This window comes from Suncus etruscus, chromosome X (assembly GCF_024139225.1).
Source record: "Suncus etruscus isolate mSunEtr1 chromosome X, mSunEtr1.pri.cur, whole genome shotgun sequence".
NCBI classification, from domain to species: domain Eukaryota; kingdom Metazoa; phylum Chordata; class Mammalia; order Eulipotyphla; family Soricidae; genus Suncus; species Suncus etruscus.
This window is the reverse complement of record NC_064868.1, coordinates 78,211,055-78,334,402: the sequence shown is the minus strand read 5'-3', so window position 1 is coordinate 78,334,402 and position 123,348 is coordinate 78,211,055. Positions and strand designations below refer to the sequence as shown.

General features: G+C 38.3%; 1 protein-coding gene across 1 annotated transcript; it reads right to left on the bottom strand.

The window, feature by feature from the left end:
- Positions 1-18,998: 18,998 nt before the first annotated feature.
- Positions 18,999-66,218, bottom strand: F9 (coagulation factor IX). The gene is made up of 8 exons (XM_049767506.1): positions 66,104-66,218; positions 57,755-57,918; positions 57,536-57,560; positions 54,205-54,318; positions 46,204-46,332; positions 42,816-43,018; positions 20,504-20,618; positions 18,999-19,599 (listed from the first exon to the last, which is right to left on the bottom strand). Exons 1-8 carry the CDS (start codon positions 66,189-66,191, stop codon positions 19,052-19,054), a joined length of 1,386 nt encoding a protein of 461 aa, XP_049623463.1. The 5' UTR covers positions 66,192-66,218; the 3' UTR covers positions 18,999-19,051.
- Positions 66,219-123,348: the final 57,130 nt, after the last annotated feature.

Genomic DNA, 123,348 nt, shown 5'->3' with positions numbered 1-123,348 from the left:
ATAGATTCCACGTATATCCACATGTAGAAAAATTTCATGACTTCATCGTTCCTGACGGCTACATAATATTCCATTGTGTATAAGTATCACAGTTTCTTTAGCCATTCATCTGCTGAGGGGCATCTTGGTTGTTTTCAGAGACTGGCTATTGTAAAAAACACTGCATTGAATATAGGTGTGAGGAAGGAAGGAATTTTTTTTTTTTTTGGTTTTTGGGCCACACCCGTTTGACGCTCAGGGGTTACTCCTGGCTATGTGCTCAGAAATCGCCCCTGGCTTGGGGGGACCATATGGGACACCGGGGGATCGAACCGCTGTCCATTCCTTGGTAGCGCTTACAAGGCAGACACCTTATCTCCAGTGCCACCTTCCCGGCCCCAGGAAGGAAGGAATTTTTGAATTGTGTTTCTGTGTTCCTAGGGTATATCCCTAGGAGTGATATAGCTGAATCATATGGGAGCTCAATTTCCAGTTTTTTTTTTTTTTTGAGGAATCTCCATATTGTTATCCATAAAGGCTGGACTAGATGGCATTCCCACCAGCAGTGAATAAGAGTTCCTTTCTCTTCACATCCCCGCCAGCACTGATTGTTCTCATACTTTGTGATGTGTGCCAGTCTCTGTGGTGTCAGAAGGTACCTCATCATTGTTTTGATTTGCATCTCCCTGATAATTAGTGATGTGGAGCATTTTTTATGTGTTTTTGGCCATTTGTATTTCTTCTTCGAAAAAGTGTTAATTTCTTCTCCCCATTTTTTGATGTGTTCGATGTTTTTTTCTTTTTTTTTTTTTTTTTTTGGTTTTTGGGTCACACCTGGCAGTGCTCAGGGGTTATTCCTGGCTCCAGGCTCAGAAATTGCTCCTGGCAGGCACAGGGGACCATATGGGGCGCCGGGATTCGAACCGATGACCTCCTGCATGAAAGGCAAACGCCTTACCTCCATGCTATCTCTCCGGCCCCTGTTTTTTTCTTTTTAAGTTCTGTCAGTAACTTGTATATTTTTGATATTAGGCCCTTATCTGATGGGTATTGGGTGAATAGTTTCTCCCATTCTGTGGGTGGCTTTTATATCCTAGGCACTATTTCCTTTGAGGTGCAGAAACTTCTCAGCTTAATATAGTCTCATCTGTTTATCTCTGCTTCCACTTATTTGGAGAGTGCTGTTTTCTCCTTGTGGATGCCTGTAGTCTCAATATCATGGAGTGTTTTACTTACATATTATTCTATATACCTATGGTTTCAGGCCTGATATCAAGGTCTTTAATCCATTTGGATTTGAACTTTGTGTATGGCGTTAGCTGGGGGTGTGAGTTTGCTTTTTTTTTTTTTTTGCAAGTGGCTAAGCAGTGGTGCCAACACCACTTGTTGAAGAGGCTTTCCTTGTTCCACTTTTAATTTTTTGCCAATTTATACTCTTGATTTTATAGAGGTATGTTTTATGGGCCAGCATGGAGTTTATCCTGGAGAATGACCCATGTGCATTGGAATAGAATATGTATCCAGGTTTCTGGGGATGGAGTGCCCTGTACATATATATATATATATATATATATATATATATATATATATATATATATATATATATATATATATATACTGGTCCACTCTTAAGTTTCTCTTTTCAGAGTTAGTATTTTTTTTCTTGGTTTTAGCCTGGTTGACCTATCAAAGGGTGACAGGGAAGTGTTGATATCTTCCACAATTTTTGTGTTGCTATTGATAACTTATTTTAGATTTGTCAACAATTTTATTAAATATTTTTCTGATCCATTATTGGGTGTATATATGAGTGCAATTTCTTCCTGTTGTACATATCCCTAGATTAGTACAAAATGCCCATCTTTGTCCCTTACCACTTTGCTGATTCTAAAGTTTGTTTCATCTGATTTCAATATGGCCACTCCAGCTTTTTTAAGGGTGTTGTTTGCTTGGATGATTTTTCTCCAGCTTTTGATTTTGAATCTATATTTGTTCTGACTATTTAGGTGTGCTTCTTTTAGGCAGCAGAATGTTGGATTTAGCTATTTGATCCATTTAGCTACACTGTGTCTCTTAACAGGTGCATTTAGTCCATTGACATTGAGAAAGATAATTGGCATGAGATTAATGCCATCTTTGTTTAGAAGTTTGGTGTGAATGTTGGTCAGTCTTGTCTTAAAGTAGACCTTTCAGGTTTTTATTTAAGGCTGGTTTTGAGTCTGCAAACTTTCTGTGCCATTGTTTATCTGTGAAGCTATGTATGCTTCCTTCAAACCTGAAATTGAGTCTGTCTGGGTGCAGTATTCTAGGCGAAGCATTCATTTCACTAAGTTTTTTCACTATATCCAACCACTGCCTTCTGGCCTTGAGGGTTTCTTGTGACAGGTCTGCTGTAAATCTTCAGGATGCTTCTTTGAATGTATTTTTTACTTTTTTATCTTTCTGCTTTCAGTATTCAGTCCCTTCCTGTGGGGTTCATCATTGTGATTCGGATGTGTCTTTGGGTGCTATTCTTCAGGACTTTGGGTGCTATTCTTCAGGTCTTTATTAGCTGGTACTCTTCTGGCATGCAGAATTTGGTTGCTTGCAGTTTTATCTCTGGGAGTTTTTCTGCAATGATGTCCTTGACTACTGATTCTTCCTGGGGAGAATATATATATATATATATAGTTTGAAAATAAGTTTGCTAAAACATTCTTATAATAAACACTATTGATAAGAGTCTATAGTATCCAAGTTCCTTTTCCATCTACTTCTGTGGACCAAGAGATTAGAACATTTTTCAGACATAATTTGAGAATAAATTGCTACATAATATATACAATAAAACATCATAGCAATTGAGAAACATTCACTAGGATAGCTGAGGACTCTCAAAACTCTAACATGCATTTCCCCAGAAGTGTGCAAACTAATAGTTAAGCACTAAAGTCACATACAAACTTTTTTGTTTGCAATGGGACTTAGAACAAAACAATAACATCCATACAGATAAAACACAATTTAACCAGCAAGAAAATGACCGATGCAAATAGAGTCAAGAGATTTGACCTGAACCAAAGTTAAGATGCTGGAAGTTCTGAAAAACAGGTTTTCCTTTATTGGTCTTCAGCTGGTCTTGGATCCTATATCTTCTCCATCTTCACCTTTTGTGTTAGTCTGCCAAGGTCTTCTGGGCTGGAATCTGGGTTGTGGGGAATCCACTCCTCTACCCGATACCAGTCCCTTTCCAAGGAGATTTCTTTCTAGCTTTTTTTTTTTTAAAAAAACCAGTGACATCTATTTGCAGTTTGGGAGGCCATGGTCCTCAGTAAAGGCACCTCTTGTAGTGTAAAGATGGTAGACCTGAGGGGGACTCTGCCCCTATAGGTGGTGGGCCAGCTGAGTGAGGCTTGGGGATGTATTGACAGAACCTATTTCCATTGAGAGTGTATCTGCTATTTTTCATGGCTTTCTTCCAGGTCCAGATATATTAACAGCTTTTGGTCCCTTCTCTCCTTTCACAACATCAAACTCCACAGTCTCCCCATCTCCAAAGCCACACAGAAACTTCCTGGGATTGTTTCTCTTAATAGCTGTCCAGTGAACAAAGACATCTGCTTTGGTGTAGTTTCCAGATATTTGATGTAATTTCCAGATATTTAACCCTTTAACAGTGTCCAGGTCTTGGATTGCCAGCACTAACTTGTCTACCTGACTCAGTGCTTGGTGTACCAGGGTACCTTTGGTTGAGTTGTTTTCAGACTCTGCATCTACAGAGATGGTAGCTGACTTATCATTCTTGGGAGATAGGGCTTTCTCTGGTTTAGTGCCAGTTGTAAACAAGAAATTATCAGTTCTGGGAAGGCCTTTAGATAGAGAACTCATCACCACTGCGACGGCACTCTTCCCCTTTTCTGGCATATGTGCAGGAGAATCTCTAGAGTCTGGCACGTATAGATGGACCAGAGCAACATGAAGCCATTCAGAACAGGAGCTATGTTCACCGATGTTCCAGTGAAAGGCACAGCACATGCATTCCAGATCTAGAGGACGGTCATGGTGATAATTCACCAAAGGGTCATGTCACAGTTGGCACTAGCCATCGCTGAGGTCTTCTTCTTGGGTCCAGAGTTCAAGGCAGTCCAAGGTTTGGGCCCCAGTTGTAAAATCAACCCATGAGCTGTATCTTCAGCCACAGGTGAACAAGACTGAATCAAGGTGCTCGTGAAATAATCCAGACCAAGCTGAGGGTGAAACACGTGTACTCTGGCAGTCTTCTTCCTACTATGAACCCCTTCTGCCTGCCAGAACTACCATTTATATTGAGTACAGTGAATACCCCTGAGTGGGGCAATAAACCCACCCAGGTTTACAAGTAAGACCATCTTTGTTTTCGGTGAAACCAAGTTTAAACAAAAAGATACAAACAAAACAGGATTAAACTTTGTTTTAATTAAAATAAGGTGTAACCCCACAAATATACTCCATATTTCTTCTCTAAACTCCATATCTGAGAGACTAACTAGGAGGTTGGCAGTTTTTGGGTCATCAGAGTTCATCTTCTAGGCCTGGTTTTGGCCTGCATTGTTTTCCCATTGTCATGCTTGTATTGTGGATTTTTCTATGTGTTGTGGTGGTGTTCAGTGGCTAGAAGATGAGCACAGCTGAGAAGCAAAGTGAAGTAGCCACACTCCTCTGGCTCTACCCTTTATGGGCAGGATTACTCACCTTGAAGAAAAGAGACCTCGAGAACAATGGCAGAGAAGATCAAAATCCCAGGCTGCAGGACAGCATAGAGAAGGCCCACATGTCCAGCTTTACTCTTTCCACTATCTCTATAGTCTGTTTTGTTTTTCTTGATAATCTACTCTGCTTCTTTCCAGTCCACTGAAGAAATTCAAAATTTACATACTACTAATGATCTTTCATAGCTTGGTTTACATCTCGTTTGAATAAAGAGTGAATCTATGGAGCAAAATTGAACATAATAACAATGTTTATTATTATAATATTTTAAGTGTATAATTTGTCTATATCTATCATGAAAATATACCTACCATAGTGGACTTCAAAACTTAAGTGAGCTTTAGAAAAAGATGTAGAAAATTGGTATTTATGAGTGGGTGTAAGCCAGTTCCAGGATATTGCTTATTTTGTGTTATGTGATAAATATAGTGGTAGGCCTATAAAATGCTTAATATAGTTATTTCTTAGGATATAGTAAGATTTCTGAATTATATACCCTCCATTATATAATTTGTTGCTAGTAAATCTTTTAACATTTCTATTGCCTTGTGGAAATTTATCATTGTAAAACCAAATGGATTAGCACCTTTATCTTCCATCCAACAGTGGTCAGTCACAGAGAAAGTAAAAAACATATACAAGGATTGTTCAAGCTTCAGAGTCAACTGAGCCATCAATGATCTCACTGGCTGGCCACTTATTCAATACAATCAATGAATTTATTCCCCATTCTGGATTTCAATATTGAAGTTGTTGTTTAAACTAATAGAGACATTAAAAACAGTAAGCAAAAAAATTCAAAACATCAAAACATCAAAATCCAAGAAGGACATTAAAAGCAGAGGCTTGGATATTTCGATAGTCAATCATCAGGCATCCTTAAGATTTAGAGTAGTGTTCAGACAATGTATTGGATTGGACGATCTAGCTTGCCTGGAGCCTAGACTTGGTCTTGTGCCAGGAAACTTCAGGGGTCTGGTCTCTTTGTACTTAGGCCAAGGTCATTTCTTTCTATGTCCCTCATATTTTGGTGGGCCTATGCAAACAACAATTGCCACTCTAACACCATTTTTACTGTGCTCCTTTGACTCTAATCCTTAAAAAGAACTCACTTAAAATTTAAGGTTAACTTAAGCTAATATGCATGTATATGGAAATGTAAGAAAATACTATGCCTATAATGTTTAAGGACTTGCGTAAGTTTTATGGCTTTAGATTGCCTTGTGTACTGTTAAGAAATATTATAATGTGTTACAATCTGGGGACTTGAGGGACAAAGTAATTGTACATGGATTCTGTCTTATTTATCTTAATGTTCTTTGGCTGAAATTTCAAAGTTAAGATATCAGCAAGGGGACTTCTGAGAATTATGTTATGGGTGATTGTCCTTCCACTGTAACTTTACCTTGTCCTCTTTCTTTGCACCCTTGTTCTCATAATTAAAAATAAAAATTAAAAAAAACAAACAAACAAAAAAAAAGATTTAGAGTAGTGTTGTAACAACTTGCAAACTTTACCTTCCCTGATTTATTTATTTACTTTAAAATATTTATTAAGTCACTGTGATTTACAAGTTGTTCATAGCAGAGTTATTTTTGGCATGAAATGTTCCAATATCAATCCCTCCACCAGTGTACTGGTGTCTCTTTCACTCCACCAATGGCACCAAGTTTCATCACACCCCTAGCCTATCCTATTTTCAGGTATATGACAAATTTATTACATATTACTGTCTATAAAAATGTAAAGAAATTGCAAAAGAATGATCAGAAAAATATCAATAAATCAATTTTGTGATGACTTATTTTTTAACCTTTCTTAATCTATATGAGAAAAACAGTATGTACCATTAGTGCTATATTTTGGGAATGTTTTCCTGTCCTTTAAAGAGGCTCTTTTAGGGGCCAGAGAGATGGCATGGAGGTAAGAAGTTTGCCTTGCATTCAGAAGGTCATTGGTTTGAGTCCCGGCATTCCATATTGCCCCCTGAGTCTACCAGGAGTGATTTCTGAGCGTAGAGCCTGGAGTGGCCCCTGAGTGCTGCTGGGTGTGACCCAAAAACCAAAAACCAAAACAAACAAACAAAAAAGAATAAGAAGCTTTTTTAATGGTTCTTACAAAGCTGGTTTCAAGGCTATAAATTCCCTAAGGTATTGCCAGTCCATAATGTTTTTTGTAGTTCCTTCAAATCTGAATGACAACCTAGCTGGATAAAATATTCTTGGGGAGGTGTTTATTTTGTTATCTTTGTATTAAACCCTTTCATACTTTTCTGGCTCAAGTCTCATTTTATAAATCAGCTTCACATCTTATGAACTATATTTTGTTAAGTTCCTTTTTTGATCCATGCTTTCCATAGCTAAACACATCAGAGCACATGCTGTGCTTTTCCCTAAAAGAGTACACACCTTGCTTTCTTCTAAGCACAGAGAGCACTCACCCCACTTTCCCTATACCTGATAAATATCCCACTCCCACAAAAAAATAAATCGAGTTATTTCCTCTGATTTGGCTCATGGATGTTTAACTGTAAGTGCTTTATTCGCTCAGAATTTAACATTAACAGCATCATTTACATCTGGCCTCTGAAAAGTGACCTCAACACAGGGACAAAAATAGTGAGTGGGGTAACAGGTTTTCTGGGGTACTTCTGGAGAGAGAACAAAACTAGTTTGTCCTATCCAGGTCATTGTCTGTAGTGCCAATACACTTTTATTTTTCACACACTCTCTGTTGTTGGTATCATGTTTCTGTATTAAAGATCCTGGAATCTGCATATCCTACTTTGTAGTCAGGATGGTGCAGAGCGTCCTTTTGTTTCACCTCATAATTAAAGGGGCAATGCAGAGAACCCTGCCTGTCCTGTAACCAGGTCGTTGTTGTCAAGTCTTCTTAGTGTTAAGGGAAATCTCTTTTGAGCAGGTCGATGTTAGAGCAGAGGTAGGGTCGTCCATCGTAGAGGATTGCTTCCAGGTGTTGTTTTAAAAAACCTTGGATGTTTCGTAGATAGCTTCCCTGCTCAGGGGTGAATAGAGGATGCCCATTCTTCTGAGGCCTGCACCAGGTCACTATATCAATGTTCAGGGTGTAAGGTCCCATTGCACTACAAGATTTGTGTGTTCCAATCTCTATTATATAAGAACTTATTTGTATGCATAGTATTTTCCCATTTTAATGTGCTTATTCAAACAAGGAACAATGCCACATGGCGTTATTGGTGCATATGGGAGCCATAAGGACAAGTCCAACAATCCCCATGACATGAACCCCTTTATCTTTTTTTTAATATATTTTTTATTTAAGTAACATGATCATATTTGGGTTACAGTCATAACCAGAACACCCCTTTTCACCAGTGCAACATTACCCCCTCCCCCTTCCCATCCCCTGCCTATATTCGAGACAGGTATTCTACTACAGTAATTTGTTTTTAAGTTGTATTTTTTTCCTTAAAGGATAAGAGTAAAAAATATAGTAAAGGTGTGATAGTGGCAATTGCCAATGTTTGCATAGGTCCAGAAGCATGGAGAAAATGGAAAAATAAATCCTTGACCTGATTACAAAAAGGCCTCACCCCAGAAGCTTATTGGCATAAAACAGACTCTGGGTTCCAGGCATAACAGTCTATCCAACTCGAGTCATTCTCAAGGTCCCGGTGAAACTTTTTCACACTTTAGCTATTGTTGGTATCAGACTCTTATATTTAAAGACTCTGGATTCTGTGCATTTCTTTCATCGATGTCAGGGTGATGTGGAGCATCCTCTAGTTTCAGCATATCATTAAATGCGGAGCGATCTGCCCTGCATGCAGACTGCTGCTGAGTCGCCTGGATGTTGGGAGCACTCTTTGCAGTAAGTCAATGCCAAAGCAGTGGGAGGTCTTTCCTGGTAGAGGCTTGGATCCTGGTAATGTTAAAGACAATTGTGGTTGTTTCCATAGATGGTATCCATTGTTCAGGTGTGTGTGGGCAATGCCCATTCTTCTGAGGCCTGAGGCAAATCATTATGCCAATGTTCAGGAACCCCTTTATCTTTATGAGGTCAGTCTTGAGCCACTTTATGGTTATCAATGTGGAGAAACTATACAGTGCAGCATTTCTGAACATTTAAGAAAGACAGCATTCTGGAGATTGCTGTGTCAGCAAGCTTTTTGAGATTAGGATCTCATATTTATTTATTTATTATTTTTAATAAATTTATTTAAATAAATGCATCATATAGTTGACATAACTGATCATAGTACATTTGTTTCAAGATGACCAAAAGTAAAGTTATTAAAAATAGAGAATAGAAAGAAAAACTAATAAAATGGAAGAGAAAGGAAAGAGAAAAGTTCAGTAGCAAGTATATTTGTAAAAATTATTTTATCAGCAATAAACTCATTAAAGGTACAGCAGAAGGTTTAGTAAGCTCTTTTTTAAGGATGAGTTAAAGAAAAAGAGTAAAAAATGTGTGAGAGTGGCAATTGTTTTTGTTTGCATAGGCTCAGCAAAATATGGGGGAAATAGAAAGAAAAAGCTTTGGCCTAAATCCAAGGAGACCTTACCCCTGAAGTATTCTGGCATAAAGCCAACTCTGAGCTCCAGTCAGGATGATGTGGAGTGTCCTCTAGTTTCACCTCACCATTAGAGGACAATGAGGAGAGCCCTGTCCTGAAAGCAGGTTGTTGCCTTTGCTAAGTCATCTGGGTGTTAAAAGGACTGACCCTCTTTAGAGTAAGTCAATGCCAGGGCAGCAGTAGGGTCTTCCCTGATAAAGGTTTGATACCTGGTGATGTTATACTATCATGGTTGTTTCTGTAGATGGTATCCATGGTTCAGGGTAAATGGACAATGACTGTTCTTCTGAGGCCTAACCCAAGTCATTATGACAATGTTCAGGGTGTGAGGCCCCACTGCATTACAAAATTTGTTTGTTCCTATATCTATTAGTTAAGAACTTATTTGCATATGTAATATTTTCCCATTTTAATGTGCCTATGCAAAAAAGGAACATTGCCACATGGTAATATTGGTTCATATGGGGGCCGAGGGAACAAGTCCAACAATCCCCATAACTTGGTTCTAACATAAATTCTAAACAGAGAGACTTTTCTACCAGAATTCCTTATTGAACAGATCACAAGAAATAAACAATGGGGAAAATTGTTGCTATAGAAGAAGATATTCAATAAAGGTTATACCTGTTAAGGGAATGCATCTAACATTCAAATGAGATATACATGTCACTTTTAAGTCTTTAGAACTAGTTAGGACGGGTGTGTGTAAAATCCGGAGCACCACTTTGATCTGTGGTTTGGCCTTGTGGAGTCTGAGAAATGGCTCCCAACTGTCCCGTATCAGGAAATGCTCTCCAGCAGGAGACTTCTCAGAAACCAAGTCTGGTAGCAATCAAAAGTCCACAGTGAAGGGAGGTGGAGGAAAGGAGGCCGTTGAGAGTAAATCAATAGCAATAGAGTATTGTTTTTTTCTTGGGCTGAGAGTCAATCTTTTCACTTTAGGTGCTGGTTGGCACCTGGCTTGAGTGGGGATAATGATCTGCTTCACGAGAAGCCAAGAACTGAGGGTAAAAAGGGTTAGATGTGGGGTAATGGCAGGAGGGTTGAGGAAGTAGAGGACTAGAAATGAGCTTGTAATGTGATGAGCAAAGGGGGGCGGTGAAGGACAGTATACAACATAGGCATTCTGTATATTGCAAATGTACATTAAACAGACCTGTACGCTTAAGCACATATATCATCAGACACTAAGGATCAAGCCATGGGTTACAATAAAAAAGCTGACCCAAATTAAAAAGGACAAAATGCTTAAAAATAAAATAAGATAAGATAAAGCCAGCAAGTTTGATATAAAGGTTTTCCTTTTTCTAGGCCAGTGATGCTTCGTGAAGATAGACTATACCGAAGAGAGGCTTCATGGATTAGATTGTGTATAGGGCCTTTCTAGAACAAAATCATAGTGTTTGAGTTTAGAAAGTGAAGTGAAATGGTAATGAGCACTCACGTGGAGTCAATACCATGAAATAGACATATGTCATAGAGGACATTGGAAAGACATTGGTATGGCAAACACATATACTCATGTGCATATATTGGCATACACTGGGGATAAATCCATGAGTTACAATTGAAAAACTGATCTAGGTGCAGTGATAAAGGACACTTTTTTTAAAAGAAAATAGTAGACAGAGGCATAGCTGGGCTCAGACCACTCCACATGCCAGGATTTCTGGGTCTTTGACTGGTATGTTGGGGGCTCTGGGCAGGACAGCTAGCCACAGGTCCCCTGGGCTGAACTCCTAGTCCAGGGGGCCAAGATCCCCCCAAACCTGGTGGGTCTTCAGGGCCACGCCTGGTTAATCGGGCCCTGGGGGGAGGGGGGGAGAAATCCCGCCCTATGCATCCCAAAACTACAGAGGCATAGCTGGGCTCAGACCACTCCACATGCCAGGATTTCTGGGTCTTTGACTGGTATGTTGGGGGCTCTGGGCAGGACAGCTAGCCACAGGTCCCCTGGGCTGAACTCCTAGTCCAGGGGGCCAAGATCCCCCCAAACCTGGTGGGTCTTCAGGGCCACGCCTGGTTAATCGGGCCCTGGGGGGAGGGGGGGGAGAAATCCCGCCCTATGCATCCCAAAACTACAGAGGCATAGCTGGGCTCAGACCACTCCACATGCCAGGATTTCTGGGTCTTTGACTGGTATGTTGGGGGCTCTGGGCAGGACAGCTAGCCACAGGTCCCCTGGGCTGAACTCCTAGTCCAGGGGGCCAAGATCCCCCCAAACCTGGTGGGTCTTCAGGGCCACGCCTGGTTAATCGGGCCCTGGGGGGAGGGGTGGAGAAATCCCGCCCTATGCATCCCAAAACTACAGAGGCATAGCTGGGCTCAGACCACTCCACATGCCAGGATTTCTGGGTCTTTGACTGGTATGTTGGGGGCTCTGGGCAGGACAGCTAGCCACAGGTCCCCTGGGCTGAACTCCTAGTCCAGGGGGCCAAGATCCTCCCAAACCTGGTGGGTCTTCAGGGCCACGCCTGGTTAATCGGGCCCTGGGGGGAGGGGGGGAGAAATCCCGCCCTATGCATCCCAAGACTACAGAGGCATAGCTGGGCTCAGACCACTCCACATGCCAGGATTTCTGGGTCTTTGACTGGTATGTTGGGGGCTCTGGGCAGGACAGCTAGCCACAGGTCCCCTGGGCTGAACTCCTAGTCCAGGGGGCCAAGATCCCCCCAAACCTGGTGGGTCTTCAGGGCCACGCCTGGTTAATCGGGCCCTGGGGGGAGGGGGGGAGAAATCCCGCCTTATGCATCCCAAAACTACAGAACCTTACTGTTATGTTACGTTTTACGTATCCAGAATCTTTATTTTGTATCGTGCCCTTTCCCACATCCCTACAAAGCTCTTTTTTATTCCTTTACTCTCTATCCCCCCCAAACCTCTCTAATCTACATTACTCTTTTTAATCAGTAGTGTACAAGCGTTATCACAGACCAAAGCCGTGCATTGTGTGTAACAACCCCAAACTGTTTCAAGATACATAAAATGGACACGTATTTCTTTAGAATATTTTGTTTTTTTTCTCTGACAGCTATAATTCTTACTAAATGTTGTCTTATATAGTGACGATTCTAACCGCTTTTCATCTTCTCTTTTTGAGCTGTTTAACAAGGAATCTTAGAGAAAGAGTCCCCCAGATTAATGCTTATGATTGAACCATAATTGTTCTTATCACCCCCTTATGGGCCAAGAACACCACGTGGCATTGCTCCTTTTTTGCATAGACACATTAAAATGGGAAAATACTATACATATAAATAAGATCCTATCTAATAGAGATTGGTACAGACAAATCTTATAGTGCAAAGGGACCTTACACCCTGAACATTGACATAACGACCTGGCACAGACCTCAGAAGAAAGGGCATTTCCCTGAACCAGGGAAGCCATCCACAAAACATCCAGGCTGGTCTATAGCATCACCTGGAAGCAATCCTCTACCAAGGAAGACTCTACACTGCTCAGACTTTGTCCTGCTCAAAAGAGACTTCCATTAACACTGAGAAGACTTAACAACAACAACGATTTGCTTACAGGACAGGGCTCCCTGCATTGCCCTTTGATTGTAAGGTGAAACCGGAGGACGCTCCACATCCTGACTTCAATGTTGGATATACAGATTCCAGGATCTTAAATACAGAAGCTTGATGCCAACAACAGAGACTGTGTGAAAAATATAAGTGTGTTGGCACTACAGACAATGTCTTGGATTGGACGATCTAGCTTGCCTGGAGCCTAGAGTTGGTCTTGTGCCAGGAACCTTCAGGGGTCGGGTCTTTTTGTATTTAGGCCAAGGTTATTTCTTTCCATGTCCCTCATATTTTGGTGGGCCTATGCAAACAACAATTGCCACTCTAACACCATTTTTGCTGTGCTCCTTTGACTCTAATCCTTAAAAAGAACCCAGTTAAGATTTGAGGTTAACTTAAGCTAATATGCATGAATATGGAAATGTAAAAAAAATGCTATGCCTGTAATGTTTAAGGAGTTATGTAAGTTTTATGGCTTTAGATTGCCTTGTGTACTGTTAAGAAATATTATAGTGTGTTACAATCTTAATGTTCTTTGGATGAAATTTCAAAGTTGGGATATCAGCAAGGGGACTTCTGAGAATTATGTTATGTATTGTCCTTCCACTGTAACTTTACCTTGTCCTCTTTCTTTGCATCCTTGTTCTCATAATTAAAAATAAAAAAAATTAAAAAAAAGAAAATAGTAAATAAGATAAAAGAAAAGAAAAAGAAAGAATATATATATATATAAATGTGGCTAGTCTGGTGTAATGGTTTCCCATTTTCTATACCAAACATGGTTAGTGATGGTTAACTTTACTGAAGAAAGGCTTCATGGATTAAATTTCATATAGATCATTTTTAAAAACAATCATAATTTTCAAGTCTAAAAGGCTAAGTGATATGCTAGTAGGCCCTGTATGTGAAGTTTATACCATGAAGTACTGTCCAGTGAGTCTTGAGCATATTGTTTCCTTTCCTAAAAGCATTCTAAGGTCCTATGATATCCTGTTAAACTATCTATACTCCTCCGTGCAGCTTTGAGAATGTAGGCTGATGGAAAGAAAAGTTGCCAGCAACTTTCCCAAGCCTTGTGCTGGGTGGGGGTTGGAGAAGGCCTGGGGTCCCCTTTAAAGTCCTCCTGGCACCCCTGAACCTCACTGAACCCCTGGGTGGTTGCCCAGGGATGGCCCTGGAGTCTAGGAGGAAGTAGGGGGAAGTCTGTTGGGGGCAGCAAGAGCCTCATAGCCCCATTTAAGCTTGGTGGAAGGCAATTAGCATGAAGCTTCTCAGTTTTCCATGTCAGACCCCAGGCCTTCCCCAACCCCCCACCCACAAAAGGGACAGGCTTGGGGAAGAGGCTGGCGAACTTCTGGCTCCCAGCTCACTACGGAACTTGTTTTGTTCTGGGAGCCAGAGGCTTTTGCCAGCAAGAGGATCTCATATTTAACATGACAATGAAGCATCCTTTTGAAAAGATCCAGACATATCCTTTCTTATTTAGATTTTCTCCAGTAAGAGGCAAGGCTCTCCTCCAGAGTAAAATTATGAGTCTAGGAGTTGTAAATGTCATGGCTATCCTATGAGGGTATAGATAAAGGTCTTAATTCTGTCCTATAAGCTGCTGGATTTATAATTATGAGGTTGGGTCACAATTCAAGGAGCTGGAGTGCATATTTTGCATGAGGGAGCCTTAGGTTTCATCTCCAGAATGACATGGTTCCCCAAGCATCATGGCAGGATTGTCTTTTTCAGAAAAAAATAAAAGGAAAAAAAGAAAGAAAGGGGCTGGGAGCCTGGGAATGGTTCTGTGGCAAAATATGACAACTTAGTACTTGTGCAGTTATGCTGATACCTACTTTTGCTGAGCACAGTCTGCTTCTCAGTTGTCTGGGACCCCAGTAGTGTACACCATGGCTAGGCAGGTTTGAGCACCACAGCTAGAAATGTGGATTATCCCTGACAAATGTGGATTATCCCTGACAAGCAGTGCAACTAAAACATGCAGGAGTGCTATAACAAAACATGCGTGTGATGCCCATTCATCAGAAAGACAACAGGGATGAATGACAGAGATGGTGGTTGTTTAAGCGGATCCACCAGCTATTCATCTTCTCTGATTACTTTACCTGTAATCTTAACCTCTAGGTTGGAATTAATTCCAAATCTTGAGATACTCCACACCCCAAGGACAAGAAGAAAGGACTGCCTTGGGAGTCATAGAGGAGAAAATGAACAGTAATCAGTGTGCCTGGATTGGTTTGAAAGAGCCAGGTTTCCCCCAATCTTTAGCATGCTGTGACTTTTCAATGCCTCCAGAGTTTGAGGAATAGGTTGCCTTTATAACTTTAACCATGGGAATGTTCAGATTCCAAAAGAGTCCAGATGTGTATTGCTCAGACAAGCCCTTAAGCAGCTGTAATCAAATTCCTAGCCTTGGGCCCGGAGAGATAGCACAGCAGCGTTTGCCTTGCAAGCAGCCAATCCAGGACCAAAGGTGGTTGGTTCGAATCCCGGTGTCTCATATGGTCCCCCGTGCCTGCCAGGAGCTATTTCTGAGCAGACAGCCAGGAGTAAACCCTGAGCACCGCCGGGTGTGGCCCAAAAACCAAAAAAAAATCCTAGCCTTGCACAACTTCACGACAGTGGGAGCATCCCAGCATCATGGACCTTTGAAGCTTTCCTTCACTCCAACCAACACTTGGCAGAAAAGCCTTTTGGCTGTCTGGGCTGCTCACATCTTATCCGGTTGCAGTTCACTTGCAGTATAAGTCACATATAGCTGTGTGCAATACACACAGTGGCAATGACCACAGTGGCCATGTTAACTACAATGACTGTGTGCCCAAATGATACCAACGATTTGGCCCTAAATATCGAATGGCATGCTGTAAGGTCCAGTGCGTGCAAGTAGGTTAAAAGCTAGACACCAGCATTTCAGCCTCATTTTGAATTCACAAAGTAACTGCTATGAGGTGGGAAATCCAGCTTTGCTTGCCAGGCTTCAGGTTGCTCTTCCTCTTCTTTTTTTATTGGGGTGGGGGCGGTCTGGGCCACACTCGGTGACACTCAGGGGTTATTCCTGGCTGTGCATTCAGAAATCGCCCTTGGCTTGGGGGACTATATGGGACGCCAGGGGATCGAACCACTGTCTGTCTTAGGTTAGCGTGTTAAAGGTTGCTCTTCTTGATGAAGTCATCCATCGGTCAATTACAGCAGGACTAGGGGATATCCAGGAAGATTTAAGTTCTAGGTGGGATGAAATGACTGTCACCAATGCAGAAAGCCTCAGCTGCCTGAACAGATCCAGATACTGTACTAGTGGAAAACACATTTCTTTCGGAATATGGAAATGGCCACCTGAAGTCAGTTTGGACTTGTCCGTTGTGCTTATTACTTTGAGCCTTGGCCTCATCTTGACCTCAATTTCCTCCTCTGTTCAATGAGCAGAGATGTTTGGATGGTGTCAAATGGGCCCTTCACAGCTCGGATTGAACTGCAAACACTCATAAGTTGCTTAGAAATGATAAGAAAGTATTGTGGGGAACTGATCTGTCTCTTGTTAGAGAAAAAAATTGGACAATATTTAGTACCTGTCATCCGAAAGCCACTGATATGCAGAAGACCCCAAAGCAATCATATCTCAACACAAGTCAAAAGGACTCCGTTGTAAAAACATGCTTTTCTCCACTCAGCAAGCATTCTGTTTTAATCTGTCACTTCCAATCTTGCAGCAGCATGTTTTTCACCTGTAGGTTAAGTGGCTACAGCAATCTGGAGAGCACTAATGATTTTTTGACGACATCTGCAAACTCCCTAGGTTGAATCTAGTGAGAATCTGGCTCGGAAACTGCTAGCTTAAAGGCCCCAAAGGCCCTTAAAGGCTTGAAGGCCCTAAATGTTTAGTGGTGACACTATGAAACAGGTGGCTCTGGATGAATTCAGTCCTTTTTAAGCTAATGATGAAAAGGATAACAGTGGATGGAGATGTATGGGCCTCAGAGCTCCTCCTCTGCCACCAAGAAGACCAATCACAGGAGGTGTAAGGCCACTTCCCCATGGCTGCCTTTGTAAAGAATGGTCTCCATGGCAACAAGTGGCTCACTTTCTGTGCTGGGACTAGACACCTTTAGTAATTCAAATGTGAAGCAACCTGTTTTCATGCATGAATTAGTATTCTCCCTAAATCTAAGACAGACTATAATATCTCACTCTTTTCCTCCTGTTGCTAATAATAAGGAAACAGATTTCTTTCCTTTGTTCATAGGACTTCAATCCTACACTATTTTTAAATAAGTATTGCCTCTATTCAGGATAGTCAGTCTAGAGCTTATTCTTACCCTGGAAGAAACAGATTCAAACTCAACCATCCTTTATTTAGTAGTTGTGTGGCACTGCAGATGTAACCAACAAGTTATAGCCTCTCTCCCACTCCCAAGCAAGTTTCGTTCATTACTTAATTTAATTTAGGATGAATAAATGTGAGTTACAATTGAATGGACATTTTATTGTTTGGCACACAGTGATCACACTCTGAATATTTTGTTAAATAAAGGAATGAAAGAATATGAACTCATAGACTCTCAAGGTCAAGAAAGGGCTCTTGAGGCTCATCCTGTCAAACTTTTATTATGCAAATGAAAAAAAAAACACCAAAGCTCACAATGTGGAATGATTTATCCAAGCCAAATTCAAAGCTATTTAGACTCCATTCTGTTTCAGGTGATTCCAGACCATCATTATCTTTGGGATATAGCACATAATCTAATGTAATAGTTGGGGTGGGGGCTTCTGAGAGGGGTTGTGTTGTGTTTGAACACTCTGCTGAGTGTTCTGCTGAATGTTTCATTTGGGAAGCTTCTCTGTGAATTATTCAAGAAAAAATATTTTGGGAAATTTAAAAATAAGTTTATTGATGCTTATATTTGAGGAACTTATGTAAGACAGTCTTAACTAAAATAATTGGAAAGAAATCAGCAACAGTGAGACTTGAGTCCGGGTAAATTGAGGACTTCTAAGAGCAGCTTGCCTGGTGGGGGACAAAATGGTGCTCCAAACATGATTTTGACAGTTATTCCACCTGCACTCAAATATAGAATGATTACTGGGTAGCAACCAAATTCCCCAAAAGCCAGAGTATGAAGCAAGGTATTTGATTCATAAAGAGAAAACTCTACTAGAACCAAATCTCTGTTATGGATGGTCAGCAAACATCTAGAAAATTCAATGAAGATCATCTAAATATTACCACAGAAGTGGTTTGATGAGTATGAAACCAGACAGAGGGAGATGCCTGGGTCATTAGAATGACTCATATCTCCAGAATCAATTTTATGCCTTGGGGGCTGGGTAATATCCATAGACAACACTAGACTATTTCTTCCTGTAGGAACTACTAGTTGGCTGTTAGATGCTCATGTTCTCTTTTGGAGCCTAGTGCTAGTGCTAGCTCTGCAATGAACTATGTAAAAATCTTTCGATATGGATGATGTTTTTTATTTAAACAACTTTATTACATACATGATTGTGTTTGGGTTTCAGTCATGTAAAGAACACCACCCATCACCAGTGCAACATTCCCATCACCAATGTCCCAAATCTCCCTCCTCCCACCCAACCCCCGATGGATGATGTTTTGATGGTAGAAGCAAGAAAAATATGAAACATGAGATTCTACTAAGGGTGGAGATGTAGGGAATCAGCAGAGTCAAGTTGTCCCATTATCCTGATGACAGGGCAAAGAATTTTTCTGTTTTTTTTTTTCCAGAATCAAACCTATTGGAACAGTTGTGCTTTTCTGTCACACTGTTTCACTAAGGATTGCATTTTCTGGTTTTTTGTCCAGAATCAAACCTATTGGAACAGTTGTGCTTTTCTGTCACACTGTTTTACTAAGGATTGCATTTCCTATTCTTTCTTTTTGTGTGGTTTTTGGGTCACACCCGGCAGTGCTCAGGGGTTTCTCCTGGCTCCAGGCTCAGATATTGCTCCTGGCAGGCATGGGGGACCATATGGGACACCGGGATTCAAACCAATGACCTCCTGCATGAAAGGCAAATGCCTTACCTCCATGCTATCTCTCCGGCCCCTGCATTTCCTATTCTACTTACTGTTGTATAGATGATTTCTAGACAGACTCCTTCCCATAAAGAGAAAAAACAGTAGTTATAAAGAATAAAGGCATATAATGTGTGAATTCAATTCTAAAGAATGACACATCATTAATAAGGGACCCAATGAATTTCTTATTTCAACCTTGGAAATACACTCTTCTTTAAGTGAGTTTTGTTTTTTCCTTAATCCAGTTGACATAGCGAGATACTTTAGTATATATACCATATTTTCCTTTCAGTGCACACTCTTCACCCCAGCTAATAATACCTGTTAAGAAACTGGTGCCTTCCACCTCAGTAACATGGGGTCCCCCACTATCTCCTTGGCACGAATCTTTACCTCCCTCATGGTATCCAGCACAGAACATGTTATTAAAAATGGTGAACTTGGTGGACCTAAGGCATGTGGCACGGTCGACAAGTGGGACTTTAAGATACTGAAGAACAGTTGCTGATCTTCCTTTGTGGAAAACTTTCCCCCAGCCACTCACGTAGCCATATCCAAACTTGAGGAAGATGTTGGTGTACTCTTTGTCAGCAACGCAAACAGGTGTTACATAGCTGTTGAATATTAAAGGTTTGTCCAATTCCAGAAGGGCAATATCATGGCTGTACTTATTAATCGTTGCATTGTAGCTGTGGTGAGGAATAGCTCGAATCACGTTTCGTGTTTGCTCTGTATTTTCTATCTTCTCGGTGTTATGTTCACCTGTTGGAAGCAGATATCTTTTCATGTCAGTCTTTCTCATAACGAAACCCATTTTCCAATTGTTTACCCAGCGTCATTCACTTAGCTGCTTGCCTAGCATTTGTCTATTGAAAATAAATTCCTCATTAGCTGCAAGTAGTCTTGCACATAAAGTTAGATATTTTCCCAAGTATCCACTCAGAATCGCTGAATTAACTGGCAGCATAATGTCAAACATCTTAATGGTATATTTTCATAAGAGATCAGGCAGACATTTCAAACCAAGAAAATCAACAGATCAAATTCACCCTGGGTCTCCTATGTTGTTACACGTCATATATTATCTACAAGTAATAACAAATCTACTTGTCATAGATGATCTAGACTTTTCCAGTTTCAGGGATATTTTCGACTCTCTTTTGAAACATAGATAATAAAGATTTTCATACAAATGCTATAGCTGAGGTTTTTTTTTTTGTTTTTGTTTTTGTTTTTTTTTTTTTTTACAGATGCTGCCAGACACAAATATATAAACTATAGTGATACAACACAAATTTGGGGAACATAGAGCAAATGGGCAAATGAAGACATCAACAAATAATTGTGGCCCACTGAGGTGAGTGCAAATATGGGACTACCAAAGTGTATGGGAGATTGGAGAATGAGTAAGTAGGTTTTGAAATTCTTGATCTTCTGCAGATCCAGAGAGACAGCTAAGGTGCTTGCCTTGCATTCTCTAGACCCAAATGAATCTTGGCATCACTTAAGGTCCATTGAGTAGTGCCAGGGAACACTCCTATTCACTACCATGTGGCTTAATCCTCCCCCCAAAATATGCTTATTCTGATTCTATCTGATTCTATGTTTGAAATGTGATATACCAACTATCTATATCTGTTGCAGATAAAGATCATTTTGTAGTTACCTGCAACCACAGTAATTTTGACATTAGGTTCGATGCAATGTGCTGCAGTTACGACCCACTTTTCATTAATGATGGAACCTCCACAGAAGGCTTCGACGTCACCCTTCAAAAGAACCTACAGAAACAAAATTGTGAATCTTACTACAGAATTAGTGTGCCATGTGTGCTGGTTATAGGAGTGGGTAAAAAGTTGGCTTCTTGCTGCTGGCAGAACTGGAGTGTTTCTGGAAAGTGTCAGCTTTGCAGATGAATTAGTGTTGCTGGAGCATAATCAACAAAGCCATTTCTGTAACGATGCTGAAGAGAAGATGCAATGAGAGCCTGAGAAAAATCGAGATGAGGCAAGTATGAAAGACTTCATTTTGGCGGTGTGTGGTCTGTCAGTTCCTTTTTCAGGTGAGTCAGATTCTACTCTTTCATGAATAGCAGGTACCTTCAGAAACACTCAGATAACAGCTTGAAATCAATACTTATGTAGCTTTAGTCCCCACATGCAGAAATCTTGCTACCGATTATATGAGAAAACAAACACACACACATACGCACATACTGATTTTTCTAGGTCTTTTCAAGCACTTTCCAAACTGGAAAAATCATGAAATAAGACCTATGGTGTCCATAAAGGGTATACCCGGGATATTCGGACATTGAGGGACCTTTTTTATTTCTTCCATGCTCCTCTAACTAAATTTTTCTTCTTTTGACTATCCTACCTTTGCTATTAAGGTTTTTACTTAGCTGGTTCTAATTTGGGGACAAAGTAGATAAAGGTGTTTGGGTGCTGTGTTGAGCTTTGGACATATTGATTTTTTTTTGTTTTAGGGCCACACCTGGAGGCGCTCAAAAATTGTTCCTGGCAGATTCGGGGGACCATAGGAAATGCCAGGGATCAAACCCGGGTCTGTCCCAGGTCAGCCGTGTGTAAGGCAAACAACCTATTGCTGTGCTATCGCTCCGGCCCCAACCTTGGAAATATTAAAAAAACAATAACAACAGGTCAATCCGTTTTTCCCTGTATGTTCACTGCTTAGAGTGGATATGCACATTTTCACCATCTCATTACCTTTGGGAATTTCACTTCTCGAAAGAGCAAAAGGGCTTTTCATTCCTAGCTCCGTGGAGACAGCTGAGAAGTGTGAACGCTAGAGGGCGCAGTCAACATTTGGTTTTCCCTTTGTAGGAACCCACTAGCGAGGCCCTTTGACTACAGCACAGGCAGCTCCAGGCATAACCCCAGCTTGAAGGGCTAAAACCTTTATGTGTGAACGTGAGAAGTCCTTTGAAGCACATTCAAAAGGACTGAGGGAGGGTAAGAGAGTGGAGTGGGGGGCTGGACACTGAGACAAACGTGGAGAGATGCTGTAGAGGGTGTGACACTGGAACTTTTATGCAGGAATCTCTGCCATTAACAATATTATTAATCATGCTGCCTATTAATCGTGAGCACCTACCAAGTTCGAGACCAGGGATCAGAGGCATCCTAGAGAATTAGTGGGGCTGCCTCATTGTCTGCCTCCCTCAATTATACCATCTATCTATACTCAAAGCCTCTTTTTCCAGGCTCAAGCTTCAACCTTCACAGTAGCTGTCATTATTTCTCATTTTGAAAAGATGTAAAAATCTAGAACTCACATAATAATGTAATTAAGATCAATGTACTCACTATCAAGACTTAGCAATCTTCTTAAATATTTTTGAACATTTATTGACTGTGTGTGCTCAGTGCTAAGGGTTTTAAGTACAATTGACTATCCACAACATTTTATGGAGTAAGGTTGAAACAGGTTTAAAATAAGCTAAGGTTTTGATACACCCATGACTTCCCCTAAGGGTACTCAGAAGCAACCCTGCTCTTCCCATGTTGGGTATCTCTACACGTAAGCACTTTCTTGGGGTTTGGTCTGTAATCCATTTTAGTAGAATCATTTGAGATATTTGCTATCATTTGAGATACTTGCTAAATGCTCCTGTGTGATTTTCTCTGGTTTGATAATTATTTGGTGGGTGGGATGAGACAAAAATGAAGACAACTATGAATAACTAAGTTTGAGAAATTCTGTTTTAGTATCCTAACATTAAGTGATCTTTATGTTTTCGAAGTGCTAATTCCAGACAGACCTGGTTCTACAGCTAAGGAGGTTTGGTTCAAAATGAAACTGAGTGGAAGAGGAGAAACATAAATAGGAAAGGATGGGGGCCAGGGACCAAGCGGTCTCAGGTGTTTTTGGTAGTATTAAAAAGGGCAGAACTAAATATTCAAGCCAAAGGCAATAATAATGGAATAAAGAGACCCAAACTTTAACAATCTTAACTTAAAATGGGCCTGTTATAACAGCAGGCTGTGGGGTAAACAGATGATAAGAGATGCATTTGGGGAACATTGCTGGAGGGAGGTTGATGCTGGTGGTGGGGTTGGCCCTGATTCATTGTATGTCTGAAACCCAATTATAAAGGATTTTGTAAATCACAATGTTTTAATAAAATAAAACAAATGAAAATGGGAGCGTTCCTCAAAAGCTGGAGAGGGTAGGGTGGGGTGGCGGTGGTGTTATGTTGTCAAAGACTAAATTACAAAACCTTTCCTGTTCTTTTGTGGCCTTTATCAACCCACTGTAATATTTTCAATTTTCCATTTAATATTGTGCTCCCTGAGACATGAGGATCTTTGTGAGAAGAAGAGTTTAGATCTTCACAGGGACCCTGGGGGCTGTGCACTACAGTTCACCATGCAAGCATCCTTCAGCTTATAGGTCAACTTCCTACCTGATACTGGACATATGCTCCATATCATAACGGGGGGGGGATAAAACCATTTTTAAAGTTATTTAGTTTTTGGTTTGGGGACCACAACTGGCACTTCAGGAGTGCTAGGCATTGAACATGGACTGCAAGTAAAGCAAATGCCCACTTGTTATACACTATATATGTATATATACATATATTATATACTATATATTATAACTCCAGTCTTGGATAAAGCAATCTTAATGTTGCACTGGTCCTCAGATGGAAAGGACGATAGAGGGGCAATTCCCAAAGGATTAGCACTTCCAAGCCCAGATGTACTCAGTGACCAAAAAGGAGCTTACCTTTCCCCACCCTTACCCAGTCACCCTACACATATGTTATGACAACTCTGGAAAATGGTATTCTCTGCTAGAGATGGCATATACTTTGTGAAACAAACTCCAAAGCATTCTTGTCATGTGCACAAAGAGAGAAACCATGGAAGTTGGGTGAAGATGAGAGGTAGAATTTGCCAGGACACTGAGGCTGAAGGTGGTGATGGTAATGGAGCTGGTGAGAAGGGATGTAGGGCTAGAAACTAGGGGATCAGGGGAGTGAGAGGTCAAGAACTCAATCCCTGGAGGTGGTAAGAGGTACAATCACAGTGATTTGAGGTTCCAAGTGCTCAGTGCATGCTCCATTGTCTCATGGACTTAAGTCAAAAAACTCAATACAAAATACTGGATTTCAAATGTCTCCTTCTGAGTACAGGGCCTAGATTGAGACACAAACTCATTAACCTAACTCTGACCTACAGTGCTTTTGCTGAAAAGAAAATTAGGGCAATATTGTTCATGAAATATGCACCTGAATGATTCAGCTCAAGTAAAAGTTAAGAATTAACATGCAATGGGATATTGATGGATCTCTTTGTATTAAAGAGAGAAGGGATAAACATTTTTTTTTATCTCAATGGGCTTGTTAGGTCAGACCAAATGGTATCTATACCCTGTGGGCACAGAACTAGGATGCAGCTAGAAAAAACTGGGATACAGCTAGACTGACTTAGCCAAAGATTTGTGCTGTGATGCATCTTCTGATATTTTTGGTGGATGGCTGAGAAATATGGTTATGTTCTTTTAGGACTGAAGCACATTCTTTGCCAAAAGCCTAATTAGTTTTTAGAAATTTTAGCTAAAACTTTGGCAAGAAAAAGTCCTAAAATATATTTGCATTTGCAAGTATTGCAAATGACTTGGTTTGGGAATGTTCGCCTGGGAATCTCTGGATCATAGATAGCTATTTAAATATGAACTGTTTGGAGATGAGCTGTCTGCTTGACCAAATACTAGTTCTTGTAACACATCACTTTGAGGAATTATGGGGGAAATGAAAAATTATCTGTTCTGAGCAAGATATCTGACTTCTGATCTGTCAAACATTTTCATGCTTTTCATATCCTAATAGGGGCTTTGTATTCATTTTCCAACATGCACAGCCATACATGTGATTTACAAACTATACACCCACATATCTGTTCATGTATTTGCTCAGACCACAGGTGGAACTTTTTTTATGCTGTTATCTTCCAAACTTTTATATTTAAACCTAGATTTTCCCCTTGTTTTCATTCCCTTTTTACCTCCAGCAATACTTTGCAGCAAATTTTTTCTCCTATGCTTGGATACCAGGTTTTACTCAGATAAAAATAAAACTATTTTCTGCTATTCTGGACTACCTTATTAAATCTCCTGTGTCCTGGACCTATCATTATTCAGGATAGACCACATGCTGGCCCATAAAACATATCTCTATAAAGTCAAAAGGATAAAAATTGTACAGACTACCTTCTCAGATCACAAGGTACTGAAATTAGAAGTGAACTACAAAGGAACACAGAAAAAAACTTTAACACGTGGAAATTAAACAGCTCACTACTGAACAATCAGTGGGTCAGAGATAAAAATCAAAGAGTAAATCAAAACATTCCTGGAAAGGAATGACAATGAAGACACAGATTACTAAAATTTATCAGACACAGCAAAATTGGTACAAAAAGAAAAATTTATAGCTCTGCAAGCACATATCAGAAAGGAAGAAGAGGCTTACATAAAAAAGCTTAATTTCACATTTATAAAATTAGAAAATGATAAACAAAAGGAACCAAAAATAGGGAGGCAGAAGAAAATAAAAAGGTTTAGAGCAGACATCAATGAAGTAGAAAAACATATGAAAGATTAACAAAAACAAAAGTTGGTTCTTTGAAAAAATAAACAAGATTGATAAACCACTAGCAAAACTCACAAAGAAACAGAGTGAGAGAAACTTAATAAACTTATTTACAAATGAAAAGGGGAGATAACTACAGATATTGTAGAGAGTCAATGGGTAATCAGAGACTACTTTGAGAAACTCTATGACACTAAACATGAGAACCTAGAAGAAATGGATAGATTCTAGGGCTCTTATAATCTTCCACGGTTAAACCAGTATGATCAAGCATATCTAAACAGACTCATTACTACTAAGGAAATAAAAATGCTAATTAAAAGTCTGCCCTAAAACAAAAGCCTAGGCACAGATGGATTCATAAACAAATTCCTTCAAACCTTTCTAAAGGAAATACTACCGATACTTTTCAGGCTTTTTCATAAAATTGAAGAATCAGGAACACTCCCAAATAGTTTTTATGAAAGTAATGTCACCCTGATACCAAAACCAAAAAGAAATGCTGCCAAAAAAGAAAACTAAAGACCAATATCCCTGATGAACACAGATGCAAAGATCCTCAACAAAATTCTAACAAATAGGATCCAGCGACTCATCACGAAGGTCATACACTGAGACCAAGTAGGATTAATTCCAGGAATGCAAGGATGGTTTAACATACCTAAACAAATCAACATGATACACCATATTAACAAAAATAAAAATAAAAATCACATGATCATATATAGAGATACAGATAAAGCATTAGATAAGGTCCAACACGAAACCTTGATAAAAACTTCATCAAGATGAGAATGGAAGTAACTTTTCTCAATATAGTCAAGGCCATCTACCACAAGCCAATGGCAAATATTATTCTTAGTGGAGATAAACTGGAAGCCTTTCCTCTAAAATCTGGTACAAGACAAGGCTGCCCTCATTCACCACTCCTATTCAACATAGTGCTGTAAGTTCTTGCCATAGTGATTAGACAAGAAAAAGATATCAAGGGCATTCATATAGAAAAGGAAGAAGTCAAGCTCTCACTGTCTGCAGATGACATAATACTATATTTAGAAACCCTAAAAACTCTACCTAAAAGCTTCTAGAAACAAATTCATCAAGCAAAGAGACTAGATACAAAATAAACAGGCAAAAATTAATTGCCTTCTTGTACACCAATAGTGATAGAGAAGAAGTGGACATTAAAAATAATCCGAGGGGCTGGAGTGGTGATGCAAATGGCAGGGCATTTGTATGTATCTGCCTTGTATGTACTAAACTAGGATGGACCACAATTCAATCCCCAGCATCCCATATGGTCCCCCAAGCCAGGAGCGATTTGTGAGCGCATAGCCTGGAGTAACTCCTGAGCATCACCAGGAGTGGCCCCCAAACAAAAACAAAAACAACAATCCCATTCACATTAGTGCCACACAAACTCAAATATCTTGGAGTAAACTTAACTAAAGATGTGAAGGACCAATAAAAAACTATAAAACCTTGCTTCATGAAATAAAAGAGGACACAAGAAAATGAAGACACACACACACTACTCATGGATTGGGAGCATTATTAAAATTTCAATACTCCTCAAAGCATTATACAGATTTAATGCAAACCCTCTAAGGATACCCATAACATTCTTCAAAGAAGTGGATCAAACACTCCTGAAATTCATTTAGAACAATAAACACCTGTGAATAGCTAAATCAACTCTTGGGAAAAGGAATATGGGGGCATCATTTTCCCCAACTTTAGATTGTATTACAAAGCTATAGTCATTAAAACAGCATGTATTGGAATAAAGACAGACCCTCAGATCAGTGGAATAGACTTTAGTATTCATAGAGTGTTCCTCAGACATACAATCAATTATTCTTTGATAAAGGGGAAAGAAATGCAAAATGGAGCAAGGAAAGCCTCTTCAACTGTGGTGTTGGGACAACTGATAATGCATCTGCAAAAAAGCAAACTCATACATCCATTTAACATCATGCACAAATTTCAAAACCAAATGGATTAAAGACCTTGATATCAGATCAGGAACCATAGATATATAGAATAATATGTAGGTAAAAGACTCCACAACTTTGATACTAAAGGCATCTTCAAGGAGGAAACCATTTTCTCCAAATAAGTGGAAGCAGAGATAAATAGATGGGACTATATTAAGCTGAGAAGCTTTTGGACCTCAAAGGTTCAGTGCCTAAGATACAAAAGTGCCTAGGATACAAAAGCCACCCACAGAATGGGAGAATTTATTCACCCAATACCTATCAGACAAGGGGCTAATATCTAAGATATACAAGGTACTGACAGAGCCAAAAGTAAGTCTTGTGAACAAGTGCGGCTTCAAAACAAACAAAACAAAAACAAACAATAAAAACCTGTCTTACTCCCTGAAATCTTATGTTTATGCTGCTGATAAGGTTGTCTTTTGGTACATATTTTGAGATTTGGGCACTTTTCTTGAATGCTCAAAAATTTCATGTGAAATTTGAGTTTTGATTCAGTTTTTTTATTAAGGGTGTGTGTCAACTCTTCTGGACCTCTTCATGCTGCTACAGTTCCTACTACCCTCTTAAAGAGGATCTACTTGGGCCTGGAGAGATAGCACAGCGGCGTTTGCCTTGCAAGCAGCCGATCCAGGACCAAAGGTGGTTGGTTCGAATCCCGGTGTCCCATATGGTTCTCTGTGCTTTCCAGGAGTTATTTCTGAGCAGACAACTAGGAGTAACCCCTGAGCAACGCTGGGTGTGACCCAAAAACCAAAAAAAAAAAACGAGGATCTACTTCATGTTTCCCAGTGCTCCAGGGGCTCTGGACCCATAAGAGCCACCCAAGGGACATGATACAGGGCCAGAAGATTTGGTTTTGAGACTTTTTCTTTAAGTCCTTCATGCTATTGCTCTTGTGAAGCCTTAGGGTCATCAGGGGCCCAAATATCCTGCTGTTTCTTTAGGCCTTGGTGAGGGCTGGGGAGAGTAAGTGAAAACAAAAAGACTTCTAGGAAGTGCAAATCATAGTGTGACCTTCAACCCCAGAATCAGACTGGGAAACTGCTGCTAAGGGCAAATGAGACGTTCCGAAGGTGAACTTCATTGCTCATGGTCCCAAAGCTGGAGGCAGCGGATACCAGTAGCCTGCACCAACCTCCCACTGGTTGAGGCTATGCCCCCTGTTACTCTCTGGATAAGGTTTTATCCAACCGCCATTGTTTCAGTTCAGTTGGCAGAAAAGTCCTTCAAGTCAACTGAGTCACAACCAGGTATTGGGAGGAAATAATCATTATTTCCATTCAAAACTGCCTGGCCTGAGCGACACTCACTGAATTGAGAAGGGGCCTTCTCAACCCGGGCCAGATTCTGTTTAATCTCAGCTTTACCCATAAGCTCACAATAAAAAAAAAACAAAACACTTTCCCTTGTTAGCCTTCAGCTCCTAAATGATGTTGGCCAATTTGGCAAGTCTAGTTCGTCTACACACTATTCATGATTCTAGAGGAAAGTAAACTTTGTAGCATTCTTCACCCAAATACTGGATTTCCAGACCCCCTTTTAGAAAGTGTTGGTATTTCAAACCACTTTTTTTGAGGGGTGAGCATTTGGCATCACCCCAGGTGCCTACGCCTTAATCCTAGTTCTGCCTTGAGGTTGCTACATGCAAAGCAAATACGCTATCCATGGTTTTATATCTTTGGCCCTTCAAAACATGTATTTTAAAAGGACATGAATAAATAGTATTTCCCGATTCATAGACTTACTATCTCAATCAGCTGCAGCTTGTTTTTTCTTGTTGCCCTGTGCCTAGCAGATGTGGTGTCTGCTGTCCAATGAGATATTTCCTCTGCAGATGAGTTTCTTTGTGGTGGGGCTAGTTCAAACATCTCAAACCAGGGGGAAAGTCAGATTTGTTTCATTGCCAGTTTTCCTGAAGTCTGAAAGTAATTTTGGGGGTACAAGGAATGACTAGTGAAGGCCCCCTGCTTGGTAAGCATATGATCATGAGTTCAAGTTTCTGGTGCTCCACAAGAGCTGATCACTTATTAGCTTTGTTGTTTGAGCCTGGGAGCACAACAACCATGCTTTCTGGGATTTCCCCCAGCCATGCAAGTGATTTCCACCACACTGCAAGGTGAGGGTGAGTACCACAAAAGAGATGCAACCCCAATTTCCCCAGTACCAGCACAGTAATGAGAAAGGCATGCAGGCAATATTGCCAGGATAAGCAGCCCCCTGCAAACATATGTATGAATACTGCAGTGACTCTTAATGGGCACCGTCATGGTACCTTTTATCCCTCAACTCAGTGTCATTCACAGAGCAGCTTGGGCACTAGCATTGAAACTGACAGTGCAAACCTAAATGAGTACTGTAGCCAATTATGTGAGCATCATTTACTTGGCTTGTGACTGCCTCAGCGTCATACTGTTTCATCACCAAATTTTTTTTCTTTTTTCTTTTGGTTTTTGGGCCACACCCAGCGTTGCACAGGGGTTATTCCTGGCTGTCTGCTCAGAAATAGCTCCTGGCAGGCACGGGGACCATATGGGACACCGGAATTCGAACCAACCACCTTTGGTCCTGGATCGGCTGCTTGCAAGGCAAACGCTGCTGTGCTATCTCTCCGGGCCCACAAAAAATGTTTAAGTTTTACATAAAATATGGGAGACTTTTGTCCACTCAGCATGGCTTGTACATTTGAAAGAAAGTAGCCTTTCCTAAGATATTGGGCAGACATGCAGGGAGATTAAGTTTTCTGACAAGGAAGGAAATGATGCAGAAGTATGGCAGGGTATTATATATATAGCTTAGACAGCAGCTCTGGTCTTCACTTTAAAAAAAGATGTTTTATTTTGTACGTGGGAGTCATTCATCTTTGCTATGATCTATTGAATAGAAGAGGTTTGCACATGCTTATGCACACTTGTGCTTGAGAAATTAAACATTATTAAAATGATATTAGCTTTGCTTCCTTAAAAAAAGACGAACTAAGTTTTCAAGGAGGACATGCACAAATCAGAAATGTACATTTATCTATTCATCCATCCTCACTGCAACCCTCCTTTTTGGGCAAAAGAAAAAATATTTGCTAGAGTTACTAGAATGTCTTTTGAGCAAAGACTTTGGTTGTTAAAACATTGGAGAGCATCTGGCTTCTAGTGTGTGGGTGGATAACAGAGATTCTGTGACTACTATGAGGAGACTCTTCAACTTCCTCCGCCCTTTCTTAAAGAGATTGTCTCACTGTATTTATCATTTCCTTTCTGAATGGCAAGAGAATGAGGCTAAAGCTACAAGGAAACAATATGGAATCCAAAAAACATAGGTGCTGGCATTATTTTTATAAAATTGTGTCTTTTTTTAAAGAAAATTTATCTTAATATAAAACACCCCCAGGTTTCACGCAAAGCACCACTCTTTGCTCCAACAGTCCAAAGAAGATAATAATTACAAAGTATGATCTTTTGTTCTAATGGATCTAACCCCTGGATATTGAAAAGCTAAATGAATAAAAATGCACAAGAACACAAACAGAATTAAAGATAATTAGACAGATGGATGCTAAGTAAAATGGAAGCTCATTTGATTGGGTGGTCTCTAGGATTATTTAAAAAGAGGTTGATAGAGAAGGTCAGCTTAGGAGGAGTTGTGAGGAAATAAAAGATATGGATGGGGTCAGGAAGGAACATGGTAGATAGAGCTTTGACAGGCTGCCTAAGAAATGGTTTTGTGGTGAATAGGAACATACAGAGTTCTTGTGTTGGCTATAAGACTTAGTCTAACAATAGTGTTAAAAGAAAAACAAGGTTAAAAAAATAAAATATAAACCAGAAAGTCTGGGTTTAATGGCTTACCACCCTTTAGTTTAGGTTTCAACAGTATCTGTGTCAATCTCCAGTGCCTGTTAGATGAGAAAATTACAGGAAACCTGAAGAATACTGATTATATAAAGAACTGATCTCAGAAAATTCCAGTGGTAGTCGTACTGTGAAGCCTGGAGCAAATGGGACTCCATTTTGTCAGCCTAAATTTAGGTTTTTATTTAAGGCTAACAAGGTTAATTTCCATTTAAGGCTAAGTTTCTAGCCCAACAATAATGACACAGACCCCAAGGATGATAAATCACAATATACCATCCACAACAATAATGTTGCAAATCCCAAGGTCCTATAAATCACAATATACCACCCTAGATATCTAGCCATAAGAGGACATGATGAAAAACCCTAGAAACACCCTAGACAATATCCAACCAACTTAATGATTAAGACTTTCTGCTTCTAGCCCTATATAACCTGGCTTGTGACCCCTCGGTGGGGTTGCCTGTCTGGGAGATGGCCCTGACCAGTTAGTAGCTTTTTATTAGACAGAATAAAGCTTTGCTTCGCTTTATTTCAATTGTGTAGTCTCATCCTTTGACTCTAAACTCTAACATTTGGAGTCTAATCCGAAATGAAACAACAAAGTCCAGGTCACCAATGTAGCTACCAAGGTCTTCTGGATATTCTGAGACCTCCTCAAGGCAGATAAAGTCCTAAAGAATACTGAGCTATGGGTATGGCTTGAGGAGAAAAACTGGATGCAGAATTGTACCTGGATGGAAGTAGTATGGGGGCACTCCACTTCTCCCTAGAGTTGTGGAAAGAGCCATGGGGTTTGCAGCAGGAGCTGCAGAGTTTGGAGGAGTTCTAGGGGACTACCATTGACCCATTATCCCGGAGAGGATCAAGGGTTGTGGCAAGAGCTTCGAGGTTTGAGTGGGGCACAGGCTGCAGCCAAAATCCCCTCATCTGTTTTGGGTACCTAGTGTGTTGTCATTCTCTCTCCATCTTTGTGTCCTCTTGGTCTGTACAATGAGTCAGGAGAACTCTAAGGAAAACCCCTTTGGGGTTGGTGAAATTTGGTTTGAGCTCAGCAAAATTGTATTGTGCTGTATTCCATTCTTTTGGTTGAATTTGTGTCTGTCTTTGTTGTACAGTTTAGTCTTGAACATATCCCAGAAGCGAGGGGAAGGGAGCAAGAAAAAAATGAAGGGAAGAAATCCCAAGCAACTGGGGATATCACTCACCATGCTGCCTTTCCAAGAGATCCCCTCCCCAAGGGATAAACACCAGTCTACTCCCCTTCTTCTCTTCCTATGCATGCTGCAAGTCTGTGTGTCCATCTTTGGGAATGTATTCAGTGGGAGAGCCTGGGCAGTCTGGGCTGGATGGAGCTAGCAGTGGACAAGGGCCAAGGGCAGAGGCACCAGCCTAGATTCTTCCAATGGTGAGAGTTAGCTGGAGAAGAGCAGGAAATAAGAAGTCAGATGCTGATGAAAGCAGCAAAAGTTTCTCCGGATGGTAAAAAAGAATTATTAATACATTGGGCATTGAGAGACTTTGGAAACTCAGACCTGAATGAGTTAAAATCCTCTGGAGAAAAAATTAAAGAAATTTTAAGTGAAAATGCCCAATGCTATCTTATCATTAGTTACTCGGGAATTCCTCAGCTTTGAGCATTTATTTAGTCTTTGTTAAGGAGTCATCTACAAATAACAGACTATCCAAAAGGAAAAAAAATGGCCATTTTAAAACTCAAGCCATGTGGGCTACAAAGAACAACGTTTTTTTTAATTTTTAATTCCTCCATTTCATGGCGTTTTCTAAGAATGAAGAATTAGGTGGAAAATGTTGCAAATTATTGATTGACTTTTTCAGACTATATTGTTAATTAGCCTGCCCAATCCAAGGGAATGCATAATATTGTTAAAGTAACTCAATTTTATGTTATTTATTTTTGGGTTTTTGGGCCACACCCATTTGACAATCAGGGATGATTCCTGGCTATGCGCTCAGAAATCGCTCCTGGTTTGGAGGGATCATATGGGATGCTGGAGGATCAAACCGTGGTCTGTCCTAGGCTAGCGCTTACAAGAAAGATGCATTACATCTAGTGCCATCGTGCAGGCCCCAATTTTATGTTAATTTTGTCATCAGCTATCAAACTTAATGTTGGCCATAAGATAGTTTTAAGTGTGAAAATATCAATGTATGATGATAATCTTAGTAAGTCCTATCTAAACATAATGGTACTTGATTGCCAATATCCAAATGATGGGTAATCTGTAGAACTGATTTAAAGGCCTTTAATAAGTAACATAAAGGACAATTTGGTTCTGTTAGGTGTACACATGTATGGCAGTTTGTTTTCAAGTTGAAAGAGGGCAGGTTCAAGTTTCTCTCCTATAGCAGCAGCACAGGTTTAGGAGGAGGATACAAGAAAAGGCTAGAAAAGAAAGACATCAGAGAAAAGAGCCAGAAACAGCCCTGTCCAGTGCTCTCAGCTGAGTGCATGCAGCAGCCAGTTCACCCAGTTGGAGGAAGAAGAGGTCTAAGGCCACCTCCGGCTTAACCTGCTGACCTGACCTTCATATCTTTACATTGGGCAAGCCTGGGTAACCCTAACTTTACTGGGAACGTGTTAATACCTTTATTGATAAGCGATCTAATCTGTCCTACACCAACTACCACAAATTCTCTGTAAATAATGAGGTGACCCAAATGAAAATTTTCCAGTCTTTTTTTATATTTTATTTAAATACCTTGATTACATACATGACTGTCTTTGGGTTTCAGTCATGTGAAGAACACCACCCATCACCAGCTCAACGTTCCCATCACCAATGTCCCAAATCTCCCTCCATCCCCCCCGCCCCCCGCCTAGACTCTAGAGAGCTTTCCATTTCCCTCACACATTCTCATTATTAGGACAGTTCAAAATGTATTTATTTTTCTAAATAACTCATCACTCTTTGTGGTGAGCATCCTGAGGTGAGCTGTAACTTCCAGCTCTTTTCTCTTTTGTGTCTGAAAATTATTATTGCAAGAATGACTTTCATTTTTCTTAAAACACATAGATGAGTGAGACCATTCTGCTTTTTCCTATCTCTGACAAATTTCACTCTGCTTTTTCCTCTCTCTCTGACATATTTCACTCAGCATAATAGATTCCGTGTACATCCATGTATAGGAAAATTGAATGACTTCATCTCTCCTGACAGCTGCATAATATTCCATTGTGTATATGTACCACAGTTTCTTTAGCCATTCGTCTGTTGAAGGGCATCTGGGTTGTTTCCAGTCTTGCTATGGTAAATAGTGCTGTAATGAATATGGATGTAAGGAAGGGGTTTTTGTACTGTATTTTTGTGTTCCTAGGGCATATTCCTAGGAGTGGTATAGCTGGATCATATGGGAGCTCGATTTCCAGTTTTTGAAGGAATCTCCATATTGCTTTCCATAAAGGTTGAACTAGATGACATTCCCACCAGCAGTGAAAAAGATTTCCTTTCTCTCCACATCCCCGCCAACACTGTTTGTTCTCATTCTTTGTGATGTGTGCCATTCTCTGTGGTGTGAGGTGGTACCTCATATTTGTTTTGATTTGCATCTCCCTGATGATTAATGATGTGGAGCATTCTGTCATGCGTCTTTTGGCCATTTGTATTTCTTCTTTGTCAAAGTGTCTGTCCATTTCTTCTCCCAAATTTTTGATGGGATTAGATTTTTTTTCTTGTAAATTTCTGTCAGTGCCTTGTATATTTTGGAGATTAGCCCCTTATCTGATGGATATTGGGTGAATAGTTTCTCCCACTCAGTAAGTGGCTCTTGTATCCTGAGCGCTATTTCCTTTGAGGTGCAGAAGCTTCTCAGCTTAATATATTCCCATCTGTTAATCTCTGCTTTCACTTGCTTGGAGAGTGCAGTTTCCTCTTTGAATATGCCTGTAGTCTCAATGTCCTGGAGTGTTTTGCCTATTTGTTGTTCTATATATCTTATGGTTTCGGGTCTGATATCAAGGTATTTAATCCATTTCAATTTTACCTTCGTACATGATGTTAGCTGGGGGTCTAAGTTCAATTTTTTGCAAGTGACTAGCCAGTTGTGCCAACACCACTTGTTGAAGAGGCTTTCTTTGCTCCATTTAGGATTTCTTGCTCTGTTATCAAAAATTAGGTGATTGTACGTCTGGGGAACATTCTCTGAGTATTCAAGCCTATTTCACTGATCTGAGGGCCTGGCCTTATTCCAATTCCATGCTGTTTTGATAACTATTGCTTTGTTTTTTTTTTCTTTTTTTTTTAATTTTTATTTTTTTATTTAAACACCTTGATTACATACATGATTGTTTTTGGGTTTCAGTCATGTAAAGAACACCACCCATCACCAGTGCAACATTCCCATCACCAATGTCCAAGTCTCCCTCCTACCCACCCAACCCCCGCCTGTACTCTAAACAGGCTCTCCATTTCCCTTATACATTCTCATTATAAGGAAAATTCAAAATGTAGTTATTTCTCTAACTAAACTCATCACTCTTTGTGGTGAGCTTCCTATGGTGAGCTGGAACATCCAGCTCTTTTCACTTTTGTGTCTGGAAATTATTATTGCAAGAATGTCTTTCATTTCTCTTAAAACCCATAGATGAGTGAGACCATTCTGCGTTTTTCTCTCTCTCTCTGACTTATTTCACTCAGCATAATAGATTCCGTATACATCCATGTATAGGAAAATTTCATGACTTCATCTCTCCTGACAGCTGCATAATATTCCATTGTGTATATGTACCACAGTTTCTTTAGCCATTCATCTGTTGAAGGGCATCTTGGTTGTTTCCAGAGTCTTGCTATGGTAAATAGTGCTGCAATGAATATAGGTGTAAGGAAGGGGTTTTTGTACTGTATTTTTGTGTTCCTAGGGTATATTCCTAGGAGTGGTATAGCTGGATCATATGGGAGCTCGATTTCCAGTTTTTGAAGGAATCTCCATATCGCTTTCCATAAAGGTTGAACTAGACGGCATTCCCACCAGCAGTGGATAAGAGTTCCTTTCTCTCCACATCCCCGCCAACACTGTTTGTTCTCATTCTTTGTGATGTGTGCCATTCTCTGTGGTGTGAGGTGGTATCTCATCGTTGTTTTGATTTGCATCTCCCTGATGATTAGTGATGTGGAGCATTTTTTCATGTGTCTCTTGGCCATTTGTATTTCTTCTTTGTCAAAGTGTCTGTTCATTTCTTCTCCCCATTTTTTGATGGGATTAGATGTTTTTTTCTTGTAAAGTTCTGTCAGTGCCTTGTATATTTTGGAGATTAGCCCCTTATCTGATGGGTATTGGGTGAATAGCTATAAATTTTCCTCTCAGTACTGCTTTGTCTGTGTCCCATAAGTTCTGATAGTTTGTATCTTTATTATCATTTGTTTCCAGGAACCTTTTGATTTCCTCCTTGATTTCATCTCGGACCCACTGGTTATTCAATATGAGGCTATTTAACTTCCAGGTGTTAATTTTTTTTCTTCTGTGTCCCTTTGGAATTCACAAATAATTTCATATAAAATGTCCATCTTTGTCCCTTACAATCTTCCTGAGTATAAAGTTTGCATTATCTGATATTAGTATGGCCACTCCAGCTTTTTTATGGGTGTTATTTGCTTAGATAATTTCCTCCAGTTTTTTATTTTGAGTCTCTGTTTGTTCTGACTATTCAGATACATTTCTTGTAGGCAGCAGAATGTGGGATTGAGTTTTTTGATCCATTTAGCCACTCTGTGTCTCTTAACTGGTGCATTTAGTCAATTGACGTGAGAGAAAGAATTGTCCTGGGATTTAATGCCATCTTTATATCGAAATTTTGTGTGCCTTTTTGTTAGTCTTGTCTTAAATTAGGTCTTTCGGTTTTTCTCTTAAGACTGGTTTTGAGTCTGTAAAGTTTCTGAGCTGTTTTTTGTCTGTGAAACCATGTATTCTTCTGTCAAACTGGAAGGTGAGTTTTGCTGGGTACAATATTCTAGGTGAAGCATTCATTTCATTCAGTCTTGTCACAATATCCCACCACTGCTTTCTGGCATTGAGTGTTTCTGGTGACAGGTCTGCTGTAAATCTTAAGGATGCTCCCTTGAATGTAATTTCCCCTTTCGATCTTGCTGTTTTCAGAATTCTGTATCTATCTGTGGGATTCGTCATTGTGACTAGGATGTGTCTTGGGTTATTTATTCTGGGGTCTCTTTTGGTTGGTACTCTTCGAGCATTCAGGATTTGATCCCATATATTCTCTAGCTCTGGAAGTTTCTCTTTAATGATGTTCTTGACCATTGATTCTTCCTGGAAATTTTCTTCCTGGGTCTCTGGGACTCCATTGATTCTTAAGTTGTGTCTGTTGAGCTTATCAGAGACTTCTATTTTCATCTGTTCCCATTCTTTGACTAATTTTTCCATTGTCTGTTCATTTGCTTTAAGTTTTTTCCCAGTCTCTCCCACTGTATGGAATTGTTATTTATCTCATCTTCCACAGCACCAATTCTATTCTCAGCTTCTGATACCCTGTCCCAGAGCTTATCCATTTTGTCATTCACTTCGTTTACTGAACTTTTCAGGCCTGTTAGTTGACATGTTATTTCATTTTGGAGTTTTGTGATTTCTGTCTTCATATTTCTTGGTTCTTATTAGTGTTTTGTTCAACTCAATCCATGGTTTCTTTGAGTTCTTTGAGCATCTTCCATATTGCTTGTCTAAAGTCCTTATCTAAGAGGTTGAGTAGTTGGTTGGTCATTATCTGGTCATCAGAATTGTTATCTTCATTCTCTATCCCTGATGCTGGCCTGCATTCTTTCCCCATTGTCACACTTGAATTGTGGGTTTTTCTACGTGCTGTGGTGGTATTCTTTGGCTAAATAATGTACACAGCCACACTCCTCTGGCTCCGCCTTTTCTGGGTGGGTCAACTTGCCTTCAAGGGAGGGAAGTCCTCCGTGGATGAAGCCTCACACAGGATCAAATCTATGGCTGCTTTGCTATGCAGCCGTGCTCTTCTGGAGCCTCTTTTAGGCCCACTCCCAAGATGTTCAAGCGAGAGGACAGGAGACAGACACACACAAGCAGAACTCACAATTTTTCACAGTTGGGCCCCACTGGGCAGGTGTAGTTTCATAGATTTTCCCAGCTTGACGTCACAAACAGGGGACATGGCTTCTGCAAAGTACTACTTATAGCCGGTTTTCACTTTATGAAGCAGTTCCTTGGCGTTCCCGCCCTGGAATAAGCCTCTGGGAGAGCGAGTTTTCTGGAGCCTCTTTTCTGCCCACTCCCAAGAGGTTCAAGTGAGAGGACAGGAGACAGACACGCACAGGCAGCACTCACAATTTTTCACAGTCAGGCCCCACTGGGCAGGCGTAGTTTCGTAGATTTTCCCAGCCTAAATTTTCCAGTCTTGTTGGATTTACCCAAAGGAACAATTCAAGTTTATTCAGCTATTTGGAAAATTTCAAGGTGAAGGTGGAGAAAAAAATATTTTTTGTAACTGACTGAATTAAATGTACTCTAGTGGATTTACTAGTTGTAAATGTAGATTGGTCATGAAGGAATATAAAACTGTACAAGCTAGCAGAAGTCAAACATTTTCCAGGAAGATCTTAGGCTGACTAGGACAGTAGTAAAAGTAACTCAGAGCCAAGTTTTATGTGTTGTTACTGAACCTAGCGGGAGTCTTGGGCCTCCTCTCTAGACAACACCTACATAACTCCAGTGGAAGACTGGGTAGTGTCACCTCACACAGATGCCTAGATGCTAGGGAACATGTATATCACTATGATGCTTTGGTTTCTGATGCTTAACTTTTGTGTCACCATCCCAGAAGGAGCATCTACTGCTCTGTCTTCCCAAGGATAGAGAAGACCATTTTTGCTTAGAGCCTGATCATTTAAATTATATTTCTCTGTCTAATCATCTGATCTTTTTTTAGATGTTGATAACCCTGAACCTCCATTAAGAATTAAGGTATCATAATATTATACCCCTTTTTATTGATAGAGCCTACAGTCATTTGCCATCCTGAAGAAGTTACAAAAGATGGACCTTCACCCACACTCCCTTTAATGACCTCTAAGGTGGTAAAATCTCTAGGTAAAATGTGAAACAGGAAGGTCAGCAGGAAAGCTGCCCAGGTAATAAAGGCAAGAGGGGCCTTGAGAACTCAATTAGCTAAGACCATTGGCATCATTGGGAAATTACACTGTATCTGTTTATCTCAGAAGTCGTGGCTAGTGGAAAGAATGAAGCAAATACTAACATTTCAAGAGGCTGTGTGGTGGAAGGAAAGAAGGAACAAAGCTTGTGGCTTGCCTGGTAATGTTAAGGGTAACTTAACAGTAGGTGTGAGAAGCATTTCTGTTGGTCCCAGTGCAAGGAGGGCAAAAAACCTCACAGCCAGTCTCTCCAGGCAACTGGATTCTAGGGTTCTATGTTATTGTCCTCTTCACTTGAACAGATGCTAAAGTTGCAGGATTGAAAAAGAATTCAGGAATCACCTTGATCCTCGATGTGGGCAGTCACCTGCCTAGACAAGATGGACCCCTGCACATTCAGCTGACTCAGCTCCCAGAACCAGGGCAGAATGTGGATGGTCCTGATGCTCCTGCTGATGGTGGTGACCACAGGACCCCTGGCTGGAATGAACACCCTCATTTTACTTGGGCCTATCCTAACAGTAGACGGAGGTTTTTTGTTTTTGTTTTTGTTTTCATTTTTGGGCCACACCCGGATTTGCTCAGGGGTTACTCCTGGCTGTCTGCTCAGAAATAGCTCCTGGCAGGCACGGTGGACCATATGGGACACTGGGATTCGAACCAACCACCTTTGGTCCTGGATCGGCTGCTTGCAAGGCACTGTGCTATCTCTCCGGGCCCTAGACGGAGGTTTTGTGGCTCAAACTCTCATCCTGATGATACTTCTCTTAAAATTCGACTTATAAAATTTGGGGTTTCTGATAATGCTCCACTGATTTCCTCACCTGTTTAATTCAGTCTTGAATAAGTACAATTAAGATGATTGTGCTAAGTTTCCCAGCATGTGCTAATAAATAGGGATGGGGATAGAGAGACCTCAAGGAGAGTCAAAGATTTTACTCAGATCCAGGAGATGAGAAGGGAATGTAAGCCTGGAGCAGATGAAACTGCATTTTCTCAACCTAAAATCAAGATTCCATTTCAGGCTAACAAGGCTAAGTTCCAATGTAAGGGCTAAGCTTCTAGCCAAACAATACTGACGTAGATCCAAAGGCCCTATAAACCACAATCTACAACCCTATTAATAATGATGCAGACCCCAAGGTCTAGAATCACCCTAGACAACAGCCAACTAACTTAAAGATGAAGACTTCCTGCTTGTGACCCTTGGTTAGGGTCACCTCTCTGAGAATTGGCCCTGATCAATCAGTTTGTAGCTTGTTGGTAGATGGAATAAAGCTTTGTTTTGCTTTCTTTCAGTTGTGTGGTCTCATACTTCGACTCTGCACTGTAAAAATACTAGGAAACGGGGCCAGAGAGATAGCATTGGAGTTAAGGTGTTTGCCTGGCATGCAGAAGGACGGTGGTTCAAATTCCAACATCTCATATGGTTCCTTGAGCCTGCCAGGAGTGATTTCTGAGTGTAGAGCCAGGAGTAACCCCTGAGTGCTGCTGGGTGTGACCCAAAAACCAAAAAAAAAAAAATACAAGGGAACTTTTACTGGAATCTGGCTTAAACTTCTAGCCAAACAATACTGACGTAGATCCAAAGGCCCTATAAACCACAATCTACAACCCTACTAATAATGATGCAGACCCCAAGGCCCAATAAACCATAATAGCAGATCACAAAGCTCTATGAACCACAATCTACTACCCCCAACAATAATGATGCAGACCCTGAGGCCCTATAAATCACAATATACCACCCTAGATATCTAGCCATAAAAACATGATGAAATACTCTAGAATCACCCTAGACAACAGCCAACTAACTTAAAGATGAAGACTTCCTGCTTGTGACCCTTGGTTAGGGTCACCTCTCTGAGAATTGGCCCTGATCAATCAGTTTGTAGCTTGTTGGTAGATGGAATAAAGCTTTGTTTTGCTTTCTTTCAGTTGTGTGGTCTCATACTTCGACTCTGCACTGTAAAAATACTAGGAAACGGGGCCAGAGAGATAGCATTGGAGTTAAGGTGTTTGCCTGGCATGCAGAAGGACGGTGGTTCAAATTCCAACATCTCATATGGTTCCTTGAGCCTGCCAGGAGTGATTTCTGAGTGTAGAGCCAGGAGTAACCCCTGAGTGCTGCCGGGTGTGACCCAAAAACCAAAAAAAAAAAAAAAATACAAGGGAACTTTTACTGGAATCTGGCTTAAACTATTACCTGTTTAATGACAAAATGTCTTGAAACATTTGGCTTCTGATGGCAAAAGTTCATGCCTTGATAAAGAAAATATTTTTGAATGAATTCTTTATTAAATTACTCCAAAACGACATATTGTGACCAGTATGATATTTGATGTTAAACTAAACTATCATAAGCCCTGTCCAATTGACAGTGATAGAAACACTGTCATAATTGTGATGTCTAGTACAATACCCACATCTGGATACTCTGCACATGAAATTTGGCAGGTCTTATTAAGAACATTAACTTTTATTTTTATATAGTGGGAGATCATTTAGATGTCAGTAGCCACATATGACTAGTCATTTTCTTAGTGGATAACCATAGCAGCCTGATTCCTTGTGTCAAGGACCTAATCCACTCTGGTAAAGTGACACAGACTTTATCTGTAAACTCAGTTATAGCCAGGTCAAGTAACAGCTGAAATTTTGCCACCAGTTAAACTCTTGGTTCTTATCTCAACAAGGCATATAGGTGATTCTCACACAGAATACCTGCAAATTACACTTGGAAAAGTGTATGGTAAGGTACTATGACTCTACAACTAGGTGTTTGGAAGCAAATTCAGGTTTGTTTCTTTGGACCAATGGGTTTCAGATGTGTCAGGACATTTCATGAGCATGCTAGGACACAGATTACTGTCCCTTATTCATGAATAGGAAATTCCAATCCAAAAGATCTAAAGGCCAGAATAAATATTTGTATAATAAGTACCTAGGACACCCTGATGCCATCAAATCTTACCTTATATTCTGGATCCTATAACCAATTCTGGCTTTAATTCTTAATAATTCTTTCAAAAAATTCAGTTTCCACTGGAATTAGAGATTTTATTCTTATAATTCTCTCAAGAACTGACATTGTAATAGTATCATGAAGCTCAATAATTTTGACCCTCTTCCAGCCCAGTGCCAGCAATGCTTGGAATCCTGCTATTTTCCTCATGTCAGACTTTCCTTGACCTCTGATAGTTGTTAAACTTTCATCAACTGCCCATCCATGGGGGCACTGCCATATTTCTTAGTGCTGAAACGTGCCCAAATTCTCCCAACCAGATTGAGTGTTTTAGCTTCAGCTTCCCACCAGGTTTGATTCTTGCCCACTGAATTCCAGTTTTAACATACCATCTGTACAGAGTACCTGCCAAGGAAATTGACCTGGTAGGGCGCTTTCTCCACCAACAACTCTAGTGTAGTCACTATATGGCAGGCTTTCTGTGACATTATCCGACGTTCCTTCATAGTCCGTAGAATTATCATAGTCCATATTGGAAAAGAAATCAAAAGTTCTGGTAAGCTTCCTAGAAGTTTCAGGAACAGAAACTCTCCCACATGGAAATGGCACTGGAAAACATATTTAAAAAAATTTAATATTCCACCAGCCCTCCTTAGCAAACAGAGAAAATATCATAAAAATTGGAAATCGGGTTCATTCCTGTCACTGCTGAGAAGCAGGTCCATCAATATTTTAAAAATCTAATCAATGGCTATAGCCTCAAATGAAAAGGTTAATCGCATTATTTTCATGGAACGTTTTCAAACCCTCCATGAAGAAAACATTTAGCTCCAGAATCTATCATCTTTACAGAAATAAAATAGGTGTTCCAGAAATCAAATCTGATAAGAATTTTATAAAGTTGAATCACTCGATTTCAGTTTTCTAACTAAGCTGGCTTGCTTTCAAGTACTGTCTCTGAATGTCAGGGCAATGATCGATGCCATGTAGCTTTAACTTCAGGCAACTCAGAGACATTTGTCTGTTAAGAGGATTTCTTTTGTAGTCTACGATGCCTTCTATGTTCCAACCTGGACTTTAGGGATTTCTTAGGGAATTACTGTGATTTAATTACCTGGATATCAAGTGTCAACTAAATAAATTATTAATAGGGTTATCACAGTCACAGGCACTTGGAAAATGGTCACCAATCACTTTGGGTGGTTTTATTTTCTAAAGAAATCATCTGCTAATTTGTTGGGAACAACCAGAATGAAAATTAATAGTCAAGCAAAGAAACCTCACATTTCATTTTCATTTCTCACTTTCATTCTTGCACCATTCCTTATAACAGACATTTCTATAGCAACCAGCTGCAGCAGAGTGTCATGAAGATGACATGTGGTTGGGGAAAACAGGAAATTAGTTCAAAATACTTATGTATAAATATAAATAATCAACAATGACTAGGGAGAAGGAACTATTACTATTGAAAGACAGAAAAATCTTATTTTAGGTTGGCCTACTTATTTAACTAAAGCTAAGGCTAGATTCCAATGTAATGCTTAATCTTTGGAGGTGCTTCTTAGATACTTGTTTTCCCTTTCATAGCACAGAAGACCTTAGCTATCTTCTACAATGCAGTTAGGTTTTGAAGGTACCTATATATGTATATATATATATAGATGTACATGCATATATGCATACATTTATATTATCCTCCCAAGATAGACTAGCTTTGAAGTCTCCATAGAAATAACCAACTAGGACAGCAGATAAGCTCTTGAAACATTAGAGACTTTTCTTTTCAGTTACAGCATTTATAGTCTTGGCTTCTGGTCCTTTTAAAAAGAATTCCTCTGCTAGGTACATTGGTGAGATTGCTATCGAACACAGTTGCAGAGGAATGTCTCATGATTTAATACAACCATTTAGTAAATGACTTTGGAATGCAAAAAGTGTTTAGTTTGCTTCAAAAGACCCCTCACTTATCAAATATAATTGATTCTAAGAGGTCTGCTTTAGGGCCTGGAGAGATAGCACAGCGGTGTTTGACTTGCAAGCAGCCGATCCAGGACCAAAGGTGGTTGGTTCGAATCCCGGTGTCCCATATGATCCCCCGTGCCTGCCAGGAGCTATTTCTGAGCAGACAGCCAGGAGGAGTAACCCCTGAGCACCGCCGGGTGTGGCCCAAACCGCCCCCCCCAAAAAAAGAAGTTTGCTTTAATAAAAAAAAACAAACACAAGTTTCTACTGATTTCCCTTACGGAGAAGAAGAAAGTGAGGGTATAGTAGAAATGTTCTGGATACTGGCAGTCAACTGTGGACCAAACAACATAGTTTTCTTGCCAGGAAAACATGGCTTGGCGATATGGAGATTCCTCCAAAAACTTGAAATCGAGCTCCCATATGATCCAGCTATACCACTCCTAGGAATATACCCTAGGAACACAAAAATACAATACAAAAAACCCTTCCTTACACCTATATTCATTGCAGCACTATTTACCATAGCAAGACTTTGGAAACAACCAAGATGCCCTTCAACAGACGAATGGCTAAAGAAACTGTGGTACATATACACAATGGAATATTATGCAGCTGTCAGGAGAGATGAAGTCATGAAATTTTCCTATACATAGATGTACACGGAATCTATTATGCTGAGTGAAATAAGTCAGAGAGAGAGAGAGAGAGAGAGAGAGAGAGAGAGAGAGAGAGAGAAACGCAGAATGGTCTCACTCATCTATGGGTTTTAAGAAAAATGAAAGACACCCTTGTAATAATAATTTTCAGACACAAAAGAGAAAAGAGCTGGAAGTTCCAGCTCACCACAGGAAGCTCACCACAAAGAGTGATGAGTTTAGTTAGAGAAATAACTACATTTTGAACTTTCCTAATAATGAAAATGTATGAGGGAAATGGAGAGCCTGTTTAGAGTACAGGCGGGGGTCGGGTGGGGAGGAGGGAGACTTGGGACATTGGTGATGGGAATGTTGCACTGGTGATGGGTGGTGCTCTTTACATGACTGAAACCCAAACACAATCATGTATGTAATCAAGGTGTTTAAATAAAAAAAGTAATATATGAAAAATAAAAAAAAGAAAAGAAAACATGGCTTGGTCCATTGCAGTGTAGATGAAATCTGTTGATCACCTGCATAGCTTAAAGGGTGTCATAACAATTTACATCCCCAATATGCAAACTCAAAGTGAGACTCGAGGAAGGGAGATAACTTTGAAAAGGTAAACCACACTCAGACATGATCAGGCTTAAGATTTGCCTCCTTATACTTGAAGCATATTATTTGCTTGTGTATCCTTTGTGGTTTAGAACCACATTAATTTAGAACCTATTAATTTGATTTGGTGAGTAACAAATATGTATAAACAAGTGATAAATTAGGGAGTGGGAACTTCACTGCTTAGGTTGGAGGTAGGGACTGGAAACTTTGCTAAGGAGATAAATGTATTACCTTAATAAAATTCTCCAAAATTAAAAACAAAGTTTATGTAAATTACACAAGTAAATTGTTTTGATAGAAAGGGCAGAGAAAAAAAATGTAAAACAAATACACAAAAGAATTTATACCAGATAATTACAGAATTTCTACTCCATCGTTGATGCAGTATAGATACAGGGTTTGTTCAATCTGTGAATCTTTTACATAATTTCAAATGGAAACAAATGTGAGGATTAAAATTATGTAGTCTAGTGAAAATTCTGAAGGTTTATTTGTAAACTATCTTTGATAGTTCATTTACATTTGTAAACTATCTTTGAGCTTTAAAATAATTAGATTTAGATTTTGACCTGCTGGTACACAGGACTTTCCATCTTCTGCAAGTTGGTATCCTGTCGTACAGGAGCAATTCACCTTGCTCGGGGTGCTCTTTTTACAAAACTGCTTGCACTTGCCGTTCTTAATGCTGCATGATTCATCTGAAAGCAAGCAAAAAAAAAAAAAAACCCAGAATATTTAACAGGAATTTATGTAAAGTACAAGAAACTACTAACTCGGGATAGGTGAGACATAAACTGGGAGTATTCGTGGAGAGAAACTTGGGAGCCTTGAGCCAAGAGTAGAAAGGAAGGTAAAATAGATATTGCAAAGTGTAAACAATGGCCCAGTTTCACAGCTTCATGACTAATCTTGCTACAGATACAAGCCAAGCTGTTGACATTCACAAATACATAGGTCTCTGGGTTGAAATGTTTGGGACACCCTCAGGAGCGGAGTCCGGCCTGATTGAAGCCTCAGAAACCACAATCATACTCCATAGTTGCTGCCATGCAATGGCCCAAATTCATGCTTCATGACTACTCTCTACAGACACACTAAGCTAACAAAACTTCCAGGTACCCTGGTTTTAGGCTGAAAACTCTGGGGTTTTCTTGGCGTGGGGTTGGGCAGCCTCTGCCTAACCCTTTAGTTACTGGAATTCCCAGCAGTCACACACACATCCTACAGCTGCCTCCATTGTAAACAATGACCGAGCTTCACACAGTTTTGCTACTAATCCTGGAAGAGATACAAGTCCAGCTGATGAAACTCACAGGTATCCAGGTCTCAAAGCTGAAAACTCTGGGATCCCCTTAGGAGGGGTCAGGCCAATAATTATTCCAATTCTACTGGTTTTGGAGCTCCGGGAGCATTCAACCATACATGTGGCTGCACATTATCTCCATGTTCTGCTATACTGATAGTCCAGTGGGAGCACATCAAATTAGGTGGAAAAGTAGCATAGATGTGAACTAAGCTCCATAAACAAAAACAATAACACAGGAAACTCAACTAGAAACTTTAGTGGCTCCATTGTGAGATATAACTATTCTCATAAATGTTCTTTTACTGTACGATTTTTGATAAATTTACTTACCATTTTGTTGTAATAAAATAAAATAACTTACTTTGTGCCTTTGAAAAGAGTGGATAGAGAACGTGGGATAGTGGTGGAGAAAAGGTCACATTGGTGTTGGAACTAGTGTTGGAAAAATGAATGTCCAAAACAAATGTAGAATGAACAGTTTTGTAAACCACGGTGTTAAATAAAGTTAAAAAAAAGAATTCTGTTGGAGACAGAGCAATAGCACAGTGGGTAGTGTGTTTGTCTTGCACATGGCCAACCCAGGTTCTATCCCAGGAACCCTAGATGGTCTCCCGAGCCTGCCAGGAGTGATTTTTTTTTAGGGAAGAGCCAGGAGTATTACCTGCATCCTGCTGGATATGCCCCCCAAACAACAACAACAATACTGTAAAAGATAGTAAATATAAGAAAAAAAGTCAAAATAAAAGTCAAGATAGTAATGCACGAGGTGGAGTGGCAGTGCAGCTGTATGGTGTTTGCTTTGCACGTGGCTGACCTAGGATGAACCAAGGTTCGATCCCCCGGTGTCCCATGTGATCCCCCAAGCCAGGAGCGATTTCTGACCCCAGAGTCAGGAGTAACCCCTGAGCATTACTGGGTGTGGTTCAAAAACAAAAAACAAACAAAAATATAGTAATGCAGAAATATTTTGGATTTGACATGAAAGTAAAGGTTTGAAAAACCAATCTTCATTTAATCATAGAAAAAATTAAAACTGTTTATCAAAACAAAATATTTTCAGAAGTTCAACATTTTAGTGTGAATTTTCATAGTGAATACAGCAAACCAAACTCTATATAAATCAACATGTAGGACACTGTTAACATCCCAGTTTTCTTGATCATTTCAAATTACTAATTCATTTCTCTTTTCAGAGTACCCTACTCTGACGTCTAAAAATGACACAGCTCTGCAGGTTCATATAAAAACTAACAATATGCATTCTTCTGATATTTCTTTTATAACATTTTGTCTGTGAGGTTCATTTATGCTGTTTTTTTATTTTTCTTTTATTTTTTTCTATTCTTTTGCTCTTGGGGTTACACCTGGCTGCACTAAGGGATTACTCCTGGCTCTGTGCTCAGAAATAGCTCCTGGCAGGCTTCAGTTACCATATGGGATGTTGGGGATCGAACCTGGGTTAGTTGTGTGCAAGATAAATGCCCTATCCATTGTGCTTTTAGTCTGGCCCCATCCATGTTGTTTTGGATGAGTAATTTTTATATATTATGTAGTGTTCCAGTCTATTAATTAAGAATATTACATAATGTTATCAAATTTTAAATAGTTGTTATTTCATAAATATTATGAAATATTAAATCATATTAGTGAATACTTTGTTTTACTGGAGATGAATATTTGACTTGACTTTTTGAGTTCTTATGCCCCACACAGCTGTAAACAGCCCTGCACAGTTACATTTTTTGGATATATATGCATGCATAATTACTAAATATATACTTATAACTACAGTTACTGGATCACATGCTTAGGTTTAGTAACTACTGCCAAATTTTTTTTTTTTTTGGTTTTTTGGGCCGCACCCGGTAACGCTCAGGGGTTACTCCTGGCTATGTGCTCAGAAGTTGCTCCTGGCTTGGGGGACCATATGGGACACCGGGGGATCCAACCGCGGTCCGTCCAAGGCTAGTGCAGGCAAGGCAGGCACCTTACCTTTAGCGCCACCGCCCGGCCCCATCTACTGCCAAATTTTTAAGGGAACTGTACAGATTCAAATTCCTGCCACCAAGTGTATACATATTCTACTTATTGGATATTTGTATTTCAGATAGATAAATTTTTCCTCCTCTTTGAATTCCTTTTACCATAAACAACATAAATTGCTAGATAAAAGTTTATAATCTCAATATATCCAGTTTACCCAAGCACATTTGAAGCTGGGCAAGGTAGGCATGTGTCAGCACAAAAGAATAAACTAGGGCCCTCTAAGATAGTTAAATACCGAAGACATTATACATCAATAGTGATAAGCATTCCATTGGCCCTGATTTTCTTTACACTCATATAAAATCTCCCTTAGTATCATAAAATATCTTTCTGGGGCCAGATAGATGGCATGGAGATAAGGCGTTTGCCTTGCATACAGAAGGACGGTGGTTAGAATCCCGGCATCCCATGTAGTCCCCCGAGCTTGCCAGGAGCAATGTCTGAGTGTAGAGCCAGGAGTAACCCCTGAGCTGCCGGGTGTGACACAAAAACCAAAAAAATATATCTTTCTTTGTCTCATAATATCTCTTTTTTGGTCTCAGATTCCATTATGCTTGATATAAAGGTTACTTTGTCAGTATCTTTTCATAACTTTAACTACGAACGTTTTACATCCTTTTAATTCAGGAGAAATGAAAAATTACCTCCTAAAATTTTATTTAAGTTACCTTGATTTCTTTTGTCACTAGACCACAATTAGATTTTTAACTGAGGACTGAAAATTGTCAGTCACCTTAATTTGCATTCACTGTGGGCTCCTGGCCATTTGACATACTCCTGCCAGTTTGTTCTATATGCGCTAATGACTGTGCTCCTGCATTGTTTCTCCTGTGAAATTTCAATCACAGGAAGGTCCATGGTTCAGAGCTTGCTAGTTTTGAGTTGAAGCTGAGGCTGGATGCCCTATGACTGAGTGGCCCAGCATGTACCATGTAGAGAAGCATGCCAGTAAACACTTCTTGGGTTGAACTTTTGACTGCTGGAGACCAAATTCTAATGGACACATCATTTCACATCTTTGTCCCCAGAAGCTGGGCAAACAGTTGGAAGGGAAGGAGCAATCAGTTGTTGAGAACTCATTCACCTTCTCATTAGCTCTCCTTTTCTCCATGTTTCACTCCCTTATCCTAACTCTTTCCTCCTACAATTGAGCCTTAAATAATAAGATTCTGTCAGAGATCCTTATTTTTTTCCCAAAGAAACTCAGGTTGATAGAGTGACTGTACCATGTGATATGCTGTGAGTTTTCTTAAGCAATGGACCTACATCTTTGAATTTTACATTATACCAATACCAGCAGAAAATGATGGCTTCAGTTCATACTCCTTAATTGGCTCTTTTTAGAACCAGGAGGAGAAGGAGTTAAATCTGCTTTTGTGAGGTCGATGAAAGACCCAGATTGAGCTTTAATTTTTGCTGCTAACAATTCACTAAGTGCATGGTCCAAGATAGATTCAACTTGGTCATTTTGATTAATTCATTTCCTAGAGACTTTTCTTCCCAAGAATGGTAATGGCAGCCCCATACTCTTTTCATGTCTCATGTTGTTATAAAACCACATTTTGTTTAGATAAATCAAATGTGTTTTATAGAAACTATTCTGCCAATATAAAATGGAGGTCTGTGGTAGGTACAGCCTAATCTGGTCCAGCACATGTATAAGTTAAGCAGTAGATAAACTCTTATGGGTTTTCTCATTTCTGATCCTATTTCCTTGATGGAGTAACTATGCCTTTCTATTGTTTTCTTCATTTGTCATTTGCTCTTTGATGTTTCTGTCAATCACTGATTTAGTTTGTCTATTCCACTGGAAATATTGTTGCCCAGTCATTAGATGTTTCTCTTTAGATAGGGTGTCAAGCCCTGGAAACAGAATCATTAGTACAAGCAATCACAGCTGAGAGATACCTTATCTAGGATCTAGGGGGAAGTCTTCTGAGTCACCTTCCTGAGCCATTAATGGAGCAGAGATCCTAGATGCAATAACTGTGTAGCAACTCATTGTTCCCCTCTCTGTCTCTGTCTCAATACCTAGGAGTGCAGAGTCTGTCAGAGTACCTACTTTCCTAATGTCCTCCACATTAACAGCGATATTTCTGTCTCCTCCTGCCACCTGGAGAAGTTATTACCTTCTGCTTTTATTTTCTTTGATTTTGTCAAATATGTAAAAACCCAAGCTCAGACACAAAAAATCTTCTGTTTTACAAGTTTATCACAGAATAGGCTGTTATTCAATGAAACTCAAGAAGCTTTCTTTTCTCTATGCCACAGAAATACACAACAAATAAGCCTGTGATGTATTAGCAAGTGAAACAAAAAGTGTTTACATGCTTGTGATTTATTTTATTCTTTCAAGCTTATCTTAACTCTGGGGATGTGCCATATCTATTGTATCATTAGAAAGGACTCGGATGACAAGCTATTAACAGACTTTGAGCTCTTTGAAAAGGATTCAGGTGTGTCATGATGCTGGGGACATGCAGTGGTCTGGATTCCAGCTGAAGGGAAAAAACCATTATTTGTTAATTGTTATTCTACAGCTTAGAGCATGTGCCCTAAATACTTGTCTCTCTCCTGGCGAGGAGCCTGCTGAACAGGTAGAAGGAAAGCCACAAACAAAAGCTTCCTAACCATGAAAGTGTCCTTTTCTTTTCTGAGATTGAATAAGGGAAGTGACTTGGACCCTAGATACTCCATTGCCTGTGCCATGGTCCAGCTTTTGAGCTTGGTCCGTAGTTGGGTTGCAACACAGTTTGCACCAAGACTTTGCAAATGCTTTTAGAGAACTCCTTTTTATATCTGAAGTAAGATGCAGAATTATTCTAAGCCTAGAATTATGGGCTTTATCAATGCCTCCTAGAGGCCAGGTGTCATGGTGGTGTAGAGTTCTGGCCACACCAAGAATATATTCAAATCCCATTGTACTGGGTTGGTGCTAGTTGCTGTCAATTTCGTAAGCTGTTTTAGTGCATTGCATAGTATAATAAACATAGCAAAAACTATTCTAGAAATGGAGTGCTTATATTTACATTCTGCAAGGATATCCCACTCCTTTAATATGTCTCTATTTTTGAACTAAAAGCAGTGAAGGACATTTCCCTCTAAATGCCATTTTCCATTATGCTTTACTACAAAGAGCCCTTCATTCTTCCCTGAGACTAATTGAGTTATTCATTACTGCCAAGCCGCTAGTTATTTAAGCTGATAATGAGTAACTACTTCATAGATTTCTATAGGTTTCCATAACAGCAGGATCAAATTTGTGTAGGTAAATCTGAATTTAAAATTATAACCTTTCAGATGAAAGTAGCACTTCAGAGAGGTTGAACCAGTCAACACAGCCACAGGGAAGGTAATCCAGCTGTTAGTTTCTCTGCTCTGTGTGGGTACCTGAAGGAATGGGAGCCCAAACCAGACATCTACTTCTATGCATTTTTTTGAAATGTTTTCCCGTGACATCTTTTTATTGCCTTTTATTTTGTTTCATCTTTTAAGTCTTAGAAGAAGAGAGTTAATGAATATCATTGGTGCCCTGAAAAAATATTTGAACAACACTATAGGTCACTTCCTTCCACTATCCCCGCCCATAAATAAGTGCAGCTCCTTTATTTCATTTTGTTTTATGCCATCTATGTGGTAGGTGGATTGTTGTAATGCCTTAATTAAGCGCTGCTATTTTTCTCCTCTTTGCCCTTAGTCATGTAGCCTGTGGTTTTAAAAGCCCCCTGCAATTACATCTTATTCTTTTAAAATTTCAGAGTAAAAAGTAAAAAGTTTCAGAGTAAAAAGATCATTGGCACAGTCCCTATGATCACATAACAAGTTACTTTCCATAATCATAATCCTGGTTAGCTTGCATATTGAGGTAATAAAATGGAGGGGAGAGTCTTTGAGGTTTCTGTTTAAATGGCCCAAATCTTTTAGTTTTATTAAGTTTTATTGTGACCAAAATGAATTACAAATCTTTCATAGTAATATTTAAAGTACATAGTGACAACAAATCAGGGCCATTCCCACCACTTCAATGACCCAAATCTTAAAAACAATTCGGGACTAGGAGAAGAAAAAGGTAGACAGTGATTCTAGATTTTCTATCTAACTCTTCAATATGAATATGTTCAAATTGAGAATAGGCTCTTATTTTTGTTGGAAAATCCAACATGAAATGACTTGAATAGAAATGTCCTTTATATGGGAGATTTAACCTTGCTATACTCCAGTTCTACACCTAATTGGCTTTTAGGTTCATTTTTATCTGCATTATTTTAGGTAGTGGCTAGTAGCCTAAGAATTGATGAGAAAAATGAAAGTTCAATGGGCTAGAGAATAGCTTGCTTTGCATGGGTCAGGCTAGCACCTGATCCTCAGCACCCGTTATAGTCCCCCTAAACCCTACCAGGAGTGATCCTTGAGTGGTGAGGCAGAAGAAGCCCTGAACACAGCAAGGTGTGGCCCCAAAACATAAACAAAAGACAAATGTCCAAATCCTGACTCAACCATATAATCTATTTGTGACTTTTTGATATGTAAGCTATAGTTTTCTGAATATTTAAGACACCTCATAACAGTAGAGTCATGTAAATATTCAAATCTGTAGAATTGGATAGTATAATTGTGATTTCCAAGGATTGGTGGGGAGAGGAAATGGAGACTTACTGTAATGTGTATACAATTTCAACATATGTAATTTCTAGTGATCTGCTGTACACCCTGTGCCCATTGTCAACTATTCAGAACTGTACACTTAAAAAACTTAGAGAATAGTTTCAAAGAGATAGCACAGCGGTGTGGCATTTGCCTTGCATGCAGAAGGACGGTGGTTCAAATCCCGGCAGCCCATATGGTCCCTGAGCCTGCCAGGGGTGATTTCTGAATGCAGAGCCAGGAATTGCCCCTGAGCACTGCCGGGTGTGACCCAAAAACCAAAAAAAAAATTTAAGAGAATAGATCCCATAATAAGTGTTCTTTACCACAAAAATGTATAAGTATCTACTTTTTGTGGTACCAGGGAACATGCATACTATCATTATTGCAGTACTAGGGACAAAACTAAGAGTCTTAAATAGGTTTATGCATGAATTTTATCATTGAGTCACAGCACTGATGACAAAAATACCTGTTAGAAATAAATTGTGATGCAAAAAAACTGCATTTTCTAGTTTAATCAGATTTCAAAGAAACACTTTAAACCATCAGTAATCCAGACATCATTACTTACGTAATTCACAGTTTCTTCCTTCATATCCGCTTCGACACCAACATTCATAGGAATTTATGTCATCCTTACACAGGCCACCATTTAGACATGGGCTGGATTCACACTGATCTCCATCTTTGAATAAGTATGAGTTTGAATTGGTAGATGAACTTCTTAGAATTTCCAGTTCCCACCTTGATACAGACTCGTGATGACTTTATGGTCAGAGCAGAACTGCTGGCCTGGAATCAAGCTATCTGTGGGATATTCTTGTCTTCTTGAATTTCTTAAGAACTCAAAGATTTTTAGATTAATAAAATTTTGAGAAGTTACCTTGAGAAGGCAAGTACATGTATATAGTACAAAGGAAGAGGTAGTGGGGAAAGGGAATCAAAATATAAAACTATACTGTGTAAGCATGGAGTGAAATGGATTTTCGGTCTCTTTTTATAGAATGATGTCAGAGTTCATGATCAATCAACCTGTAGCACAGTTACAGTAGTTGTCTGTCATAGAATCTGATTAATCTGGGGTGCTGAGTTTGATAAAATATGGTGCTTCCACTAAAGTTATGGAAACCTAAGCAGGGAGCAACTGTATTTTCTTCTTATATGATGACTTCATTTTAATGTATAGTGTGAAGGAAAGGTTCACCAAGACAGAAAACATACCAGAAGCACCTGATATTTCTTGAGGATATTTACTTTATAATATATGAGAAACAACTAAGAATTGAAAAAGAAAAGGTTCTAAAATGTGCTTATTTATTAATCACTTGGTTTTGTTTCCATTCTATCTTTTCTGAAGTTTCAGAACATGTAGTGTGTTTGAGAGCCTTTAAAGACAAGCAGTGAGCTAGAAGGGGCAAAGAATGAGGAAGAGGGTAACTCTCAAAAAGAGATGGAAGCTCTAAGTCTGTCTAGAAAATTATTGCTTCAGTGTTAGGAATCTTCAAGATTGAATAAGTGTAAACAGAAGGGTGATCAATACTTTTCACTAAGAAAAACCAAAAGCAGGCTCATGTTCTGAATGACATGTTAAAAGAGAAAGACATAAAGATGCATTAAGAATAATTAGAGGAGGGGCTGGAGCAGTAGCACAGTGGTAGGTGATTGCCTTGCACATGACTGACCCAGGGCGGACCTCGGTTCTATCTCTGGTATCCCATATGGTAGCCCAAGCCAGGAGTGATTTCTGAGTGCATAGCCAGGAGTAACCCCTGAGAGTCACCAGGTGTGGCCAACCTCCCCCCCCAAAAAAAAGAAAAATTTGAAGAATAAAAGAAAATAGGGGGATAAAAACTTCTTCCTATTTTACTGTGAAACTTTGTGAGACCTAGGGTGTATATCTTTGCTTTCTATGGGAGAATAGTGGTGTGTCACTCATATTGTCAGTAGCATGTATTCAGTTCCTTTGTCTAATGGACAAATGTTCCCATCTAAGAAATAGTCCCTCTCTGGAGTATCTGCTTGCTATATAAAATTAGACCGTGTCCCCTCTGACCCTTGATCCAATGTGCTTTTACCCACATACTTCAATTTGTTTCAATTCTCTGAAAACAAAAATGCATTATCTATGGTTTATGATTACTGATGTTCTGAACTGGTCTAAAAACGAGCTACATTTGCACTTTATATTATGGACCAACAGATCTGAATTATTTAGGATGTTTCACTGAAAGGGTCTGGGCTTGTAGCCAGCTACAAAGCAACTCATTTGCTGAGACATATCTTTAAAATGAGTGTCATTTTATCCTGCGTTTTGTCTGCCTCTGGGTGCTTGTCTGTATGTACTTTGGGCTGAGGCAAAGCCACAGTCAGTAAGGTCAAAGACAACAGGGACAAGACCTTTAAAAATGAAAGATCCCAGGTTAAGGCCAATAGGTTTCTGTTTAATGAATAACTGTACTTAGGTTTGAAAGCTGGAAGGGTGAATAATGAAACCAAGGCTTTAGACAACATGGGTTATCTTTTGGACGTTCTGCCTCCCCAACTGGGTGACCTTTGTCAAGTCCTTTAACGTCTTCAATCCCCAATTTCTTCCTCTGTCAAATGAGGTTAATACTGTTTTACTCCTAGGGTCAGTGCGAGGGTGAAAAGTGACAGAAACTCTTTAAACTATAAAGTGCTTGATAGATGCTAGTTAATGTGGCTGGATAGTTCTTCAGCAGGACTCTACGTTGGGTATTGATGGGAGGGAAAGTGTAGAGGCGAGGGGCCTGTATAGCCACTGTGCGTGAAGGCACAAATACTTATTTTTGATTCTTTAAATATTTTTGGTAGACAAGACACTAAAGACAGAATGACCTCATTAAATTACCCAGGTATCTTCATCAAAGATAAAATATAAAATTTACCCTTCAACCTACAAGGCATGAGCCTCGCATCAAAATCGTGGTACTCAGAGGTTCTGGTCAGTCACAGGTTCATGTTAGAGGTCAAGTTAGGGAATGAAAAATAAGTGATAATTATACTTGAAATACAGCAAGGAATATTTCTGGGAGAATGAGTATTAACTGATTTGCTTTCTGAGAAAGAATTGTATATTAAATGATGAATTTAATACTAATAATTTTTAAACACTGATCCAGAGACCCATGTTGATCTACCAGCAAAATGATTGAAAGCTACTGATATAGAAACATTGTCTTTCATGATACAATCATGAAACATATGTTATAATAGAATGTTAATTTGATGAAAAATAAGTTTGAAAAGTCACTTTAAAAAGACACAAAAATAGAGCTTTGGTTATGGCTAGGTAGAAGGGTGCATTCCTCAACTATATAAGACTTTGGGTTTGATTTCTGGCACAACAATCTCTAAACAAATAATATGTCAGAAGATTAGGGAAGAGAGACTAGGAGAACCTGTATGAAAGGCATTGCACGTAAACAGGTCAAAGACATTAAGGTGGGAGTTTTCCCAGTGTGCCAGGGATAGTTAGGAGACCCAGATGGCTTGGGCCCTGTATGTTAAGCAGAAAGCAAAGGTAAGAAGGGGGGATCTTGGAAGGTCTTGTAGCATCTAAAAGTGGAAATCTTTGGGTACTAAACGCTAAATCTCTGATTCTGATTCACTTCTGAGCATGCTAATCCTAATTCTGGATAAAATCATCTCCTTTTCTTCTTTCTAGAATAAAATAACATTCTTATTGAAAGCCTAGGGGAAAGACAGCATATCTCACACTGATACAAACCTGCGGTCTCTCACAATTCTGTCTTGTGTCAATGAGTTGGACATATTTTTGAGTACTATCACAATACCTGAATTATCCAATGACACAGAAACAAATAAACACATAATTGTCAAAAGTTTCATAGACCAGTTCGATGAGAAAATCAATTGCTTACCAACATATTGCTTCCAAAATTCAGTCTGGAAGAAAAAAGGACATATTAATTGTGGTATTAAAACCATTTGGCTTTCATTTTTTTCTGTTTCATGAGTTTTATAGGCACATATAGATATGCAAAGTTTAAACTCCAAAGGAAAACATTGTTATTTTTATGTTTTTAAGGTAATCTGTTCTTTCCTTGACATCTGAAGGAGTTTTATGAAAAAATACTCACAGTTTTTTCAGTGTTTTCAAAAACTTCTCGTGCCTCTTCAAAACTGCACTTTTCTTCCATACACTCTCTCTCAAGGTTACCTTGAACAAATTCTTCCAATTTACCTGAATTGTACCTTTTTGGCCGATTTAGAATTTTGCTGGCATTTTTATGGTCAATAAAAACTGAAATTTAAGAGAATAAATATTAGTTCTAGAAGAAAGAAAATATCACAAAATTTAAATATAACTCTGAAGGAAATATTTTTCATTACATGGTGACCTCAATTATCTGTGGCATATAAATAACTAAATAAGGCTTGGAAGGAGCAGTGTAGCCAACCCTCTGCCCTGCTGAAGCCATACCTGCCGCCTCCATCACCAAGAATCACTATTTTTCCAATGTCCCCACTTCATTACTCACTGTAATTCCTTCAGGAACACCAATCTGACCAAGCTTCATGTACTCTGCTTTGGGGGATAATATCACCAGGGCATTTTGGATTGAGTGAGGACACCCTCACTTCCTGGAAGACCAGGAAGCATAGTAGCTGTAGCCATGCCCACAAATGCAGTTGCCATATTCAAACCGGGCCAGCTCCATAGACACACTCTTCTCGAAGGAGATATAAACTGAGCCTTAAAATATGATAATTATACTGGCCCATGTTGTAAAAAGCTGGCCATCTTGGGAGAGTGAGTCAAGCCCCTGTCCTGTCGAAACCACACCTGCTGCCTTTACCTCCCACAATCACATTTTCCTGATGGCCTTGCCTCATCACTGACCCTCTATGATTTCCTCGAGGACACTAATCTGACTAAACTTCAGATACCCTATTTTGGGATATGATATCAACAGGACTTTTGGAATGAGTGCAGGCTCCTTCCTTTCTAGGGATGAAGACAGGGAAAGAAAGAAATTAAGTAGGAAGTAGAAGAAGAGAAAGAGAATTATTGGGGGAATAGCTTTTGGACTTCGGTTATATTAGTGATGTTTAGATTGATATTGCTATAAATCCAAGCACAGACTCAACAACACTGAAAACATGAAATGTGAGCTGCAGCAATGTGCTTGTCAAATTGGTAGGCAGCAGATAGGTCTGTGTAGGCAATAATGAAATATGAGAACTCTGGTGATGGGAGTTGATAATGTTGTAGGATTGATGTGGAAATATTATCTGCCTTAAACTCAACTTTCAGTAGCTTTATATTATGTTTATTTAAACAATTTAAAATATAAAATAAAATAAAAAAAGAGGACCGGAGCAGTGGCACAGGTTATTGGGTCTCTGCCTTGCGTGCTAGCCTAGAACAGACCACAGTTCAATCCCCTGGTGTCCCATATGGTCCCCCAAGCCAGGACCTATTTCTGAGCGCATAGCCAGGAGTAACATCTGAGCATTACCGGGTGTGGCCGAAAAACAAAAACAAAAACAAAATGTAAGAAAAAAGAAAGTCTTTGTTTCTTAAGATATGGAGAAACCAGAAATCTTATATGCCATAGAAGGGAATATACAGATACAACAACTATGGAAAACAATTTTTCACTTCATCAAAATTGTGAACAAAATTTATCAGCTATTTGACTTCTAGGTATATAGAAAAGATAATTAAAATAGCTATAAAACGATAACCTATGTATGAAAGTTCATATCAACATTATTCATGCTGAAGGGTGGAAATATTCAAGTGTTCGTGTGATGTGTTTAATCAAACCATACAAAGGTATATTCTTTAACCAAAAGAAAGAAAATATATACCTAGAAGCCACAATATAGATGTATATGGAAAACATGTACCTAAAAAAGCCAGACATAGAGGCAATAATATAATTTCATTTATCTGAAATACTTAGAATCTGATAGAAAGTGGATCAAGGGTTCTTGAGAATGGGTGAAGAAAGGATGGAGAATTACTGCTAACAGGTGCTAGGTTTTAGTTTGGGGTGATGACAGAGATGTTTTGGTGCTGGCCAATGGTACTTGTTTCACACCCTAGTGAATGAACCAAACATTGCTGAATTTTATATTGTGCAGTGGCGAATTTTGTGGATTTGAATTATAGTTCAGTAAAGTATAAAGAAAAAGTAATAAAAAGCAAGGTTTTATATTTGACAACTAATCTCAAAATCAATTTATATTTGGGGGCATGGATCCAAATCTATGCTGTTCTTGTGCTAATATGAAACTTGCAGAATTCAAATTTAGCTGTACATTTAGTTAAGACAGCTTCAATAATAAAAGGTCATCCTTTTAGTCATATTGGAATTTACTTTAATGGAAAAGAATGTTCTCAAATAAGCAGTCAATATCACACTTTCTTATCATCTGAAAATTGTTAAACACAGATCCTTGTGAGGAACTATGTCACTTGTACTGGACTAGGTGCTCAGAGTGCACTGGCCTAAATGGCTTCCTGACAAACTTCCTTTGAAAGCACAGTTTATTTGTGGTCTAGCTGTAATGCAATTTCAGTGCCTCTTACTCAGTGTTAAGGAAAAAAAGTGCTACATTAATTTATTTATATGCAGACTCGCAACACCTTCAGTTGGTATGTGTTAAAGGGATTCCAGTGACATAAGTCTTTGGGATCAAAATGTAATTTATTTAGCCTGGATTGACAATCCTTTGGGAACAATCTTGAACTCTGAAGGATTGATTATGTCGAACCTAAATTTTTAACCCTCCATCTCCATACTCAAATATTAATCCCCTTCCCTCTCATCCCTTTTCCCTTCCTCTCCCTTTTCTCTTCTTTCACTTTCTTCTCTTCTTTTCTCATTTATCTCATTAAAATAATTATTATGTGAAAACCTATATATAAATGTTTATAGAAACATTATTTATGATAGCCAAAAGAAAAAGAACAACACAAATTTTCATCACATTATGAATGGATAATTAAATGTTGTATAGCCCTACAAAGGGATGGTGTTTAATCATGCAACAGAGTACAAACTTTATTATATATGAGAGAAAAGAGAGAGGATAGGGAACTATGCCTATAATTAATAGGAACTCCCAAAGTTGCTTGGACTTTTTCTTTCCTTTGAGACCATCTGATACTTGCTCACTAGGACTGGGTACTCATACTGTGAAGCAGAGTATTTGGGGAACTCCAAGGGAAATGGAAAGGCCCAGGGAGTTACCATAGCCACTTATTTTCCTTCTTTTTATTCCTTTTGTGGAACTTTCTAATCTCTTGACAACCCTGCTTTTCAGTTGTTCTCTTAGTTTCCTTGGGCTTCACTTCATTGCTGATATTAACTCAGAATTTCTTTTTGCAAGCTCTTGACTTGCTAGCTCCTTCAATCTGCTTCACCCCTTCTTCAATGCTGACATAGCCAACCACTCCCACTGCTAGTCCAGCATGGCCACCTCTTTGGAAAAATTACTTGTGAATGTCTCCAAGGCCTTTCTCTCTGCTCCCCAATTCATTAGCATGGCCCTGTGTTCATGTAATGATAGTTGGACCTGGACATGCCCCTGAACACGCCTCTTGGACATGCCCCTGTCATGCTATAAAAAGAAAAACTTGGACAAATGAGGAGGGGCCCAGGGTAGTGACCAGAGCAGCGCCTGCTGGATCGAAAGATAAAGCATCAGCAAGATGCTGTCTGCTTTGTATCTATTCCTCTTTCTCTCTTGAACTTGGATCTATAGGCTTACCCTGTCCAGAGCTGGCGAATTTCTATCTCTCTTCCAGAAAACTCCTGTGATAGTGGAAGACCTCAGACAAGGGAGGGAGTAAAAAAGGATATTTGGCCTCCCCATCCCTCTCTCTCTTTCTTAGTCCCAGAAGCGGCTACAAATTGGCATCCCTGGGTGGGCACCTGGCCCCACCCAGCAGCTGGACCCTACAGACTCCTGCGAGCCTTGCAGCATGCGGCCCTTACAGCCTTGGGCCTCTGCTCTGAAGCCTTGCAACTTTGCAGCTAACTGCAGCCTGGTAGGACTTGCAGATAACTGTAGTAATTCTCAGCTAATTGATGTAATTCTACAGCCCTAGATATATATTTTCTTTCTTTTTTCTTTATTTAAACACTGTGGTTACAAGGCTGTTCGTAATACAGTTGGTTTTTTCTCACAGATACAAAGTTGTTAATGATTGAGTTTCAGTTCAGACAATGCACATCACTCTTCTCCAGTGCACATTTTCTGCCACCCATGTCCCCAGTTGCCTTTCTGCCCAGCCCCCTGCCAGCTTCTGGGGTAGATATTTTTCTTCACTTTCTTTCTTTTTCCCTTCAGACACTGTTGTTTATAATACGGTTGCTGAAGGGATACCATGCATATCATTTTATCTCCTCAGCACCTAATTCTTGTTCAGAGTGATCACTTCCAACTTTCATTGTCACAGTGTTATCTTCTCTGCCCTAACTACGCCCCCCTGCTATTTGTGGCAAACATTCTATCATAGACTTCCTCCTGGCCCTTGTCTCTATTGTCTCTGGATACTATTACCATACTATCTTTTAAAAATATCACACAAATGAGCATAATAATTCTATGTCTATACCTGTTCCTCTGATTCATTTCACTCAGCCTAATACTCTCCATATCCAAGCCCTAAATATTCTTATGACAGCTTCTGTGCCCACATCCATGCCCATGTGATAAAATGGAAAGCTGGAGGCTGGAGTCAGATTGAAATTATGAGTCTGTCATATGTTGGCTATGTCACCATAGGCAAGTCACATACATAATTCCTGTGGCTTAAGTACATGAAATGTGTAAAACAGCAGAATGCTGAGAATACCTGCCTCATGGCAGTGCTGGACTAAAATGGGGGCTTCGGTATGTTGGTTCTCTAGCTCTCTCCATACTTTTCTGTGCTGCCTTTCCTTTCTTTTAGTTTGCCAATGCCTTTTGACTTTCTTATATACTGTATTTTTCTTTTCTTTTTAAAAATTAAACCACAGTGTTGTACAGTTATAAATTTGATCATGGTTGTGTTTCAATGATAAAATTTTCCAACACTCATTCCTTCATCGGTGCACATTTTTGATATCCATTTCCCATTTCCCTCCTATTTTCCCAGGCATTCCTATATAGCAGATACTTTTCTCTCTTTATCCTTTTTCCCTTTAAGGCACTGTGGTTTGCTATATTGTTACTGAAGAGGTATCACACATATCACATTGCCACCTTTCAGCTCCAGTTCTTTCTTGGGGGGGCGGCCACACCCAGTGACCCTCAGGGGTTACTCCTGGCTATGCTCTCAGACATTGCTCCTGGCTTGGGGGACCATATGGGATGCCGAAGGATCAAACCTTGGTCCGTCCTAGGCTAGCGCCGGCAAGACAGATGCCTTACTGCTCTGGGCCACCGCTCCGGTCCCTCATGTCCAGTTCTTGTTCAGATTTTCTCTTTTTAAGGATGAAGTCACCATCCTTATAATGAAATGACTTGACAGAAGCCACAGTGAATTTTTGGAACAAAGTGAACACCAATGAATTGATGGGTGCTTGAACTTTGTATGATTGAAACTCAATCATGAACAATTTTGCATCTCATAGTGAGTCAATACATTATTTTAAAAGATGGTGTAGAGTATATAATTTTTCTGAATATATATAAGTACATTTATACCTTACATGCTTTGTTTGCCTTGACTCAATAAGGGTTTCTACACTCTCAGAAATACCTGGCACTATACTATACTAGCTTGCTCCCTGGAATCTCCTTCACACACATAGTTATAACAATTTTCTCTCCAGTGGTGAGATTCAAATATCCATCCATGTCAATTCCAATGTTGTGACCACACACCCCCCATTTCCTCTGGTGTAAGCTTACCTGCTAATAGATCCTCCCATTTCTGGGAGGGGTCTTGAAAGTTTATAAATGGTTTTGCCTGAGGGGCAATGAGAGATTTTGCCTGGATGCAGAATGGAGGAGGAAGCTGGAGAAGAGATGGTTGACAAAAGTTAAGTCGCAAGGCAAGCTGAGGATAGCATGTGTAAGTGGTTATGATAGGTCACACATGTGGTGACCAGGCCATAAATAAAGATGATAGAGTTATCTCCTGAAGAAACATGACTGTTTTATACCCACTGCTCTCCTGAATCCAGATACCCGCTGGTTGGAAGGAGATGCAGTCACGTGGTCCTGGGCTGGAGGAAAAAGGCCTCCATCACCATTCACCTCCACCCAAGCCCATCCAAAGGGCTTAATGCAACACAATGTATTTTGTTACCTGCAAACCATTGCCTCAAAACCCTAAACCTGCACCATGACATGACTGGCATTATTTTAAGGATTCTGATGTACTAGATACTCTGGTCATTGCTTTGCACCCATAATCTCATTCCATTCTCACAAACAGTCTCATGAAGAGGGACTGGAGGAGAGCATACCTACTCATCTTTTAAGACCCAGCTCACAATATTGCTGATCATAAGTTTCCCACAAAGTATTCCTAGCCCTATTCTCCTTTCCTACTCAGTTTCACCATACTATTCTGAGGGATCTCACATGACATGGTGCGTTAGGTCAAAGAAGGAATCTGATGTATCCCCCTACTCTCTTGCCATAATCTCTGTAGTCAATCATTTTTGTAAAATTTGGTAGCACATTTTGATCAAAGTCCTCTCTATTTATTCATTTGTACTTTCTGAATAAAAAACAGCTTTGGGGGCCGGAGAGATAGCATGGAGGTGAGGTGTTTGCCTTTCATGCAGAAGGTCATCTGTTTGAATCCTGGCATCCCATATGATCCCCCGAGCCTGCCAGGAGTGATTTCTGAGCATGAAGCCAGGAGTAACCCCTGAGCACTGCCGGATGTGACCCAAAAACCAAAAACCAAAACAAAACAAAACAAAACAAACAGCTTTGGCTCATAAACTTTACAAAAATGGAATTGGTTTTACAGAACAAGTTTGGTTTTCAAAATTCCAACTTAATTCAATAATATGTAAGGGCAAAACCAAGAAAATGCACCGTGTCAGTAAATTACTCATAAAGCAAAGCAGCTGCTTTAGAAGCCAGTGACAATTTAACCACAGAATAGAGTACTTTGTCAATGATATCCTTAGGGTTATTACCTAGACCTTCCACTAGGGCCTGTTTTCTCTACAATGGCTCCAAGTATCACACCAGTGTTTCTCTTCAGTATTGTCTTCCTGTCACACATTTAACCTCTCTCCACATTCATCTCTTCCCACCATTGCTTCACCATTTCCAAAATCTTAGCCGCTCTCTTATCTCTGCATTCCTCCTCCCCAGATCCCCAGCATCCTGAGGCTTGAAGGTAAAGAGCCCTCTTAACCTCTTGCCACTTATCTTGAAGGCCGGGCTAGACTGCTTTGTTCTCTGCTATCTCCTACTCATGAGCTATGTAAAGATTGAGCTTTATGTCTTGGTGACTTTTTCAACCAAAGATCTTTATTTCTTGAATCTCCTCCTTTGAATCCTTTGTTTTTAACCTTTCTATTCTCCTATCATGATTTCTACATTTTTAGTCTGACATCATGTCTGGAGTGGGAACCGTGGCCCAGTCTGCCTTCTGGGGACACTTTGGGTCGGCACCCCTGATCTTTGCATTGTAAAGTTTCTAGATTTGAATATAGTAGGCTGACAAGCTAATGTGATAAATGCTTCCTGTGAGAACATGCTGTGTGCTAGCCTTTGTGGAGTGCATAATGACTATAAAACTGTGGAAAAACAGTGATATACATGGCATTGATGGCTTTCCTACATTTTACTCAATTCTTGTCATTACTTGCTTCCCTAAGACCACAAGTGAGAATTAAATTTACCAGTATATTAAATTCAGGATATTTGCAGGATATTATCAGGGATGATAATCTCTACCTAAACTATGAAGCACTTTAGCAATAAATAACTTAATAAAATATTTAATGTAGGTGTTTTTAGCAGAAACTTTAAAATTAAGTTCTAGATAATGCAGACATTGCATTTTTTTAAAACTTTGAAACACATCACAGTTCTTCAAATTAAGAATTAAAACATTTTAACATGGCCTTAACTTTTTTTTCTTTTGGCTTTCAGTATGGTGAGTTAGCAAAACAGAATGACATTGTTAATTTTTCACCTTATTCTGCTCTCTCCTTAAAATATTCTGCCTTTTTTAAAATCAAGGAGATGATTGTCTTCTAAGAGAAATTGCATTGTCAAATCACATTACCAGAATTATTCATTAATAAATGAATACCATAAACACTGAATGAATTTAATTTTGAAAACAAAGAAGAAACATTAACCAGAGAACCAGTACTTACCGACCTATCTGCCAACTACTAAAATCATTGTGTCAAATTCTGGGGTTGTTATTTAGTGAAGAAGACAGCACCAGGGTACTGTATCATAAAGGCAAGCATACTCACTGAATCTTTAAAAGGGAAACCAACCTGCACATTGAGCACTGAGTAGATATCCTAAAAAACAGATGGTGAAGAGGCCCGGTAATTCTGCCATGTTGATGTTCAGGCTCTGCATAACATTTGCTGGTCGATTGTGCTAGTAAGGTTGGCCAGTTGTTCCAAAGTACAAACTGAGCTCTGTTTACTTATGGGAAACAATGTCCCTCTCCCTCAGTGGGTCTCTGACCTTGTAGGTTCCTATGACCTTTGGGGTTAAGTGAAGAGAATGGACACTAGCTGTCATTATATCTGACCTGTGACTTCTTTCACAAGAAGTTACCTCTTATTCGAATATGCGTGGTTAAGAAAGGTGTTTGGTCTTTCTTCTAAGAACACATGCAGTATATTAAGCCACTTGGTGGATCCTTTATTCTATTCTACATGAAGTATTAATAAACTTGATTGTACTATTGCTTATTTTCTTTTTCACACCTTTTCTATGTTATCTCCTTTTGCACATTTCCTCAGGCAGCTTCAGTTCTACTGGTTCATGTCCACTGGCTTGTCTTTAATTTTCTTTTTTGTTAATTGATCTATCTATCTATCATCTATCTATCATCTATCTATCTATCTATCTATCTATCTATCTATCTATCTATCTATCTATCTATCTATCTATACATATATATATCCTTCTATTGAAGATAAAGCTGAAAGGCATCTATTACTTGTCTTTTTTCTTCCAACTTACTTTGCTTCATGTAACTACCTTAAGCTTTTTCTATTTTTCTGTGGATTTTTGATTACTGAATAGTATTCTTTGTATAAATGCACCATATCTTTTTATTCAAACATCTGGTGATAATAATGTTGTTGCTTCCATATTTTAGTTATTGTAAGTGATGTAACTTTGTTGTGTATACACCCATATGGTGAAATTTAGAATCCTATCTCTCAGACTACATGTATGCATGTGTGAGTGCATATGCACACATATAAATTGTGTATATAGATATATGTGTAAATGATATAATTGTTTTTCAATTACTTTATATCCATTTTACCACTTCATATATACTATTAAAACAGTATATAAATATTTTCCTACCATTGTGGTACTTTTGTGATACAAAATCTATTTTCATATGCTACATTATTATTTTGTAAAGTAAGTCTTTTCTATAAGGCTTTAAAATTTGAGGTATAATTAATGTATAACGCCATATAAATTTACAAAATAATTTGTGATTTAATACTTAGGTTTCTTGTGATTTGGGGGGCTCACAAAAAGTGTATGTTTTTTAAGAAGTTGAGTCACACATAGTTGATCATAGGACTTACTCAAGGATCAGTCCTGGTAGTGCTCAGGAACCATATGTGGTGTCAGGGGTAAAACCTGGGTCAATTTCACTCCACCCAAGTGCCCTCCCCATTATATTTCTCTTTAGCTCAAACTTTTGATTTTTATTGAACTCTATTCTAGTTCACTAATTGTTTCCTGTGCCACTACAGTCTATAATTGAGTCCATCCAGAGTTTTATTGTTTTTAGCTCTAATATTTAAAACTTTCTTTTGTTTCTCTTTTTGTCTCTCTTCTCATTTCATTTCATTTCCCTCTCCCCCTTATTCTCTTATCCACTCTTTTCACTTCTTCTACCTCTCTGCTATTTCAATTCCTCTTTTTTTTTTTTTTTTTGGTTTTTGGGCCACACCCTGTGACGCTCAGGGGTTACTCCTGGCTATGCGCTCAGAAGTTGCTCCTGGCTTCTTGGGGGACCATATGGGACGCCGGGGGATCGAACCGCGGTCCGTCCTAGGCTAGCGCAGGCAAGGCAGGCACCTTACCTCCAGTGCCACCGCCCGGCCCCATCAACTCCTCTTTTATCTCATGTCTCTTTCTCCCTTTACTCCCTTTCTTCAATTCTTCCTTATCTACTACTTCTCCCTACATTAGCCTTCAAAAATAAAAAGAAATGTTTTTAATTTTCAAACTTGTAAGATTTTCTAGGAATTTATTATTTAGAAAATTTTTGGAGAAAACTTTTAATTGATAATTGAAACAATTTTAATTTAAAGAATGGTGATTTAAAAGACATTGATAATTGAGTTTTAGGTGTATAGTCTTTCAACACCAGTCCCTGAGCTTGTGTCAGTTCCCATCATCAGTGTTCCCATACTCCATTATCTGCCCCCACCAACTCTTTCCTGCAACCTTGACAGGCGCCTAGCAGAATTCATTGGTTGAAGCTTAGATCTCATGTTTTCAGTTTAGTTGAGTCTGTGCTTTGAAATTAAAACTATACCACACTCCCACATCACCAATATATCCAAAGATTTAGCCCCTGTTACCCTACGATCTCCCGTTCTCATCTCCATCCTTCCTGCCTCAATTTCTTTCCTTGTCTGTCATTCTCTTTCCTATTCTCTGAGGTCAAAAGATCATAGATCTAGACAGCCCCCATCTATGACATTACATTTTATAATCCAGTTATTCTATATAAGTGAGATCGTTCTGTATTTATTTTTCTTCTTCTGATTTACTTCACTCAACAAGATGTCTTCCAGTTCCAACCAGGCTGCAACAAATTCATCATTCATCATTCCATCATTCCTTGTGTCTGTCTAGTATTCCATTGTGCATATGTAACATATTTTCACAATCCATTTATCTGTGGTTTGACACAAGTGTTGATTCCATATATTAGCTGTTGTACTGAGTGCAACAGTAATAACGGTGTACATACATTCTTTTGGATCGTATGGCAGCTCAATTCTAAGCTGGACTCTTTAAGACTCTAAGACTTTTAGACTCTGAAGACTCTTTACTGAGAACTCCATAACATCACTCACAGAGATTGAAGCAGATAATATTTCCATGAGCAACGGATGAGAGTTCTCTTTTTACTACATCCCATTAGATGACAACTTAAAGATTGTTAGATAATTTTAATATTTGATGCATTTCAGTGTTGGTATATTGAGATCCAAAGGTTAACCATCAAACTTAAAACACCCTTTGTAAAAGAGCATGGTATTAGAGAGAACCTGGAAACACTTATGAGGAAAGTTGACATTGTGGTAGAATTAATGCTGGAACATTATATGTCTAAAACTCAACTACAAATATTTTAAATCATGGTGCTTTAATAAAATATTTTAATAAAGTATTCAGTGTTGCAATGTAACAAATTCTATTTGTGTTATGATGTTAAAAATGAAAGTACAGTTTTCTTCATTTGATAGCAAAAAGAAAAGTCACATACAAAGTACATAACAAGTTTCAAAGAACCTACTTTTGCTTTTGTTGATCTTTTGGATATTTTTTGGATTTAGACTTCATTGATTTCCACAAATAGTGGTGAGTTCAGTTAGAGAAATAACTACACTGACAACTATCATGACAAGGTAGTGAGTGAGAGAAAGAGAATGCCTGTCTTAAATACAGGCAGCGGGTCGAGGAGAAAGGAAATGGGGGACATTGGTGGTGGAATGGTTGCACTAGTGAAGGAGGGTGTCTTTTTTATAACTGAAACCCAACTACAACATGTCTGTGATCATGGTGCCTAAATAAAGATATTAATTAAAAAGTAGTGTAAAAAAACCAAAGTACATAACAAATATGATGAACCTTCAGTTGCTTTGAAGTTGCAAGCTCATAAAATAACTCAAATAGTCTTTCAAAGTGAAGAGCCACCCTTAGCAGGAGGGCACCAAGAAGTTACGCATTGCAGGAGAAATACTGTGATTTATAAGTAATAAATATTTTAGTCACTCAGGTGATCAAACTATATTTCTCATGTATCTTTGGATCTTTATAGTTCCTTTCTTTTTCCTGTTTCTTTTTTTTTTTTTGAGAGGTGGGAAGATGCACTAAGATGGCTTAGTGCACAATGATCATCATGTGCTAGGATATAAGCCAGGTCTCTGTCATGCAAAAATGTGCCAAAGAACCCTTTGAGCTATATCTCTACTCCTTCTATATTTCTTTCTTACAATTGCCAGAATTTGAAATTTCCTGAGGCATTAGATCAATAAAAGCATAATTTATCTCACAGATCTTAAAACTTTGAAATTTTCAGGGAGATAAGAGCAATGGGAAAATCTTTTGTCATCAGGTTCCTTTTGCTCATCAGTCCAGGTAATTGATATCAGAAACACAGGAAATCTGCATTTTTGACAGAAAACTGAATCTGAGGAAGGGGTCATGAGGATGAATCTCCATGGTTTATGAACCAAATTAACAAGCTGGTTGTTGAGAAGCATAGGGACCTGTGCGAGACTTGTGGTTGGTATCTGAAGTAAGGGAAGTCTTGGGAGAAAAGGACTAAACATGTGGAGCAAGATACTATCTCTGGGTAGTTTGATCACAAGTAGTTGTATGCTGGTTATAAACTGTATTTTAGTTGTAAACTGCTGGTATTTGAAAGTTTCTTATTTGTGAGGGGAAATTTAAGCTTTTCTACTTGATAGGAAACTGGTCTCAGGACAAACAAACAGTTCAGCAATCCTGTAGCTAAATGGAGCTTTATTATCACAACCTTAATGAAACTGAAAATGGATTTATTTCCCAGAGATTCCAGATAGAAACCTTGACATTGGCCTTTTAAGACTCTAAGCTGAGATCTCACTTAAGGTCGCTTGTATGTCTGTTTATGGAACTGTGATATAGTAGAAGAGTATTGTTTTAAGGCACTAAGTTTCTGCCAATTTGTTATGTGACAATAGAAAAATAACACCCCATCATTAGTATCATGTTTGTGCTAAACATTGTTTTCTCCCTGAGGTTTTTTCCCAAACTCTTGCTACATTTGGGAGTGTAAACCTACTCACGTGTGAACATTAATTTGTCTATATAAAGGCTTTATAACCTTAGTTTTATCTCCTAGTCAGTGATACATCTTGAATAGATTTTGTGTCTGAACTGAAGTCAGTATCTGAGGCTGGTAGCTCAGATGCATTATGTCCTGTGTTGCAACTATACTACCTCTAAAATTAAAAAAATGATGAAACATTTTTTGTTCTATATGATTATTTTTCTCAAGCTACTAATAAACAACTATATTTTTTCTTTGATATTATCTTGATACCTCTTTGAAAATCAATCAGGAGCTGGGAAACCAGTTCAGAAGGCTTGAAAACATGCTTTGTATAATGGAGGCCTCAGTTCAGAGCACAACAATGTATTATAGTTCAGTTTTCTAGAACTGACCCCAAGTACCACTAGGTTTGGCGCAATACAAAAACCAATCAGTTCTTCAGACTTCACCCTGATCTACATGTCACAATGGTGTGGGTTGTACTTGACAGCTGATTGTGTCTTCTGTGAGTGTAGATATGGACACTGGGGTCAGAGAGAAATGACTGCATGTAAAGCTGCTGCTGCTGTAGTCAGCGAATGAGCCAACATTGGAAGAGATTATACAGAAAATTTACTATGTCTAATAGAGGTGTTTTATTTTTATGGCAAGCACTTACACTAGAAAGAAATTATAAGAGAACAAATATAGTTTTCTGCAGTGAAATGAATAACTCAAGAACTTTTCTTTCTATCAACAGGGATGCATAGAAGCCTTGTTCTAATAGCATTTTTTTGGTTCTTGGACCACAACTGGTGACACTCAGGGGCTACTCCTAGCTATGTGCTCAGAAATAACTCCTGGCTTGGAGGACCATATGGAATGCTGGAAGAACAAAGCATGGTTGGTCCTGGTCAGCCACATGTAAAGCAAATGCCCTACCACTATGCTATCGCTTTGGCCCCCAGTGACATTTTTTCCTCTAGTTGATTCTTGTCTGTAGCCCTGTGTTCTAGTCAAATCTACTGTGTAAATCTATTTTCTGCTATTTAAGTGTAAGGGCTGTTGATGAAAAGCATTACACCCTTTGGTGGCAATAAATTTCATAGGATTTCCTTCATAGCCAAATTTTGTCAATAGAAGAAGTCAAGGTGACAATTAAATCATTAAATATGCAATGTGTTGTGAAGGATAAAATGAGCAGTAGAAGTATTTCATAGATGTAAAATGGACAGAAATGTTAATTTATTTTTAATTTTTTTTGTTTTTGGGTCACACCCAGCAGCACTCAGCAGTTACTCCTGGCTCTATGTTCAGAAATAGCCCCTGGCATATGGGATGTCGGGATTTGAACCACCGTAGTTCTGCATGAAAGGCAAACGCCTCACTTCTACGCTATCTTTCCAGCCCTGAAATGTTAATTTCTGGCTTTTCCAATTCATTGTAGGAAAATGTGAATGTGAATATAACAAGAAAATCAAGATCAAGAATAATATAATAGATTCAACAAAGTAGGTATTCTGATGCTAATACCATAAATCTAGTAAAAGAATTCTGTTCATAGTTTTTTGCTTTATATATCAATATAAAGCATAACTTTCTGTCAACCTCTGGCATCTTCTTCTGAAAGAGCCTTGATGTTAGTTGATAGTCATCTAGCATGCCCTAAAATGCTATCCCAGTGGAAATGTATCTCAAAGAATCCTTTACTTATCTACAAATCAATTGGGACAGCATAACTGAGAGAAGTCATAAAGGACAAATTTATCATTAATTATCCTCTTCACCTAGTGTACTGGCACCTCAATACATCTCTGAAATAGATGCTAGTGTTGATCATGAGAGTATAGCTGTCATTGTTGCTTAGTAGTTATTGATCCTGCATCTGCTTTTAGTTCTCAAGACTAACTAGATTATAACATATAGACTAGAACACCTGGAAACTTCTCAGTAAGAGGGGTAATATAATGTGTTTGTGACAGATTTAGAAAAAATTAATGTCCAGTGCACAGTAACTGAAGTTGAAATAAAAGTCTTTAGTATCATGCCCAAACATCAACACTGCCCTGTCACCACTTTATAAATCAACCAGACTGAAATCCAACAAAAATATATTAGCACTGAAAAGAGAACTGGAAGAAAGTGGACTAATAGATATATATGGGGCACTTATTCTATGTCTATCCCTCTCTCTCTGGCTAATATCTCTCAGTATAATACTCTCCATATTCATGACATTTTAGTTTGGTTGGGAGTAGAATAGGCAGAATAAATGTAAATTCTAGTTTTACTTTTTTTTTGAGAAGTTTTCCATGCTGTTTAACATAGTGGCTGGACCAATTGTATTCTCAGCAGCACCCCAGCCCCAGAAACCTGGATATACATTCTTATCCAATGCATATGGGTCATTCATTCTCCAGGATAGATGACATGCTTGCTCATAAAACATATCTCCATAAAATCAAGAGGATAGAAATTATGCAGACTACCTTCGCTGATAAAAGGGCACTAAAATTAGACATGAACTACAAAGGGTCACAGAAGGAAACCTTTAACTCCTGGAAATTAAACAGCTTACTACTGAACAACCAGTGCATCAGAGATGAAATCAAAGAGGAAATAAAATATTCCTGCAAACAAGTGACAATGAAGACACAAATCATTAGAATTTATGGGACACTACAAAAGCGGTACTGGGAGGAAAATTTATAGCATTATAAGCACACACCAGGAAGGAAAAAGGGGCCTAACTGAATAGCTTAATGACACAGCTTATAAAATTAGAAAAATATAAACAAAAGGAACCAAAATAGGTAGGCAGAAGGTAATAACAAATCTTAGAACAGAAATCAATGAAGTGGAAATCCAAAAAAAAAAAATTCTAAAGATCAACAAAAGCAAAAGTTGGTTCTTTGAAAAAATAAACAAGATTGATAAACCACTGGCATAACTCAAAAAGAAAGGGAGAAAAACTTGATAAACAGGATTAGAAATAAAAAGGGGAAGACACTAGAGATATTTCAGAGATTCAAATGGTAATCAGAGACTACTTTGAGAAACTCTATGTCACAAAACATGAGAATTGGAAGAAATGGATAAATTATTGGACTCTTATAACCTTCCACAGTTGAATAAGAAGGATGTAGCATATCCAAATAGACCTATCAGTATTAAGGAAATAAAATTGGTAATCAAAATTCTTCCCCAAAACAAAACCCCAGGAAAAGATGAATTCACTAATGAATTCTTTCAAACCTTTCATGAGAAACTACTACCAATCCTTTTCAGGCTCTTTTATGATTGTTACTGAATTCCAAATACAATAATGCTTGTAATCATGATGTTTAAATAATATTTTATAAAAAGACATTATTTATAAACTTATGCCCAGGTAACATTCCTACTAGTGAATTTTAGCAGTTGATGTGGGACGGAATATGGAAAAGATAGACCTGTAAATGTCAAATTGTTTTGTTGAGACATACATTTTATATATGGAATGTGGATGTTAATAATTGTGATCTATTAGTAATGACTCAGTTGTCTTGCAATATTTCATATTTCTAATTTATAGTTAAAAGCCTTCCATAATGTTGATCATTGTGTGTATATGTATCATTGATTCATTGCAGTATGGCCCTCATCTGTATTTTGCATTCTGCTGGAGGCCCTTATAACAGTCAGAAAACTTAGCTAAAAGCAGGGCCTTTTGACAGGCACAGAACTTTGCTAAAAGCAGGCCTCTGCAACAAACAGAGAGCTTTGCTAAAAGCGGGCATCCATGAGAAATAAATGTAACCATTTAAGGTCTGTACAGGGACAATGAAGGCATAGAATTTTAACCCTGGAAAACTGAGTCTATCTGAAGTTCTCGTTATCTGTACATTTTGACCTGCCCAAAATGGGTTCCATTATCAGTACACCCTGGCCCGATGAAGATGGGTCCCATTATCTGTACATTCCGACCCACTCGCTGATGGATCCTGTTATCTGGGTATTCTGGCCTGTTCAATGTATCTATCTCTTATTGACATGTGTACATGCAGAACTGTGCCAGCAAAGAGTATATAAACCGGGCCTTATGCTTCAATAAACGGATTTGGATTTGGATTTGAAACCATTTTCCCATTCTTGTCTGTCTTCGTGTCTGTTATTGTGTCTTTGTGTATGTGTGAGCTCCCTTTGAGAAAGAATAGCCCACATTTTGACTGGTGTCCCCCGCAGGCAGGGGCACCCACAGCAATCCATTTTATTTTCCACTTGGATTAACAAAAACATTACTAAAATGGAACCAATGATATATCTGGTATCAGTATGAACAGCAAGCTTTATGTGAAAATGGATATTCACTGTGATTTAAAAAGGCCTGAGAAATAGCACAGCAGTTAGGACACTTGCCTTTCATGTAGCTGATCTGGCACTCATATGGTCCCATATGGTCCATGAGTCCACCAGGATTTAGCCCTGAGTACAGGGCTATAACTAAGCCCACAACCATGTGTGGCCTCCAATAAAAAAATAGATGAGTTAAAATTATATTATAATAAAGTTACTAAAATAGAAATATTGAGAAAACAATTAAACTTTAGGTTTTAATTCTTTGTGTATAATGTTCTTAATACCCATCAAATAGTATTTTATTTCTAGTTTTTATATAACTTGAGGTTTCTCTAAATTTCCTTTTAATTTTTTTAAAATATAAATTACTCTAAAGATCCCGTATCAGGGGCCAGAGAAATAGCATGGAGGTGGTGTGTTTGCTTTGCATGCAGAAGGACGGTGGTTCAAATCCCGGCATCCCATATGCCCCTGCCCCGTGACTGCCAGGAGCGATTTCTGAGCCTAAAGCCAGGAGTAACCCCTGAGAGCTGCCGGATATGACCCCAAAACCAAAAACTAACAACAAAAAAAGATCCTATATCACATAGCTGATCACAATAAATTTGTTTCCAGTTAAGTAGGAGCAAAATTATTTAAAAAAAATAAAAAATAAGAGTACAGCAACAAGAAAATTTGCAAAAATCAATACTTCTTTCAACAGGTCATTAAGAATTTGTTGGGCCCGGAGAGATAGCACAGTGGCGTTTGCCTTGCAAGCAGCCAATCCAGGACCAAAGGTGGTTGGTTCGAATCCTGGTGTCCCAATTGGACCCCTGAGCCTGCCAGGAGCTATTTCTGAGCAGACAGCCAGGAGTAACCCCTGAGCACCGCGGGTGTGTGGCCCAAAAACCAAAAAAAAGAGAAAAAAGAATTTGTCGGAAGGTTTAGTAAACTATTGTTGCTAGTTGATCAGTTTATTACTTCTTTTGTTCCTGAACATTAGATGGTTTTAGATACACATTAATATCTAAACAGTTGTGTTCCTACAGAGATGACAATATTTAAAAAATTGGAACCGTCACATATGTGGTTATGCAATCCAGGAATTTTAAGCATTATTGCTGACAGTGCAATTTTTGTGGGTGTGTTTTTGTCTGGCAGGCCTTCTGGATGTATGAGAAGATGAGAAGGGTGCCTACACTCACTCCAAAATTGTTCTGGTGATATCAGTCGAAGTATCAGCATATTTGGAGTTTTGGTCAGTTTGATGACTCTTCAGAGAGCTAAAGAGGAGTGTTGAAACAAGGGCCATTGGCAAAGTGGCGATTGTAGGTTCTGGGAGCAGCAGGCGTGGGTTTGGCCTACCCTTTTCTCCTGACATTACCAGCTTTCAGCTGTGTGGCCAATAGACCCATAATTTTTTTTAAATCTGCAATCTTATTTTATTTTATTTTTAATATAATTTTTATTTTAATCATAGTGACTTACATATCATTCACAGTAATATTCCAGGTACATATTAACATTGAATCAGGGGAATTCCCATCACTGAATTGTCCTTCCTCCACCTCTGTTCCCATCCTGCCTCTCTCCCATATCCTCCACCCTCACCACAGGGGCAGCTAGAATGAGTGGTCCCCTCTGTGTCTAGTTTATTACTTAGTGATTTTATAACTGTTTGGTCTTGGTACCTCCATTACTTCCCCATCTAATTGGGAGGCGGCACTAGATAGTTCAAGTTATGTGGTTTTGTTTGAGGAAGAGAAAAGTAATAAAATGGGGTAAAAATCAACTATGCCGACAATGGGCAGAGTCCTTCTAGAGGCTCTCATCCTTGGTTTGAGAGACAAAGGGGAAAAAAGACGATGAAACACCACAACAGTTCAAAAAGAAGTATCAAATAAGATATCCAGTGAGCACTGCAGCAATAAAGATATGCACCACTTAATTGCCATGGTCTTGAGATAAAAAACATGACAGAGCGCAAAAAGGAAGAAGAGAAAAAGAAGAAAGAAAAAGTAAATATATAAATAAAAAATGGACAACTACTTCAATATCCACCCCTAAATAGAGAAATCAACAAAAATTAGATAAAAGAAACAAAAAGATTATTTTGTACTTTTTGTCTCTTTTTTTTCTCTCCTGCATAGGCACAGTAAATATTGGGGTCATTCGAAAAGGGAATCCCCTTGGCCTAAGAGATACAGGGTTTCTCCACCCTTGAAATATATTGTCATGGGATTATCTATAGACTCCTTTCAAGTTCATTTACTCTCCCCTTGGTGCTTTTGTGGTGTATGGAAGACTTCTGCTCCGATCTGGATGATAAAATCAGACCTCTATATCTAGAGATCTCAGTCTCTGCACAGGTCAAGGAGTGGAACTTATGATGAAGTCTTTCTTTGTGATTTTAGAAATTCTGTTCCCTCAGTGTCATTTTAATCTGTCTTATGTGGTTGGTGGTCTTGGCCCTTGCTCTGAACCTTGGATGGAGCCTGGAATATCGTCGTTCGTTATGTTTCCAGAATACCCATTTAGTTGCAATTGCCTCAGTCAGGTCTCTGGTATTAGACCCATAATTTTTCATGACTTGGTTTACATCTCTTTTCTGAATAGAGTGAGTCTATGGAGATGGCCTAATGCACACATCATGACTTTGTTTTTGTGGGTGGTTTTGGTGGCCAGGCCTTCCAGCTCCTTTAATTTTTTTAATATAAATTATCATTTAAGAAACAGAAGAGATTGTTAAAATTCAGGTTGTTCTAATATGTTTATTACTAAGCTCTGTTCTTTATAATTTTCATCTATTTTAATTTATACAAATCAGAGTATATATTCCATTATGTTAAATTTAAAATAGAAGAGATTATTTAAGGATCTATATTTGTTTAATTGTTTACTTATTTATTTATTTATTTATTTATTTTTATCTTGTTTGGGCAACATCTGACAACATTCAGGGGTTACTCCTGGTTCTGCACTCAAAAATCACTTCTGGAAGCCTCAGGGGACCATATGAGGTGAAAGGGATCAAACCTGGATTGGCTGTGTGCAAAGCGAATGCCCTACCTGTGTGCAGCCCCATGATCCATTTTTATTGCTATTTACATAGGTAGTCTAATGTTCTAACTGTTGTTTGATGTACATATATCATATGTCTTCATAGATTAATCTCAGAATAACATAAAGATAGGTGATTCTTAAGCTCCAGTTACAACCTATTTAGTTTCATTTTTTATGTGAGTGTGGGCGTTGTGCTCATTGGCTATGAGCTCAGGAATGACACCAGGAAGTATTCACACACTATTTATGGTGCTCGAGATTGAAATGAGGTTGGCTGTTTGCAAGGAAATTGCCTGACATCCTGTATTATCTCTCTGGTTTCTTGTAATACTCTTTTGCCCCAGCAATGCAATATGGGGGTACTGACCTGATATTCATTATGTGATTGACATTTAATTAAATTTTGTTCATTGCACATTCAGAAACCTTTCACTATTGTAATTTTCTTTTTTCTTTTATTTTAATTTATTTAAACACCTTAATTACATACATGATTGTGTTTGGGTTTCAGTCATGTAAAGAACACCACCCATCACCAGTGCAACATTCCCATCACCAATGTCCCAAGTCTCCCTTCTCCCCACCCGACCCCCGCCTGTACTCTAGACAGGCTCTCCATTTCCCTCATATATTTTCATTACTAGGACAGTTCAAAATGTAGTTATTTCCCTAACTAAACTCATCACTCTTTGTGATGAGCTTCCTGAGGTGAGCTGGAACTTCCAGCTCTTTTCTCTTTTGTGTCTGAAAATTATTATTACAAGGGTGTCTTTCATTTTTCTTAAAACCCATAGATGAGTGAGACCATTCTGCGTTTTTCTCTCTCTCTCTCTGACTTATTTCACTCAGCATAATAGATTCCATGTACATCCATGTATAGGAAAATTTCATGACTTCATCTCTCCTGACAGCTGCATAATATTCCATTGTGTATATGTACCACAGTTTCTTTAGCCATTCGTCTGTTGAAGGGCATCTTGGTTGTTTCCAGAGTCTTGCTATGGTAAATAGGGCTGCAATGAATATAGGTGTAAGGAAGGGGTTTTTGTATTGTATTTTTGTGTTCCTAGGGTATATTCCTAGGAGTGGTATAGCTGGATCGTATGGGAGCTCGATTTCCAGTTTTTGGAGGAATCTCCATATCGCTTTCCATAAAGGTTGAACTAGACGGCATTCCCACCAGCAGTGGATAAGAGTTCCTTTGTCTCCACATCCCCGCCAACACTGTTGATTCTCATTCTTTGTGATGTGTGCCATTCTCTGTGGTGTGAGGTGGTATCTCATCATTGTTTTGATTTGCATCTCCCTGATGATTAGTGATGTGGAACATTTTTTCATGTGTCTTTTGGCCATGTGTATTTCTTCTTTGTCAAAGTGTCTGTTCATTTCTTCTCCCCATTTTTTGATGGGGTTAGATGTTTTTTTCTTGTAAAGTTCTGTCAGTGCCTTGTATATTTTGGAGATTAGCCCCTTATCTGATGGGTATTGGGTGAATAGTTTCTGCCACTCAGTGGGTGGCTCTTGTATCCTGGGCACTATTTCCTTTGAGGTGCAGAAGCTTCTCAGCTTAATATATTCCCAACTGTTGATCTCTGCTTTCACTTGCTTGGAGAGTGCAGTTTCCTCCTTGAAGATGCCTGTAATGTCCTGGAGAGTCTTGCCTATGTGCTGTTCTATATATCTTATGGTTTTGGGGCTGATATCGAGGTCTTTAATCCATTTGGATTTTACCTTCGTACATGATGTTAGCTGGGGGTCTAAGTTCAATTTTTTGCAAGTGGCTATCCAATTGTGCCAACACCATTTGTTGAAGAGGCTTTCCCTGCTCCATTTAGGATTTCCTGCTCCTTTATCAAAAATTAGGTGGTTGTATGTCTGGGGAACATTTTCTGAGTATTCAAGCCTATTCCACTGATCTGAGGACCTATCCTTATTCCAATACCATGCTGTTTTGATAACTGTTGCTTTGTAGTACAGTTTAAAGATGGGGAAAGTAATTCCTCCCATATTCTTTTTCCCAATGATTGCTTTAGCTATTCGAGGGTGTTTATTGTTCCAAATGAATTTCAAAAGGGTCTGATCCACTTCTTTGAAGAATGTCATGGGTATCTTTAGAGGGATGGCATTAAATCTGTATAATGCCTTGGGGAGTATTGCCATTTTGATGATGTTAATCCTGCCAATCCATGAGCAGGGTATGTGTTTCCATTTCCGTGTGTCCTCTCTTATTTCTTGGAGCAGAGTTTTATAGTTTTCTTTGTATAGGTCCTTCACATATTTAGTCAAGTTGATTCCAAGATATTTGAGTTTGTGTGGCACTATTGTGAATGGGGTTGTTTTCTTAATGTCCATTTCATCCTTGTTTCTATTGGTGTATAGAAAGGCCATTGATTTTTGTGTGTTAATTTTGTAGCCTGCCACCTTGCTATATGAGTCTATTGTTTCTAGAAGCTTTTTGATAGAGTCTTTAGGGTTTTCTAAGTAGAGTATCATGTCATCTGCAAACAGTGAGAGCTTGACTTCTTCCTTTCCTATCTGGATTCCCTTGATATCCTTTTCTTGCCTAATCGCTATAGCAAGTACTTCCAGTGCTATGTTGAATAGGAGTGGTGAGAGAGGACAGCCTTGTCTTGTGCCAGAATTTAGAGGGAAGGCTTTCAGTTTTTCTCCGTTGAGGATAATATTTGCCACTGGCTTGTGGTAGATGGCCTTCACTATATTGAGAAAGGTTCCCTCCATTCCCATCTTGCTGAGAGTTTTGATCAAGAATGGGTGTTGGACCTTATCAAATGCTTTCTCTGCATCTATTGATATGATCATGTGGTTTTTATTTTTCTTGTTATTGATGTTGTGTATTATGTTGATAGATTTACGGATGTTAAACCAGCCTTGCATTCCTGTGACGAAACCTACTTGATCATAGTGGATGATCTTTTTAACGAGGCATTGAATCCTATTTGCCAGGATTTTGTTGAAGATCTTTGCATCTGCATTCATCAGTGACATTGGTGTAATTTTCTTTTTTGGTAGCGTCTCTGTCTGGTTTAGGTATCAAGGTGATGTTGGCTTCATAAAAGCTATTTGGAAGTGTTTCTGTTTGTTCAATTTCATGAAAGAGTCTTGCCAAATTGGCAGTAGTTCCTCTTGGAAAGTTTGATAGAATTCATTAGTGAATCCATCTGGACCTGGGCTTTTGTTTTTCGGCAGACATTTGATTACTTTTTTAATTTCATCAATGGTGATGGGGGTGTTTAGATATGCTACATCCTCTTCCTTCAACCGTGGAAGATTATAAGAGTCCAAGAATTTATCCATTTCTTCCAGGTTCTCATTTTTAGTGGCGTAGAGTTTTTCAAAGTAGTTTCTGATTACCCTTTGAATCTCTGTCATATCAGTAGTGATCTCTCCTTTTTCATTCCTGATACGAGTTATCAAGTTTCTCTCTCTCTCTTTCTTTGTTAGGTTTGCCAGTGGTCTATCAATCTTGTTTATTTTTTCAAAGAACCAACTTCTGCTTTCGTTGATCTTTCGGACTGTTTTTTGGGTTTCCACTTCGTTGATTTCTGCTCTCAGCTTTGTTATTTCCTTCTGTCTTCCTATTCTTGGGTCCCTTTGTTGAGCATTTTCTAGTTCTATTAGCTGTGTCATTAAGCTACTCAGGTAAGCTCCTTCTTCCTTCCTGATGTGTGCTTGCAAAGCTATAAATTTTCCTCTCAGTACTGCTTTTGCTGTGTCCCATAAGTTCTGATAGTTTGTGTTTTTATTGTCATTTGTTTCCAGGAACCTTATTATTTCCTCCTTGATTTTATCTCTGACCCACTGGTTATTGAGCATGAGGCTGTTTAACTTCCAGGTGTTAAAGTGTTTCTTCTGAGTCCCTTTGGAGTTCACAAATAATTTCAGAGCCTTGTGGTCAGCGAAGTTAGTCTGCAAAAATTCTATCCTCTTGATCTTATGGAGGTATGTTTTATGTGCCAGCATGTAGTCTATCCTGGAGAATGTCCCATGTACATTGGAGAAGAATGTGTATCCAGGTTTCTGGGGATGGAGTGTCCTATATATATCCACTAGGCCTCTTTCTTCCATTTCTCTCCTCAGGTCTAGTATATTCTTGTTGGGTTTCAGTCTGGTTGACCTATTCAGTGTTGACAAAGCCGTGTTAAGGTCCCCCACAATTATTGTGTTGTTGTTGATATTATTTTTCAGATTTGTCAACAGTTGTATTAAATATTTTGCTGGCCCCTCATTCGGTGCATATATGTTTAGGAGAGTGAATTCTTCCTGCTCTACATACTCCTTGATTAATATAAAATGTCCATCTTTGTCCTTTACAACCTTCCTGAATATAAAGTTCGCATTATCTGATATTAGTATGGCCACTCCAGCTTTTTTATGGGTGTTGTTTGCTTGGATAATTTTTCTCCAGCCTTTTATTTTGAGTCTATGTTTGTTCTGACTATTCAGGTGCGTTTCTTGTAGGCAGCAGAAGGTTGGATTGAGTTTTTTGATCCATTTAGCCACTCTGTGTCTCTTAACTGGTGCATTTAGTCCATTGACGTTGAGAGAAAGAATTGTCCTGGGATTTAACGCCATCTTTATTTCAAAATTTGGTGTGTCTTTTGGGTAGTCTTGTCTTAGATTAGGTCTTTCAGTTTTTCTCTTAAGACTGGTTTTGTGTCTGTGAAGTTTCTGAGCTGTTTTTTGTCTGTGAAACCATGTATTCTTCCGTCAAACCGGAAAGTGAGTTTTGCTGGGTATAGTATTCTGGGTGAAGCATTCATTTCATTCAGTCTTGTCACAATATCCCACCACTGCTTTCTGGCATTGAGTGTTTCTGGTGACAGGTCTGCTGTAAATCTCAGGGAAGCTTGCTTGAATGTAATTTCCCCTTTTGATCTTGCTGTTTTCAGAATTCTGTCTCTATCTGTGGGATTTGTCATTGTGACTAGGATGTGTCTTGGGGTGGTTTTTCTGGGGTCTCTTTTGGTTGGTACTCTTCGGGCATGCAGGATTTGATCACATATATTCTTTAGCTCTAGAAGTTTCTCTTTAATGATGTTCTTGACTGTTGATTCTTCCTGGAAATTTTCTTCCTGGGTCTCTGGGACTCCAATGATTCTTAAGTTGTTTCTGTTGATCTTATCATAGACTTCTATTTTCATCTGTTCCCATTCTTTGACTAATTTTTCCATTGTCTGCTCATTTGCTTTAAGTTTTTTCCCAGTCTCTCCCACTGTATGGAATTGTTATTTATCTCATCTTCCACAGCACCAAGTCTATTCTCAGTTTCTGATACCCTGTCCCAGAGCTTATCCATTTTGTCATTCACTTCGTTTACTGACTTTTTCAGTCCTGTTAGTTGACATGTTATTTCAGTTTAGAGTTTTGTGATTTCTGTCTTCATATTTTCTTGGTTCTTATTAGTGTTCTGTTCAACTTGATCCATGGTTTCTTGGAGTCCGTTGAGCATCTTCCATATTGCTAGTCTAAAGTCCTTATCTGAGAGGTTGATTAGTTGGTTGGTCATTATCTGGTCCTCAGAATTGTCATCTTCATTCTCTATGTCTGATGCTGGCCTGCTTTGTTTCCCCATTGTCACACTTGTATTGTGGGTTTTTCTACGTGTTGTGGTGGTATTCATTGTCTATATGATGCAGGCAGCACACTCCTCTGGCTCCTCCCTTTCTGGATGGGCTGACTTGGCTCTAAGGTAGGGGAGTCCTCCGTGGATGAAGCCTCACACTGGGTCAAATCTTAGGCCCGAGCATGCAACAGAGAAGACAGTCCGGAGAGAAATGTTTACTTCTGTGATATATCGCCATTCTTAGTGTGATTTTTCCTTCTTGTTGCAATGGAGTTCTTTCCTTAGAAAGAGTGCATGGCTGCGTAGCGAAGCAGAGCCAAAGTGCTCCGCTGGAGCCTCTTTTTGCCCCACTCGCAAGAGTTTGACGCAAGAGGACAGTAGACAGACATAGACAGGTCACACTCACAGTTTTTCACAGTTGGGCCCCACTGGGCCGGTGTACTTTCGCGGATTTTCCCCGCCTGGTGTCACACACAGGGAGCCGGCTTTTGCAAAGCTTTGCCGGTTTTCATGCTCTGTAGTCCCTCCCTGAAAATGGTGTCTGGGCGAGCGAGGTTTCTGGAGCCTCTTTTTGCCCCACTTGCAAGAGTTTCACGCAAGAGGACAGTAGACAGACATAGACAGGTCACACTCACAGTTTTTCACAGTTGGGCTCCACTGGGCTGGTGTACTTTCGCGGATTTTCCCCGCCTGGTGTCACACACAGGGAGCCGGCTTTTGCAAAGCTTTGCCGGTTTTCATGCTCTGTAGTCCCTCCCTGAAAATGGCGTCTGGGCGAGCGAGGTTTCTGGAGCCTCTTTTTGCCCCATTCGCAAGAGTTTCACGCAAGAGGACAGTAGACAGACATAGACAGGTCACACTCACAGTTTTTCACAGTTGGGCCCCACTGGGCCAGTGTACTTTCACGGATTTTCCCCGCCTCACTATTGTAATTTTCACAAATGACACATTTAGTTACACAACCCCATGGTGTCATGGGGTTTTAGGATGCTAAAATCTCAATTGCTTAAAATTCCCTATTTTCAGATTCTGTCACAATAACTACATTTAATGTGGCTTTATGATATAATGGGATAATTTAATTGATATATTCAGAGCAGAATACTTGGATTATAGGAAATTTATAGTCCCAAATGAATATATTTGAAGCACTATGATTCAAATATTTGAAGATACTGCCTTTTAAAATACTTTATTTTGATACTGTGTTTACAAAATTTCTCATGATTAAGTTTAAGTCATACAATGTACATCACCCTTCACCAATATGCATATCCCAACACCAGTGTCCCCAGTTTCACTCTTACCCTTCTCCTGCCTGCCTCTGGGACAGGGATTTTACTCTTCTCTCTCTCTCTTCCCTTTAAAAAACTGTGGTTTACAATATTGTTACTGAAAAAGTATCATGCATGTCATTTTATCTCCTTTCAGCACCCAGTTCTTGTCCAGAGTGATCAGTCCAACAAGTATTGTCAGAATGGACCCTTCTCTACCCTAACTGTACTCATCTCTTTTTTTGGCAAGCTACCTATTTTGAACTGGTCCTCCTGGTCCTCATCTCTATTATTTCTGGATGTTATTGCCACACTGTCCTTTATTTTTTCTTATATCCTACAAATGAGTCAGATTATGTATCAAATCTAAAGATTGTCAGACAACTATATTGTCTATACAAAAATACTCTCGCACAATTGCATATAGATAGCTGTACTGTACTGTTCTCCTTTATATTTTCTAATAGTTTAAAAGACTTAAATAATTATGTTATATAGTTTTCCTTTTTCTTCTTTTGCTCTTGTTGCAATGACTGGGGTTTGTATGCTTGTTGGTAGTACTCACATTTGCTTACAATGCTTTATTGTGGTGCTAACTCGAAATCTGCAGTAGCAGTGTTAATACACTTGCTAGGGTGCTGGCCAGGACTCATACACTTTAGTTTGGGTGCTTTCATACATTGAACTTTTATATACTGGATATCACACACTTTTCTATGGCACCAGGGATATCATTCAAAGTGTGACATGGTTGATGGGCATGGAATTTCTGCCCTCATAACTTTAAGGTAAACATTCTACAATAGAGATGCATCCCTGGGCCTGATACTTAGTTTTAGTTGATATTTGTATGATTACTACTTGTTACAATGTCTCTCTTTGCATTTTATTTTTCAGATTCTTGAGTGTATTCTCTGTAAAATGCCTGCCTATAATCATTGTCCCCTTTTCAACTGAGTTTGTGATTTGAAGACTGACCTTGAATATTCTCGATATTAGTTAATTATTAGTTTTAAAACATTCAAGTAATGTTTTTGATGAGTCAACTTTATGTTCTTGTACTAGGCTGAGTATAGGTCCTCAATTTAAATGTATTAAAATTTCATTTTGTTTTTAGAATCTTTTAAAAACATTGCCTAAGGAAAACTTTTCTATGCCAATGGGTTAAATATAGTCTCTTACAAATTTATATTAAATTTATGTATTTTTATTTCATATATACATTTATAATTAAATTGCATCTAAATCTAAAATTTGAAAGCAGGACTGAAGAGAGCATGGGGAAAGATTATTTACATTGTTCTCGTAAATATAGAGCTCTGTAATTTATTTTCACTTTATCAAAAGCCTAAAAGACACTTTGGTATAGGAATGAAGGAGATAATTATAAATGTACAAAGACTAACTCAAAGGGGATACTTTGCAGGTGTTATGGTAGTGAATAATTAAAAATAGCCCAAATGTTTGGCAATAAAAATCATTTAAATAAATTACAGTAATAATTATACAGTGTAATATCCAACTATTACCACTATATAGTTTGCTAGAAGCCAAGAAAAAATGGGGATTTGCAGGTATGAAGTAACATTAATGCAAGGTAAATATGCTTTCTTTTTTTTGAAGATGTCCAATATTTTTTCTTTATCTTTATTTAAACACCGTGATTACAAACATGATTATAGTTGTATGATTACAGTCCTGTAAAGAACACCCCCCTTCACCAGTGCAACATTCCCACCAAGGTAAACTGCTATGCATGATTATGCCTAATTAAGAATAAAGCAAATAGAAGATAGTTGTAGGGCTTATACTTTAGATTTTCAAATTACTACTAAGCTATTCTTATCAGTATAGTGTCTGGAGACAAAGAAATCATTTTCTAAGTAAGGCACTTGCCTTGCATGCAACTGATGTGGGTTTGATCTCCAGCACTCCATATGGTGCTTTATGTCCACGAGTAGTAATAATCTCTGAGTGTAGAACCAGGAGTAAACCCTGGGGTGTGACTCCAAAACAAGATAATGTAGAGGCTTATGTGCTTTAATGGTAGAGCACATGTCTTGACTGTGTGAGACCCTGGTTCCATACCAGACACCATATAAAATTACAAAGTATGACTAGCAAAAGTAGATAGGTTGTCTTAATTTCCTGTTACTGTTTGACAACTTGTCACAAACGTGTAACTTAATTTTTTAAATAAATTTATTTAAAGAAGTACATCAGTTGACATAACTGATCATAATACATTTGTTTCAGGATGACAGAAAGCAAAGTTAACAAAAATATAAACAAAATAGAAAATCTAAAAAAGGAAAGAAAAAGAAAAAAGAGTATTATAAAAGGAAAAGGCGAGTTCATTAGAAGTTATGCTTGTGAAAATTATTGATCACCAATAAAATAGTTAATACAATAGCAGATGCTTTAATATCCTCTTTTTTAAGATAGTAGATGCACTCTCTTGAGTGGGCCGAGAAGAGCCCAGCAAAATCTCTTTCTTAGAGGTGCCCAGCCCGAAAAGCCAAGAAAGACTGAATCAGTGAGTGAAAACTGGCTATCAGTGGTGCCCTGGCAGAAAGGTAGATCCTTAGTCTGTGAAGTCAATCAGGAGGAATCTGTCCCTGCTGTGAGATTACCAATTGGGAGAGACTGAGGTGCTGTTGCATGTGTGTGTTTCTCTACTCTTCTGTATCCTGAACCTCTCCTGAGTGGGCCAAGCAGGGCCCAGCAAAATAGTCTCCTAGAGGTTCCTAGCCCAAAAAGCCAAGAAAGACTAAGTCAGTGAGAGAAAACCGGTTATCAAGGGCACCCTGGCAGAAAGACAGATCCTTTGTCTGTGAAGTAAGGCTGGAGGAATCTGCCCCTGCTGTGAGATTACCAATTTGGGGAGATGAGGAGGGTATCACCTGTGCATGTTTCTCTACTCTTCACTGTCCTGAACCTCTCCTGAGTGGGCTGAGAAGGGCCCAGCAAAAATCACTCTCCTAGAGGTTCCCAGCCTGAAAAGTCAAGAAAGACTGAGTCAGTGAGAGAAAACCAGCTATCAGCGGCACCCTGGCAGAAAGGCAGATCCATTGGCTGTGAAGTCAGGTTAGATATCTGCTGCTGCTGTGAGAATACCAGTTGGGAGAGACTGAAGGGGGTGTTTCGGCTGTGCATGTTTCTCTACTCTTCTGTATCCTGAACCTCTCCTGAGTGGGCCGAGAAGGGCCCAGCAAAAACTCTCCTGGAGGTGCTGAAGCCGAGGGGCTGAGAGGGACTGGGTGAATGAAAACCGACTACCAGAGGGACCCCAGCAGAAAGCAGATCTTTTTTCTGTGAAGGCCAGTGGGAGGAATCTGCCCCTGCTGTGAGATTACCAAATGGGATAGATTGAAGGGGGCTGTTGCCTGTGCATGTTTATCTACTCTTCTGTCTTCCGATCCTCTCCTGAGAGGGTTGAGAAGGGCCCAGCAAAAACACTCTCCTAGAGGCTCCAGAAGAGCATGGCAGTTCCACTTTGTTTTGCGGCCTCGCACTCTTTCTAACTAATGAACCCCACCATAACACGCAGGAAAAAATCACACTACAAGCATGACAATGGGGAAAACTGGCAGGCAAACACCAGGCATACAGAATGAAGATGATAGCTCTGATGATCCCCAAAATACCAACCATCTGATTAATATCTCAGACAAGATGTTTAGAATAGAAATATGGAGGATCCTCATGGAAATCAAAAAAAACATATCCCTAGCTGACTAGAACACAAAGACAGATATCAGAAAACTCCAAACTTAAATAACAGATCTGAAAACATTGTAGCTGAACTGAAAACCTCAATGGAAAGCCTCTCAAACAGGGCAACAGCAGCCAAAGACAGAATCAGTGAACCGGAAGATGAAATGCAGAATAACTCCACACAGCAGAAGAGATTGGAAAAGAACCTTAAGGCAAACGATCATACAATGAAAAGGGTACTCAAAGAATGTGAAGAGATAAAAATAGAAGTCTTTGATGAACTCAACAGAAAAAATATAAGAATCATTGGAGTCCCAGAGGCCCAGGAAGGGGGTCCCCATGAAAAAATCAACAGTAAAAAACATCATTACAGAGAAACTCCCAGAGTTAAAGATTGCATGCAATCAAATCCTGCATGCCTGAAGAGTACCAGCTAAAAGAGACCTGAAGAAAAACACCCCAATACACATCCTAGTCACAATGATGAGTGGCACAGATAGAGATAGAATACTGAAAGCAGCCAAGATGAAAAGGGAAATTATGGTGCCCTTGATGACTCTGAGAACTTGAAGGTATCTGTTGACTTTGCTTGTGTCTCTTTTCTGATTCCCTCAAGCTCTCCTCAGAGGACTAGGAAGGGCCCCCCACAAAAAAAAATCTGCCTCCTGGAGATGCACACGCCAAGAGGCCAAAAAGGACTCAGTGAGTAAGGACTGGCTGTGGGGGTTGCCAGACAGATAGCTGATACCTTTGTCTGTGGAGTATCTTCCCTGCTGTGCCCATGATGACTCTGAGAACTTGAAGGAACCTGTTGGCTTTGCTTGTGTCTCTTTTCTGATCCTCTCATGCTCTCCTCAGAAAGCTAGGAAGGGCCCCCCCAAAAAAACTGTCACCTAGAGTATGCAGAAGTGCACGGCTGCTCCACTTTGCTTCATGGCCATGCACTTTTTCTAAACAATGAATCCCACCACAACAAGAAGAAAAAAAATCACACTACAAGCGTGACAATGGGGAAACCTAGCAGGCAAACACCGTGCACAGAGGATGACCCAAAAAATTCCAACCATCTGATGAATCTCTCAGATAAGGAGTTTAGAATAGAAATATGGAGGATGTTCATAGAACTCAAAGCATAGATCGATCTGAACAGACCACAAAGACAGAAATCAGAAAACTCCAAACTGAAACAACAGATCTGTAAAACATGGTAGCTTAACTAAAAAACTCAGTGGATGGCCTCTCCAGTAGGGTAACAGCAGCTGAGGACAGAATCAGTGTTCTGGAAGATGAGATGCAGAACAACATAATACAGCAGAAGAAACTGGAAAAGACCCTTAAGAAAATGATCATACAATAGAAAAAAGTACTCAAGGAATGTGAACAGATAAAAATAGAAGTCTTTGATGAACTCAATAGAAACAACATAAGAATCATTGGAGTCCCAAAGTCCCAGGTAGGAGATCCCCAGGAAGAATCAACTGTCAAAGGCATCATCACAGAAATATTCCCAGAGTTGAAGACTGCATGCAAACTCTGCGTGACCAAAGTGTACCAGCTAAAAGACAACTGAAGCAAAATACCCCAAGACACATCCTAGTGACAATGACAATTCTCACAAACAGAGATAGAATACTGAAAGCAGCAAGATCAAAAAAGGAAATTACAGTAAAAGGAGCATCCTTGGGGCTGGAGAGATAGCATAGAGGTAAAGCATTTGCCTTTCATGCAGAAGGCCATTGGTTCGAATCTCGACTTCCCATATGGTCCCCCGAGCCTGCCAGGAGCAATTTCTGAGCGAGTGGACCCTAAGTGCTGCTGGGTGTGACCAAAACAAACAAAAATACAAAAAAAAAACAAAAAAAAAGAAGAGGGGAATCCTTAAGACTTACAGCAGACATGTCACAAGAAACCTTGAAGGCCAGAAGACAGTGGTGGGATATTTTGACAAGACTGAATGAAATGGATGCCTCACCGAGAATACTGAACCCAGCCTGACTCACTTTCAGGTTTGAAAAAAGGATACATAGCTTCATGGATAAGCAACAGCTCAGAAACTTCACAGATGCAAAACCAGCCTTAAAGGAAAAACTGAAAGATCTGCTTTAAGACAAGAGATATCAACAAACAAAGCAAACTTATCTACAAAGATGACATTAAATCCTATGACAATCGTCTCCCTCAATGTCATTGGACTAAATTCATCAATTAAATTAAATTAAAGTGGCAAAATGGGTAAAAAAGATGAACCCAACCTTCTGCTGTCTACAAGAAACACACCTGAATAGTCAAAACAAACATAGACTCAAAATCAAAGGCTGGAGGAAAATAATGCAAGTAAACACACCCATAAAAAAGCTGCATAATAGTCCATTGTGTGTATGTAGAACAGTTTCTTTAGCCATTCGTCTTTTCTTCTTTTATATGACCATTTTTCCCCAGGAAGATGATGTCACCACTGCCACAGTGGTCGTGCTGGTGCTTAAGGTACCAATCAAGTATAAATTTGTAGAATCTATATAAATCAATCCAGTTGAACTTGCTGCAGATCACACACTGCATGGAAAGCGGGACTCAGCCAGAACCATTAGCATGTAAACATTCATGATCCTCTTTGTGGTTCATTCTACATAGTCTCCTACCCTATGTAATTATTCTGGCTGCTGCTGCTCTAGAAGTTACTCGAGTTCTTGAACTGTAAATCATCCTCAAAGAAGAAGGCTGGCACACTGCTGTTGCTAGTGTGTTCTCAGTGGTCAATTTCTACTACTTCAGTTCACCATAGATTATTGGTTACAACTGTTTTTTTTTCAGTTATTGAGAGATCTTCAGACCTAGGAAATTTCCTGATCTGTGATGCTTTGAGCCATTTTCCAGACTCACAAGAGTGTTGTAGAATGCATTTGGGATCCAAATTTATCTATTCTCCTGACTATCTTAAAAGACTTAGGGAATATGAATAACCTCTTTGTGTACTTCTTAAGTGTATCTCTTTAACATGTATATGCTATATGGTATATTATGCTTTCCCTTTTTATTTTGATATGCTAGTAAATATTCTTAGAAAAGAATAGAGATGGTACCCATGTGTTTCATTAAGCCCTTTGGACGGGCTTAGATGGTGGTGGATGATAATGGAGGGATGAGAGGCCTTTCTCCTCCAGCCCAGTACCATGTCTATGCAACCCCCTTCAGCTGGTGGGTTTGCAGTATCAGGTAGAGACGAGGAAATCATCCACAGACAGGTTCCAGGAGATATCAGCTTTATTCATGCCCTGGCCACCACATGTGTGGCCTATAAACTTTTTACACTGGATCCTTATTTAGCCCTGCTTTCTAACTTGTCTTTCAGCCATCTCTCCTGCTTCCTTCTCCATCCTCCATCCATGCAAATTCCCTTTTGCCCCTCAGACCAAACCTTTTTGTTATCTATCAAAGACCCCGCCCAGAAATGGGCAGGTCTTTCTTGTAGGTAAGGTTACACAGGAAGAATGGGGGATGAGGTTGCACTCCTGAAGTCTTTTTGTCCTTATGATAGAACCAGGGTAGGATCTGTTTGTTTATCTTCCCCATATGCCAAAATAGTATCCTGTGGCACTATTTCTTTTGTATAGGCTCACTAAAATAAAAAAATATGATAAACTAAGAGGAGTTATTATCCATTAGAGATGAAGACTCAATAATTTCCTACTCCATAGGGCATTCACTCTGAACATTTGCCTTTGTGACTTGACTTGGACATCAGTCATTTACCCCTGAATGTTGGGATCAGCATGTTTCTCTGCACCTACTCTAGTAATCAACCATCTACCAATACAAAACCCTGGATTGGCACCAACTAGTCACAGTCTGGTCTTTTCTCTCTCTACCTATAAAAGTTCTGGAAATCGGAGTCTATCCCAACCCTGAAGAGTGTTGGTACTGAGCCCCTTCTAAGAGCACATTGCTACAGAGAGGCTCAAGGTCACCTTACAGCTCAAACTGTGTTTAAGGAGAAAATTTCCAAGGACATTGAAAAAAGAATATAGGGGTAGGCAAATAACTATGTCAGGAGCCTGCAGAGAGCCCTAAGGCAGGATGCTTCCTGGAAAGGGATATCTTATTTTTAGGCCAAAAAGTTTATTTTATTATGTTTTTCCAAACTTTTGCTGCACATATGCAAAATACTGTCAACCTTAGTCTTTAGAAGCATATGCTATAATCTTAGAATTATGCAATATAAATTAGATTGTTTTTATGTAAATCAAATACGGGGAGAAGTTGGATTACTGATCCTACCCTAATCAATAATTATACTCAACCTTAGAGTGTGATCTATCTATCTATCTATCCATCCATCCATTTATCTATCCATCCATCCATTTATCTATCTATCTATCTATCTATCTATCTATCTATCTATCTATCTATCTATCTATCTATCTATCTATCTATCTATCATCTATCTATCTATCTATCTATCTATCATCTATCCATCCATCCATTTATCTATCTATCTATCTATCTATCTATCTATCTATCTATCTATCTTGGATTATTCCTTACTTGGTATTCTTTCCCCCTAGGTTGGGACCTGATTCTTGTCAATAAAAGCAGGGTTCTCCTCATAACTTAAATTTTTATTATGACCTAAGGGAACAGGTTTGTAGCTTAGGGGCTAAGACTAACTTTTTAAAGTCTGGTTTTTAAAGAGATAAAACTTATATAAAAGGGTACAGAATTTATATCTAGTAAAATTCAATAGCCCAGTGCTAACCTGCCAAAACTTGTTTAGAGTGTAAATTAGTTAGCAGGTATTCAAAGTGACTTGGGAAGTCCCTGAAGCAAAGCAATCCTTTCTTTTACAAACTGCTATGGTGTTCAAATACAAGGAAAGAAGAAATTATTTTTTGATGCTGAGTACTACAGGTAAAAATAAATATAATCAGGCCTGTAAAAGTCTTTATATTAGGATGAAAAAGGTTTTACTATATACACAGCATAAGGGAGTCTATATATCTATATATCTATATCTATACATATATCAATGAAATGTTTGTAGTAAAGGAAACAATGTAATTTCATTAACAGAACATCTCACTCAATTATCCACGTTGAGAGAGAAGACTCAGTGAGCCTATTGGTGAGAGATCTCTCAGGAATCTTCCAGCCATCCACATGAGGAAAAGACTTCTCTTTGGGCCTGCTGGTAATATTTCCTCAGGAATTTTTGATCAGCTACTCACTCTTGGGTATGAACATCCTAGTGGGTCTTCTGTCTGACTTCCTCTAGAAATATTAAGATTCCTAATATGTTAGTGTTGTGACACCCTAGAGATACATACCTCAATAGGGGAATACAGGCAAAATATGCATGTGAGGACTGTGTAACATGGCTGGCAATACATATGTACACCCTTTTTAGAAAAAAAACCCAAGCCCACACATTCATACCTTGAGCCTTTATTCTGTGCTTCCAATTGTACTGTGCTTTTAACTGAAAATTCCCCTTTCCACCATCAAAAGTCTCTAATAAATATGCAGGTCAACTATACATGTTACTTCAATTGAAATAGATCTTACTTTTTTCTTTCTCTTCTGTTTTGGTTGTATCATCATTACATTGTGATAAAGAACGTGAAAACCAAGATCAAGAAATAAGAAGGACATAGTGTTATAGTAGGAGAATAAGAGGCAGGGGGTAGCTGTTATTTGTGTTACATGCTATAGTAGTTCTTCACTCACAGCTCCATCTTCTACTTGGCCTTCCATGCTAACCCCCTTTCCCTCAGCTGACCTTTCTTCCTGAATGACTTGTTTTTCCAATTTCTCCTCTGTATGTTGAATGCCTCCTACATCCCATTCATTCTGAGAAGGCATTTTCTCTCCTAAAGTCCTATCCTAAAATTCTGACTAATGTGCACCATCTTCTCTACATTTACAAGACAATGAAGTGCCACATCCATCTCCTTATATCCAATGAGAACCCTCTAGCTTCTGAGTTTCCAGAACTGATTCCTTTTCTATTTAAATCTCTCTTGTTAGGGTCAGGGATATGACAGCGGAGAACTCATATATTGCATGCTTGAAGGCCTGTGTTTGATCCTAGCACAATATTCAAAACAAACCTGAATTATTCTTTTCTCATACATTTACTTGTTTCTATCCCATAGACATTTATGATAAGCAACTGCTAATTGCACAAAAGTACAGCAATAAACATTTCCAAATTTCTGCTTTCTTCTTAATAGCATTAAAACTTTTCAAAAGCTGTTCTTACCACTTCCAAGCAAGATAGGAACTCTATTGGATACATTCTTCCTCTTCTACTTTCTATCTTTTATCTTTTCTCCTCTTGACAACCATACTTGGAGACGTCATTGTCTCAAAACTATGGATTGGTGGTTTTCAACTGTGGATCAACACTATCTTGCATTCTGGGTGTAAACTATTGTGCTAGTTGACAGGCACAGAATAATGACATTAAACAATATGTATTTTGCAAAGTAATCACATGTATAAACATCACCTTGACGAAGTAAATGTGTTAAAATTGTATTTGTCAGTGATTCATCAGTAAGACACTGAGTAAAAAAGAAAATAGAACTTGAGTGGGAAGCATGGCTATGGGAAAATACAGCCAACAAAAAAGGTACAAGATTATCTATTCTGAATGTATTGGGAAGACTATTGAATATAGAAAAATATAAGCCACATGGAATAGGCCATATCACTATTTAAATATAATTATTATCATTTCAAGGAAAACATATAACTACAGTTAAGATTGTTAAGTACATGCATGGTAAGTACATTCATTTTTAAATATGTATAAAATATTTTGTTGTAAATGTAAAACTAATGTAATATATCAATTAAGTCCCATTGAAAATTAGTTAAAATTACAAAATAATAAAGTTGAATATCTATTTTATAACATCTAGCAATAAATTTAATGAATTATATATATATGAACTAAAAATAAAAAAGCATTCAAAGGGCCCTACAAACATCATTAGGGATATTCCTGAATGAATGTAAATCCATTAGAATTGCAAATCAAAGCCACAATTAGAGATGACATCAAACACATGGGATGGATACCCTTAAATGTAATTTTTCCCTGGGTCTGTGTTATAGGTTTTATTTTAACCTTTTTCTTATTTTAAGAGTGCATTTTCCTTAATTAAATAATAATTGGGGTAGAGAAATAAAACAGGAATTAAGGCACTTGTCTTGTATGTGACTGACCCAGGTTTGACTCCCTTCATACTGCATATGGTCGCTGAGCAGGATCAAGAGTGTCCCAGAGACTAGAGCCATGAGTAAGCCCTAAGCACTGACAAGTATGTCCCCTAAACCTAAGCCCGTCCTCAGTTATAACAAAACAGCTAATATTTGTGTACTCAGCTACAGTAACACTGAGATAAGAGAAAAATTTATTACAAAACCAGCTTTTCCACAGCATATCCTCTCTGCTCCAGGGTATATATAAGGGAAGAAGAACCATGCATAATTGCTCAGAAATTATGATCTTATTTAATTACTAATGTTCAGTAGAAGAACTTGCGGTGTTAAAATTAAAGCAGAGGGGCCAGAGAAATAGCACAGTTGTATGGCATTTGCCTTGCAAGCGGCAACCCTGGACGAACCAGAGTTCAATTTCTGCATCCCATATGGTCCCCAGAGCCTTTCTGGAGAGATTTTTGAGCACAGAGCCAGGAGTAACCCCTGAGCACAGCCAGGTGTGGCCCAAAAACAAAACAAAAAAGTTGAAGCAGAAGCTCCAAAGAAGATGAGATTTTATTGGGAAGAGTCTGTCTTAGGAACTGTAATTTAGAAGACACAGATTTAATATATACTTACTGTGTTCTGAATCTTTATGACCATCTTGTTTTTTATAAGACAATGAAAAAGGCATTTACATGCTTGATATGTAGAATTATGGTAGGTGCTCATAAGCAAAAACTATTTCTGGTATACATGATTCATTATTAAGAAATTATTGTTTGAGAAATTCCCCAAAATTTTGTTTGCTGATAAACAGGTGTTGTTCTAGAAAGTACATGGATTTATAGGTGGAAAATGCCACTTCTGTTTAGGAAGAATAAAACATACATAAGCTTCATCTTAATTGCCTTCAGACCCAGTTTTAGTTCCCTTGACAAAATCAACTCCATCTTTGGTTACATGTTCTGCAGTGATAGTGAACATTATGTCATGTTTTTGAGGTGAGCTCTGAGCACCAGGAATATTCACAATCAAATGTAAGTACTTAAAGTAGCAAAAGTTGAATAGAAATACATTTACCAATAATATCTGTTATTTTTCTGATTTAATTATCATACTTCTATTAATTTGTGCTAGTAAAAAATTAATTTGTTCCTGTAAAAATTGGTGCTTTCTTGGTATATGAAAGTTGTTTCACGTGTATATGTTTGGTGTCCCTGAACAATTTTCAAGGGCACAGAATCTTGGCTTTTATTCCTATTTTTCTATCCATGAATCCAATAATGATGCTTTGCACATAGCAAGGACTCAGCCAATTCAGATGGAATGGTTGCATTGGCAGAAACCAGGACGGAATTTAATAATCCACCAGAACAGCTATTTATCAGTTGCCAAACATATTTTTTCTGTATTTTATTCTAAAACCAAAGATTTTGCGTTGGCAACTGGACCCTACCATTTAAATCACTTATAATTAATACATGGATTGCTGTTTTGGAACTAATTTTTGAATAGTTTTATCTTATTCTATTGGGTCCAATTTCTTCCCAACTAATCATCACAGCTTTTATGACTTAAAACAACATGCATTTGTTGGCTTTACATTTTTATGGTTCAGAAGTCTAAGCATAAGCTCTCTGTGTAGGGCCTTATTTGTCTCCAATCAAGGCTCCCACTATGTTATGTAATCAATGGGAGACTTGGCTTGGCCAATCAATGGGGAAAGGTTCAGGTCTTAAGATCACTGGTGTATGTGCCAGAATCCATTAGTCCGCGATCTTCAAGTCACAGGGTTCTGGCTTATGTTGACAGCTGGCTTGAAGGCTGCCCTGTTTAATTTGTCTAGAGGCTTCCCACAGCATCTTGCAATGTGATTTCCCCAAAACATCCACGTACTTCTTCAAACCATAAAAATGAAACTTTTATAATGTGACTTAATCACAGAAGGAACATCTCATCACTTTGGCCATTTGTATTGGTTAAGGATAAGTCACAGTTACAGCCTGGAGGATTCTATAATAATGTAACCCCTGAGGAAGGCATAGTGGGAATTCTGAGGCTTTGTGTTAGGCTATATAACACAAGGTCAGCAATGTAGCTCAGTAGGAGAGCTCATGCCTCCCCCTATAAGATCTCATGTATTTTCCACACAAATAATAAAGTATATATCAGGAATTTACTGTGTTACAGGTTGTAATTTCATGATTATTTTTAAATAAATGTTTTTAAATAAATGGCATTATTATTTTATCTTACTTAAAATATATGGTTCTGTGATTATGTGGTAGTCTAAAAGAGATCAATTTTAGTGATTTCTTTAACATTCAGAAATGTATAATGGTTTTTAAAAATATCTACTATCTAGTTCATATTTAAGGTAATTCTAATACTTTTAATTACTGGTAATAATTTATAATTTAATCACCATGAGACACAATTACAAAGTTTTTAATGATTGAGTTTCAGTCATACAGTGTTCCGATACCCATCTCTTTATCAGGGCATGTTTCCTGCCAACAATGTCCAGAGTTTCCTTCCCATCTCCATCTCCTGCTTGCCACGATGGCAATATTTTTCTTCATTCTGTTTGCCTTTTAAAAACTGAAATTTGCAATACTGTTATGGAAGTATTATCATGCATAACACTTTACCTCCTTTTGGCATCTAGTTCTTGTCCAGTGTGATCATTTCCAACTATCGGTGCCTCTGCCTAACTGTACTTTGTGACAAGCTTCCTACCATGGACCCTTGTCTCTATTGTCTTTGGGAATAATTAGCATAATATTTTTATGTCCCACAAATGAGTGTAATAATTATATATTTAACCCTCTTCTTCTTACTCATTTCACTAAGCATAACACTGTATATCCACTTAAGTGTAAGCACATTTCATGACTTCATCTTCCTAACAGCTTCATAGTATTCCGTTATGCAGATGTACCACAATTTCTTTATCCACCAGTTCTTGGGTTTCTCAATGAAGATTATTATCATTTGCCAATGATAACAACCAACATTCATGTGTATACATCCTATTTTATGTGAAATGATATCTTTTATATGATATACTTATTTTTGCAGAAATTTAAAAGCCTCAGTCTAAGCCAGACCTTTGTAAATTTGTCATTTAGCAGCTCCTTGAGAAAATGCTTTTCTGGGTTGTGATTTGGCATGGAGTCCTATATAATATCTCATCTCAGTTCCAGGAATATATTTGCTCTTATTTGGCTTATTTCCTGGATAAACTGCAAATTATGTAAATGCATTTCTTCCTATACATTGGCCACATTTTTTGCTTACATTTTTTTATTTTGGTCTTTGGGTCAAAGCATATTCCTGGCTCTATGCTCAGAGATAACTCCTAGTGGTGCTTGAAAGACCATAGGAAGCCCTGGGGATCACTTGCAAAGCAAGCACCATAACCTGTGTAACTATATCTGTAGCCAATATTTCAGATTTTTCGTAGACAAAATCTGGACTTAGTCCTTTTCCTGTTTTTAACCTTTATAACATTCTTTTACTTTTTCCTCATTTTCTTACCATTTATCTTATTTGCAATTCTTAGTCATGAAATATGATATGGTACATCATGTATATATAGTAATTCACTTTATGTACAGTTGGTACTAATGAACTATATAAGTACATGCTTGAAAGCTATAGGTTTCAAAATGAACATTAAAATTGTGCTCATAGAAGCCAAAATAGTTTTTCTTTTATATTTCTTAAAAATATTAATATTTAATTTAATTTATTTTTGAAATTAATTAAGGAACCATAATTTACAAAGGTATTGATAAGATGAGTGTTTGGCATCAATACAACATCAATTCTATCATTGGTTTCAACTGCAGTTCACCAGAATTTCCATGTTCCTTCCCACTCTCTACCTGCATCCTCACCTGCAATCTTGCACTGTAATTTTCAAAGTAGTTTACCATAGTGTTTCAGAAACACAATGCTTTCACCATCAGTGACCACATCTCTCCACTAGTAAATCCAAGTTTCCTCATATTCTCAAACTCTTTCCTTGGCAAACACATTTTATTTTATTATTTACTTTTTAATAATGGCTATTTTTTTAATTGCTTTAAGCTCTGTTGCTACAAAATTGTTCATCATTGGCTTTCAGTCATACAACGTACACCAGGACTGGACCAATGGCACAAGCAGTAAGGAAATTGCTAACCTAGGACAGCAGTGTGATTCCCCAGCATCCCATATGGTCCCCTAAGCCAGGAGTGATTTCTGAATGCATAACAAGAAGTAACCCCTGAGCATCACTGGGTGTTGCCCCAAAACAAAACAAAACAAAAAATAAAGAAAAGAAAAGAAATGAATGGTCAGTGTGGCAAGGCTTTGTGGTTTTTTATTTTCAACAAGTACAATAAGTATTGGAGAAGTTAGAGGGAATTCCTTTGGCCTAGGTGATACAGAGTTTCTCCACCCTTGAAGCATACTGTCATGGGAGCAACTACAGACTCCATATATGTTCATTATTGAGCCCCAAGGTCTTTTTATGGTACCAGGAAAATTTTTGTTCAGTTGTGGATGACAAAATATTTCCTTTGTAGCTAGAGATCTTGGCATTTCAACGGGCCATAGGACACAGTTGGGATAGAATCTTTTGTTATGGCTCTAGAAGATATGTTCCATCACGTTTGTTGTAATCAGTTTTCTGTAATTAGTGATCTTGGTTTTTGCACAAATCCTAGGTCGAAGTCTTTCCTTTCCAGAATTTCTGCTCAGTCAAGGTTGTCAAAGTCAGAAATCTGGGATTAGAGATCTTGGTACAAATCCTAGGTCACAGTCTAGGCTGGGATCTTTCTTATTGGTCTCAGGAAAAGTTCTGCCCAGTAGTGGTTGTTATAGTCCATCTTCTGTTATTAGTGATCTTGGTTTATGCACAGATCAAAGAAAGAAGTGTCTTCTTATTTCATTTTACCATTAGTTGATGAGATAGAGCAACCTGCTCTTTGATCAAGTTTTTGCTGTTTACTCATTGTCAGGTTGTTGTATCAATTTGGTGCCATAGCAGAATTAGGGATTTCCCAGGGGGGAGTTTTGTTCCTGGTGCTTTTGTAGGGAGTGTTGAATCTTCGTTTGGGATCTGGGGTTTGGGATTGGATGATTGCTGTCCGACCATATGGAGTCGGGTCCTCATGACATGTGTTCAAGGTGGGAGGTGCCCCTGTATTATAAAATATAAAGGCTCTTATCCCTAGTAGACGAGATTTATTTCTATACATAAGTTTCCCCCCTTTTTTGTATATCTATGCAAAATGGAACAGTGCCATATTCCATTTGGTGCCTTTGGTAAGAATCAAAGGCTATACAGTTTCTGTGCCTTGCTTTTGACCTGGGCTTTTATCCCAACATGATTTTTTTCTTCTAGAATTTCATACCAAGCAGAACCCAGACAAGTGAAAGTAACAAATATATATGTGTGTATATATATGTCTATATATATAAATTAAAAAAGAAAAAATAATAAAAATTAATAATTAAAAGAGAATGGAGGAGGCTACCTATTCCTTTGAAAATAAACACACTAAGAGGTACAATTAGTCAGGTATTAAACATCCAAGGAAAATATAGATATCCCCATTGTCTTTTGGGATATTCTTGCAGTGGGGTCTAGGGCACATTGTCATTTCATGCTGTAGTCTTGTTGAGTTTGAGAAGTGATTTTTAACAGTAAGGGATAAGGTAGTGTTCAAGGACTGGGGGTCCTTTTGGAGCTGAATCCAAAAGCAAGAAACAGTCCACATTAGGGGGGAGTGAAAAGATAGGCCACATAAAATGAGTCAGCAGGATTAGGTTGTAGCTTCTTGCCAGGGCACAAGATTTGGAACTGAGAGGGTATTCTTTCACTTTGGGAGCTGGTTGTTGGCTTATTGGGGCAGGAGATCAGATTTGGTACCTACTGTGTTAAGAGCTGAGGTTAAAGAGGGTTGAATAGGGAGGGATAATGAATAAGGCTTGGGGGAGATGAGAGGATAGAGGGAGTTCTGAAGGGGAAGGGATAATATATAAAATAGGCTATCTACACTGTACACATGAATTGTCTACTACAGTATATGTTGGATAACAAAGAGGAGTTCATTATATACAAATTAATACCCACATATAAACAGACATTAGAGATCTATTCATAAGTTGTTATTGGAGACCTGACCCTCATATGCTGGGTCTGAGTGCTTAAGAAATAATTGAATTGAGAAAAATAGATAGCTAAAATATAGATTAGGAGAGAAAGAATGAAAAATGGATAATAAGTAAAAAAATGAAGAAAAATAAGTGAAAGAAGAGGGGAAAAAAGAGAAAAGAGCTGGGCCAGAGCCTAGGGGTTGGGAGGTTTCCCAATTTCTAAGCACTTCATCAAAGACAGGGGTGATCTTTGCTAAATGAAGCTTTCAGGGTTAGATAGTGGTTAAAACATTTTAGGATAAGCATAGTTTTCACATCTGTAGTGCTAAGCAATGTGGTGGTCAGGACTACAAGAGTTGTGTTCCCTATGTAGTATCATCCGCCATGTCTTATGAAACAAGGTTCCTTTCCTAAAAAGAAACAAACAGCATGGGCTTTATGTAACATAGGTTGCATTGAAGAAGAAGAAAGGAGAGAAGGAAGGAAAATAAGAAAAAGGAGAGAAAAAGAAAAAAGAATGGAAATGGGATAATAGTAATTTGCAAAAATATACTTGGTGAGTGGGAACTGTAACAAAAGTATACAGTTGTCTGTTTCCATGGTCTCAATGATCCTATGCCTTGGGTCCAAATAGAAGACATAGACAAAAGGAAATGAGAAAATGGAAGTATTTTATCAATACATTGTCACTAATATGCACTATATCTGGTGTCTAGTATGATTGAGCACCGAGTTGCAAAATTATGGTGTCTACCTTATTTTTTCAGGAACCACTGTGAACAAAGAAGCTGAAGGGATATGTTATACCTAATAAAATTAAGGGATTAAAACATATTGTTAGTAATTACTGCAGTGGGAGTTCCTGGCATTCTATCATATTCTGCACCTGGTTCTGTGGATCAATACGTTAGAACATTATTATAGGCCTTTGAAGTGAGAGGCTGAGTTCATTCTGAACTGCTGTTTCCCTTGTTGGTGGTTACTTTATGATATAAAAGATAGTCGAGGCTTTGTGTTTCCCCTCTTCTGCATGATTTGATCACTTCTTTCTATACCCTGACACCTATGGTGTTCGGAGTTTCTACCATTTAGCCTGATGTGCTTCTTCATGGAGTATTGTATATATATATGGTATATACTCTAAATACCTCAGATAAGAGCTATCACTCTGTATTTATCCTTCTTTTTCTGGTTTACATCATTTAACATAATATTTTATAGTTTCATCTAAAATCCATGATTGTATAGTTTCTAACTGCTACATAAGTATTCCATTGCGTATAAGTACTACATCATCATGATCCACTCATCCATTGTTGCACATTAAGGTTGATTCCAAATTTTGGCTATTGTTATGAGTGCTGCGATAAATAATGGAGTGTATACATACATTGGAATACATGTCCTCTGTCTTGGGAATAGATACCCAGGAGTGCGATTATTGGGTCATATGGTAGCTCAATTCTGAGTTTACTGAGCACCTTTCATACTGTTTTTCATAGGGATTGGGCCAGGCAGCATTCTCACCAGCAATGGATGAGAGTTCCTTTCTTACCACATCGCTGCCAACAGAGATTGTCCAGTTATTTTTAATGTGTATTATCCTCACTGGTGTAAGTTGGTACCTCATTATTGTTTTGGTATGGAATTCCCTAATGATGAGCGTTGGTGAACATGTTTTCATGTGTCTATAGCCATTTGTCAGTCTTCCTCAGAGAAGTGTCTATTTATTTATTCTCCCCATTTTTCTATGGCTTTATTAGGTTTTCTGGGGCTAACCTTTTTGAGTAATTTGTATATCCTAGATATCAATCATTTATCTGATGTGTTGAGTGCGAAATTTTTCACATTTCATTGGCTGTCTTCTAGTTTTAACCAGGGTTTCTTTTGACATAAAGGAACGTTTTAGTTTGATGTAGTTCCATTTATTTAGGTTTGATGCTATAACTCTTGACACTGGCATTCTATCATCAAAGAATTTTTGATGTATAAGTCTTGATGTGTTCTGCCTATTTTTTTCTCAACAAACTTTATAGATTCAGATCTGATTTCAAGATCTTTAATCCATTTTGAGTTGGCTTATTTATAAGGTGTGAGATATGGATCAATCTTTAGTTTCTTACAGGTTGTTATCCAGTTGTTCCAACACCATTTGTTGAAGAGACTGTCTTTGTTCCATTTCAGATTCTTGGTGCCTTTGTCAAATATTAGTTGATTATATATTTGGGGGTGTGTCACTGGATATTCTATTCTGACCCATTGGTCTGAGATTCTGTCTTTTATGCAATACCATGTCGTTTTGATCACTAAGGATTTATAGTAAACCTTCAGGTTAGGTAAAGAAATGCCACCCCATTTTTCTGTTTTCCACTATGTATTTGGATAACCTGGGTTTCTTATGGTTCCATACAAATTTTATAATCGATTGTTCTAACTCCTTAACAATGATGTCTGAATTTAGATAGGGATTGCATTAAATCTGTATAGTAATTTAGGTAAGATAGACATTTGATGATCTTGATTCTTCCTACCCATGAGCATGGAATGTTCTTTCACTTCCTTAGGTCTCTTCACTTCTTTCTGAATTGTTTTGAAATTTTCATGATATAGATCTTTTACTTCCTTTGTTAGGTTGATTCCTAGATACTTGATATTTTTAGATACTATTTTAAATGTAATCAATTTCTTAATCTCTTTCTCTTCTGCTTCATTTTCTGTATAGAGGAATGCTACTGTTTTGTGTATTGGCTTTGTAGGAGTTTTGCTGTGGAATGTTTAGGGTTTTCTATGTACATCATCATACTAACTGCAAGAAGTGATAATTTAAGTTCCTCTTTCCGTATTTGGATTCCTTTGGTTTTCTTCTCTTGTCTGATTGCTATTGATAGGACTTCTAAAACTATGTAGAATAAAAGCAAAGACAGTGAACAGCCTTGCCTAGTATCTGACCGTAGTGGGAATGCTTTTAGTTTTTCACCACTAAGGATATGTTGGCTATGGGGTTATTATAGATGTGACTATCTTGGGGAAGGTTCCTTTCAAACCTATTTTGCTGAGTGTTTTCATCATGAATTGGTGTTGGATCTTGTCAAAAGCCTTATCTGCATCAATTGATAAGATCATGTGTTTTTTCTCTTTCTTATTGTTGATGGTGTATGATATTGATTGATTTGCATATGTTGAACTATACTTGCATCCCGTGGATGGACCCCACTTAGTTATGGTGTACAATCTTTTTGATGTATTGTTGGATTCAGTTTGCTAAGATTTTATTGAGGATTTTTGCATCCATGTTTATTAGTGAAATTGGCCTGCAGTTTTCTTTCTTGGTGGTGACTTTGCAAAATTTGGAAATGAGTGTTATATTAGTCCTATTTTTTTAATGTTATTAAAGAGCCTGAGGATAAAAGGTAGTAATTTTCTTAATGTTTGATAGAATTCACCTGTAAAAGCATCTGGTCCTGGACTTTTGTTTGTGGGAATTTCTTAATTAGTATTTCAAATTTTTTAGATGATATTGACCTGCTTAGGCTTTATACATCCTCCTTATTAAGTCCAGTGACCTTTTTTTTTAGAAACCTGTCAATTTCTTCTGGATTTTCTAACTTAACTGAGTACAGTTGATCATAGTAAGCCCTCATGATGTCTTGGATTCCTTGAGGTTCTGTTGTAATCTCTCCCCTTTTAATTGTGATCTGATTTATTTGGGTGTTTTCCCTTTTTGCTTTGTGATTCTTGCCTGCGGTTTATCTATCTTGTTTATTCTTTTGAAGAACCAGCTCCTGGTCTCACTGATATTTTGTATTATTTTCTTTGTTTCTATGTTGTTTATTTCTGCTCTGATTTTTATTATTATTTGTCTTCTACCTGTGTTTGGGTTTCTTTGCTGGTGTTTTTCTAGCTCCTTAAGTTGTTCCTTTAAGGTGTTGGTTTTTGTCATTTTCCTCTTTCCAAATGTAGGCCTGAATTACTATTAGTTTTCCCCTAATTTACTGCTTTTGCTCTGTACCACAGATTTAGACAATTTTTTTCTTCATTGTCATTTGTCTTAAAGAATCTTTTTATTTCTTCCTTGATTTCCCTTTTAATCCAGCTGCTGTTGAGCAGCATGTTGTTTAATATCCAAGTGTTGGACTTTCTCCAAATATTCTTTTTACAGTCAATCTTGATCTCTATTGCATTGTGGTCTGATAGGATGCTTCATATAATTCTTATATTTGTGACTTTGTGCAAGTTAGATATATATCCTAAGGCATGGTTTATTCTAGAGAAAGTTCCATGTGTGCTTGCGAAGAATGTGTATTCTGCTTTCTGAGGGTGGAGGGCCCTGAATGTATCCTTTAGTACTAGTTCTTCTAGTTTCTCATTTAAGGCTCTTATGTCTTTGCTAGATTTCTGCCTAATGAATATGTCTAGTTGTGATGATGGTGTGTTGAATTTCCTACTATTATCACATTTCCTTTCATATGTTTCTCTATATTTGCAAGCAAGTGCCTTACATATTTTGCTGGTTCTGCTTTTGGTACATAACTGTTGATCAGTGTTAGAACTTTTTAGTCCAATGTTCCTTTGATCAATAGGTAGTGGCTCTATTTGACTCTGAGCACTTACTTGAGGTTGAATGCAACTTATAGAGTATGGCTTTCCCAGCTTTTTTGGTTTCCCTTGGCTTGAATAATTGATTTCTATTCTTTTTTTTCTAAGCCTGTGTTTATCCTGTTTTTTTTTTTAGGTGTGTTTCTTGCAGGCAACAGATATCTGGTTTTTGTTTTCTGACCTTCTACTCTTTGTCTTTTAATGGGGGAGTTTGTTCATTGACAGTTAAGGAGATTATTGACTGAGAGGGTTGTTGTGCTATTATATTCTTTAGGAATGTTGTTGTTACAGTTGGGTGTTTGGGTTGTGTAGTACATCTCTGAGTAGTCCATTGACAGTCGGTTTTATTATCATAAATAGTGCGAGTTCTTTTTTTGTCTGAGAATGTTTTTAGTCCTCCCTCCCATGTGAATGAGAGCTTTGCTGGGTAGTGGACTCTAGGTTGGAGGTTTCTTTCATTCAATAATTTAAATATGTTATTCCATTGTCTTCTTTTTCTTATTTCATACTTTTTAATTTTTTTTTTTTGCTTTTTGGGTTTCACCTGGTGACTCTCAGGGGTTACTCCTGGCTATGTGCTCAGAAATCACTCCTGACTTGGAGGACCATATGGGATGCTGGGGGATCGAACCACTGTCCATCCTAGGCTAGAGCAGGCAAGGCAGACTCCTAACCACTTGTGCCACCTCTGCGGCCCCTCCACTGTCTTCTTGCTTGAATTGTTTCAAATGGGAGATCCGGTTTAACTTTTATGTTTTTTCCTTTGTACTTGAGGTTTTTTTCCCTCTAATTGCTTTAATGAATTCATGTTTCTCTCTTTTTTTGCCATTTGGATTACTATATGCTTTGGTGTTGGTCTATTGGGGTATATTTTATTTGAAATACTTTTTGCTTCTTGGATTTGCACAGGTGCCTCTTTCCAGAAGGTGAGAAAATTTTCTGCTATTATTTACCTCACTACTTGTTCTTCCCCTTTCCCTTTTTCCTCTCCTTCTGCTATTCCAACAATTCGAAGATTATTTCTTTGGTCTTTGTTCATTAAGTACCTTACTTTTTCTTCCAATGTTTTGTCTCTCATTTCTTTCTTGACTTCTTTGTTGTTTCTGGCTTGTATTTTTGTCTTCGAGTTCATCCATACAATTCTCTATGTGTGTAATTCTGCTGTTGTGACTTGCTGGCATGTTTTTTTAGTTCCCTTAGTTCCATTTGTATAATCTCTCTCGTTTTATAGAATTCTTCTTTTAGTTGGATGAATTGTTCATCTATGGATTTTTAAAATTTCTTTGGTTAGTGATTTTTTTGAATTCCATTGCTAAGATATTAAATGTTGATATTAGGTCTTCATTGATTGAGTTCATTGGTTTTGGAGGACGTGGAAATATGTTAGAATCTCTCTCCATATCTCCAGCACTTGATATCTTACTTAGTTTTCCAACTGTTCTTTGTAGAGCATGGATTGGGGTGTTGGAATTTCAAGGTGTTTTTTTAAAAGTAATCTGTGATGGCAGGAGACGTCCTTGCCCTGGGGCTTCTGAGTGGGGTTTTAGTGGCAGGGGTTGGGCTCTATCTCAGGTCTCCCTCCCTGCTATCTCACTGGTGGCTGCATAGCCCGAGCCCTTGGCCCTGCAGCTCTGAGCAGGATTGTGGCAGTGCGGGTTGGGCCTGTCTCAGGTCTCCCTCCCTGCAAACTACCCAGTGTCGGCTGGCCCCTCTCTCTTTCCTTTTTGACACACCACAGAGACTTGCACAAAATCATACACACGCACAAACCAAGAACAACCAGTGCTTGTGTGGACAAAGAAATGAGAAAGAGACTCTCTTATACTGCTGCTGGGAATATAGAGTAGTCCAGCCTTTTTGGAAAACTATATGGTCATTCATACAAAAGCTAGAAATTGAGCTTCCATATGATCCAGCAATACCATTTTTCCTAGGGATATACTCCAGGAATACAAACATAAAGGCAAACACATTTTAAAAGTTTAATTATTGTTATTTGGGTCCCAGGCTTATAATAAATCGTGTTTGATATATTAGTTTAGGCATACACAAATACAACTATTTTTATGCCACAGATATTACAAATTCCCCAATATTTGCCCCATGTTACGTTCAGGTGGCACTTCTCACTTTCCTCCTTAATTTCTCTTACTTCCCCAGAACTTCTGTTTCTGTAAACTTGAGCCAATCCTTTTTCCACCTTTGATATCTTCCATTCCCTTGTCATGCTATTGTATGTTCATGGATTATTTGAGAATATCTGTTTTTATCCCTATACTTACTTTACTTAGCATGATACCCTCTAGTTACATCAAATTTGTACTAAATTAAATACTAACAAATATTAAAAACAATAGACCAAATTATCTCATAAAATAGAGGAAACTAACAGACACTTCCTTGAACAAGACAGATGTTTCACCAGTGGGTATGTGAAAAATTGTTCATCATCACTTATTATTAGGAAAATCTAAATTAAGTCAACAATGAGATCACTTTTCTTTTTGGGGGGAGATAGGACCACACCTAGTGTTGCTTGAGGTTAGGAGGCTCATTTTCACCTTAGTGCTGAAGGTTTACCAGGATTATACATGGTAATGATTGGGATGTGGGGAATGTTATGTAGTACAAAGAACTGAATTTTGGACTTCTTATATAACTGCATACACTCTTCACTTGAATTAACTTCCCTTTCTTGAAGCAGTTTTTTTTTTAATGAAGCTGTGCTCAATTATTTCAACTTGCTAAAGATATTGTTTGTTGTTTTCAGCTGTGACTCAGAAAGTTGTTTTTATGGAAGTTACTTGCTTGAAAATTAGTGCTAATCTAAATAACCAGACTTGAAAAATATTAACCCAAATTATCAAATTTTAAATTTGGGTGGAAATGGAATAAGTTTTAAATGAAACTATATCACTTTGAGTGTTATAGATTATTAACTTATAGAATCAGCTCTGATATTAATGTCTTTAATGCATTTTGAATTGAACATTTTTGTATGTTGCGAGACAGAGATCTAAGTTTATTATTTTATATGTGACTGAGAAATGTTCTTAGAACCATTTGGTGAAGAAGACATCCTTTCTCAACTTAATAGTTTCTTTGTCAAATATTACATGACCATTAACTTGAGGGTCTATCTCTGTACTCTTAATTCTATTACACTAGTCAGAAAGTCTGTTCTTATTTCAATAAACACACTGTCTTGTTTACCCTAGCTGTATAGTATTAAGGTGGGGAAGAAGAAGTGTCCATATTTTATCTTAGCATTGTTTTGGTTATTTTGGGGTGTTACTACTTTATATAAATTCCAGCAGCATTCGGTCCATGTCTCTAAAAATATTATAGGGTTTTTTTTAGGTGATTTATTTTGGAAAGCCACATCCAACAGTTGTCAGAGCTTACTCCTTACTTACTGTGCTCTAGGTCCACTCTTGGTGAAGCTCAAGGGACCACATGAGGTGCCACAGATTGAAACCGGATCTCTGTTTACAAGGCAAACACACTTGCTACTGTATTATCTCTCCTATGATTCTTTAATCTAAAGTCCATAAACCACAGAGTTCCAAAATTATTTATGATTTAGTTTCAGGCTTACAATATTCCAACACCAATCCCATTACTGGTATTCACTTCTCGCCATCAGTATCCCTAGTTTCCCTCATGACCTCTGGCCTGTCTCTATGGTAGGAACTATTTTCTTTTTTCCTTCTCTCCACTTTTAGGTATAGTGGTTTACATTACTGTTACTGATAGGGTCATGCCAGTTTACTTCCTTTTCAGCACCTAGTCCTAGTCTAGAGAGACTACTTATCTCTATCGTTGTCATAGTGGTCTCTTCTCTGGAATTTTCATTCTTCCCCTCTATCCCCAGTGGCCAATATCCTACTAAGGACCAGTTTTCCTGCTCTTTACCTCCATTGCATTTGGATGTTAGTTAATACCCTAGTATGTTTAATTATATTTTTCACTGAAGTGTATCTGCATAGTTATTTGGGTAAGCTCATCTTTCATGACAGTGAATGCCACTGGCCAAGCAAAGATATATGGAATTAAGTCTAATTATTAAAAGTCAGAACTAAGAAAAAAATTATGGTTATACTAAAAAAGGCACCTCACAGACTGGGAGAAAATATTTTTCACTACCCATCTGACAAAGGTTTATCCAAGATATATAAAACACTTATAAGTAATAACAACAAAAAACCCAAGCAACTTCATTAAAAATGGGGAGAGGTGATAAGATGTCATCTTCCATAAAGAAGACATACAGATAGCTAAAAGATAATACAAATGCTCTACATACCTTATCTTCAGGGAAATGTAAGTCAGAATTCGAGTGAGCTATCATCTTGAACCAGCAAGAATGGCACACATAAAAATGAGCAAAACCAGCGGCAGGAGTGGTAGGATAGCAGGTAGTACTTTGCCTTGCATGTGGCTGATCCGATGTCAACTCACATTGCATATGGTCCTCCAAGCACTGCTAGGAAAAATTAGCGCAGAACCAGAATTAAGCCCCAAGCAATGCCAGGTGTTATCCAAAAACCGAATCCAAAAGCAAAAATAGAACAAAAACAGCCAGTTATAGCAGGGATGTGAAGAAAAAAGAACCTCATCCACTGGTAGTAAAATTGTCCATAGATTTAGCTCATTGGAAAACAGTATGGAGAGGTTTTGATAAGCTGAACTTAATTTCCAAACAACCCAGCAATTCTACTTCTTAGGCCCCAAATTACTATTTAAAAAAAAATTTGTGTTACTGTTCATTGCAGCACTATTCACAATAGCCAAGAAAACAGATGATCTAGAAGCAACGGATGTAGTCAAGAACAGATGACTGGAGAAATAAACTGTGGTACATATACACATCAGACTTACTGCAGCAATATTTATAACAGCTCAGATATGAAAACAGCTAAATATCTGATAAAGAATATACAGTTCATTATATCTACATATACGTAATGTAGTATCATTCAGCATGTAAAAAAGAAAATTTTGTTATTTGTGCCAACATGGATGACCATAGAAGACTAAAAAAATAAAATACGTCAAAAAGACATGTAAAATATATTTAATTTTACATATATGTGTCACCTAAAACCCAAACAACTGAAACCAAACTGAAAGATCAAGAGAAGAGCTTGGTAGAGCTAGTGGCAGGAGATTGGAAAAGTAATTGATGTCCAAATGGATAAAGAGGTCAAAAGATACTAAGAACTAACATGTTGTTAGTTCCAATATAAATGTATAATGTATAACTTGATGACTCTAGATAATAATGCATTTTTGGAGTTTGTAAGTTGATGAGTAAATCTAAATTCTGACTGGCCAAAAAGAGAATTGGAGTTATCTATGAGGAGAGATGTTAGTAGACTCACTGTAGTGGTCATTTTTTTTTAAATTATTTAATTTATTTTTTTTATTTAAACACCTTGATTACATACATGATTGTGTTTGGGTTTCAGTCATGTGAAGAACACCACCCATCACCAGTAACATTCCCATCACCAATGTCCCAAGTCTCCCTCCACCCCACCCAACCCCCGCCTGTACTCTAAACAGGCTCTCCACTTCCCTCATACATTCTCATTATTAGGACAGTTCAAAATGTAGTTATTTCTCTAACTAAACTCATCACTCTTTGTGGTGAGCTTCCTGAGGTGAGCTGGAACTTCCAGCTCTTTTCTCTTTTGTGTCTGAAAATTGTTATCGAGCTCCCATACGATCCAGCTATACCACTCCTAGGAATATACCCTAGGAACACAAAAATACAATACAAAAACCCCTTCCTTACACCTATATTCATTGCAGCACTGTTTACCATAGCAAGACTCTGGAAACAACCAAGATGCCCTTCAACAGACGAATGGCTAAAGAAACTGTGGTACATATACACAATGGAATATTATGTAGCTGTCAGGAGAGATGAAGTCATGAAATTTTCCTATACATGGATGTACACGGAATCTATTATGCTGAGTGAAATAAGTCAGAGAGAGAGAGAGAGAGAGAGAGAGAGAGAGAGAGAAACGCAGAATGGTCTCACTCATCTATGGGTTTTAAGAAAAATGAAAGACATTCTTGCAATAATAATTTTCAGACACAGTAGTGGTCATTTTGTAATAATTATAAATATAAAATCACTATGACACACAACTGAAACGAATACATTATTCTGCCTCCACTATACATTACTAAAATCAATGAAACATCTTTGCCTTCACTTCCAGATATGGCAGGAATATTATCTTGAGCATGCTGATCCACAAATCAAGACTGTATGTGGGGCTCTAGTAGATCAAGTTTGTTTGGGAAGCTGCAGCAGTGGCAGAATTTTTCTATGGCCCACCCAAAGGGGTATTTAGATACTAAACTGGATATTATCAATCTGCTCCATATTGGTTTAGGAGAAAGGCAAGGCTAAATGTTTCTCAGTGCTTGCTAGATACCACTCCAAAGTGGACAGGAACAATAAGGGGAACTGTTGTAGTCCAACATCACACAGATATTTTTAATTCAAATTTAAAACTGATTTAAAAAACCCTAGTAGTTACTATATTAATACTGCTTATAAATGTCATAATTACATATGAGCATCCATGTAAGGCATTTAATGGAGTCATATGCATTGAGAGCATAATAGAGGAAAATTGCCACAACCATCTAACACAACCATGGCTTCTAGCATTCTGCCTTCCAAGTAGCTGAAGTAAACGGGAAAAAAGGTGTATGAACTTCCAGCTACAATCTTCAAAATTAAAAAATATATAAATATATATAATGTTTTGTTGCTTAGGAATTTTCCTGTCTCTGTGCCCAAAGATAAATCTTGGTGGTGTTCAGAGAACCAGGTAGAGTGATGAGTATCAAACTGGGATTGGCTGTATGCAAGGCAATTGCCTTAACCCCTATACCATTCCTATATGTTTTTACTAGAGAGATAATTAGGCTATTTTTGTCCATACCAAGCCATACACAGGATTTAATGTAAAGCATATGGCAGAACCTTTGCTCAAGTTCTTTTTTAAAGTTTAATTTTTTGTTATAGGGCCACACTCTGCAATTCTCAGGCTCTATGCTCAGGTGTCACTCCTGGTAGGTTCTTAGGGTATTGAACTAAGGTTTGTCGATGCAAGACAAGGATCTTATCACCTATAATGTTTCACCAGCCCTGGTCAAATTCTTATTTATTTCCTTTTCATTCTAACAACATTATAAAATTGGCATGCTGAGTCTCCCTCCTTTACAGATGAGGAGACTGATCCTTGAAGAGATACAGCCACTTTCCTTAGAAAGTTCTATTTAAGAAATGATGGAACCAGACTATGGCTCTAGGTTTCTCAAACCTCCATTTTGTTCTCTTCATCCAACTTCCTTTCTGTAATTGTTAGGCCAAGTCACTGAAGTTATTTCTGTTCCTCATCTCATGTTCTGTGGAAACAATGCCCTCAATGTGCTAACCCATAATTTATGTGAATCCTTCCAAAGTTCCCATTAGACAGACTTGGTTGTTACTGCACATTTTCAAGGACTCTAATAACTTTTATTCAGACTGATTTGTTCTGTTTTTCTATAAATTGACAGAATCAATTAGGGGAAATCGGAGCATTAAATGCTCTGATTAAATCTTTGTCAGCCACCAGCTTGGATCTTGGTGATTGCAAAATGGGATCAAAGGATGCTTCAGAATATGTTGTTACAGATCTTAGAGTATTCTCAGGGCTCAAAGAGGTATTTTGAATAATGGGCCTGAGAAAGTTCCACAATAAACGTCTACAATCAAGTTAACAAAGTCCTGTATAGTGAGGCCTATGAAGCGAAAGCAGTTATGATTTATTAATCAAGAAGTGACTTTGAATAAAATAATTGGTAACTGTAGAACCTTTTTCTGCTAAAGCCAATGGAACAAGAATAGTGATTAGATGTACAAAGAATACTAAAATAAATGAACAAATCATCCTGTATTTTGAAAGTTGAAAAAGTAGCAATCAATAATATTGAAAAACCCAAGTTCTAGGGAAGGAATGATGTTAGATATCTCCCTTTGATACTCATCAAATAAACTTTAATGTTTCGGGGCTGGAGAGATAGCATGGAGGTGTTTGCTTTTCATTCAGAAGGTCATTGGTACGAATCCCAGCATTCCATATGGTCCCTGTTGCCTGCCAGGAGCGATTTCTGAGCATGGAGCCAGGAGTGAACCCTGAGCGCTACCGGGTGTGACCCAAAAACCCCCAAACCAACCAACAAACAAAAACTTTCATGTTTCAATGTGCCTGGGAAATAATTATTCCTACAAAATTGTGTCCTGATTAACAAAACAAACAAACAAACAACAGCATACTTAGAATATGGTAACATAGAAGGTCAGTTTATGGAGGTCTAGGCAAGAGAATCTCATTCCAAGAATGGTCTTTTGGAATACAAGGACTCTAGGGATATAACTCAGAAGAATAAAATTTGACTTATATACATGTGGCCATTAGTTTGATGCCCCCATTCCAAAAAATGATTGCATTATTATTGGAATTTAATTTTACAATTCTAACTTTTCTCTGAATTTGCTTAGTTTGTGGAGAAAAGGCTCTACATGTTTATATCAGTGGGTATTTGTTCCCATTGAATTTCTCCAATGAAGTAGCTACAAGATTTAGAGAAGAAAATAACTTAGAAATAAATGCTCTGAGCTTTAGAGATGAGTTCATGTTACAAGTGGAAATCAATAGGTCATAGTGTGTCCCATTTCCACTTGCCTATTTTTCAGGGAAGCAGTGTGTTTTTCTTCCTACCGAGACTCTCTTGAGAGAAGGATTTGATGGTCTGTCTTTGCCTTCTCCAGTCTATGCATGTGAAATTAGCCCCAACAATATCTCAAAGGATATTGTGGTATTTCATGTTTACCATTACGTGAGGCCTGACTATACTTTGACTTCTAGGCTTAGGTCCACTACGCATGAAGTGACCTTCCCCATCACTGTTCTCATCTTAATTTTCCAGTAACTCTTTCTGTTCATTCTTCCCAGTCCATTCCCCTCTCTTTCTGGTTAAAAGAAGAAATTTCAGAACATAGAATTTTTTCTTACTGTTGTGATTTGCCCATTAATTTGATTTGACCGCTTATAGCCTGAATGAGCTAAAGCTTCCTTATATAACGTAGAGTAATCACTTCAAATTCTATACACTTTTTCCCAAAGGCACAGCTTTGCTGTTCTCCCTTTTATCCATGTATTACCCTTATTTGATGGGTATTAGGTGAATAGTTTCTCCCATTCTGTGGGTGGCTTTTTGTTTGTTTGTTTGTTTGTTTTTGGTTTTGGGCCACACCCGGCGGTGCTCAGGGGTTACTCCTGGCTGTCTGCTCAGAAATAGTTCCTGGCAGGCACGGGGGACCATATGGGACACCGGGATTCGAACCAACCACCTTTGGTCCTGGATCGGCTGCTTGCAAGGCAAACGCCGCTGTGCTATCTCTCCGGGCCCAAGGGTGGCTTTTTTATCCTAGTCCAGTGATGGCTAAACTTTTTGAGCCCGAGTGCCCAAACTGCTGCACAAAACCAAAGAATTTCCTCAACGTGCCAGCACGTCAATTAAACCTTAACAAGATTTTAGTATCTAAAAACTCTTGATAAAGTTGCCTAAACTGTGTAACATCATTTTAAAGATCGGAATTTTTGTATTGTCAGAGAATCAAATTCATTTGCAGTCTTTTTGTTTTCATTTCAATTTATTGGCAATTTATAATGTTTTAATGATTTCATTCAATTAAATGAATTTAGGAAGAATTTGATTCAGTTACACAATATATTTTAAATGTATTATTCACATAACATGTCAAATGTATCCTGAGTAAAAAAAATAAACTTCTTAAAACTGTTAACTGTGTCAAGACTCGGTGTGTATTCCCAAAGAGTCTATACATTTTTTTTGTAAAATTTACAATCAAGTTTGAAAGTAGTTAAATCATTACATTTCTAATAATATGATGTAAAGAAAACAAAAGAGCTTTCAATTAAACCAAACGTTTTTATTGGAAATTCCAGATTGGAATACACTAGGGCCATATAAAGTCCTTTTTTAAAATAACATCTTTAAATAATATTTAAATAACTTAGAAAGTGTCTTATCTGAAAACTAAAAACACTGCTTCGTATAAACATATGCATTGGGCATGCTCTGAAAAAAATTAATGTGATTTTTGTTGTTGCATGCATGCTAACTTGTCAATCCTTGGCTCATAGTGCACTAATTTCTGAGCAGCAACACATGCAGCTCTCATGTCATCAATTAATCTGTTTCTAGTATCAGATTTTATATGATTCAAAGCAAAAAAACAGCTGCTCACAAGCATAAGATGACCCAAACAAAGTAAGAAAAGCAATACCAAGTGCTTTCATGGACTTAAAATTGTCTGGCAGAGAATTCCATGCTTTTAGAATTTCATTTTCAGAACTGCTAGCAGTGATTTTATTTGTCACCTTTCACACTCAATACATTCAAGAGCTGCACGCAGGTCATTGAATTTACTTTTCCAGAAAGAGCTTTCTTGAAATTTCAGTAGCTCCATTTCCAAATTTTGAATATCCAACCACTGTAAGCAGGAAAGATGATTACTTTTATTATATTATCTTATGTGCTGCATACTTACCTACATTAAAATCATGCAAGAAGGATAGGGGAGGTAGGTCACATTAAGGACTTAAGTTTGATCCCTGGTACCAGATGGCCTCATAGCAATACTGGGTGTTACTATCAGAATTAGCGCAATATGAGGTGGCAAACAAAAAATCATGCAAGAAATTGGTATGCTTTTAAAAATTGCTTATGAGGCATATCTAGCAATGCTTAGAGGTCAATCCTGGCAGCTGTTGAGGGACAACAGCAGTGATGTAGATGCAAAGCTTAGACTCCAGACCTTTAAGCTCTCTCTCTCAGGCCCTACTTTTCAAAATTCATAAGTACAGAGACAGGCAGGGGGTGGACATGCATAGAATGGGAGAAGACACTCAAAATAGTAAAAGGAAGCAGGCATCTTGGTAGACAGTTTGGTGTCGAAACATTCCATGCATAACATTTCATATGATCCTATTTTTAATGGTGCCTCAAATTATAATTTAATACTAAAATGAGTTACTAGTATTTTTTTTTTTTGGTTTTTGGGCCACACCCGGTAACGCTCAGGGGTTACTCCTGGCTTGGGGGACCATATGGGACACCGGGGGAACGAACCGCGGTCCGTCCAAGGCTAGCGCAGGCAAGGCAGGCACACCTTACCTTTAGCGCCACCGCCTGGCCCCGAGTTACTAGTATTTTAAGGAATTAAATTATATTTATTGTTTCTTATGTGTTCTTGAGGATCTGAGTTTCCCTCTTATACTATTTGTTTCTAGTCTAAAGTATATACAATGTGTATTCTTACTTTTTTTTTGCTGAAAATTTATTTATTTTTCTTTATTTGTGAAGAGTTAGTTCCACTGTCTTTAGAATTCTAGGTATGGCTCTGGAAATACAGTAAATCCGTGGCTGACCCAGGATCAATTCATGACACTGCATAGGGTCTCTTGAACTCTACCTTTCATAAGTGATTTATTCCCTGAACACAGAGTCAGGAGTAAGCACAACAGGGTATATCCCAAAATAAAAAATATTTCTGAATAAATTTTGATCAATTTTAGTATGATAAGGCACTGTTTATAGTCTTCACATTTTCTTTTTATTTCATATCAGTTTTTATTTAGGCACTGAGGTTTATAATACCATTAATAAATAACATTGGTTTACACACTTTCTGATAAGAAATATATGTTAATCTTACTAGTCAGTTAAATTATTTCTTTAAATCCAAATGAAATGTATAATATGGGAAATCTACCATTTATCCAATAGATCAACTCTATCATTGCTAACTGTTCATGCTACAAAATATAACAATAACTACCTCCAGGCCCTGATTTAAATATATAGTAGATGGACTTTGGAGAAAAGTTGAAACTTGTGAAAGCAACTGACATGAGAAAGAAGTGTGTGTTGCTTGTTTTTGTGGATTTAACTGACAGAGAACAGTGTCAGTTGTTAAACTAGAGAAGGAAGCAAAGGTAACTACAACTCACAGAAATGGCTCTATTTTTCTGGCTAGGAGAACCAGGGAAAGAAACTTAAGCAACCATGACTAGAGAATAAGGGGCAATTCCCAGAGAGCAATGGCCTGGAGAAAGCAATTTAGTAATCCTGTGTATGAACACCATAAAAAGTTTCAGGCTGACTGTTGTTCTGGCTATGAAACAGTCAAGGGAACTCTCAGCATAAGCTTAAAGACTTGAACTGATACTTCAAGCAACATCACCCAAGCATCAGGATTGTATTATGTATACTTTGTAATTTTCATCCATTTGAGCTTTTTATTATCTAGATATATTTTGTTATTAATGTCTATTTAAATTTCATGTTGGCTCTAAACTGGGTGTCTTCAATATTTTAAAATATATTAAGGTGTTTTTTTCATAAGAAGCATATTGTAGATTTCAATGGCATTTTCATATGCCCTTGTAAAAAACGTGATAACTGACTTTTGGGATTCTGAGATCTATAAATAAATATTATATCACATCAGTTTTGTTAATTTTAATTAATTATTAATAATTTAATAGTTAATTTTGGTTGTCAGAATTTTTTTAATGTACACAGCCTTTTATGTTCTGCTTGATCTATCAGTGCTTAAGATAAATGGATGATTATTCTTTTATAATTGTGAGGTTGTCTAGTTTTCTTCAATTTGTGGATTTAAATACTGGACTTTGAAGATACCACTATCTGCAAATAATTTTAGACTAGTGATATTATACTATTGACAATACTCTTCACTTTAAATAATACTTTCCCAGGACCAGAAAGATAGTCTTACATGTCACTGACTCAGATTTGGTATCTGATACCATATATGGTCCCTTGCGCCCCACTAAGAGAGATTTCTGAGCACAGTGCCAAGAATGATCTCTGAGCACTGCCTGCTTTTTGTTTGCTCAAAAACCGAATCATATCCAAACACTATGCTGTCTTAATTATTACCACTTTATAATACAATTTGAAGTTGGGGAAAGGGATGCCTCCCATCTTCTTTGCCTGAGGAGGATTACTATAGCTTTTTTTGGGAGAGAGTTTGTTTCATATAAATTTCAGGAATATTTGATCTCTTTATTTGAAAAAAAGCCATGTGCATTATTATAGAGACTGCATTGACTATGTATAATTCTCTGGGGAGTACTGTCATTTTAATAATGTTAATCCAACCCATGAGCAGGGAATGTTTCATTTCCTCATGTCCTCTTTTATTTTCTCTAATCAAATCTTTGATAGTTTTTCAATTCTTTAGATAAACATTCCTAGATACTTGACTTTATTGATTTTCAACATCATAAAATTGTGAATAGGGTTGTATTTTTCAATATCACAAATATCTTTGTAACTTTGTCATTCACAGTGATTCAGTTTTTTTTTTTTTGTTTTTTTTTTTTTGGTTTTTGGGCCACACCCGTTGACACTCAGGGGTTACTCCTGGCTATGCGCTCAGAAGTTGCTCCTGGCTTGGGGGACCATATGGGACACCGGGGGATCGAACCGCGGTCCATCCAAGGCTAGCGCAGGCAAGGCAGGCACCTTACCTCTTGCGCCACCGCCCGGCCCAGTGATTCAGTTTTAAAAAAAATCCAACCATTATTTCAAATGGGATAGACTCTTTGATCTCTTCCTCCTCTGGTTCATTATTTGTATAAAAGAATTCAACTGATTTTTGTGTATTGACTTTAACATGCCACTTTAGCATATTAGTTCATTGTTTCAGGAGCTGTTTTGTGGACTCTTTAGGCTCTTCAATGTATAATCATATCATATGCAAATAGAGACAATTTTACTTCTTTTTCCAATTTGGATCCTTTTGATTTCTTTTTTTTTTTGCTTGATTGCTATTGCCAGACTTTTTATATGATGTTGAATAAGAATGGAGACAATGATCATCCTTGCCTTGTGCCTTATCTCAAAGAATATTTTTAGTTTTTAAACATTAAGAATAATATCAGCTGTTGGGTTAACAGGTTTCCATCTAATTCAGGCTATTCTTGTTATTCATTGGTCAGAAGCACCTTTAGATAGAAGCACCCTTTGGATTGGTGTCTGAGACCTCCTGTTCTCCACCCTAGGGTATGGTCTTGTGATTCCTAATAAAGACCCCCGGTCTCAAAGAGAGACAGATTATGATGTCTGTTTTCCAAGACTGAGCTATCTGCTTCATAGGAATGGAAGACATACGTGTGAATGATCTTCAAACTGTTTTATTTCTTTAACCGTGTGTAGATTATTTCCTGCATTGGTGTTTGCTTCTAGACTTGGGTCTTCCAAGTGCCCTGTGATTGGGACATGAGGCTTCAGCTACAGCAGGCAATGAGCTTTTTATAAATAGTGGTTAGTGTCATGAGGGAGGTTCCTTCCACGCTCATCATGATTGAGTGTTGGATCTTGTCAAAAGTTTTCTCTACATCAATTTACATGATCTTGTGATTTTTATCTTTGCTTTTACTGATGTGACATATTGTGTTAATTGATTTGCCTATATTGAACCATCCTACTACTGGATCTGTGCTCAGAGATAGCACATGGAGGGACTCTGGACACTATATGTGGTGTCAGGGATCAAACTCTGATGGGATGCATGCAAGTTCAGTGCCCTATCCTCTCAGCCCCACTATATATTTTTCATATAACACAGGTGGTCTTTTGTGGATTGAATGCTCTTAAGTACCACATTACTGTATTCCTGTATTTTTCACATTAGTCCTTTCTATGATTTTGTCTATCTTAAGTGTATTTTTTTGGCTTTTGGTTCACACCAGCAGTGCTCAGGCATTACTCTTGGCTCTGTGCTCAGAAATTGCTCCTGGGAGGCATGGGGGACCATAAGGGATGCCGGGATTCGAACCACAGTCCTTCTGCATGCAAGGCAAAATGCCAACCTCCATGATATCTCTCTGGCCTTAAGTGTTTTTAAGCACAATATATTTAATTAAAATAATGGCTTTACTGAGATGCAATTTTTGTAATATATTCATGCATGTAAGCTTACAATGTACTAGTATTTTTTAATATATTCAAAGTGTTGAAACTAGCACCACTAATTTTATTTTTTAATAAATTTCTTAATTTTTTGGTTTTGGGGACAGACCCGTGGTGCTCAGAGTTTACTCCTGGCTCTGTTCTCAGGATTCACTCCTGGCAGACTCAAGGGATCATATGGAATGCTGGGAATTGAATCCTGGTAGGTCATGTAGATCATGTGCAAGGCAAATGCTCTTTCACTATGATACTACTCCAGCTCAAACTCCATTAACTTTAGAAAGTTTTATAACCTCAGAATAAACTTTCCATCTGTTAGTCTCTTAATTTTTCTTTTACCCTTAAGAACTTAGAAAATATTAATTCTCTTTCTGTCTCAATGGATTGTATTAATTTGAGCATTACATTTCATACTTGGATCTCTTCAGAGTTTTCAACGAAAATAATATTTATTAGATTCATTAATATTATAGAAATGATCATTTTTCATTTTTATGGCACCAAATATCTCTTCATATATACCCTATTGTTTTAACTGATCAACTAATAATTGGATTGTTTCCTCTTTTGCAATGTCATGAATGATCCTTCTCCTATATTAATTTGCATGTTTTGTGGAGCCTTATGTTTAGAAATTTTGGAAAAATATATGGAGGTATGAGATTGCAAAGCTGTATGGTAACTGTGTAATATTTTGTGTAACTGCCTTACTGTTAGGATGTCAATTCATTTCCATTGAGTCATATGTATGTTTAATCTTGTGTTGTTATCACCATGTCTTTACTGCTATAGCTTCACAGTAATTTTGTTGTTTCTGGACCACACCCAGGGTTATTCAGGGATCTATGCTTAGAAATCACTCCTGTTGAGGTTAAGGATATTACTTCAGATACTACTTAATCAGCTATGTGCAAGGCAGCATCATACCTACTTGATAAACTATCTCTTTAGCCCCTTCATAATAAAATTTGAAATCAAGAACATTGGAACATCTTTATTTTATGTGTCACTTTTTGGTAGTTATCCCACAGCAATTATTTTTTCTTCTTCTTCTTCTTCTTCCAATTTTAGGTCAACTTGTCAATTTCTGCACAAAAAAAGCTGTTAATTTGATAAAAATTGCATTTAATCTGTAGATAAATATGAGGAGGAACATTGCTATCTTAGAAAAAATAAATTCCGTTAATCCATAAATTTGTGGGGGCTGTTACCATTTATATAGATCTTCCTTAAATATTTTATTATAATTTAGGCAATATAATTTAAGTATTTATCAATTCATGATTTTATTGTACAAGATTTCCACTCTCTCACCATAAAGAAAGCGTTCAAGACTCTCCAACACTCTCATGAGGTCTTTATTTCTTTCAACAGTTTATTATTATTGACAGTATATAGGACCTGCATTTCTTTTTAAAAATTTATTCATAATTAATTATTTTTTAATTATTATAAATTAAATTTTGGGGGGTTTTGGGCCAC

Excerpts from the sequence above, each read along its gene's own strand:
- F9 (XM_049767506.1), bottom strand. The coding sequence starts at position 66,191 with ATGCAGAGCCTGAACATCAACATGGCAGAATTACCGGGCCTCTTCACC. Across the intron at positions 57,561-57,754 it reads TTGAAAACACTGAAAAAACT|ACTGAATTTTGGAAGCAATA; the intron begins GTGAGTATTTTT and ends TTTTTCTTCCAG. Across the intron at positions 19,600-20,503 it reads CAAAATTACTGTGGTTGCAG|GTGAACATAACACCGAGAAG; the intron begins GTAACTACAAAA and ends TGCTTCCAACAG.